The sequence below is a fragment of the Pinus tabuliformis genome, chromosome 2_1 (genome assembly GCF_031772625.1).
Source record: "Pinus tabuliformis cultivar Carrire ecotype Pingquan chromosome 2_1, CPIR1, whole genome shotgun sequence".
NCBI classification, from domain to species: domain Eukaryota; kingdom Viridiplantae; phylum Streptophyta; class Pinopsida; order Pinales; family Pinaceae; genus Pinus; species Pinus tabuliformis.
The window spans coordinates 379,008,403-379,152,581 of NC_142299.1; positions in this window are offsets into that span (position 1 = coordinate 379,008,403).

Consider the following 144,179-nt stretch of genomic DNA (forward strand, 5'->3'; position numbering starts at 1 on the left):
TGACACCTAGAAAAGCCAGATTCTAAAAGAAAGCTATCCATTTTGGCATACCAAGCCCGAGGAGCTTGCTTGAGACCATAAAGGGATTTCTTAAGTCGACAAACAAGGCTGGAGTCTGTTTGTATGAAGCCAATGGGTTGTTCCATATAGATTTCTTCATGCAAGTCCCCATGCAAGAAGGCAGATTTAACATCCATCTGATGGACTTCCCATTTGAAAGAGGCAGCAAGGGAAAGAACAAGGCGGATAGAGTTCATTTTGGCAACAGGGGAGAAGGTTTCAGTGTAGTCAATGCCTTCAACCTGTGAAAAGCCCTTAGCAACAAGACGAGCTTTATGTTTATCAACTTTCCCATCTGGTCCATACTTGGTTCTGTAAACCCATTTGCATCTAACAAGTTTTCGTCCCTTTGGTAAAGGAACAAGATCCCATGTATCATTTGCCAATAATGAATGATATCCTTCATTCATAGACGCTTCCTAATCTGGATGGCTTGAAGCTTCTGCAAAGGTGTCAGGATCATAATTTACTGGAGCTTGAGCCAGTAAAGAAGAGGCTCTCTCGAACTGAGAACGTGTGCGTCACTGATATGTAGGATCACCGGCAAGATCACCTGCTGCATCTCGAGTAGCACGAACCCATTTTGGAAGCTCAGGAGCTGAAGGAGGATCCTGAGATGGTGGGGGAGGATTGTCATCCTCACTTTCATCATCTAAAGAAGAAATTTTTTCAAAGGTAGAAGAGATAGGGAGAGGTGGCACATCCGCCAGACTAGGCTCACAGGCCGATATATTTTCATCAAATTTTACATCTCTTCTAATGATAACATTTTTGGACTTAAATGGAATAAGTCTATAGCCTTTGACATCTTCAGAATATCCAACAAAAGTACATTTTTCACTCTTAGGTCCTAAAGCTTTATGCTTTTCATCTGGAATATGGGCCCACGCTTCACTTCCAAAAACACGAAAGTGACTTACATCTGGTTTGATTGAGCTCCATGCTTCTTCTGGAGTGATATTCTTTAAAACCTTAGTAGGAGTGCGATTTATTATGTAATTTTCACAGTTAATTGCTTCTGCAAAAAAACTAAGACCAAGTCCTTTAGATTGTAGCATACAATTAGCCATTTCCTTTAAGGTGCGATTCTTCCTTTCAGCTACACCATTTTGTTGTGGAGTATATGGAACAGTATGTTGCATTTGAATTCCATTCTCAGTGCAATAGTTGATGAATGTGTTTTTAACATATTCTCCGCCATTATCAGATCTTAACTTAAGAATTTGATGTCCAGATTGTTTTTCAACAAAGGCCTTGAAGGCCAAAAAAGTGTTAAATACTTCACTCTTGAGTTTTAAGAAGTATACCCAAGTGCGTCTGGAGAAATCATCAATGAAAGTTAAGAAATACTTGCAACTAGAGAATGACACAACTGGAAGTGGACCACATAAATCACTATGCACAAGCTGTAAAGGGGCTGAGGCGTGCCAAGAGGCACGTTTTTCAAAACTGTCCCGATGATGTTTTCCGAGTACACATCCGGAACAAACACCATCTCTGCAAGATACCATAGGAAGACCTGTCACCATATTTTCTTTACATAGATGCTGAAGGGAGCGATAGTTTAAGTGACCAAATCGCTCATGCCAAAGTTTGCTCACTTCATCGTTATGAGCAACAAATACTGAGGGAAGATTTGATGACCCAAAGTTGTGAAACTTATACAACCTTGTAGAATCATCAGCAATGCCAGTAGCCAAAATCTGTTTAGGATCTTTTAAGTCCTTGATTACAACATCATGAGGTGAAAATTCAACGATTTTACCTTCACCTGAATGAGTTACCTGATATACAAATAGAAGGTTGCAGGATAAGGTTGGAACACATAATACATCATTAAACTGACCATTGTCTAGATGAACAGTTCTAGTCCCTACAACATTAAGAGATCTATCATCACCAACATATATATTTTCGCTGTTACAATCATTTAAAGAAGAAAACATGGCTTTGTTTTTGGCCATGTGATAAGAAGCTCCAGAATCAATGAGCCACTCATGAGAATGAGAAGAAGAAGATACATTTAATGCATAGCCAGACCGAGATGCTTGACAACCACATGTAGAAAGTGCCATTCCTGAAGATGAAGTTGAAGTTGAAGATTGCCCCAAATGGATGTTATGCTTCTTCATTGCTGCTTCCAAGGCTTCCATCTTTTTAAAGCATTTTGATTCTAAGTGGCCATCTCGATTACAAAAATTGCAATGTCTATCAGTCTTCTTCCCTTTGTTTTTATTTGTCTTATCATTTTGTTGAAATGATTTTTCATTTTGGGGCTGAAATTGCTTAGGACCCTTGTTTGGTTTAGGACCATTATTTTTAGGATATGACTTCTTAGGATTCTTTGAATTTGGTTGTTGCTGGGCTGCTAACGCTTTCTTGGAAGAGTTTCCAAGATTAAGAAGACCAAGGTGTAAGAGTTTTTCTTGTTCTCTTATAAAAGAATCACAAAAAGAGTCAAAGGAAGGGGGCTTGTAGTCTTTTCCTTGAGAAATGAAGGCTTCTCTTGTAGAATGGAAGGTGGAAACAAATACAGAGTAGGCTGGTCCCAACTTAGTAAGGATGGAATAAATAAGGTTACTATCTTCTTTCTTAACCTTAACACTTTCCAAGAGATATCTAAGGGTCTTGAACTTGGACAAGAAATCTTCAATGCAAGAAAAATTATTAGGGTCCAATGTAAGCAACTCATTTTCAAGTTGATGGGCTCTAATTTCATTTTTAATCCCAAAAACTTTAGTGATTTGTTCCAATGCTTCATTAGGAGTATCAAGTTCTGCAATATGGAATCTAAGATTAGGAGAAATACACATCCCTATCAAACCACGTGCTTGATCTTGTCTATTTTCCCATTTAGCAACCTTATCTTCATCCTTCGGTTTCTTCTCTTGGCCTGTGGCTATTCTGTAGAGACCTTTACTTCTAAGTAAATCCTCAATGTAGGACAACCATTGGAAGTAGTTGGTGCTGTCAAGGGTAACTTGGTATTGACTTTCCATTTCAACAAAAACTGAAGCTAAAGATGATGAAAGTAAGTGTTCCAATGGATAGATCTCGAAAAATTAGACTGGTTTAAAAAAAACGGCTCTGAAAAAGGCTTCCGGATGAAGAAGTTATGGCTTTTTGAAAAAACGTTGTTGAAGTTGCCGACGAAGTGCGGGAATGTGCGGAAATGAAAAAGTCCGCCCCCACAAAATGGAGACTTGAACCCAAGACCTCTACTCTCTTAAAATAGCTTTGAACCAATTGATCTATACAAAAAATTTGAGAGAGAGAGAGAGAGAGAGAGAGAGGGGGGGGGGGGGGGGGGCTTTGGGTTGCGTGCTTGCTTTGAGAAAGCTCTTTTTCCCTACAAAACAAAAAACACAAAACCCAACACGGACATGCAAAGAAAACGAACCTTACGGCTCGAAGTTAGCTTTACCCAAAAAACTAAATATTTTCAAAAATTGAACCTTGCGGCTCAAAGTTAGCTTTAGCCGAAAAACTAAATATTTTTCTCAATGTTTCTGATTTTCCGAGATCACACTAAGGTGCAGGGAAAAGAGCATACGCATGAGAAAAATCCTTCCTTTCTGTTTCTGATTTTCCCAAATCGCACAGAGTCGCAGGGCAAAGAGCATACGTAGAAATGAAAGGTACAGATCCGGTTAAAAAAAATCTAAATAAACCGAAACCGAAATAAGCAGAGAGAAAATAACAGTAAACTGCAAATAAACACTGTATACCTCCACATCTTAAAAATGACGCAGCTAGGGCTACCGGAAACCTTTTCGCGTGAAACGAAAGGGGTTCCTCACTGGAACAGATGCTCCGAACACAACAGAGTAGTCCTCTCGGCCTGAAAGCAGTCAGAAACAATAGATCTAGGAAATGGCAGTTGGATGCAGTTCTACCGGCTTCAGATTTGGATCACCAACGGACGCGACCCTCAAATAGCTCTGATACCATGTAGGAATTTACAGGGTAAGTTCCTCAGAAAGAACACCAAAAGGACACCGCTCACAACTAGATCACAGATCAATACACCAGTATTTTTGACATGGTTAAAATCCTCAAAGAGGGAAACAGTCCACGGCCTGAGCCAACGCGACCACTTCAGGCAATTTATTAATCAAAGAATGAAAATTTACATAAGCTTCTCTCATGCACGGATTACCCTACAAATGACCCTCCATGCGCTTTAAATAGAATTCATGGACCAATCGGGTATCAAGCCACGGATCAAGTGTCGGTAATATCGAGGAGAGAATGAACCGTCGGATCACTACATATCGTGACTGTCGGATTGTAAGTTACAAAATGTACAACGGTAAAGAAACACACTTTACCTAACTCTATACCTAACTCTATACTAGACCAAGTTGTACTTAACCATTTCCTATGTGTCGGAATATCCTAACATTGCACTGATGTGTTGTGGCTTCCGTATTTTTATCTTTACCCCATTTATACTTCTTCTTCCCCTCCTTAGAAGCATCATGTTGCTCCGTCAACTTCGATCCACTTGATTTCCCTTTCTTCAAGCCCATGTTCTCTAGGTATTGTAGACATAACATCATAAGCCTCATCCACCGTTCTAGGCTTAAATAACATCACTTGCTTCCATATATGGCTATGTAGACCCATAAATACTTGAGGAGTACATATAGGTTTTTTGGGGAGATACCCAACATTATGGCCATCTTTTTGAAGTTTGTGGTGTACTCCTACATGCTTTACCCCTAATTTTGCCTAATGTAGTATCACCAGATAAACTGGTCCTCTACATATCCAATAGGGTAAAAGTAAGAATGTATGAGGGTCCCACTTAGTCACTAGAGGCTCTCCCTCCAACCTAAAGGTCTTTTTGTGGCTTTCCCACCAAGTTAGGGCACGACCCTCTAATTTTAGTTTCATTGTTAGTAACCAAATCACAAAACAAGAAGAAAAGATAGATCAAAAACGTAAAAATATCCTCTTCAAGGGGGAAACCTCCTTTTACATCACATAAATGAGAAATTATTGGATGATTCAAATGAAAATACCTCCCTGGTATATATAGGACTCCAAGGGGTCAAAATATAATTAGGGCCTACATAACAATAATAACATAATGACACAACAATAACAATGGTGGGCTTCACTACTATTATAGGGACCTTACATGTGTCTTGTTAAAAAAATTGTTGTCCTCAATGCTTAAGTAGTTCTGGATGCTTTTGAATAAAATACTCATCCTCCCATTTAGAGTCTTCAACAGGTAAATTCTTTCACTTAATAAGATACTCTAAAATTGATCTGTTCTGTATCTATCAGATTCTTGTTTCTGTGATTGCTTAAGGCCCTAATATGATATTTCCTTCTTCGTCAAGTTTTGGAAGTATAGTTTGAATTGGAAGCTTGTCACCTATAACCTTCTTTAATCATGAAACATGAAAAACATGGTGCACTCATGAATATGTAGGCAATTCCAATTTGTATGCGATAGTACCAATATTTTGCAACCCCTTGTAAGGGCCATAATATTTGGGTGATAATTTAATATCCTTCTTAGCTTGCTTGATGGACATTTTTTTATATGGTTGTAGTTATAAAAATACTCAATCTCCCACAATTTTTGTTTTCACTGTGATGTTGATCTACCTATTGTTTCATTAGATTTTGCGTCAGAGTTAGGTTGTCCTTTAAGAGTTGGAGAAATTCTTGTTGATGCTCGATGGGATCTTCCAACACTAATTGAACCTTACAATTGTCTCAAATACATGTTAGAATTATGGCTTAGTTTTTTGGTTGGCATTGATTTCAACCTAGTAGTATTGGTTCTGGAGGTTGCAGTGGTGTTTTTTTGCATTTATGTCAACTTGGTACTATGTGATTGTTTATGCACATGATTTATTAGTTGATTGGTTTATGGTCTCTAGTGCATATGTGTATGGATGAGCTACCAAATGGTTGCTTGGTACAGGTACTCAGCTTATTATAGTGAGATGTTACTTGACATGTGCATTGGTTGTAGGGTTTATCATTGATGGTTGCAGATATTGGAGTAGTTGTGGTGAAGTTTAGTGGCTTGAGTGTTGGAGAAGCTAATGGATGGCATTCAAGTCAACCTAGTTTGACTTGTGATGACGATGTAGTTGTTACAATAGCTTTTTGGAGTGTTACAATGGATATAGTGGGTCTGTAAGGTCTTACAAAAGGTTGTCAAGTAGCGAAGCAAGTTTGGACAGAATGGTTTTTTAGTCATCCTCTACCACAGTCGCTTACGTGGCAGTGCTATGGGAGTGACTGAAAGCTCTAGTTGCTGGAAAGAAATCCTATGGGAGTGAATTAGAACTTCTAGTTGCATGGATCCTATGTTATGGGTGTGATCAAGGTGTTTCACTAAAATTCCTCTGCATTCCTTGTGCTCATAAGGTGTTTATTTGTTTTTCTAGCTTGTCTTATTCGAGACTCATTATGTAAAGGTCAGAAAAGGTTACTGTGATTCTAGAAGATCGTTAAAAGAGAATATTCATTAGTAAATGAAGTTAGTGGCATGATTGATTCAAGAAGAAATGAACCGAACCACTTCCAACATATGAACATAGCTCCACTACAAAATTGTAATTATTGATTTAACCATTACATAATATTACAAATAGATGGAGATCATGAGTCTATTTGGTTGGTTCACTTGAGAAGAAAGTGTGATGGTTGTGTGAGCTTGGAGAGTGTGAGTGAGTGAAGAGTGGTGTGTGCAAACTGTGCAAGGATTTATGTAGAATATCTTCAGTAGATCATAGTAGTAGAAGATGGCAACAAAACTATGATTAAGCCAAGATTATATGTAGTAGTATGGTAACATAGTAGGAAGGATTGTAGATCATTTCCTTCATACTTTCTTATCATGTTTTCAATAGATTATATTTTATGTATGCTGCATGTATTGTTGATTGGATTGTTGCAGTGATTGAGTGAGTTGTGCATATTAGTTTTCAATGGGTTTTCTATATTGTATTGAGCCTATATTTCTAGAGGTTGTTGTGTTGTTCTAGTTGAGCGATTCAAATTGACTCCAGTCTGAAATATTGTGAAATGAGGGTCACATAGAAGAGTGGAGTAGTTTCTTCGGAAAACTCAATACAAAGAACAAATTTCTTCATAAGTCCAATGGGTGTTGGGAAAGGCTTGTTGATCAGATGGGTGTCTGTAGAGTCATAGATGAGGATCATAGTTCTCTCTGATAGTATCCATTTATATATTCTATGTAATTGAATTTCTTGATGATTAATATAATTATTTGAGCAGTGCAACAACAACAAGGGTGGCTTTTCGCTAGGAGAAGGGTTTTCCACTAGAAAATATTGTGATCTATTATACATGTTTTCTTATGGTTCTCACGTGTTTTGATATATGATTTAATGTACTAATGAGTTAATGAATATTTTGTTTCAGTAATTGAAAATGATTTTAAAAGTAAATATACGCCTTCACTTTTGATTCACCCCCCAGTAGTGAATACATTTCCAATAATTGGTATTAGAGTGGGGTTATGTTGATGAAGCTTGATAGCTTGAGATAATGTCGTGGGATTATGGCGAAGAATAAGAAGAAAACTTAGAAAAAGAAAAGTTGCAAACAATCCAAGAATGTTGTAAAACGCAGAGAACCTATTATGCTTGTAAAAGGTATGGCCGATTGTATTTCTAATCATGGACATTTCCTTGCTAATCTAGTGATGATGATTTTGGGTTTATTGAAGAAGTTAGTGATCAAAGTTTTGAATTTGATTCCTTAATAAGTGAGGAAGGTGTGTTTCCATTGTAGGAGTCTGAAGATGAAGATATTAAAAGAATCGTGATCCTCAAAGCAAAAAAAAAGCTCAAGCAAGGTTGATTGATGATCTTAAGATGGAGAAAAAATATCTGAAGAAACTTCTTTAGATTCTTAAAGAGAGAGAGCATGCTTTCAAAGAAGAGATTTACGATTTGAAAAATTAGTTGGATAAAGTAAAGAAAATTGAAGAGGAGATTGGTAGCCAGCTCAAGAACCGAATCAACCACAATGAGAAACTAGAATATGAATTAGAAAAGACCATTAAGAGAACGCATGAGGACGAAATTGAAGAACCCAAAGCAGAAAGTTCGAGAAGTAATGAAAGAAATCACTAGAAAAATCGAGTGCCAAGTCAAGAGCCCAAAAATGTTCCAAGGAAAGATATGAGAAATGTTAAGTGTTTTAACTATAAAAAATTTGGGCACATTTCAGCTAATTACAGGAACAATAAGATAAATCATTTCAAGAAAAATAAGTAGCCAAAGAAGGAGCATCCTCAAAGATCAGTCCCATCAGTTTCCAGGTATACTTTTATTTTTATTTTTATGGGTATTGTTTCTTATGTAATGATTTTGGTCATAAAAGTGTTGATTGTAGGACCTATGGAGCAAGGAGTAGAAATCATATCAACAAAAGATCTAAACATTTTTCTACATTTCTTGGGCACATTAGATGTTATGTTTATGATAATGTGGGTCATAAGGCCAAATACTGCAAGCTTCCCATGTGTTTTAGGAAATCAAATCAAAGCAAGAAAGTCATGCAAAGTCAATCAGTCAATAATCTGAATAAGAATATGCATGCCGGAGTTCATCCTCACAAAATTTGGAGAAGAAAGGAGCAACAAATCACTTCCACTAAACAATAAGGCCTGCATGGTCTCAGGTGGAGCATATGGTTGCATTATGGATTGCATGCAAATCATTAAAAATTGTTTCCACATTTAAATTTTGAATGAGAATTAAGTTGCATGATTTTGTAGCACTAATAGTTGTTTGTTACGGAAAATTATTTAGAGATGGCGCATGTGTAGGGGGAGCATCTCACATGCTTTCATTTTCTAGTTTTTTATTGACGTAATCGTGGTCCATGAAATTGTTTGGAAGAGATTTCTATGTTTATCATGGTGATATATTTATCTAACATTGGCCATTGCAGGAACTATTAGAGGTTGAGGGGAACTGCCTTGAGTTTATATGCCTTATATGAGTTGCATGCAGTTGATTATTTTCAGATTGATGGTTATTTTGAGCATTCATGCATTAGTTCAAATGATTAGAAGCCACAATACATTTGTAGATGAGATAATTTTGATTCAACTATGTTGATGGTGTTTATGCTTCATATGCATGCCTATGGATTTTCTATTGTTGTTAGTTTTTGTTACATGAGATGTGTCATTATTACCATCATATATTGATTTATTAGTCACCATGTTGTATAATCTCTCACCCATGCGTTCATTTCCACATATGATGTGATGTATTGGTCACATTATTGCATGATCAATCACCTATGTCTTGTTGGTTGGAACCATTGAGGAGTTTAGTTGTTGTTACTATGTTTATGGTGCTTCTGGTAGATCTCTTTATGGATCACTCCTGCTATTTTTTCTATTGAAAAATATTTCTACAAGTTTAGTGTTGGTCCAAGTTGATTATTGTTAGTTTTTGTTTAATTGTTGGCATTATGCACATATGGCTTGATGATTACTAGTGACATGATATGCTAGTACTAGTTGGATGTTTTGTTGATCAAATTTATTGTTTCATGGATCCATGGTTTGGTGCCATAATAGGTTGAGACTTATCTTATGATGAGATGTGTTGATTTGAATCCTGCTACATTGAGTGGATGATTGCCTCAAATGGTGAACATATTTTTGACATGCCTATTGTTTCTATCATATAGATGTGTTGGTTGGTGCATTATGGATGATGTGAGATGATGGTCATATATTGATGTTGCAATTTCATGAGGTATATTTGTTGCTGATCATATTATAGTTTTATGCTGCTAAGTTAATGTCATGGTTATATGCTATTATTTCTCACTATTTCATATCTCATGATGACCAGTTACTGCTGCTGTTAATTCATTTGCTGCTAGATTATGGCTTTATCTTATGCACTTCGATGGTTATATGCATGATGATGAGATATATATATATATATATATATATATATATATATATATATATATATATAGATATATATATAGATATATATATAGATATATATATATATATATATAGATATATATATATATATATATATATAACTGTTCATTCTTCATCTTGTTGATTGGAAAAAATGTTTGTAGTGCTAGTCAAGGAGCTTATTTGAGTATGCCTTGGGGAGAGGCATAAATTTTGGTCATGGAACAACCACATGCTTCATATTGTACTTCATCATTTTTAGTCATGTATATTTCTATGAAGCCATGTAATCAAGTGTTCATGTCATTGAGTTTATATTGTCATGATTTGGTGATAGGAAGGTTATGAGTCATGAAACATTAGTTTCATTATGAGTTGTTGTAACCATCCTTAGGCTATTGCATATCATGTCATACTCATTTTGTCTCCTTGTATATTATTATACATCCATGTACTACATTGTATTGTATATCATTGGTCATGGCAATGTTGGAGAGAGAGACTTGATGTCTAGTACACATTAATGAGGGAAACCATATAAGCTAATGGGTCTCGTTTCAATCATGTAATGTATATCGGTCATATTATATAGCTAGTACCTTAGTCCTTGAGTTGTAGCCTTCAACTAGAAGGCATTGGTTACAGGATGGTAATGCTAAGGGGGAGCATACCTAATATTCTACAGTTGATCAAACATGGTTTTTTGTTGCTGCCACTACACTATGTTGTTGTTGGTTTGGATGAGAGTGAGGTTGATGTAGTTGGTACTGCTGAGATGAGTAATGTTGTTGCTATTACTTATTATGATCTGTTTCTACTCATATGTTGTTGATGATTATGATATATTGTTGATAGAGAGTGATGCTACTCATGGTATTTGTTGTTGTTACTCATGTTGCTATTGAGTTGAGTGTTGGTGGTGGTGGTGGTTGAAGAGTGTTGTTCATGGATAATTTGTTACTGTTGCGTCAAGAGAGAGAGAGAATTGTTATTTATATTATTTGATGTCTTGCTTCCATGAGGAGTGTTGTTGTTTTTTGATGCATTATGATTTGACCCTGCTGATGTATATGATGTGCTGTTATTTTTACTAGTTATGGTATACTATTGTCCACACTATGTTGATGTTTATAGTTTCTGCTTCTTGTTGAGACACAATTAGTGTCTAGGGGGAGTAGTGTCCTTTTAGCTCTGCTTACTTGGATGATCCTTTTCCATTGATGTCAAAGGGGGAGTGAATGAGGAGTTTTTCAAAGGCTGGTTGGTTGGTTTGGCTATGGTTTCCATAAATACCAAAGGGGGAGATTGTTGGCATTATGGTTCAATTTTTTGGTTGGAATTAATGTCAACCTAGTAGTATTGGTGTTGGAGATTGCATTGGTGTTGGTTGGCATTGATGTAAACCTTGTATTATGTGATTTTTTATGCAAATGGTTTATTGGTTGATTGGTTTATGGTCTCTGGTGTGTATATGTATGGATGAGCTGCTACATGGTTTCTTGGTGCATGTATTGGGTTTATGATAGTGAGATGTTACTTGACATGTGAATTGGTTGTAGGGTCTATCATTGATGGTTGTAGATGTTGGACTAGTTGTGGTGAAGTTTGGTAGCTTGAGTGTTGGAGCAGATGGATGGCATTCAATCCACATAGTTTGACTTGTGATAATAATGGAGTTATTACAATAGTATTTTGGAGTGTTACAATGGATACAATGGGTCCTTGAGTAGTGGAGCAAGTTTGGGCAGAATCTAAGCAAAGTAAAGTTGTTTTTAGTCATCCTCCACCACACTCGCTTGCGTGACAATGATGTGGGAGCAACTAAAAGCTCAAGTCACTGGAAGGAAAACCTATGGGAGAAATTGAGGAGTTATAGTCATGTGGATACTATGTTGTGAGTGTGACAAGGGTTTTTCACAAAAATTCCTCTGCATTCCTTGCACTCATCAGGTGTTTATTTATTTTTCTGGCTTGTATTATTCAAGACCCATTATGTAAGGTTGGAAAAAGGTTATTGTGCTTATAGAAGATGGTTAAAATAGAATATTCATTAGCAAATGAAGTTAGTGGCGTGATTGAGTTAAGAATAAATGAACTGAGCCACTTCCAGCATATGAACATAACTCCACTACAAAATTATAATTACTGATTTATCCATTACAAAATATTACATATAGATGGAGATCATGAGTCTATTTGGTTAGTTCACTTCAGAAGAAAGTGTGATGATTGTGTGAGCTTGGAGAGTGTGAGTGAGTTAAAAGTGGCATGTGCAAAAAATGAATGGATTTATGCAGAATATATCAAGTAGATCACAATGGTAGAAGATGGAAAGAGAACTATGATTTAACCAAGATTATATGTAGTAGTATGGTAATGTAGTAGGAAGGATTGTAGATCATTTCCTTCATACTTTCTTATCATGTTTTCAAAAAATTACCTTTCATATATGTTGCATGTATTGTTGATTCATGCAAATCGATTTTCAGTGGTTTGCTATATTGTATCAAGCCTATATTACTATAGGTTGCTATGTTGTTCTAGTGTAGCGTTTCAGATTGACTCCAATATGAAATATTGTGAAATGAGGGTCAGACAAAAGAGTGGAATGGATGCTCTGACAAACTTGATATAGAGAACAAATTTCTTCATAAGTCGAATGGGTGTTGGGTAAGGCTTGTTGATCAGATGGGTGTCTATAGAGTCATAGATGAGGATCATAATTTTGTTTGATAGTGTTGGGTCCTGTTGTGCCCTACAACAACCCCCCATTTCATATCATTTATATTTACAAAATTATTATATGAAATGGGTCCCTCTAGAAATTAATTGGTATCAATAGCGCATTCTTTTTAAGAGGTCCGCAAACTAAATGAAGACATTATTTAAAACCTTTTGAAAAACCCATTTTTGATCAAATAAAACAATCTTTTATTATTGCGATAAAGCGATCGCAAGATCGCATATCGCAATAACATAGAAAACACAAATAGGTGGCACATTGGTCTCCGCCGATGCGATTTCGCTATCGGCTATCGGCAATACTCTATACACATTTTAAAATGCCCCCATGACATAAGCCCCGATGCGATGCGCAATCGGCGATTGGCTATCGGCGATACTTTATATGCAGGCTAAGCACCTTAAGTCATTCACCCCGGTCCGATGCGATTTCGCAATCGGCAATCGGCAATATCCCATGTATAATAATAAGGCGCCCAGATTTTACCCCCGATGCGATGCGATATCGGCAATCGGGCAATCGGCGATACACTATGTATGCACATTGTTATGCCTTTTCACGCCGATCCGATGCGATTTCGCTATCGGCAGTCGGGGGTATGCTATCCATATGTTTATATAACACCTATTCTCCCGATGCGATGCGATATCGCTATCGGCGATCGGCGTTTCAAAATTGTCAACATAAAGATTTAAAGTGTTCCCGATGCCCGATCATGATATAGCGCGGATTTCGAAAAAGCCGTTAAATGGAGGGATATTGTGATCCATTCGTATTTAAAGTTTGATCTCTTAAATAATCGATCACCTGCACTCAACCGCCAAAATATCCATAGCACGCTTAAGCGAGTTATTCGGCCGAATTATGGTGTAATGAGCATTTAAGGGGTGGCAGGCCTTAAACGGCCATTTAATGTATCTGTAAGATCTTCCCATCGATTGGATCCGCAACCATTTTTAAGAGTTAATCTCTCAGCACGCTTTGATCAATATATCTTTCCCGTATTGGATTTTCATTAGCATATTTCTGTGTTACGTTTATTTTCGCCTCTGTGCAGAATTCATCCATAGAAGGAAGCTTGAGCAAGATGGGGAAGAAATCCAAGAAGACCGCAGGCGCTTCCGCTACACCAGTTGCAGGACAAGCTGTCATAGACAAAAAGAAGGGCTTAATATCTGATACTACGTGTACGGGTCTCACCAGAGTTACTTGGCAAGGCACTTACAATCTGATTGAAGCCGAGCAACCAGTAAAGACAGTAACAGAAGCTAGTGTGGATTTACTTCGGAAGTCTGAGAGTACTCTCAAGGATTTAGCCGACTCTTTCCTTCACAGGATAGCAGCCAGGGAGCAAATTCTCCCATACACAGACGTCGTGCGATGGGCGATTGAAGAAATCCCAATCTTGGACAGAACTTTCAGCACCAGAGATGGGAGGATTTTCGGATCATTCAAGGCAGATGATCTAAGGCAAATGTATCATTTGCCCGAGCCAGAGAAGGTATATAACAAGGCGTTCCTGGAGAAGTTTGCAAGCGATAATGAAGTTGAATCCGAACCCATCCGGGATTGGAGACAGAATCCAGCCAAACATAAACACGAATCTTCCGGTAAGTACTCGGTTGATTCTCTGGCTTCTCCTTATTGCTATGCGGGGATAATGATGTGTAGATTATGGGGATTGCATGACTCTGCTAATTTTACCATAGAAATGGTTCCTCTAATGGAGGCAGCAGTAAACAGTATAATTATGGATTGGGCCACTATCCTTTCTGACAAACTAGCACAAGCTGTGCTTGAGTTTAGAAGCAAGACCCGGATTTCTGAAAGAATAATTCCCCCATTTTACTACAGTGCCTATATTCTAGATACCCTCTGTTATAATTCTGAATTCCCCGTACTCGGCTGGAGGTGGACTGCGCAAGACCCCTCACCCATTCATATATATCACCAGAAATTGTGGAAGTCTTCTTATAAACATCATCTATACCAAGTCTGTAATGGCTTTATGTTGCCTATTCATTATTCCATTTTTGATAGACCTGCTCCCAAGATTTCTTATCAAGCCGGATTTGATTTAACCGGAATAGGTAGTTGGTTTGGAGAGGAAAGGTTTACCTACATAAGAGTTTTCGGCAGCCAAGCCAGACCCCATGTCCTCCCTCTGTACATACCAGATAAACTTCTAGCAAGGGAAATTTCTTACCAAATCATTTCCGAGAGTGTTACACAAACACTCAAGAAGAATAAGAAGCAAGGCTGGCCCTCTTTTCCTTTGAGGTGTGGTGTATATACCCTGCATGACCTCAAACATGCAGAAAAGGAAGCCACAAAAATTCAATCCTTGACTCTAGCGACTCTCCCAAATAGGCATTTTGATCCAAGAAAAGTTGCCTATAATGCATTAGAATAGGCCAAACTGACAAGATTTGATCATCAAGAAGATATCTTTGATGACCTGTTCTCCTCAGCCGAGTCAATAAGCCAGGTTAGACAATTCGCCCTAGCAAAGTATAATGATGAAGGGTTGACTAAATTTAATAAACTTAGAGAACAGAGGTTGCAAACTCTGCCTCTAGATTTACTAGCAACAACCCCAACAACATCATCAAGCGAGCCTGGTCGGTAGCAGTCGAGCGAACCTCCTGTTATAACAAAAGATCAGAAAAAGGAACAGGAGGAAAGGCAGAGGAAAGAACAGGCAGAAAAGCAGTGGAGAGCACAAGAGGAAAGACAGAGGAAAGAGATAGAGGAACAACAAATGAAAGAACAAGAGGAAAGACAGAGGAAAGAACAAGAAGAGCAACAGAAGAAACAACAGGAAGAAGTGCAGAAGGAGTCTGAAGCCGAAAAGCAGAAACAAACCACCATTGATGTCAATATAGATACTCGTATTGACCCCAAATTGCTCCAGGAATGGAAGCAATTTGACTCTATCATCAGTGGGTTGGAATGTTCCAAAGATACAGACACTTCCAAGACAAACGATACACAGGACATCACTTCACCTCAGGTTCTAAGTGGAACCAGCGGCCCACCCATTTCTAAGGATGTTGAAGTAATACCAAAAGACCCCTCTGACCAAATCATTCTACAAGTAGAAGATATTCCTCCCCTGGATGTTTTCTACAGCCCGAGGCATAGAGCAGTGGTAAAACGACAAAGGAAAAGAAGGAAGATTGATCAACCTTCCCTTTTCCCAGAACAAACTGTTACGGGCAGCGTGGTTTGGAAAGAGGAATTCGACCCCTCCGATGACCTAACAAAACTGTCGCAGTATGCAGGAGCCTATTCGGCAGCGACAATCGACAAGGCATCAGAGGTAAGTCTTCTACTGAAGACTAAGGACCAAGAAATTTTCGCATTACAGGCAGAGTTGGCTGAATCAAAGCAGAAGGCAGAGCAGGCGGAACAACAATTGTTGACACAGCAACAAATGAACAGTCAATTAACTCAGCAATTGCAGGCAGAGAAGCAAAGGATCGACCAAAGCGCGATCCAGAAACAGAAGGAATTATCGGAGGCATTGGCACAATTGAGGGCAGCAAATGAGCAAATGATGAAAACAAAAGATGAGAAAATCGCTCAATTGTCATCACAGCTCGAAATAATAAAGGGCGCTCCACAAGTGGATGAGTTCAGAGCAGAAGCATTGCAAATAAACACTGCATTAATATCACAAATTAGGCTCCTGTGTCAACAACTCACTGAGGCAGAGCCATTGTGTGAGCTAACGACATCCATAAATCAGCAGGTAGAAAAGGCCAGGAATGAGTTAGACCAAGCCGAAGAGATCATAACCGCATATCTTGACTGGCAAGATTCTGATCAAGGGAAAGCAACAAATTTGCCCAGGATCCTAGAAACATATAAGGATATACTCTTCACAGAATGGCAAACTCAGGTGATGAAAGCAGAGAGGGCGGCTTCAAGATGTAAATCAACTTCCAGCAATCTAGTTGATCTGGTTAACAACACTCTCTACTTAGCAAATATGATTTCCCAATGTACACCAGGAAAGATGACAACAACAAACATGTTGGAGCAATCATGTTATCCTGACTTGGAGGAAAAGGGGAGATTAATCACCGGGATTAACAGTTTAACCTTTGATGCATATTGGCTCTTCCTGATTAAGCCGCACACACAGAGAGCCGCCCTTAAGTGTTTAACAGATGCAATCGGGTGTATAATTCCCGATATTCAGGATGCCACCTATGCTGCCCAGCTCAGTTCGCGCCTCAACAAACCGCCTGAAGTAGAGCCAATGCTTGCGATAAGTCAGCTCAGATTTAAAGGCAAGCAGCCTACTTGATGAATCATGCCGCCGATTGCCAGATCGCTGAGGGAAATAGGATCAATATTTATTGATACCAATTTAGTAGGATTTCAGTTTAATAGATATTTAGATTAATTTAGTATTTATAGACCCTTTCATGTTTTTAGAAAGGGTCGTAAAGTTTTGTATCAGACTTAATAGACTGAAGTTTGCACTATTGTGCTTCAGTCAATATTCTTTTATAAAACTGGACCAGTTGTTCTTAATTCGACAAGGAAGATTTTTATGCAATTGTGCACTATTGTCTTTGTTGAGAATGTTTTTTGCGTTGAAGGAAGAACTACAAGTAGTGATTTGATATTGGGAGTGTCACGCAGCTCATATGGTATTTCTATCTATGTCTGAATTCATTCCTTTCATGTGAATTGCTATGTGATTATTCCTGTTATTATTGATTATATGCATGCGCCGTAACAGCAGATCTGTATTCATTCCACTATTGGATGTTTTATGATGTGTTTCTTTTTAATCATGTATATGTCAATGATATAAATGATGAGTGTGGTAATATCGCTTTAATCGCTTTGCTTAACTATTTAGGCACAGTAATCTTGAATGAATTAATATCTATGTCTGATAGATGGAGTCATCTATATGCCTGTCTTTAGACACAGACCATCAAACGCTGCACTTTAAAGCTCAGATAAGTTCCCGGGATAGATTATAGTTTATGTATTCTTGTTGATAGTTTAGTTATTCGCCCCCGCTAGCTTAGATTATAAACCATCCATTCATCCCGTTTATTCACTTTTGGGAAACTGGTCCCATTATCCCCAGTCGGAGCCACTATTCCAAATGGAAAAGGAGCTGTACTAAGGTCCGGACCGGGTGGTTATCCCCAATGTTGTTGCAGCGATTTTCGAGGCATCAACATTTTTGGCGCTAGAAGGAGGGCCGACTGTGAATGGCAAACAAACCCAAATCTGCAAGCCATTCTAAGAGTAATTCTCCCTCCAAATCCCCTCGAACTTCTCATTCGCATGCTGGTTCGCCAGTATCCAAACAAGAAGAAGAGGAATCAACTACCACTGCTCAAACCCATCATACTCCAGAACAAGTAAGTCTTGAATCACCTGAAGTTCAGTCTCTTATCCATAAACTTCAGAGCTTCTCGATTTCGCCACAGAAATCTGAGGTATCACAAAGCAGTGCGACTTCGCAGTTCAATTTACCTCACCCTCTCACCAGACTTCAGAGCGAAAAGCTCGGTATTGAACCCACTGAGTTTCCTTTACCTAAAAGGAAAAAGGCGAAGAAAACTACTGAAGGATCTGACAGTGAAGAGCTTTCATCCGCATCCTCCATTTCAACTTCTTATCTGCAAAGTCAACCACCCACTTCCCCATTACATATTGTCATTCACCAGGGATTAGAAGCTTCAGCATCCCAACCTGCTCATTCCTCAACATTATTTCCTTCCCAGACATCTGGAGTTCCAGCGGTAGTATCAACCACTACTGCTATTATAATGGCAGATCCATGGACCAGACCTGGTGCAGTCAATATGCCTGCACCATTACATCCATTACCAGATCTTCCTGAAAAATGGTTACCCAAGTTTAATCCAGATAATGGAACCCAGGCTGAGGAACACATCAATAATTTCATGTTGGCAGTCAACTTGAAAGGAGTAACAGAAGAAGATGTTGTTGTTAGGCTTTTCCCTTATACTTTGCAAGGATCAGCAGGATCCTGGTATTTTTCCCTACCACCTGGTTCCATTACCAGTTGGAACACTTGCCAAGAGCAGTTTCTTACCAAATATGGAGATGATAGGTCTTTGGCTACCCTAATAAATGACCTCTCCAATTTGAGAATAGAGCATAGGGAGCCAATTAAGGAATTTAATGCCCGTTTCAATAAACTCCTAAATAAAATCCCCACAGCCTCCAAACCAAGTGAACAAATTCGGAGCGAATGGTATATAACAGCTCTGCCTGCCAATATAGCCATCTTTGTAGACAGGGCTGGGAAACCTACCTTAGCCGAAAACATGAAAGAAGCGCTTGCTGTGGAGAAACGCATCAATGCCCTGGAAAAGAAAGCTGCCTTGGAAGACAGAAAAGCCAAAAAGGTCTCTTTTAAAGATGACTCAAGAAAGAAAACCTCTAAAGACCCCTATGACATGGAAGGTTTGCAAAAGGTTCTAAAAACTTTATCAAATGAAATGGTTGAAATAAAGAAACAGGTAGCTGAAACATCAACCAAAAGGCCCTTTAGAACTTTTAAGAAAAATGAATCAAAGCCACCAAATGTTATATCTAATGCTGATTCGGAACAAGAAGAAGAGGAAGAGGAATCGATTTCACAAACTAGCGATGAAGAAGAAGTAGTAGAATGTCACGGAATGTGGGATTTTATACTCCCCAACTCTGATACCGAAAACGAAGAAGAAGCATTTCCGGTCACTACTAGAAGCAAAAGTATTTCTGAACCTGTTCAGATAACGTCAAAGAAAAGGAGTGCTGGTGCTGCTACAACCAAAGAAAGAACACCTGCAAAGAAATCACCTGTGGCAGTTCCCCAAAACCAGCCTTCAACTTCTAATACTCCTTCAACATCTAAAACATTAGTGGTATCAGATTCAATGGAGTATAATATTGTTGATGATATGAAGAAAACTAAAGCAAACATTACTATGTTTGAACTTAGTAAATTAAAGCATCAACAGAAATTACTTCTTAAAGAATTGAATGTTGTTCCTTCTACACCTCTTCCCAGTGCAAAAGCTGCTAATGATTCAGGCCAACCTCCTCCAGGAATGGTTGAAGCTACCGATTCAGTTCTAATTGGAGACAGGTCAAATTCTCACACCCCACCCTTCCTTTTAACCTATGAGATTTACAATAGAAACTTGCACAACTGTTTAATTGACTCGGGGGCATCATCTAACATAATGCCAGCTTCAGTTTGTTCTAAACTGAACATAGAACCCCAAAAGTCTGCTATTCATATTGTACAGTTGGACAGGACCAAAGTACAGGTGTTAGGAGAAATTAACTCTGTAACCATTAGGTTATCCGCTGATCCAAGAATAGTGCAGAGGATTGATATCCTAATAGCTGATATACCTGAGTTTTACGGTTTAATTTTGAGTAGGGATTGGTCTGAGAAATTGCATGGGTATATTTCCACTGATTGGTCACATATGTGGCTTCCCTACAAGGGCAAGCCAAATCAAATAAAGATCGATCGGGAGAAACATATGACCCATACGGTTACTGAATTCGAACAAGAAAACCAGCCGGTAGCATTCAACAACAACATTTTGGGGAATTATTCATCAGAGTCATTCTTTGGTAACTTTGTTGCCCCACCATCCCCTTTCTCTGTTAATCATTTTACATCTCAGATTGAGAATTTTTCACAAACAGATAGGTCTAGATGTTTCAATGATGCTGAGAAAACTGTAAATACATTTGTTAATACCTCTTTATTTTGGTCTTTATATTTTGATGGGTCCAAGTCTAGCGAGGGCTCAGGAGCAGGATGTATTTTGGTTAGCCCACAAGGAGAAAAGACAATGTTGTCCTGTAGGCTAGAATTTGAATGCACTAATAATACAGCCGAATATGAAGCAATCGGCCTTAAAGTGCAATATCTAAAAGTATTTGGCGATTCTGAAATTATTGTGAAACAGGTAAGAAATGCAATTCATTGTCTTTCGAATCACCTCAAACATTATCAATCGCTAGTACAGGAACTTACCTCGCACTTTTCTGCATTCAACATTTCTTCTATTCCCAGGTCTCAAAACTCGGCAGCCGATCTCCTAGCTAATGTAGCTTCCAAGCTCTTACCTTTTGAAGACTACAGCCTAGATAGATTTTTTGTAGAATTTCTTTTTAGGCCTTCAGTGCCTGACAATGTCACTAATTGGAAAGTATTCAATCATGATGAGGATGTTTTACAATTCTTAATTTCCGAAAAGTCCTATGATAATCAAATCATTGAGGAAGATGAACATGACTCCCAAATGAGAGAAACACCTCAGGAAAATGCAATTCCTAAGCCTGTGGTAAAGCTAGAAGATCTTTATGATATTAAAGACAGATTTAAACCTGTAACTAATGCAAAGCTCCAAAGCTCTACCCTTAGGTTTGAATTGATAAATCTAGGTACTGAACAAGCTCCTCAAAATATTAATTTAGGATTAGGACTTTCCTTTGAAGAAAAAGAGGCATTCATTACACTGTTAAGAAAAAACAAACAGGTTTTTGCTTGGAAGTATGATGATTTGAAGACTTATGATACATCCATTATCCAGCACACCATTCCAATGCTGCCCGACCAGAAACCGATTCAGCAGAAGTTAAGGAAAATACATCCAAACTTAGAGAGCCAGATAAAATCAGAACTTAACAAACTCTTGAAAGCCAAGATTATTTTTCCTGTCCGACACTCAAACTGGGTCTCCAATATGGTACCAATCAGAAAGAAAAATGGCGACATTCGAATTTGTATTGATTTCAGAAATTTGAACAAAGCGAGCTTGAAAGACAATTTCCCATTACCTACGATGGAGCAAATACTTCAATCGGTAGCTGGCTCCGAATTAATGTCCTTTCTAGATGGTTTCTCAGGATATAACCAAGTACTGGTTCATCCTGATGACCAGCTTAAAACTACATTCAGAACAAAATGGGGAACATATGCTTATCAGAAAATGCCTTTTGGACTTATAAATGCAGGAGCAACATTTCAAAGAGCTATGGATATAGCTTTTAGAGGGTTGATTAATAGAACAGTAGTCGTCTATTTGGATGATATTACTGTATTCTCTAAAGAAAGATATAATCATTTGCATGATCTAAATCAAATTTTTCAGCGTTGCAAAAGATATGGTATTTCTCTTAACCCTAAAAAGTCTTTCTTCGCCCTTGATCAAGGAAAGCTCTTGGGATTTATTGTGTCCAAAGATGGCATTTATATTGATCCTGATCGGATCAAAGAAATCTCTGAAATTCCTTTCCCACACAATAAAAAATCGATGCAGTCATTTTTAGGCCAGATCAATTTTGTTAAAAGATTTGTTCCAGATTTTTCTCAAATTATTTTTCCACTTCAAACAATGATTAAGAAAAATTCGGTCTTTAAGTGGGGATCAGCAGAAAAGGAAGCTTTTGATCTAATCAAGCAATCAATAATCAATGCCCCAGCCTTGAATACTCCAAATTTTTCTAATCATTTTACATTGTACACCATCGCATCCGACTTGTCTTATGCTGCAGTACTCACGCAACTAAATGATCACAATTTGGAAGCACCCATTTCATTTTTTAGCTCTAATCTTCAGGGTGCTGAATTGAATTACTCCGATGTAGAAAAACAAGCCTTTGCTGTATTTAAAGCAGTCAAGCATTATAGACCCTTCCTTTTGAAAACCCACACAAAAGTGATAGTTCCTTTCCCCGCAGTTAGGCAACTATTAATCCAAAAAGAACTGGGTGAAAAAAGGGCAAATTGGGTCACAGCGCTTCAAGAATATGACTTAGAAATTAAACCAGCAAAGATTGTTAGGGGTCAAGGTTTTTGCAGGATATTGGCAGGAGCATCCAACATTCCAGAATCAGGCGATACAAGTCAAACTGAAGAAATCAACCAGATAAGTGTCACTGATTCTCAATCTCAATATGCAGATTTAATATTTTATTTGAAGAATGGTTATGCCCCTCCAAACCTGTCTTATAAAAACAAAAGGGCCCTTAGGCTAAAAGCAAAGAATTTCACAATTATTGATGACGTGATTTTTAAGCAGAATTATGATTCTATCTTGTTAAGATGCCTTGAGAAACCTGAAGCCCAAAAGGTTTTGCAGGAATTACATGATGGCCCAGCAGGAGGACATTTTGGAGCTGACACAACAGCTCACAAAGTTATTCATTCTGGGTACTATTGTCCTACTCTGTTTAGAGATGCCCACGAATATGTAAGGAAATGCTTCAAATGCCAGACTTCTAGTGGAAGACAACGTAAATCAACTTTTCCTCTGCAACCAGTCAACATTGAACAACCATTTGAGCAATGGGGATTGGATATCATTGGGGAGATTACTCCACCATCTTCCAAACAACATAGGTATATCCTTACTGCTACTGATTATTTTACTAAGTGGGTGGAGGCCATTCCTTTGAAGACAGCAAATTCTGAAGCAATCATTGAGTTCATAGACCAATTCATCATTACCAGGTTTGGTGTCCCGAATGCTCTTGTATTTGATAATGCATCTTATTTCTCAGGCAATGCTATGTTTGATTTCGCTATTAAAAGAGGGTTTAAATTGAAGTATTCTGCTAATTACTATCCCCAGGGTAATGGCTTAGCCGAATCTACTAATAAGAATCTGATCAAAATCATTAAGCGAACTATAGAGCAAAATCATAAAAACTGGCACAAATCTTTAATGTTTGCATTATGGGCTGATAGGATAACACAAAAGGCTTCTATAGGATCTTCCCCATTCAATCTTGTGTATGGAAAAGAAGCAGTATTGCCCACAAATCTTGTTCTTCCTTCTTTAGCCCTAGTACGGTACATTGAGGAAACTCCTTCTTCTTCTATTCAGCTTAGACATGATCAAATTCTAAAATTAGAAGAGGAAAGAGAAAAAGCTAGAGTTACTCATGCCAAACATCAGCAAATCATCAAAGCAGCTTTTGATTCAGTCTCATCCGGTTCAAAACAATTTCAAGTCGGTGACTTAGTTCTGAAATGGGACAAAGCCCATGAGGATAAGGGAAAACACACCAAGTTCCAGAAGGTGGCTTGGACCATTTCAGATTTGTGAAAAGGTGGGCCATTCGACCTTTATATTGCAAGACTTATCAGGGTTGAGAGATTCTCTCCCTGTTAATGGCCTTATCTTGAAGAAATTCTTTAATTGAGGAGGTAATCCCTTCTCCTTTTAGTTTGATAGATTTTTGTAGTTTGTAGGATTTGCAGAAAATAATGTTGTAAGATATCTACTATTGACCTTTTCTGTGTTTGAAAATTTGATCTACAAAAGTATTATGATATTGACTTTTAAAATAATAGAACTCTTAACCAAAAGGGATAATTTCTAGGAAATTAGGTATCATTGTATTCTGAAACCACATTTCAAGTTTTGTGAACTCCTCTCAGAAGTTTAAAAGTATTGTAAATCATTTTCTGTTTTCAAATCGGTCTCAAAAGGTTATCAATATTAAGATAGAAACTAATCCGATTTCAACATCTTCAACTCTTAACCTGTCATCCATTTGCTCTTAAGGAGAATATTGTTCATCCCATTCACTAAAGTTTATGATTACTTAGAGTGTAATTCTAAAATATTTGATATTAAAGATAAGAGGTCTTATTACAAGCCTGCTTACCATGTTCATAGGGAAATAGTTTAACCGACATTACCAATACTGCATACCAAAACAGGGTAATGGCTTGAAATTAAAAGACAAGGGGTCTCATCACGAGCCAGCTTGTTCGGTTAGATTACTACCAGTGAATGGCATTGTCAATAGCTGGCCACCAAACCAGGACAATGGCTTTTTATCTTATCAACAACAGAAAAAGGAAATGAAATACAAAATATGAAAACATGTTTTGAATTCATTCTGTTAATCGCACTCTTAATTGAATGGAACAATGGACAATAGCATGGTTAAAAGGTATCCCTTTCAAAACTACAAATGTTTGCTGGCAGCAGAGGCTCTACCTATGACAGAGGAGTTCATTTTAAAAGCTGATTTGGAAAAGTATTCTGTTTTATCATTATAAACCCATAGAGGCCTATTTAAAAAACTTAGAATGTATCTATTTTATTGAAAAAGAGGAAATTAGCAGAAGTAGATTCATTTTGGAATGCATATATACCTAGTTATATTAGAATTTTCCCCTTTGATTAGAATTCTATTTTGCGAAAGTTTAAGTATTTCTGTGCTTTTCAAAGATAACTGGTTCTTCCAGCGAATCGCCAATTGTTGTGCCCTACAACAACCCCCCATTTCATATCATTTATATTTACAAAATTATTATATGAAATGGGTCCCTCTAGAGATTAATTGGTATCAATAGCGCATTCTTTTTAAGAAGTCCGCAAACTAAATGAAGACATTATTTACAACCTTTTGAAAAACCTATTTTTGATCAAATAAAACAATCTTTTATTATTGCGATAAAGCGATCGCAAGATCGCATATCGCAATAACATAGAAAACACAAATAGGTGGCACATTGGTCTCCGCCGATGCGATTTCTCTATCGGCTATCAGCATTACTCTATACACATTTTAAAACGCCCCCATGACATAAGCCCCGATGCGATGCGCAATCGGCGATAGGCTATCGGCGATACTTTATATGCAGGCTAAGCACCTTAAGTCATTCACCCCAGTCCGATGCGATTTCGCAATCGGCAATTGGCAATGTCCCATGTATAATAATAAGGCACCCAGATTTTACCCCCGATGCGATGCGATATCGGTAATCGGGCAATTGGCGATACACTATGTATGCACATTGTTATGCCTTTTCACGCCGATGCGATGCGATTTCACTATCGGCAGTCGGGGGTATGCTATCCATATGTTTATATAACACCTATTCTCCCGATACGATGCGATATCCCTATCGGCGATCGACGTTTCAAAATTGTCAACATAAAGATTTAAAGTGTTCCCGATACCCGATCATGATATAGTGCGGATTTCGAAAAAGCCGTTAAATGGAGGGATATTGTGATGCATTCATATTTAAAGTTTGATCTCTTAAATAATCGATCACCTGCACTCAACCGCCAAAATATCCATAGCACGCTTAAGCGAGTTATTCGGCCGAATTATGGTGTAATGAGCATTTAAGGGGTGGCAGGCCTTAAACGGCCATTTAATGTATCTGTAAGATCTTCCCATCGATTGGATCTGCAGCCATTTTTAAGAGTTAATCTCTCAGCATGGTTTGATCAATATATCTTTCCCGTATTGGATTTTCATTAGCATATTTCTGTGTTACGTTTATTTTCGCCTCTGTGCAGAATTCATCCATAGAAGGAAGCTTGAGCAAGATGGGGAAGAAATCCAAGAAGACCGCAGGCGCTTCCGCTACACCAGTTGCAGGACAAGCTGTCATAGACAAAAAGAAGGGCTTAATATCTGATACTACGTGTACGGGTCTCACTAGAGTTACTTGGCAAGGCACTTACAATCTGATTGAAGCCGAGCAACCAGTAAAGACAGTAACAGAAGCTAGTGTGGATTTACTTAGGAAGTCTGAGAGTACTCTCAAGGATTTAGCCGATTCTTTCCTTCACAGGATAGCAGCCAGGGAGCAAATTCTCCCATACACAGACGTCGTGCGATGGGCGATTGAAGAAATCCCAATCTTGGACAGAACTTTCAGCACCAGAGATGGGAGGATTTTCGGATCATTCAAGGCAGATGATCTAAGGAAAATGTATCATTTGCCCGAGCCAGAGAAGGTATATAACAAGGTGTTCCTGGAGAAGTTTGCAAGTGATAATGAAGTTGAATCTGAACCCATCCGGGACTGGAGACAGAATCCAGCCAAACATAAACACGAATCTTCTGGTAAGTACTCAGTTGATTCTTTGGCTTCTCCTTATTGCTATGCGGGGATAATGATGTGTAGATTATGGGGATTGCATGATTCTGCTAATTTTACCATAGAAATGGTTCCTCTAATGGAGGTAGCAGTAAACAGTATAATTATGGATTGGGCCACTATCCTTTCTGACAAACTAGCACAAGCTGTGCTTGAGTTTAGAAACAAGACCCGGATTTCTGAAAGAATAATTCCCCCATTTTACTACAGTGCCTATATTCTAGATACCCTCTGTTATAATTCTGAATTCCCTGTACTCGGCCGGAGGTGGACTGCGCAAGACCCCTCACCCATTCATATATATCACCAGAAATTGTGGAAGTCTTCTTATGAACATCATCTATACCAAGTCTGTAATGGCTTTATGTTGCCTATTCATTATTCCATTTTTGATAGACCTGCTCCCAAGATTTCTTATCAAGCTGGATTTGATTTAACCGGAATAGGTATTTGGTTTGGAGAGGAAAGGTTTACCTACATAAGAGTTTTCGGCAGCCAAGCCAGACCCCATGTCCTCCCTTTGTACATACCAAATAAACTTCTAGCAAGGGAAATTTCTTACCAAATCATTTCCGAGAGTGTTACACAAACACTCAAGAAGAATAAGAAGAAAGGTTGGCCCTCTTTTCCTTTGAGGTGTGGTGTATATACCCTGCATGACCTCAAACATGGAGAAAAGGAAGCCACAAAAATTCAATCCTTGACTCTAGCGAATCTCCCAAATAGGCATTTCGATCCAAGAAAAGTTGCCTATAATGCATTAGAACAGGCCAAACTGACAAGATTTGATCATCAGGAAGATATCTTTGATGACCTATTCTCCTCAATCGAGTCAATAAGGCAGGTTAGACAATTCGCCCTAGCAAAGTATAATGATGAAGGGTTGACTGAATTTAATAAACTTAGAGAACAGAGGTTGCAAACTCTGCCTCTAGATTTACTAGCAACAACCCCAGCAACATCATCAAGCGAGCCTGGTCGGCAACAGTCGAGCGAACCTCCTGTTATAACAAAAGATCATAAAAAGGAACAGGAGGAAAGGCAGAGGAAAGAACAGGCAGAAAAGCAGCGGAGAGCACAAGAGGAAAGACAGAGGAAAGAGATAGAGGAACAACAAATGAAAGAACAAGAGGAAAGACAGAGGAAAGAACAAGAAGAGCAACAGAAGAAACAGCAGGAAGAAGTGCAGAAGGAGTCTGAAGCTGAAAAGTAGAAACAAACCACCATTGATGTCAATATAGATACTCGTATTGACCCCAAATTGCTCCAAGAATGGAAGCAATTTGACTCTATCATCAGTGGGTTGGAATGTTCCAAAGATACAGACACTTCCAAGACAAACGATACACAGGACATCACTTCACCTCAGGTTCTAAGTGGAACCAGCGGGCCACCCATTTCTAAGGATGTTGAAGTAATACCAAAAGACCCCTCTGACCAAATCATTCTACAAGTAGAAGATATTCCTCCCCTGGATGTTTTCTACAGCCCGAGGCATAGAGCAGTGGTAAAACGACAAAGGAAAAGAAGGAAGATTGATCAACCTTCCCTTTTCCTAGAACAAGCTGTTACGGGTAGAGTGGTTTGGAAAGAGGAATTCGACCCCTCCGATGACCTAACAAAACTGTCGCAGTATGCAGGAGCCTATTCGGCAGCGACAATCGAGAAGGAATCAGAGGTAAGTCTTCTACTGAAGACTAAGGACCAAGAAATTTTCGCATTACAGGCAGAGTTGGCTGAATCAAAGTAGAAGGCAGAGCAGGCGGAACGGCAATTGTTGACACAGCAACAAATGAACAGTCAATTAACTCAGCAATTGCAGGCAGAGAAGCAAAGGATCGACCAAAGCGCGATCCAGAAACAGAAGGAACTATCGGAGGCATTGGCACAATTGAGGGCAGCAAATGAGCAAATGATGAAAACAAAAGATGAGAAAATCGCTCAATTCTCATCACAGCTCGAAATAATAAAGGGCGCTCCACAAGTGGATGAGTTCAGAGCAGAAGCATTGCAAATAAACACTGCATTAATATCACAAATTAGGCTCCTGTGTCAACAACTCACTGAGGCAGAGCCATTGTGTGAGCTAACGACATCCATAAATCAGCAAGTAGAAAAGGCCAGGAATGAGTTAGACCAAGCCGAAGAGATCATAACCGCATATCTTGACTGGCAAGATTCTGATCAAGGGAAAGCAACAAATTTGCCCAGGATCCTAGAAACATATAAGGATATACTCTTCACAGAATGGCAAACTCAGGTGATGAAAGCAGAGAGGGCGGCTTCAATATGTAAATCAACTTCCAACAATCTAGTTGATCTGGTTAACAACACTCTCTACTTAGCAAATATGATTTCCCAATGTACACCAGGAAAGATGACAACAAAAAACATGTTGGAGCAATCATGTTATCCTGACTTGGAGGAAAAGGGGAGATTAATCGCCGGGATTAACAGTTTAACCTTTGATGCATATTGGCTCTTCCTGATTAAGCCGCACACACAGAGAGCCGCCCTTAAGTGTTTAAGAGATGCAATCGGGTGTATAATTCCCAATATTCAGGATGCCACCTATGCTGCCCAGCTCAGTTCGCGCCTCAACAAACCGCCTGAAGTAGAGCCAATGCTTGCGATAAGTCAGCTCAGATTTAAAGGCAAGCAGCCTACTTGATGAATCATGATGCCGATTGCCGGATCACTGAGGGAAATAGGATCACTATTTATTGATACCAATTTAGTAGGATTTCAGTTTAATAGATATTTAGATTGATTTAGTATTTATAGACCCTTTCATGTTTTTAGAAAGGGTCGTAAAGTTTTGTATCAGACTTAATAGACTGAAGTTTGCACTATTGTGCTTCAGTCAATATTCTTTTATAAAACTGGACCAGTTGTTCTTAATTCGACAAGGAAGCTTTTTATGCAATTTTGCACTATTGTCTTTGTTGAGAATGTTTTTTGCGTTGAAGGAAGAACTACAAGTAGCGATTTGATATTGGGAGTGTCACGCAGCTCATATGGTATTTCTATCTATGTCTGAATTCATTCCTTTCATGTGAATTGCTATGTGATTATGCCTGCTATTATTGATTATATGCATGCGCCGTAACAGCAGATCTGTATTCATTCCACTATTGGATGTTTTATGATGTGTTTCTTTTTAATCATGTATATGTCAATGATATAAATGATGAGTGTGGTAACATCGCTTTAATCACTTTGCTTAACTATTTAGGCACAGTAATCTTGAATGAATTAATATCTATGTCTGATAGATGGAGTCATATATATGCCTGTCTTTAGACGCAGACCATCAAACGCTGCACTTTAAAGCTCAGATAAGTTCCCGGGATAGATTATAGTTTATGTATTCTAGTTGATAGTTTAGTTATTCGCCCCAGCTAGCTTAGATTATAAACCATCCATTCATCCCGTTTATTCACTTTTGGGAAACTGGTCCCATTATCCCCAGTCGGAGCCACTATTCCGAACGGAAAAGGAGCTGTACTAAGGTCCGGACCGGGTGGTTATCCCCAATGTTGTTGCAGCGATTTTCGAGGCATCAACAGGTCCCTATAATACTAGTGATTACCCCATTAATATTGTAGCTATACCCCTTATTTATATTGTTGTGCCCCTATTACCCCCATATTTTTATTTCTGTGCCCCATAGAATCCCTCTATTTTTATTTTTGTGGCTTTACATTATTATTGTTAGGTCGGCTGGATTATATTGTGACTCCTTAGACTCCTATATATAGAAAGGAGGTTTTGTCATTTGAATCATCTAAGAATTGTTCATTTATGTAATGTAAAGGAGGTTGCCCCCTCGAAGAGGCTGAATTCTAAGGCGTTGATCTATCTTTTCTATCTTTTCTTGAGTTGGTTTCATAACATTTGGTATCAGGGCTTTGGATTCTAGGGTTTTGCTGCTCCAAATAGGTCATCGTGGAATTTTCGCTATAACTTTTTTCTGTGACGTTTCAGAAGTTGCAAAAAAACCCATTTGAGAAGAAATCGCGTTGAACCTTGGGTCCAAATTTCAGAGCTTTTCGCGTGATATTTGCGGAGATATGATCTGAGGAATTTGGTCTTTTTCAAACTCCTGAATTACATTCAAAACAGGTGACCTGGTGAAAATCGTCATAAGTTTCTCTCTCGGAATCAGATTGAAATTTCATAAGAAGGTACAGAAAGAGGATGGACTGTAGTTTCTTGTATATCTTTTTCAGAACCAAATATTGAAAAGTGTACACGTGGCACTTCATACAAGTTCGCTCTTCTAGAAAGGTCTATAATCAGGTCATCTTGGGAGATTGTGCATAACTCTTTCTTGGAGAATCCAATTTGGCTCAGACTAGTGGCATTGGAAAGAGGACATAGAGAGCTACTACAAGTCACAAATTCAGAACTAGATGATTGGAAAGTACAGAGATACATCAGAGGCAATATCGAGCTCCTACAAAGTGAAAAAAGGTGTGTAGATTTTTTTAAATTTTTGCTTAAGCTTGGTTTGAAAATTTATTTTGAAGGAATTCAAAGGGCATAGTAGAGAATTTTTATCGGTAACTGATGCCCCGAGGAAAGAAAATGCAAACACCTAGTAAGGAACCTGAAAGCTCTAGCATGACTCATGAAGAAGAGGAAGAAATGCTACATGATATATCAAAATTACAAGAACAAGTGCAACAAATGTCACGCTCACAAAAGTTAACAGAAGCTAAGATAAATGGCGTGGAAGATAAGATGAATGGCATGGAAGCTAAGATGGACAATTTGAAGATAGATTTGAACACAAATTTGAAGACAGGCATGGCAGATTTGAAGACAGATTTGACAAATTTTCTACAAGAAATACTTACTAATGGTGAAAAGGTAGTAAAGGAAACTCATGATGAGAACAAAAGAAATGTTAATCATGATTCCATAGATGCTAATGTTGGATCGAAGAATCACCATATTCCAAAAATCGATATGAGGAAGTTTGATGGCAAGGATCCCGCCACATGGATATTACAGATGGAGCAATTCTTCGATCTCAATAATGTGCAAAACACACAAAAGGTACGTATGGCAATTGTATATTTGGAACCAAATCAGTTTGTATGGTATCAATGGCTTTGTTCTCGTAAACAATTTATCACTTGGGCAATTTTTACGGAAGAATTGATAGCACATTATGAGGATACAAAAAGCAACACTTTTTTTAGCCAATTGATAAGTCTCAAACAAAAGGGTTCAATAATGGAGCACATTGAGGAGTTCCAAAAATTGAACATAAGGGTAAAAGATATTCCAGAGGAGCATAGGATTGATGTGTTCATAGGGTCTTTAAAGGATAATATCCAACATGATGTTCGCCTTTGGGAACCTGATTCATTAGAGAAGGCATTCAGGTTAGCAAGAAAAATGGAAAGCAAAATTATGGCAACTAGGAAGCATACCACTCACAACTATAAAGATGGAAGTGTTGTTGCCCTAGTCTTCCACAACCTACAAGGTTGACACCACAACAATTGGAAGAAAAAAGAGCAAAAGGGCTTTGTTACAATTGTGATAGCAAATACACAAAAGGTCATAAGTGTGCTGAGAAGAAATTATTCTACATAGATTGTGAAGAGGAAGAAGAAAAGGAGCAAGAAAGGTCAAAAGAAGAGGATATACTTCAGGAACAAAGCCTAGATGAAGAACAAATAAATCCGACCATATCTTGTAATGCATTGGCGGGAATTACCACTCCTCAAACCATCAAGATAGAAGGACAAATCAAGAAGAAAAAGGTAATAGTGTTGATTGATTCAGGAAGCACCCACAATTTTATTCATTGTAGGGTAGCAAAAGAATTGAATTGCTTCCTATATCCAGCACCAGAGTGTCAAGTGATGATTGCAAATGGAGGAACAATAAATTGCTCTGGAAAGTGCCATAATATCAAGCTATCCATGGGAGAATATGTATTGACTAGCCCAATGCTTTCCATTCCAATGGGAGGTGCTGATGTTGTACTAGGAGTCCAATGGCTACAATCCTTGGGTACAATAGCTTTTAATTTTCAAGAACTTTTCATCAAATTTTCTACGGAAGGAAAGGAAGTTGAATTAAGGGGTATTGCAGGGAAACCAGGAAAGATAATCAGCTCTAATGGCATGACAAAGCTTCTAAAAAAGGAGCAAAGAGGTGTAATTGCACAATTATGTTCGCTAGATGTTTCCACATTGGAATCATCTATTTCTCCAGATCTCCAAAAAGTCCTGGACAATCATTCCAAGGTATTTGAGACTCCCAAAGGTCTCCCACCTATGCGTGATCATGATCATGCTATTCATCTGATTCCAGGAAGTGTTCCTCCAAACATCAGGCCGTACAGATATCCCTATGTCCAAAAAAGTGAAATTGAACGTATGGTTGCAGAAATGCTAGAGGCTGGTATAATTCAACCAAGTCAAAGTTCTTTCTCAGCTCCAGTAGTATTGGTGCACAAGAAGGATGGATCATGGCGCATGTGTCCGGATTATAGGGAGCTCAACAAGCTCACTATTAAAGATAAGTTCCCCATTCCTGTCATTGATGAATTACTGGATGAATTGCATGGATCAATTTACTTCACCAAGTTGGATCTTCGTTCGGGATATCATCAAATCAGAATGAAGATTGAAGACATTCCAAAAACGACATTTAGAACTCATGAGGGTCATTATGAATTTTTGGTCATGCCTTTTGGCCTTACCAATGCACCTTCAACATTTCAAGGTTTGATGAATTCAATTTTCAAACCATTCCTTAGAAAATTTGTGTTAGTATTTTTTGATGATATACTAATCTACAACAAGTCTTGGAAGGATCATGTTGAACATGTTGACAGGGTGCTACAACTATTGGAGGAGAAACAATTATATGCAAAAAGATCCAAATGTTTCTTTGGAGTCCAGGAGGTGGAATATTTGGGTCATATTGTATCTCATGAAGGAGTTAAGGTAGACCCTAGCAAAATTAAAGCCATTAAGGAATGGAAAATCCCCACATCCATAAAGCATCTGCGAGGATTTCTGGGGTTGACAGGGTATTATCGCAAGTTTGTTAAGAATTATGGGAGAATAGCAGCACCTCTAACAACATTATTGAAGAAAGATTCATTTTCATGGACTCCGGAAGCAACAAAGGCCTTTGAACATCTTAAAGAGGCAATGTGCCAAGCACCGGTCTTAGCTACACCGGACTTCACAAAAACCTTTATTGTGGAATGTGATGCTTCAGGAAATGGAATTGGTGCTGTTCTAATGCAAGATGAAAGACCCATTGCTTTTGAAAGTCGTCCAATCAAGGGAAAGTTTTTAAGCAAAGCTATTTATGAGAAGGAAATGTTGGCAATACTCCATGCACTTAAGAAATGGCGACCCTACCTAATGGGAAGACACTTCAAGGTAAAAACGGATCATGATAGCCTTAAATACTTTTTAGAACAAAGATTATCCTCTGAAGAGCAACAAAAGTGGGTCACAAAGATGTTGGGTTATGACTTTGAAATCATCTACAAAAAAGGGAAGCAAAATGTGGTGGCAGATGCACTCTCAAGAAAGGATGAGGATGTGGAAGCATTGTTGTGTGCCATTTCTATTATCCAACCAGATTGGATAAACGAAGCAAGGGAGGAATGGAAGAATGACGAAGAAGTGTGGGCACTTATTCGAAAGCTACAACAAGATTCCAGTACTTCTGATACATTTAGCTGGAAAAATGATTCGTTATGGTACAAAGATCGCTTATACCTCTGTAAGAATTCCCAGCTAAAACAAAAGATTCTTATGGAATTGCACACTTCTCCCTTAGGAGGGCACTCAGGATTTTTAAAAACTTACCACAGGGTTAAGAAGGATTTTTTTTGGGATGGCCTTAAATCAGATATTCAAAAGTTTGTGGCGGAATGTTTGGTTTGCCAACAAAATAAAGTTGAAACAATTAAGACACCGGGTCTATTACAACCTTTATCCATTCCAAGCCAACGTTGGGAGGAGGTTTCAATGGATTTTATCACAGGTTTACCCAAGTCTGAGGGAAAGAGTGTCATCATGGTGGTAGTTGACAGACTTACCAAGTATGCACACTTTTGTGCATTATCACATCCATTTAAAGCCAGTACAGTTTCTACTGCATTTATGGAAACAGTTCAAAAGCTACATGGAAACCCAAAGATTATTGTAAGTGACAGAGATCCCATTTTCACTGGAAATTTTTGGACAAAATTATTTTCTTGTCTTGGTACTCAGTTAGCTCATAGCTCATCTTATCATCCTCAATCTGATGGGCAAACTGAGATAGTAAACAAATGTTTGGAAGGATATCTTCGTTGCTTTGTATCTGATAAACAAACACAATGGGTCAAATGGTTGCCTCTGGCTGAATGGTGGTATAACACTTCCTTCCATACAACAACAAAAATGACCCCATTTATGGCACTTTATGGGTATCAACCACCATCCATCACATCATATTTAAGAGAAAATTCTAAGGTTCAGGCAGTGGAACATCACATCGAACATCAACAACAAGTCCTCCAACTCTTAAAGGATAACCTCGTGTTGGCACAAAATAGAATGAAACAACAGGCAGATCAACATCGCAGTGAAAGAAGTTTTGATGTAGGTGATTGGGTATTCCTACGGCTACAACCATATAAGCAAATGTCCCTAAAGCAAGCTAAGAAGGATAATAAATTATCACCAAAGTATTATGGTCCGTACAAGGTGTTGCAAAAGATTGGTACTATGGCATACAAATTGGAGCTTCCTGCAGCTTCTCGATTGCACCCAGTTTTCCATGTTTCATGTTTAAAGAAGGTTATAGGCGACAAGCTCCCAATTCAAACAATATTGCCAAAACTTGATGAGGAAGGAAAAATTATATTGGAACCAGAAGCAGTCACAAAAACAAGAACTCGAAAGCTACGAAATCGATCAATTTCAGAGTATCTTATCAAGTGGAAGAACTTATTCGCTGAAGATTCCACATGGGAGGATGAGAATTTTATGCAGAAGTATCCAGAACTACTCAAGCGTTGAGGAAAACAATTTTTTGAAGGAGAGGGGCATGTTGGGTCCCTATAATACTAGTGATTACCCCATTACTATTGTAGTTATACCCCTTATTTATATTGTTGTGCCCCTATTACCCCCATATTGTTATTTCTGTGCCCCATAGAATCCCTCTATTGTTATTTTTGTGGCTTTATATTATTATTGTTAGGTCGATTGGATTATATTGTGACTCCTTAGACTCCTATATATAGAAAGGAGGTTTTGTCATTTGAATCATCCAAGAATTGTTCATTTATGTAATGTAAAGGAGGTTGCACCCTCGAAGAGGCTGAATTCTAAGGCGTTGATCTATCTTTTCTATCTTTTCTTGAGCTGGTTTCATCACAGATAGTATCCATTTATATATTCTATGTAAATGAATTTTTTGACGATTAATATAATTATTTGAGCAGTGCAACAACAACAAGGATGGCTTTTTTCTTGGAGAAGGGTTTTCCACCAGAAATATTGTGTTCTCTTATGCATGTTTCCTTATGGTTTTCATGTGTCTTTATATATGATTTAATATACTAATGAGTTATTGAAGATTTTTTGTAGTAATTGAAAAGGATTTTAAAAGTAAATACACACCTTCACTACTTATTCACCCCCACTCTCAGGAGTGAATACATTTCCAACAATACGATGTGATGGATGGTGAATGATATCCATAAACCACCATAAATGGGGTCATTTTTGGTATGGTGTGGAAGAAAGTGTTATACTGCCATTGTGCCAAGGGTAACCACTTAATCCATTGTGTTTGTTTATCAGACACATAAAAATGAAGATATGCTTCCAATTTTTTTTTCACTATCTCAGTTTTCCCATCAGATTGAGGATGATCAACTGAGCTATGAGCGAATTAAGTACCAAAACAAGAAAATAATTATGTCCAAAAATTTCTAGTGAAAATTAAATTTGTATCACTTACAATAATCTTATGGTTTCCATGTAGCTTTTGAATTGTTTCCACAAATTTAGTAGTGACTATACTAGCTTTGAAATGATGAGATAGTGCACAAAAGTGTGCATACTTAGTAAGTCTATCAACTACCACCTTGATGAAACTCTTTCCTTTAGACCTGGTTAAGCCTATGATAAAATCCATTGATACCTCTTAACAACACCGACTTGGAATAGATAATCGTTGTAAAATGCTCGAGGTCTTAATTGTCACAACTTTATTTTGTTGGAAAACAAAACATTTTGCCACAAACATCTGAATATCATATTTAAGTCCATCCCAAAAAATTCCTTCTTAACCTTGCAGTAAGATTTTAAAATCCTAAGTTTCCTCCTATAGGAGAGGTATGAAATTCCAAAGGAACCTTTTGTTTAAGTTGGGAGTTCTTACATATAAATAAGCAATCTTTGTACCACAATGAAACATTTTTCCAAATTAATGAATATGCAATGGGATCTTGCTGAAACATTTGAATGAGGGTCCATACCTATTTATCATTATTCCATTCATCCCTTGCTTCAGTTATTGTTGGATAATATAAATGGCACAAATAAATTCTTCTACGTCCTTTCTTGAGAGTGAATCGATAACAACATTTTGCTTCCTTTTTTTGTAGATGATTTAAAAGTCATAGACCAAAATATTTGTGACCCATTTTTGCTACTTTTCTGAAGATAATATTTGTTCCAAGAAGTATAAGACTACCATAATTTGTTGTTACCTTTAAGTGTCTTCCCATTAGGTAAGGGTGCCATTTCTTCAATGCATATAGTATTGCCAACATTTCCTTCTCATATATAGGTTTCTATAAATAGTTACGCTTGATACCAAATGTTATGTAATCAAATCACAAAAAAAAGATAGACATTAGGGGAATTTTGATTTCTAAAATGGGTCTCCTAAGGAAATTATAAAATAATAGTGGAAATAATAAAATAAGATTAGATTACATCATCAAATTTTAGAGGGAAAAAACAAAAAACAAAACTTTCAACTTGTATTTTCAGCTTATCTCCCTATGGGTTTACTTAAATTTCAAGCAGAACACTTACTGGATGAAAATTTTGATTCCTCATCCAAGGTGTACCCATGTTGCATACTTTTGATGGACCCTACTACATGAAAAATGCTAAATACATGAAAAGTGTGATTGCAATCATGTTTTTTCATGTATTTCTCATTTTTCATGTAGAAGGGTCCTTCGAAAGTATGCAACATGGGTACTCCTTGGATAAGGAATTAAATTTTGCATCTAATGAGTTCCCCCCCTCAAAATTTGAGTAAAACCTTAGGGAGATAAGTTTAAAATACAAGTTGAAAAAGTAGTTCTATTATTTTATTATTTTTTATTATTTTTACTTTTTTACTCCAAAAATGGTGAATCATCCCACATGGTTGACATCATCATCTTGAATCCTATTGGTTCTTATAAAGTTTATTTTGGTTATACATTTTTCTTAGGAGGCCCATTTTAGACCTCAAAATACCCTTAATTTCAACAACTTAAAAATAAGTCTCTCTGAGGGGAAATGTTATGGAACCAGCTCAAGAAAAGATATAAAAGATAGATCAACGCCTTAGAATTCAACCTCTTCGAGGGGGCAACCTCCTTTACATTACATAAATGAACAATTCTTGGATGATACAAATGATAAAACCTCCTTTCTATATATAGGAGTCTAAGGAGTCACAATATAATCCAGCCGACCTAACAATAATAATATAAAGCCACAAAAATAACAATAGAGGGATTTTATGGGGCACGGAAATAACAACATGGAGGTAATAGGGGCACAACAATATAAATAAGCGGTATAACTACAATAGTAATGGGGTAATCACTAGCATTATAGGGACCAAACATGCCCCTCTCCTTCAAAAAAGTGTTGTCCTCAACACTTGAGTAGTTCTGGATACTTCTGCATAAAATTCTCATCCTCCCATGTGGAATCTTCAGCGGATAAGTTCTTCCACTTGATAAGATACTCCGAAATTGATCAATTTCGTAGCTGTCGAGTTCTTGTTTCTGTGACTGCTTCCGGTTCCAATATAATTTTTCCTTCCTCGTCAAGTTCTGGAAATATTGTTTGAACTAGGAGCTTGTCGCCTATAACCTTCTTTAAACATGAAACATGGAAAACTGGGTGCAATCGAGAAGCTTCAGGAAGCTCCAATTTGTATGCCATAGTACCAATCTTTTGCAACACCTTGTACGGACCATAATACTTTGGTGATAATTTATTATCCTTCTTAGCTTGCTTTAGGGACATTTCCTTATATGGTTGTAGCCGTAGGAATACCCAATCACCTACATCAAAACTTCTTTCACTGTGATGTTGATCTGCCTGTTGTTTCATTCTATTTTGTGCCAACACGAGGTTATCCTTTAAGAGTTGGAGGACTTGTTGTTGATGTTCGATGTGATTTTCCACTACCTGAACCTCAGGATTTTCTCTTAAATATGATGTGATGGATGGTGGTTGATACCCATAAAGTGCCATAAATGGGGTCATTTTTGTTGCTGTATGGAAGGAAGTGTTATACAACCATTCAGCCAGAGGCAACCATTTGACCCATTGTGTCTGTTTATCAGATACAAAGCAACGAAGATATCCTTCCAAACATTTGTTTACTATCTCAGTTTGCCCATCAGATTGAGGATGATAAGATGAGCTATGAGCTAACTGAGTACCAAGACAAGAGAATAATTCTATCCAAAAATTTCAAGTGAAAATGGGATCTCTGTCACTTACAATAATCTTTGGGTTTCCATGTAGCTTTTGAATTGTTTCCATAAATGCAGTAGAAACTGTACTGGCTTTAAATGGATGTGATAATGCACAAAAGTTTTCATACTTGGTAAGTCGATCAACTACCACCATGATGACACTCTTTCCCTCAGAATTGGGTAAACCTGTGATAAAATCCATTGAAACCTCCTCCCAAAGTTGGCTTGGAATGGATAAAGGTTGTAATAGACCCGGTGTCTTAATTGTTTCAACTTTATTTTGTTGGAAAACCAAACATTCCGCCACAAACTTTTGAATATCTGATTTAAGGCCATCCCAAAAAAATTCCTTCTTAACCCTGTGGTAAGTTTTTAAAAATCCTGAGTGCCCTCCTAAGGGAGAAGTGTGCAATTCCATAAGAATCTTTTGTTTTAGCTGGGAATTCTTACAGAGGTATAAGCGATCTTTGTACCATAACGAATCATTTTGCCAGCTAAATGTATCAGACGTACTGGAATCTTGTTGTAGCTTTCGAATAAGTGCCCACACTTCTTCATCATTCTTCCATTCCTCCCTTGCTTCGTTTATCCAATCTGGTTGGATAATAGAAATGGCGCACAACAATGCTTCCACATCCTCATCCTTTCTTGAGAGTGCATCTGCCACCACATTTTGCTTCCCTTTTTTGTAGATGATTTCAAAGTCATAACCCAACATCTTTGTGACCCACTTTTGTTGCTCTTCAGAGGATAATCTTTGTTCTAAAAAGTATTTAAGGCTATCATGATCTGTTTAACTTGAAGTGTCTTCCCATTAGGTAGGGTCGCCATTTCTTAAGTGCATGGAGTATTGCCAACATTTCCTTCTCATAAATAGCTTTGCTTAAAAACTTTCCCTTGATTGGACGACTTTCAAAAGCAATGGTTCTTTCATCTTGCATTAGAACAGCACCAATTCCATTTCCTGAAGCATCACATTCCACAATAAAGGTTTTTGTGAAGTCCGGTGTAGCTAAGACCGGTGCTTGGCACATTGCCTCTTTAAGATGTTCAAAGGCCTTTGTTGCTTCCGGAGTCCATGAAAATGCATCTTTCTTCAATAATGTTGTTAGAGGTGCTGCTATTCTCCCATAATTCTTAACAAACTTGCGATAATACCCTGTCAACCCAAGAAATCCTCACAGATGCTTTATGGATGTGGGATTTTCCTTTCCTTAATGGCTTTAATTTTGCTAGGGTCTACCTTAACTCCTTCATGAGATACAATATGACCCAAATATTCCACCTCCTGGACTCCAAAGAAACATTTGGATCTTTTTGCATATAATTGTTTCTCCTCCAATAGTTGTAGCACCCTATCAACATGTTCAACATGATCCTTCAAGACTTGCTGTAGATTAGTATATCATCAAAAAATACTAACACAAATTTTCTAAGGAATGGTTTGAAAATTGAATTCATCAAACCTTGAAATGTTGAAGGTGCATTGGTAAGGCCAAAAGGCATGACCAAAAATTCATAATGACCCTCATGAGTTCTAAATGCCATTTTCGGAATGTCTTCAATCTTCATTCTGATTTGATGATATCCTGAATGAAGATCCAACTTGGTGAAGTAAATTGATCCATGCAATTCATCCAGTAATTCATCAATGACAGGAATGGGGAATTATCTTTAATAGTGAGCTTGTTGAGCTCCCTATAATCCGGACACATGCGCCATGATCCATCCTTCTTGTGCACCAATACTACTGGAGCAGAGAAAGAACTTTGACTTGGTTGAATTATACCAGCCTCTAGCATTTCTGCAACCATACGTTCAATTTCACTTTTTTGGACATAGGGATATCTGTACGGCCTGATGTTTGGAGGAACACTTCCTGGAATCAGATGAATAGCATGATCATGATCGCACATAGGTGGAAGACCTTTGGGGTCTCAAATACCTTGGAATGATTGTCCAGGACTTTTTGGAGATCTGGAGAAATAGATGATTCCGATGTGGAAACATCTAGCGAACATAATTGTGCAATTACACCTCTTTTCTCCTTTTTTAGAAGCTTTGTCATACCATTAGAGCTGATTATCTTTCCTGGTTTCCCTGTAATACCCCTTAAATCAACTTCCTTTCCTTCGGTAGAAAATTTGATGAAAAGTTCTTGAAAATTAAAAGCTATTGTACCCAAGGATTGTAGCTATTGGACTCCTAGTACAACATCAGCACCTCCCATTGGAATGGAAAGCATTGGGCTAGTCAATACATATTCTCCCATGGATAGCTTGATATTATGGCACATTCCAAAGAAATTTATTGTTCCTCCATTTGCAATCATCACTTAATACTCTGGTGCTGGATATAGGAAGCAATTCAATTCTTTTTCTACCCTACAATGAATAAAATTGTGCTTGCTTCCTGAATCAATCAACACTATTACCTTTTTCTTCTTGATTTGTCCTTCTATCTTGATGGCTTGAGGAGTGGTAATTCCCGCCAATGCATTACAAGATATGGTCGGATTTATTTTTTCTGCATCTAGGCTTTGTCCCTGGAGTATATCTTCTTCTTTTGACCTTTCTTGCTCCTTTTCTTCTTCCTCTTCACAATCTATGTAGAATAATTTCTTCTTAGCACACTTATGACCTTTAGTGTATTTGCTATCACAACTGTAACAAAGCCCTTTTGCTCTTTTTTCTTTCAATTGTTGTGGTGTCAACCTTATAGGTTGTGGAAGACTAGGGGCAACAACACTTCCGTCTTTATAGTTGTGAGTGGTATGCTTCCTGGTTGCCATAATTTTGCTTTCCATTTTTCTTGCTAACCTGAATGCCTTCTCTAATGAATCAGGTTCCCAAAGGTGAACATAATGTTGGATATTATCCTTTAAAGACCCTATGAACACATCAATCCAATGCTCCTCTGGAATATCTTTTACCCTTATGTTCAATTTTTGGAACTCCTCAATGTGCTCCATTACTGAACCCTTTTGTTTGAGACTTATCAATTGGCTAAAAAAAAGTGTTGCTTTTTGTATCTTCATAATGTGCTATCAATTCTTCCGTAAAAATTGCCCAAGTGATAAATTGTTTACGAGAGAAAAGCCATTGATACCATACAAACTGATTTGGTTCCAAATATACAGTTTTCATGCGTACCTTTTGTGTGTTTTTCACATTATTGAGATCGAAGAACTGCTCCATCTGTAATATCCATGTGGCAGGATCCTTGCCATCAAACTTCCTCATATCGATTTTTGGAATATGGTGGGTCTTAGATCCAACATTAGATTCTATGGAATCATGATTAACATTACTTTTGTTCACATCATGAGTTTCCTTACAACCTTTTCACCATTAGTAAGTATTTCTTGTAGAAAATTTGTCAAATCTGCCATGTCTGTCTTCAAATTTGCCATGTATCTCTTCAAATCTGTCTTCAAATCTATCTTCAAATCATCCATCTTAGCTTCCATGCCATTTATATTAGATTCCACGCCATTTATCTTAGCTTCTGTTAGCTTTTGTGAGCGTGACATTTGTTGCACTTGTTCTTGTAATTTTCATATATCATGTAGCATTTCTTCCTCTTCTTCATGAGTCATGCTAGAGCTTTCAGGTTCCTTACTATGTGTTTGCATTTTATTTCCTCGGGGCATCAGTTACCGATAAAAATGCTTTACTATGCCCTTTGAATTCCGTTAAACCAAGCTTACACAAAAATTTAAAAATAACTACACAGCGTTTTTCACTTTATAGAAGCCTGATATTGAATCTGATGTATCTCTATAATTTCGGATCATCCAGTTCTAAAATTGTGACCTGTAGTAGCCTTTTGTGTCCTCTTTCCAATGCCACAAGTCTGACCCAAATTGGATTCTCCAAGGAAGAGTTATGTGAAATCTCCCATAGTGACTTGCTTTTAGACTAGTTCAGTAGGGCAAACTTGTACGACGTGCCACGAGTCACTGTTTCAACCTTTGGATCTGAAGCACACATACAAGGAACTACAGTCCGTCCTCTTTCTGTACCTTCTTACGAAAGTTTAATCCAATCCCCAGAGAGAAAGTTATGACAATTTTCCCCAGGTCACCTGTTTTGAATGTAATTCAGGAGTCTGCAAAAAACCAACTTCCTCAGATCATATCTCCGCAAATATCACGCGAAAAAATATGAAATTCAGACCCAAGGTTCAGCGCGATTTCTTCTCAAATGGGTTTTTTTTTAGACTTCTGAAACGTCACAGAAAAAAAAGTTATAGCGAAAATGCCATGATGACCTGTTTGGAGCAGTGAAACCCTAGAATCCAAAGCTCTGATACCAAATGTTATGGAACCAGCTCAAGAAAAGATAGAAAAGATAGATCAACGCCTTAGAATTCAGCCTCTTTGAGGGGGCAACCTCCTTTCCATTACATAAATGAACAATTCTTGGATGATACAAATGACAAAACCTCCTTTCTATATATAGGAGTCTAAGGAGTCACAATATAATCCAGCCGACCTAACAATAATAATATAAAGCCACAAAAATAACAATAGAGGGATTCTATTGGTCACAGAAATAACAACATGGGGGTAATAGGGGCACAAAAATATAAATAAGGGGTATAACTATAATAGTAATGGGGTAATCACTAGTATTATAGGGACCCAACAGGAAACCTCCTTTTACATCACATAAATGAACAATTCTTGGATGATTCAAATGACAAGACCTCCCTGGTATGTATAGGGGTCTAAGGGGTCAAAATATAATTAGGGCCTACATAATAATAATAATGTAAGGGAACAATAATAACAACAATGAGATTCACTCATATTATAGGGACCTAACATGCACAAATGAAATCTTTTACTCCTCCTCTGTATGATGAACACTGAAATACAATTCCTGCAATCAGTGATTTATCTATAGAGTGTCGATATTTCCTTAGTATGACTTGATATTGACCTTCACATACCATTTTGAATAGGGACTGTGAATGTTTCATGACACTCAAGCTGGGTTGATCGAGTCCTTTCTTCGACTGGTTTTCCATTTCTTTCCCCTCTAATTTTTCCTCTACATTATAACCACAATCTTCTCCCAACTATCCAAAGCTTATTGTGAAAACCTTTCCTCTATAGTATCACAAGGGTTATTCAGAGATTCGTCAGCCATGATTAGAGTTTCACAACTTTCAGCCTAACAGATCCAAATCTCCTACAAATCTCCACAATATACCCAAAGAAACCTGATCTTATACCCATATGATCAACAAACTGTCGTGAATATTCCACTAGACAGTTTGTCACAAGAAATCCGATATAAAATTATATAATATTACAATTTTATTTATTTTTAGATCTATAGGTTACTGTTAATAATGTATGCTTGCAAATAAAAATTATGTATAAAATAGAGAATAAAAAAAGTAAAATCTGACAAATACATTTGACACAAGTACCTAGTAAACCCTTTTGGGAGAAACCCAACTAGAAGGTGAGGCTAATTTTCTCTCTTTCTTTAAATAGAAAATGGTTGCAAGTATAAAGAAGTATGGATTATGGCCTGTGGGCTACTATTATGCACAAATCCTCTTTGTGTGCTCTATCTCCTATCCCTCTTGGCTAATTTTTTCTCAGTTACAAAACAAATGCACTCAAAAGAATGAAATTCATTTTCCTCCTAGTGAATTAGTTATAAAGTAGAGTGATAGCCTACTAATGGTTAGGTTTGGCTACCTCAACCTTAACTAGAGTTACAATAGACTCTTCTAAAGTCTTCCTCATAATAATCACATGGCTAGCCCATTTTCCATGCATAACGACGCCTAAAGTGACATCCTCCCAAATTATGGTGGTGAAAAAAAGAAGGCCAAATTCTTAGTGGCATAACTATCACATATGGACTTCGATTGACATGATTATTATGTCATTGGAAATGTATCTATGTGTAGAATATTAAAAAAGTTGTGGTGCTAAAGAGACAAAGCTTTACTCCCAAAATTCATTGTTTGATGCCTAAAAACGCTCCCTATTTTTCCAAACTAGGTCCCACTGGTAAAAATGGTTATGTGAACTGATTCCTCCACTTTTTCTTCTCTGGAAGCATCGAGATATATAACAAACAATATACTGATATGATCTAGATCAATTTCCAATTCCAATACCCTGTAATTCAAATGCGGTAAATAGATTTAGCATAAAGAAATTATTTTTCAATATTAATAAGTGACCTCTATAGATTTAGGCTTTTATGTATGCATATATTTAGCCTTTGATGTATTGATGAGGAACTTGCGTATGAAACTATATAAATTAGTTTGAATTTGAAGGTTTATGTCTTATTGCATATTGTTCTATATAAATTTTAATTCTTTAACTCTCTTTAACATTCACACCCAAAAGTTTTAGTAAAATACCGAGAAGTCGATGATGCCATCACATTCAAGTCCTAACATCTTTTGCCACAAGCTAAGTATTTTGAGGGTAGGCCTTTCGAAAGGTATGCCACTCAACCATGTGATGGTGAGGCCATTACATTCAAGTTCCAACCTCTTCCACCACAAGGTTGTAGATATTCCTAATGTATGTCATTCTCTCCACCAGCTACTAAAATTAGATATTTTAGCTTTTGCTCTATTCTTGTATCTGTGATTTTAGTTTGTGATGGATTTGATTTTACAATACAAATCAAGTTTTAATGGTGGTGGAGAATGAAGTGGTAGCTAAATGCCTCATGCTAGGTGAATTGTTAAAGAAAACATAAACTACAAATAGATGCATTTGTTCATCAATTCCTACTAAAATGCAAAAAATTAATTTGTAAATATATAAATTTTTAAATTAATTTATAATTATGATAAATAAAAAAATAAAATTAACTCTACTAATGTATCCTGGTTGATACTTATTAAAATACTAATAATTTAATATGTAAATATTAAATATTTTAATTAATTTATAACTATAATAAATAAATTTAGCTACACCAATACCTACTGAAATGCACAATATTTTAATAATATTATGTCTAAGAGTTTTGTGATCCATATTTTAATAATGTTAGATCTAAGAGTTTGATGATTCATAATGTAGAGAATAGTCTTTATCAATTAATATGGTTCATCTTCACAGTGATTAATCCTATAAAATATTTAATAAATAAATATTTTAATATTTTAATTTACAATTATAATAAATAACGAAAATAAAATGATACTCCTATTGATACCTTCTAAAATACTCAATAATCTAATGGGCAGAAAATTAAAACTTATAATTAATTTATAATTATGATAAATAAAAAAGAAAGTTTTACTACATCGTATTTATTTCCCAAAAGTTTTTAGTGTCTAATTAAGAAACTTTAACTACATCAAGGTATTTACTACACTAAAATTAAAATCCAAATATAACCTTGATTACTACCCATAGAAAAATCAAATCTAAAAGTAGGAAAAATGAAAGGGAATTATAATTATTTGATTTATATTCCTATTAAAATTAATTTCAAACTTTTAGATATGTACACAAAAATGGTTCATTTGTATGAAGTCCACTGACCACTAATAATGAATCGACGGATGTTACTTTGATATAAAAATTAATAATGGATTGATGGAGGTTACTTTGATATGAAATTTATTGACAGACAACTTAAGACAAGTTAAATGTTTCACGTAAGAGAATTTAAAAGTATTAAAGTATTAATTTATTATTATTATTATTTATTTATTTTTTCGTTTTTTAATACAATTGATGGTAATAAATGTTATATTTTAATTGGTTGTATAATAGTATAGATCTATTTTAATCACAAATCTAGAAAGAGAGATCAAATCTCTTAAGGTATAAATCTCTTTTCAAATAACAAAAAAAACCTTTCAAAATTTTGAATATAGATAATGGTAACAAATGCTATTTTCTAATTAGTTGTATAATTAGTATAGTTCCGTCTTAGTCACAAATCTAGCAAGAGAGATCATATCTCTTAATGTATAAATCTCTTTTCAAGTGACAAACTCCAAAAGAAATGTTTTCACCTAAATTTTATTTCTCCAACACTTTCTATATGTAAATCTATACTCATGTTATATACATGCACAATAAAAATAACCAAAATATAATATAATGAAACTACTTCAAATATTTTAACCGTAAAATAACTTTTATATATATATATATATATATATATATATATATATATATATATATATATATATATATATATATTACGCGTTTTCTTAATCATATATAGCAACTAGCAACTACAGAATTATAATTCCAATATTTTATTTAACATGAATATTACAATATTTTATTTATAGATCGCATCGATGATTGTTTATATATATATAAATATAAGATTTCTCTTTTATTTTATTTTTTAAATTAATATAAAACTATGTCAATGATTAAGAATAAAATTATTGATGTTTTATAATTTCTATAATCCTTCAAATACTTCTAATTAAAACTAACTAAATATGTAGATAGATTTTTGTACATATGATTAAACATGAACAAAATTACACATCATCTTCATACTGATTATTGGTGGTGCAATTAATTGTTTAATCATTTGATTACAAAAAATACTAACATATATTAAATTAAAATATTGTCTAACAATGGTACATTAAAATTTATGAAAAACTACAATTCAAATTTATAATTCAACCAAAAAAGTGAAGTTAACTATATTACCTGAAAAAAAAAATTATATCACTAATAACCAAAATATTTTGTGACAACCCTGATCGAGGTGTGAGCGGGAAATCAAATAGGGGTTAATGCAGGGTACCTTTGAGTACTATACCACTACCCACATGTTCGAGGTGATGGGTTTGGTGGCCTTTTGCATGATTGCATGCAGGGAAGGTGGGAAAGGTGGCACCAAGGGTTATGGCGGCGAAGCATAAACATGAGAGCTCGTAGACAGTTAGGTGTTGTAGTTGGGTTTGGCACCAAGGGTTATGGCAGCGAAGGCATAAACATGAGAGCTCGTAGACAATTGGGTGTTGTAGTTGGGTTTGATCGTGGACGGGGAGGCTGGTGCTCCATATGGGTTTTGTGACGCCATCCTCAATTCCAAGCATTTCAACCGCTTGCAAGAGTTCACAGGCATGTGCTCCGATATCTCTCATCCCTCGTAATGTTGACCTATTTTGGTCTTTGCTCGAGGAGAGGGGGAGAATTATGGGTGAAAATTGTGAAGTTGAGAAGCGATGGAGGAATTGCAGGTGGCAACTGGTATTTTTTTCTTGGTCCTACGTCTGTATTCCACATCTACTAGGTATTGTTTCAATTTCCCTTTGTTTGGGATTTTTTTGTCTCCCATGGGGACCCTAGGAATGATGCGTAGAGGGCTGAGTGGTGAGGCCTGGAGGGGTCTTGCGGGTATAGGTAGAGAGATAGGTTCGGAGGGGTGAGTGATTCAATCCAAATGTAGTTTAGGAGCAGGTCCATGTGGTAGATACAAGTGCAGTTTTTGGGAGGTAGATAACAACCATTGTAGAGAGTGAAATGTTGGGAACTATGGGTGGGAAGTCTGACAAGGAAATAATAACGACTATAACAGGAAAATAGGTGATGGCGGCGTCATTTGGCTCAGAGATGAGGGAAATATTGGGTTGGGCTATCTGCTTGCATCCTGGGCAGAGGGGAAAGGGTATGCATACCATGGTTGGCCGAATGAAGGCACATGACAACACTCACCAAATGGTAATTGGGGAGTGATAGCTAACCTAATTGAGGCTGAGAAAATGTGGGGGTAGCGATGGGGTATCACTAAGGATGGCAGTAGGTCGCCCCCTGGGGAACAGACCTATGACCATGAAAGTTGTGACAATGACACCGATGGGGAAGGGGAGGAACAAGATAGGGTGGTCATTTGTAATAATACAACCTGGGGCGAGAATACTGTTATACCCTATTTAACTATTTATAGTTAATGAATTGTTGCAATGAATAGGACTGGGGCATCACCACCATGGATCGTCCTGCGAAAATTCATGGCCGTGGAAGACGGGCCCAAGTGCCTAGGAAGGAAATAGAACCGAGCACGTCCGAGGCACACATGGGAAGAAAATATGTGGAAATGCTTATCAGTGAGGTGAGAGAGGCATACCGTGAGGGCACAGATGAAGGTATTCTTAAAATTCTAGACGAATGGGAAGAGGAAGTCAAGCAGGACAACGAGACAAATGCGGAAATGGAGGATTGGAGAACTCTGGTCCCGAATCCTAGAAACAGTAGAGGAAAGATCACCCAATTTAAACAGACCTTATACCTTTATTGGCTAATGAAAAGCCTGTTGTGCAAGGCTATAGAGTAGATTTCGATGAGCATGGTTGTCACTGTCCAAGGCATGCCAAATTACAAACAGGAATTTCCGAAACTGCAGTTTCAACTTCACAAGAAAGATATCAAGCTTGCCAGAATTGAGAGGAACATCCCATGTATTTTGGAAATTTCAAAGATGCCTGGGTCGAACGCCAAAGACCCTGCACCAGTGGAATCGTCCTCGGCATAACAAAATGAGTAGATAATTTCCCTTGTTAAGTTTTATTTTATATGCAGATAATTTTTACATTTCCTTATGCAAGAATATGTATAGGCAGATATCTAGAGTATGGACATGAAACATAGACTTATATATCTTGATAGAAAGAATAAAACTCTTTTGTTACTGGATGGCATACAATGTGAATAGGCGGCCAATAGACTTGGTTTCCCACTCGGCAAGTTGAGGCCACCTAGCCAATCTATGTGGTGTAAATTTTCTTTATTAATGAATGAAAAAAGAGGATCTACCAAGCTTAACAAAAAAAAATATTTTGCCACAAAAAATAGATAACATCACTTTTGCCACACAAAATAACCAAAATATTATAGCCTCATTATGCTATACAAAAAACCAAGGCTACTGATCAGTATTTGAAAAAAAAAACTCAAAGTATCTGTTGAAAACAAAAAACATTGCTAACATAAAGCCAAAAAATGCTAACATAAAGCCAAAATAAGACAACTAAGAGATAACCAAAACATGGTAACCAATTTAGGTGTTCGTTGACATCACAAGAGCCAAATCCTTTGCATTCAAACTAGGTGGCACTGCAAACTTGCATTGGATATGACTTTCCATGTGAGCTAAATGAGCTTCCAATTTGTCTAAAGCATGCTTGTTTCTGATGATTTTTTTAAATATCATTTAAGAGATAAATTACGTTGTTCCTTTCCTCGTGTTTTCTCTTATAAATCTTCTTAATAGGGTATTCGATTACCAGTAGAGAGTTACAAAATCCATATTTACTAGTTCTCGAGTATGCACTAGTTCCTTCTTCCCCTGATGTGGCCAAGGTCAAGAAACCAGTGAGGAACTTCCTCTGATAGCTCTAAATACGGGTAAGCCTATCATTCCTGGGAAACACGATTCTCAAGCCTTTTAATATCCTCAACATACTCGAAGAAATAATTTAATAATAAGTAGTTGCAACTTGCAATTCCTGGGAAACATAATTCTCAAGCCTTGAAATATCCTCAACATACTCGAAGAAATAATTTAATAATAAGTAGTTGCAACTTGCAATTGGACCCGAGATCGACTTTATTGGTCACAACCATCATAAATAAAAAGAAAAGAAAAAAAAAAAGAAAAAAGAAAAAAAAACATCCCCAATCTCAAAAACAAAGAAAAAACACTACACTATGGTAATCTAACCCACGAAAATAAATCACCAAAACACCATCCAATTCCCAATTAAAGAGGAGAGAAATCCTCACCCACTACCCAAAGAATAAAATTCGCCAACAACTAATCATACAAATTTTAACCCACTAAAATTAAATACAATAATATTTGATAAAAATAATAGTAATTACCATCAAATAAAATAAATTAAAACATTCCACAACCAATAAAAAAAAGTTAAAATCCACCAATTATACAATATTTAAAATAAAATAACTAATAAAAAATTAGTCATATATGCGTAGAACTTACATTAATTCTTTATTCAATAAAAATAATTTAATAAAACGATAATGATTATTTTCTTTTTAATTTTAAAATAAAAATAATAATAAAAAATTAGTCATATATGCGTAGAACTTACGTTAATTCTTTATTCAATAAAAATAATTTAATAAAACGATAATGATTATTTTCTTTTTAATTTTAATAATGTTTGATGTGATATAAAGTGAGTACATAAAATAAAAATTAATATTTAATTAAACTTTACTTAATTAAAAATAAATGAATATTTAATATTATTATAAAATTAAAAATATTTTTAATTATAATAAACCATAATCACCCACTTTTCAAAATTAATGCCTATCAACATTTATATGGCTGCATTGTAAATAGAACTTCATTCAATTTAAAATAAATAAATATTTTAATATTAATTAAATACTATTATAAAGTTACAAATAATTTCATGTATAACAAATATTATATTACTGCATATGAGTGCATGATCTTGCGGTCGGGGTAGTCGGCTATGAGTGCATGATCTTGCGGTCGGGGTAGTCGGCTATTTCGCTCCCTGATCGCGTTTGATTCTCCCTGCTACCGCTGCTCACTATGTGATGGTTACATTGCGAATGTATGATGTGACAATTGTCAGCTCATCTGACATGTATAATGTAATAAAAAGAGGGCCCCATATAGCCTTTCCCTTTGAAAAAAAAAATATTATATTATTCAATAAACTAAACTTCCATTAAAAAAATTGTAATCATTATTATGAAATTACTAAACAACCATTTTATACATGAAGATATTACTAAACAACAATTTTATACAGAGTGACATAATTACTTGATTTTGTTAGTATTTTGAAAATAATAATTATTTTAATTTATAATGAACTTTTATATATATATATATATATATATATATATATATATATATATAAAACTAGATTCAATTAAAAATAAATAAATATTTGAATATTAATTAAATATTAAAAGGAATTTACAAGTAAATTTATTTATAATAAATATTATATTCATTAAGAAACTAAACTCCAATAAAAATTATAATAATTTATATTTTTTTCTTAATTAGCCAGGTTGGCTGGTTGGTTTTTTCTTTGTTTTTGTTTTTTTTTTTCCTTTTTTTTGAATAAATAGAAACTAAATTAATATAATAATAATAATAAACAAGTAAAATTAATATTTATATGTGATTATTCACATTACAACCAATTTAATTATTTCTGTCCTTTCTATTACTAATTATTTAATTTAAATTCAATTTTCATACATTTTTTTATTTATTTTTATTTTTTGAATACTAATACTATTATTAAATAAATAATTAATAATTATTTCTTTTTGTATGGTTAAGTTAGTTACATTATATTATAATATTAAGTTAGTTAGAAATAGATAAATAATAATTATTTCTATCTTAGGGTTTGGTTAGTTAGATATTATCCCATAATGATCCAATTATAAAAATAAATTAGAATAAATAAATGTTTAAATATATAAATAAATAATATTAATAATAATTAATTAATTAATATTTCAAAATAAATTACTTTTTCCCATCCAATTATCTAGCCATTTTTCCCTTAACTGTTTTTCCCTCCCTTCCTAACTCCCTGATTTTTGGTCTTGACTCCCTATTTAACTTTCTGCTAATTTTCATCTTGTCTTGATGTTGAAGGTCTTGACTCCCTATTTAACTTTATGCTAATTTTCATCTTGTCTTGATGTTGAAGGTCTTGACTCCCTATTTAACTTTATGCTAATTTTCATCTTGTCTTGATGATGGACCACATAGTTGGTTCAATTAATTAATAATTCTAAATAAATTACTTTTTCCCATCTAGCGGTTTTTTCCCTTAACTATTTGGTCGTGACTCCTTATTTAACTTTCCCCCTTAACTTTTTGGTTCCTTATTTAACTTTCTACTAATTTTTGGTCTTGACTCCCTATTTAACTTTTTGCTAATTTTCATCTCGTCTTGATGATGAACCACATAGTTGGTTTGAAATGCGTCGACCTAAATACACCAATTGTTTCCAAATTAAATTTGAAATTGTTTTTTATTAACAAAAAACAAATAATATTATTTATATAGCAATTTGAAAACATTACTATTTAAATTAAGAAAAAATAAATAATATTATTTATAAATAAAAAATAACATTTACATAACAATTTGAAATCAAATAATATTATTTATAATACAAAAAATAATAATAATTTGAAATTATTATTATATAAAAAAAATATTATTTATAATATAAAAACAATAATAATTGATTAATATTAATTAATAATAACAGTGAACTAAAATACTAACAATTTATTCCCACTATATATTACAATTAAACTATCTTTAATTTATAATCACAAGAAGTTTAATTCAGAACTACAACAAACTAAAATATTATATTCATATTGTTTTATTGTAATAATTATTTACATTATATAAACTTCAAACAATTTATTCCCACTATAAAAAGAAATACAATTAAACTATCTTTAATTCATAACCACAACCAGTTTAATTCATAACTACAACAAACTAAAATACTAAAATATTAGATTCATATGGTTTTATTGTAATAATTTAAATAATTATGATATAAATATTTGTTTAAATTTTTAAATAATTTTGATTTGAAATTAAATTTCAAAATATTTATCCTCACTTTATTAAAAAAAAAACATAAATGAAAATATTAGATTCATATTGTTTTGTTGTTATAATTTGAATAATTATAATATAAATATTTGTAATAATGTGAATTATGATAGAAATATTTTTATATGTATTATTATTTTTTTCAAATTAATATTAATCAATAATAACAATAAACTAAAATACTAAACATCATGATATTTTAATTTGAAATTAAATATTATATAAATCTTAAACAATTTTGATTTAAAATTAAACATTATATAATCTTCAAACAATTTATTCCCACTATTAAAAAATACAATTAAACTATCTTTAATTCATAATCACAACAAGTTTAATTCATAACAACAACAAACTATAATATTAGATTTATATGATTTTATTGTAATAATTTAAATAATTATGATATAAATATTTCTAATATTAGATTTATATGGTTTTATTGTAATAATTTAAATAATTATGATATAAATATTTCTAATAATGTAATAATTTAAAATCTTAAATCATTTTGATTTGAAATTAAACTTCAAACAATTTATTCCACTAAAAACATACAATTAAACTATCTTCGATTCTTAACCACAACATATATTGTTTTATTGTTATAATTTGAATAATTATGATATAAATATTTGTAATAATATCATAATTTGAATAATTATGATATAAATATTCGTAATAAAATATGTATTTTTTTTTCAAATTAATATTAATTAATCATAGCAATAAACTAAAATACTAATCATCATGATATTTCAATTTGAAATTAAGCATTATATAAATCTTAAACAATTTTGATTTAAAATTAAACATCATATAAACTTCAAACAATTTATTCCAATTGTAAAAAAAATTACAATTAAACTATCTTTAATTCATAATCACAACAAGTTTAATTGATAACCATAACAAACTAAAATATTAAATTTATTAAATTCATATTGTTTTATTGTAATAATTTAAATAATTATGATATAAATATTATAATAATTTAAATAATTATGATATAAATATTTGTAATAATGTGATAATTTAAAATCTTAAACCATTATTATTTGAAATTAAATTTCAAACCATTTACTCCCACTTTAAAAAACTATCTTCGATTCTTAAAACAACCAACAAAGATATTAGATTCATATTGTTTTGTTGTTATAATTTGAATAATTATGATATAAATATTTGTGATAATGTGATAATTTGAATAATTATGATATAAATAGTCGTAATAAAATATGTATTATTATTATTTTTTAATTTTAATTTAATAATATTAAAAATTAATATTTGTTAATATTAAAACAAAATTTTAGTTTAATTTTTTTTTATAGTTTCTAAATTTTCATTTTCTGAAATTTAAATTTCCCAAATTTGTTTTAGTCAATTAGGAATGTTTCATTTTCATTTCCAAGCTCTTAAAACATGAGATATTTTGATTCCCCAATTTTTTTTTAGTCAATTAGGGATGTTTCATTTTCATTTCCAAGCTCTTAAAACATGAGATATTTTGATTTGAAATTAAAATTTATTTTCAATCCTAAGCTCCCCAAAACATACATATTTGATTTAAAATTAAATATCATATAAATTTTAAACAATTAACTATCATGATAAACTTCATTTTCAATCCTAAGCTTCCCAAAACATAGATAATTTGATTTGAAATTAAACATAATATTAATTTTAAACAATTAGATATCGTGATACAAAAATACAACAAAAATATCATTGAGTATTAGCAATAATAAACAATTTCTATATAGAAAACTAGTTCCCAAGCTCCCAATTCCTTGAAATTGAAGTTTCCAAGAAGTTCCCAAAATTTTCTTAGATATTCCTAGTCAATTAGAGACGTTCTGTTCACATTTGTAAACTAACAAAAATATGAGAATACTATCAATGCAGAACAATTCATTCCCATTCCTAAATTGCCAAACACAACTCCCAAAAAAGAATCTAATCAATTAGAGACATTTCATTCCTATTGCTAAATTTTAGAGACATTTCATTCCAATTGCTAAACTTCCGAACACAACTCCCAAAAAATAATCCATTCAATTAGAGACATTTCATTCCCATTCCCACATTGCCTTACATATGCATTTTTTTTTCATTTTAATTTAATAATATTAAAAATCAATATCTGTTAATATTAAAATAAAATTTTAGTTTAAATTTTTTACCTAGTTTCCAAAATCTCATTTCCTTAAAGTTTCACATCCCTATATTGGCAACACAACTCCCAAAAAATAATATAATAAATTAGAGCCATTTCATTCCTTTTGCTAAACTTTAGAGACATTTCATTCCAATTGCTAAACTTCCAAACACAATTCCCAAAAAATAATCCAATCAATTCCCATTCCCACACTGCCTTACATATGCATTAATTTTTTGATATAGTTTCAAAACCCATATTTCCTTAAAGTTTCCCATTCCTAAATTGCCACACACAACTCCCAAAAATGAATATAATCAATTAGAGACATTTCATTCCTATTGTTAAACTTCAAAGACATTTCATTCCAATTGCTAAACTTCCAAACACAATTCCCAAAAAATAATCCAATCAATTAGAGAACTGCTTTGCATATGCATTATTTTTTTTTCATTTTAATTTAATAATATTCAAAAACAATATTTTTTGATATTAAAATAAAATTTTAGTTTAAATTTTTTATATAGTTTTCAAACTCTCATTTCCTTAAAGTTAAATTTCTCAAGAATCTCTTAAGTTTTCTTAATCAATTAGGGATGTTTCATTTTCATTCTCATTTTCATTCCTAAGCTCTTAAAACATGAGATATTTTGATTTGAAATTAAACATCATATAATTTTTGAACAATTAACTATCATGATAAACTTTATTTTCAATTCTATGCTCCCCTTTGAAATTAAACATCATATAAATTTAAAAAAATTAGCTCTCTCTCTCTATATATATAAAATTATATATAATTAATTAATATTAAAAATCAATATTTGTTAATATTAAAATAAAATTTTGGTTGAAATTTTTTATATAGTTTCCAAACTTTCATTTCCTTAAAGTTAAATTTCTCAAGAAACTCTTAAGTTTCCTTAGTCAATTAGGGATGTTTCATTTTCATTCCTAGGATCTCAAAACATGAGATATTTCGATTTGAAATTAAACTTCATTTTCAATCCTAATCTCCCCAAAACATAAATATTTTGATTTGAAATTAAACATCATATCAAGTTTAGACAATTACCTATCATGATAAACTTCATTTTCAATCCTAATCTTTGATTTGAAATTAAACATTATATAAATTTTAAACAATTAGATATCATGATATAAAAATACAACAAAAATATCATTGGTTACTAGCAATAATAAACAATTTCTAAATAGAAAACTAGTTCCCAAGCTCCCATTTCCTTGAAATTGAAGTTTTCAAGAAGTTCCCAAAATTTTCCTAGATTTTCCTAGTCATTAGAGACATTTCATTCCTATTACTAAACTTCCAAACACAATTCCCAAAAAACAATCCAATTCCCATTCCTAGACCGCCTTACACAACTATTGCAAAAAAAAATCTAATCAATTAAAAACGTTTCATTTCCATTTCTAAACTCTCAAACACATAAAGGTGACACAACTATTGCAAAAAAATCTAATCAATTAAAAACATTTCATTTCCATTTCCAAACTCTCAAACACATAAAGATACTAGAATGTTAATGGAAAGCATTGAACCATTGGTCCTAATTAAAAACGTTTCATTTCCATTTCTAAACTCTCAAACACATAAAGATGACACAACTATTGCAAAAAACATCTAATCAATTAAAAACATTTCATTTCCATTTCCAAACTCTCAAACACATAAAGGTGACACTCTAGAATGTTAATGGAAAGCATTGAACCATTTTAATGGAAATCATTGAACCATTGTTCCAGGATCTAGAGTGTGAACACAACTTCTGTTCACTCTGAGTTGCCACTAAGCATTGCACTAAATAATCCAATCAACTAAAAACATTTCATTCCCATTCCTAAATTTATACTTAAACACACTCATTTCCATTTCTAATCCAATCAACTAAAAACATTTCATTCCCATTCCTAAACTTATACTTAAACACATTCATTTCCATTTCTAAACTCCCAAACACATAACCCTAAAAAAAGCTAATTTTCATTTTTAAACTCCCAAACACATAACCCAAAAAATCCAATCAATTAGAAAAATGTCATTCCCATTTCTAACTTTAAAAATATGGCAAATAACACTGCACATCCTCATCCAACTACGAAAAACAATAACACCACAACATACATTAAGAAACATTTAAGAAGAAAACATGTTCAAAGCATTGTCATCTGACCAATCTAACCATCACAAAACAATTTAACAATTACAGAAATATACATTTTAAAAAATATCTCAATCTATTTTACTTGTAATAAAACAAAACTTGTAATAAAACAAAGAAAATATAGAAAATAAATGTTCATAAATATAGAAAATTTTCATAAGATTAATAAAATTCAGGTTAACAACCATGTGTTTACATTAAATTTTATTTAACAAAATTAAATAATGACCTAGTTACAACATTTATTTCACAAAATTAAATAATGACCTAGTTACAACATTTATTTCACAAAATTAAATAATGACCTAGTTACAACAGGATTTAAAGCAAGAAACTAAATTATTAAAAGGTTTGATGATCAATAAAACTAATTTTGAGATTATAAAATAAGTTACTTACTTAAACTTATATAATATCGTCAAACATACTGTATTATTGAGTGAGAGGAATGTAAGTGTAACGTAAGGCAAGATCAATGAACCATCACCATCTTTCTCTCTAGGAGATAGTTGTTCATATATAAAGTGTGAAATAACAATTAGTTAAGAAATTCTTCTCCAGTCTGCATCAGCCTCTATGGATAACATATGAAATACTTAAGAAAGGCCAACAATTAATTAGAACGTCCAGGTCGAGAACGTCCACGTCCACGTCCAGTCTGAGGGTCCTCCTCTGGAATCACCTCCCATAGATTCCTATCTGCATTAGCATTTTTTTGGATTAATATACATATAAATATTTACATACTAAAAAAATTAGAAAGTTCTGACTATCAATTTTGAAATAATTTTGAAATGCTATGAATTAGAATGATAACAATTAATTAGATCTTTATTTGCATTCTATGGGATTTTATTTGTATTTGATTATTAATTTTGAAATAATTTTGAAATGCTATGAATTAAAATGATATCATATATAAAAAGCCTAAAAATTGAAAATATTTTTTTTGGATTAATCATATTAGGATAACAATTAATTAGATCTTCACTTGCATTCTATGGGATTTTATTTGTATTTGATTATTAATTTTGAAATTTTGAAATGCTATGAATTAGAATGATAACAATTAATTAGATCTTTATTTGCATTCTATGGGATTTTATTTGTATTTGATTATTAATTTTGAAATAATTTTGAAATGCTATGAATTAAAATGATATCATATATAAAAAGCCTAAAAATTGAAAATATTTTTTTTGGATTAATCATATTAGGATAACAATTAATTAGATCTTCACTTGCATTCTATGGGATTTTATTTGTATTTGATTATTAATTTTGAAATATTACGAACTAGAATGATATCATATATAAAGAAATTATTAAATTGTAAATAAATGTTTTTTGGATTAATCACATTACATGATCCATCTTAACTTTATAATCACATATTAACTTAATGAGAGAATCCATATTAACTTTATGATCACACATTAACTTTATGAGAGATTTTTCGCGCCAAAACTCTCATAAAGTTAGAAAGTTTTGATTATTAATTTTGAAATATTATGAATTAGAATGATATCATATATAAAGAAGTTACAAAATTATAAATTAATGTTTTTAGAAGTCAGAAAGTTTTGATTATTAATTTTGAAATATTATGAATTAGAATGATATCATATATAAAGAAGTTACAAAATTATAAATTAATGTTTTTAGGATTAATCACATTACATCTTAACTTTATAATCACATATTAACTTAATGAGAGAATCCATATTAACTTTATGATCACACATTAACTTTATGAGAGATTTTTCGCGCCAAAACTCTCATAAAGTTAGAAAGTTTTGATTATTAATTTTGAAATATTATGAATTAGAATGATATCATATATAAAGAAGTTACAAAATTATAAATTAATGTTTTTAGAAGTTAGAAAGTTTTGATTATTAATTTTGAAATATTATGAATTAGAATGATATCATATATAAAGAAGTTACAAAATTATAAATTAATGTTTTTAGGATTAATCACATTACGACAAAAATTAAATAAATCTTCATGTGCCTCCCATGTAGTAGCATTTTTTTCATTAATATACATACAAATAATTACATACCAAAAAAAATTGATTACTAATATTAAATATTTTTAAAATGTTATGAATTAAAATGATATTATATATAAAAAAGTTACAAAATTTTAAATGAATGTTTTTTGGATTAATCACATTATTAATGATATTATATATAAAAAAGTTACAAAATTTTAAATGAATGTTTTTTTGGATTAATTACATTATTAAAATTTAGTTAGGAATCTTATTTGCAGTAGCATTTTTTTCATTAATATACATACAAATAATTACATACTAAAGAAGAAAATTTTGATTACTAATTTTGAAATATTTTTTAAAATGTTATAAATTAGAATGATATTATATTATATATAAAAAAATTACAAAATTATAAATGAAATTTTTTTGGGTTAATCACATTATTAAAATTTCGAACCCACTAATATAATTCATTTTATTTTAACTATCCAAAAAATATAATTCATTTTCAAAAGAAAATAAAATATTTCTAAAACTCAATCACAAACTTTAAAATATTTATAAAATTTAATAAAGTGGAATAATAATAAAAATTAACTTCATTCAAAAAAATTTAAAAGAATAAGAGCAGTTCAAAATTCATACCTAAAGGGCATACTATGTTATGACTTCCTCCTTGCCCTCCTTGCCACATACTCATGCAGTCATCATGAAACGAATGAGAACATGTTCCTGTCATTTCCAATATATCAATCAAAACCAAATATATAAAATGAACCACGTATATGTATGTGTAGTGCGACCATACCCTTCACAACTTCACAGTCTCCCGGATCCTTTTCCCTATATCTGAATTCGTCTCCTCTCTGGGAGACACAGTTGCCACCTGAACGTATAAAAGAAAACATATTAATAAATGTAAATACCGTTAAGGGAATATTTCTTTTGAAGTATTATTATGCAAATAGGATTTTTTTTTAATATATGTATAACATTTCCCAACACCAAAATGGGGCAAAGAAGAGGAAGAGGACGACTTGGGAAGTGAGGAAATCTCAAATTCATAGAAATCTCAAATCGACTGATATTTTCAGCTAATGAAGAAGTGGCGAATGAAGAATTGAGCCAGCACGGAACAAGGATCAACTCAAACATATTAATAATTGTAAATATCGTTAAGGGAATATTTCTTTTGAAGTATTACTATGTAAATAGGATTTTTTTTTAATATATGTATAACATTTCTCGAGGAGGACTTGGGAATTGAGGAAATATCAAATTCACATATATCTTCATATAATGAAGAAGAGACGAATGAAGAATTGAGCCAGCAAGGAACAAGGGAGCAATTTATTTTTATATATATGGGAGTTCAAATAAGGAACACCCAAATAAGGAACATTTCAGGAAAAGATAATCAACTAATTGTAACAACCATTTATGGGAGTTCAAACTCAAATAAGGAATAATTAACTAATTGTAACAACCACTTATGGGAGTTTAAATAAGAAACATTATAATCAACTAATTGTAACAACCACTCATGGGAGTTCAAACTCAAATAAGGAATAATTAACTAATTGTAACAACCACTCATGCGAGTTTAAATAAAGAACATTCAAGGAAAACATAAGAGAATCAACTAATTGTAAACTAATTGTAACAACCACTCTAATTGTAATAACCACTCATGGGAGTTGAAACTCAAATAAGGAATAATTAACTAATTGTAACAACCACTCATGGGAGTTCAAACTCAAATAAGGAATAATTAACTAATTGTAACAACCACTTATGGGAGTTTAAATAAGGAACATTATAATCAACTAATTGTAACAACCACTCATGGGAGTTCAAACTCAAATAAGGAATAATTAACTAATTGTAACAACCACCCATGAGAGTTTAAATAAAGAACATTTGAGGAAAACAAAAGAGAATCAACTAATTGTAACAACCACTCCTGATCAAGGAGGATGAAAAAAATTAGAAAAGAAGAAAGGGGGAAATGGGTGACAAAGATTTTTTGTGTAGCCCCCACAGATGAAAAAAAGTAGAAAAGAAGAAAGGGGGAAAAGGGAGACAAGATTTCTTTTTGTTTAGTCCCCACATATATCTTCAGCTAATGAAGAAGTGGTGAATGAAGAATATTGAGCCAACATGGAACAGGGGATCAACTTATCCTTAAACATATGGGAGTTCGAACTCAAATAAGGAACATTCGAGGCAAACAGAAGATAAAAGGGGGAAAAGGGAGACGAGATTTTTTGTTTAGTCCCCACAGAGAGGCAAACAAAAGATAATCAACTAATTGTAACAACCACTCATTGGTGTTCAAACTCAAATAAGGAACATTCAAGGTAGACATAAGATAATCAACTAATTATAACAAGCACTCATGGGAGTTCAAACTCAAATAAGGAACATTCAAGGAATAATGAAGATAATCAACTAATTGTAAAAACCACTCATGGGAGTTCAAACTCAAATAAGGAACATTCGAGGTAGAGAGAAGATAATCAACTAATTGTAGCAACCACTTATGGGAGTTCAAACTCAAATAAGGAATATTCGACTAATTATAACAACCACTCATGGGAGTTCAAACTCAAATAAGGAACATTCAAGGAAGAACGAAGATAATCAACTAATTGTGACAACCACTCATGGGAGTTCAAACTCAAATAAGGAACATTCAAGGCAGAGAGAAGATAATCAACTAATTGTAACAACCACTCATGGGAGTTCAAACTCAAATAAGGAACATTGAGGCAGAGAGAAGATAATCAACTAATTGTAACAACCACTCATGGGAGTTCAAACTCAAATAAGGAACATTCAAGGAAGACAAAAGAGAATAAACTAATTGTAACAACCACTCAAACTCAAATAAGGAACACAACCACTCAATCAACTAATTGTAACAACCACTCATGGGAGTTCAAACTCAAATAAGGAACATTGAGGCAGAGAGAAGATAATCAACTAATTGTAACAACCACTCATGGGAGTTCAAACTCAAATAAGGAACATTCAAGGAAGACAAAAGAGAATAAACTAATTATAAACTAATTGTAACAACCACTCAAACTCAAATAAGGAACACAACCACTCATGATCAAGGAGGATGAAAAAAGGTAGAAAAGGAGAAAGGGAGAAAGGGTGACAAAGATTTTTTGTTTAGCCACATTTTTATTTTTTATTGTAACAACCACTCATGGGAGAGGAACATTCGAGGAAGACAAAAGAGAATAAACTAATTGTAACAACCACTCATGGGATTTCAAACTCAAATAAGGAACATTCGAGGCAGAGAGAGGAGAATAAACTAATTGTAAGAATAAACTAATTGTAAACTAATTGTAACAACCACTCATGGGATTTCAAACTCAAATAAGGAACATTCGAGGCAGAGAGAGGAGAATAAACTAATTGTAAACTAATTGTAAGAATAAACTAATTGTAAACTAATTGTAACAACCACTCCTGATCAAGGAGGATCACAAAAAGTAGAAAAGAAGAAAGGGGGAAAAGGGTGACAAAGATTTTTTGTTTAGCCCCATTTTCATTTTTTATTGTAAAAGTCACTCTTGATCAAGGAGGATGACAAAAAGTAGAAAATAAGAAAGGGGGAAAAGGGTGACAAATATTTGTTGTTTAGACCCACTAATCAACTAATTGGATGACAAAAGGTAGAAAAGAAGAAAGGGGGAAAAGGGTGACAAATATTTGTTGTTTAGCCCCACTAATCAACTAATAGAGAATAAAATAATTGTAAACTAATTGTAACAACCACTCATGGGATTTCAAACTCAAGACAAAAGAGAATAAACGAATTGTAAACAAATTGTAAAAATCACTCATGGGAGTTCAAAGTCAAGTAAGGAACATTCGAGGTAGAGAGAAGAGAATAAACTAATTGTAAACTAATTATAGAATAAACTAATTGTAAACTAATTGTAGAAGAGAATAAACTAATTGTAAACTAATTGTAACAACCACTCTTGATCAAGGAGGATGACAAAAAGTAGAAAATAAGAAAGGGGGAAAAGGGTGACAAATATTTGTTGTTTAGCCCCACTAATCAACTAATTGGATGACAAAAGGTAGAAAAGAAGAAAGGGGGAAAAGGGTGACAAGTATTTGTTGTTTAACCCCACTAATCAACTAATAGAGAATAAAATAATTGTAAACTAATTGTAACAACCACTCATGGGATTTCAAACTCAAACAAAAGAGAATAAACTAATTGTAAACAAATTGTAACAATCACTCATGGGAGTTCAAAGTCAAGTAAGGAACATTCGAGGCAGAGAGAAGAGAATAAACTAATTGTAAACTAATTATAGAATAAACTAATTGTAAACTAATTGTAACAACCACTCTTGATCAAGGAGGATAACAAAAAGTAGAAAAGAATAATTGGGGAAAAGGGTGACAAATTGTTAGGATGACAAAAACTAGAAAAGAATAATTGGGGAAAAGGGTGACAAATTGTTAGGATGACAAAAAGTAGAAAAGAATAATTGGGGAAAAGGGTGACAAATTGTTTGTTTAGCCCTTTTTTATTGTAACAACCACTCCTGAAGGAGGATGAAAAAAAGTAGAAAAGAAGAAAAGGGAAAAAGGGTGACATATATTTGTTGTAGGTGACAAATATTTGTTGTTTAGCCCCACTAATCAACTAATTGGATGAAAAAAAGTAGAAAAGAAGAAAGGGGGAAAAGGGTGACAAAGATTTGTTCTTTAGTCCCACTAATCAACTAATTGGACGACAAAAAGTAGAAAAGAAGAAAGGGGAAAACGGTGACAAAGATTTGTTGTTTAGCCCCACTAATCATAAGGAAGATGACAAATTTGTTGTTTATCCCCACTAATCATAAGGAAGATGACAAAAGGTAGAAAAGAAGAAAGGGTGAAAGGGTAATAAACATTGTTGTTTAGCCCCACTAATCAACTAACAAAAAGTAGAAAGGAAGAAAAGTAGAAAAGAAGAAAGGGGGAAAAGTGTGAAAAAGATTCATTTATTAGCCCCACTAATCAACTAATTGGATGACAAAAAGTAGAAAAGAAGAAAGGGGAAAAGGGTGACAAAGATTTTTTGTTTAGCCCCACTAATCAACTAATTGGATGACAAAAAGTAGAAAAGAAGAAAGGGGGAAAGGGTGAAAAAGATTTGTTGTTTAGCCCCACTAATAAACTAATTGTAACAACCACTCCTCATCAAGGAGGATGACAAAAAGTAGAAAAGAAGAAAGGGGGAAGACAAAAAGTAGAAAAGAAGAAAGGGGGAAATGGTGACAAATATTCTTTGTTTAGCCCTAGTAATCAACTAATTGTAAACTAAACAAAAAGTAGAAAAGAAGAAAGGGGGAAATGGTGACAGATTTGTTGTTTAGCCCCACTAATTAACTAAATGTAAACTAATCGTTGACAAAAATTAGAAAAGAAGAAAGGGGGGAAATGGTGACAAAGATTTTTTTGTTTAGCCCCACTAATCAACTAATTGTAAACTAATTGTAACAAAAGAAAAAAGGGGGAAAGGGTGACAAATATTTGTTGTTTAGCCCCACTAATCAACTAATTGAAAACGAATTCTAACAACCACTCCTGATCAAGGAGGATGACAAAAAGTAGGAAAGAAGAAAGAGGGAAAGGGTGATAGATTTGTTGTTTAGCCCCGCTAATCAACTAATTGTAAACTAATTATAACAACCACTCAAGTAGAAAAGAAGAAAGGGGGGAAAGGGTGATAAAGATTTGTTGTTTAGCCCCGCTAATCAACTAATTGTAACAACCACTCCTAATCAAGGAGGATGACAAAATGAAGAAAAGAAGAAAGGGGGAAAAAGGTGACAAAGATTTGTTGTTTAGCCCCACTAATCAACTAATTGTAAACTTATGGTAACAAACACTCCTGATGAAGGAGGATGACAAAAATTAGAAAAGAAGAAAGGAGGATGACGAAAAGTAGAAAAGAAGAAAGGGGGAAGGGGTGACAAAGATTTGTTGTTTAGCCCCACTAATCAACTATTGTAACAACCACTCTTGATCAAGGAGGATGAAAGAAAGTAGAAAAGAAGAAAGGGGGAAAAGGGTGACAAAGATTTGTTGTTTAGCCCCACCAATCAACTAATTGTAACAACCACTCCTGATCAAGGAGGATCACAAAAAGTAGAAAAGAAGAAAGGGGGAAAAGGGTGACAAAGATTTATTGTTTAGCCCCACCAATCACTAATTGTAAACTAATTGTATCCTAATCAAGGAGGATGACAAAAGGTAGAAAAGAAGAAAGGGGGAAAAAGGTGACAAAGATTTTTGTTTAGCCCCACTTTTATTTTTTATTTTTTTTGCTCTATTTCTATAGGTACCAATTTGACAAAAAGTAGAAAAGAAGAAAGAGGGAAAAGGGTGACAATTTTTTTTCATTTATTCCCACTCTTAATTATTATTTTTTAGTTTTTTTCTTTGCTTTATGGGCGCTTTTTGGCACTTGGGACAATAAAGGAATGCACTATCTACTATTAATTATGGAGAATAAATTTTTACTATCCACCCAATAATTAATGAGTATATATTAATTATTTATGTCTTTTCTATTACTAATTATTTAATTTAAATTCAATTTCATACATTTATTTATTTATTTTTATTTTTTAAATACTAATACTATTATTAAATAAATAATTAATAATTATTTCTTTTTGTATGGTTAAGTTAGTTACATTATATTATAATATTAAGTTAGTTAGAAATAGATAAATAGTAATTATTTCTATCTTAGGGTTAGGTTAGTTAGATATTATCCCATAATGATCCAATTATAAAAATAAATTAGAATAAATAAATGTTTAAATATATAAATAAATATTATTAATAATAATAAATTAATTAATAATTCTAAATAAATTACTTTTTCCCATCCAATTATCTAGCCATTTTCCCCTTAAGTGTTTTTCCCTCCCTTCCCGACTCCCTAATTTTTGGTCTTGACTCCTTATTTAAGTTTCTGCTAATTTTCATCTTGTCTTGATGTTGAAGGTCTTGACTCCCTATTTAACTTTCTGCTAATTTTCATCTTGTCTTGATGATGAGCCACATAGTTGGTTCAATTAATTAATAATTCTAAATAAATTACTTTTTCCCATCCAATTATCTAGGGGTTTTTTCCCTTAACTATTTGGTCCTGACTCCTTATTTAACTTTTTGCTAATTTTTGGTCTTGACTCCCTATTTAACTTTTTGCTAATTTTCATCGTCTTGATGATGAACCAAATAGTTGGTTCGAAACGCGTCGACCTAAATACACCTATTGTTACCAAATTAAATTTGAAATTGTTTTTGATTAACAAAAAACAAATAATATTATTTATATAGCAATTTGAAAACGTTACTATTTAAATTAAGAAAAAATAAATAATATTATTATAATATAAAAAATAACACTTACATAACAATTTGAAATCAAATAATATTATTTATAATATAAAAAATAATAATAATTTGAATTTTTTATTTTTTATTTTTTTATTTTATTTTATTTTTTATTTATTTTTATTTTTATTTTTATTTTTATTTTATTTTATTTTATTTTTATTTTTTTTTCTGCGTAAATACTAATTATATTAAAAAAGAGAAAAATATGTACATGGAGGTCGAGACTTCAGAGGGGGCAGAGGCCAACCCTCAGCCAGAAATTCTGAGACATACATATCCTACTATCTGCCATTTCCGGATTACAGACTTCAAAAACTTGATTTGTTAGACAGTGACCCACTAAAAAATAATTATGTTCTAAGTCTAAAATGTCATAGCTATCGCCGGCGGAGGCTTTATTGAGACGCATGCTATCATGCCCGTCATGAACAAAAGAGGCAAAACAGAACTCATCAAAACCAGAGTTGTTGTTGCAAACTAAGAACATGTTGGCTAGCACCAAAAACTTAAACAAGAACTGAAACCAGACCCATAACCAGAGACCCAGAAACAAAGACATATAACAAAAATCAAACAGAGCAAAGGCGAGAATGCCACCCGTCAGTGATGAACCAGCCTTAATCTGCATGTTGCGGAGAGTCGGGCATGTCCTTATCCACCTGGCTAGACGAAGCAACCCAGGTGACGAAACCATTGTCTTCAATTCCTTCGATGCCACCTTCTCGAGGAGTTACCAGGTTGAGGATGCTTCCTGCATAATGAGTCGGTCCACAGGCAAGGATCTCATGCTGTGTTGAATCAGCCGGATGCGGAGGCGCTTCAGAAACAGGGGTATCGTCCTGCATATTGTCTGCATTAAACACAAACCCAACCATCTCCCCCTGAAGGAAGCTGTCTTCCTGGGATTGAGAGGTGGTGGTGTGGGCTGAGCTGTTGGGATTGTCCTCTTCCTCAGCAAGAATAACTATGATACTAGCAGACAACTGGCTTGTTGAGCCTGCTATGGAAGGTGAACCGGGTAGTTTGAAAGGAATTGTGCGGGAGAGGCCTAGCATGGCCAGAGGGCGATGAGGACGAGGAGGTCAAAGTAATGGGGATGACATTCTCAGGAGCAGACCGAGAGGCTCTGTCTCTGTTACCGGTGTTACCTCCTCGGCGAGAGACTCCTTGATAGCGAGGCATTCTTAGAATGACAGGAAGATGGCAGATCTGACGGGAGAGGGATTGAGCACGGAGGAACCCAGCAATACCAAATAACCAGGCGTGCTTCCAAACAATCTGAGCGAGGCAGGGGCACGGGAAGAACAACGGGCGGAGCTGAAAAGAACCAGGAGCAATGGCGTGAACCAAATACCGAGCCGTACATAAAACCTTGAGCATGAACTCTCGAACTAGGCGCACATTAATGCCAATCTGTGCGACCAACATTCCGTCCAACAACCAATTAAATACATAATAATTTGAAATTGTTATTTTATACAAAAAAAATATTTATAATATAAAAACAATAATAATGGATTAATATTAATTAATAATAACAATGAACTAAAATACTAACAATTTATTCCCACTATATATTACAATTAAACTATCTTTAATTTATAACTTTTAATTCAAAACCACAACAAACTAAAATATTATATTCATATTGTTTTATTGTAATAATTATTTACATTATATAAACTTCAAACAATTTATCCCCACTATAAAAAAAAAATACAATTAAATTAACTTTAATTCATAACCACAACAAGTTTAATTCATAACTACAACAAACTAAAATACTAAAATATTAGATTCATATGGTTTTATTGTAATAATTTAAATAATTATGATATAAATATTTGTAATAATGTGATAATTTAAATTCTTAAACAATTTTGATTTGAAATTTAATTTCAAAATATCTATCCCCACTTTATTAAAAAAAAAACATATTAGATTCATATTGTTTTGTTGTTATAATTTGAATAATTATGATATAAATATTTGTAATAATGTGAATTATGATATAAATATTTTATATGTATTATTATTTTTTTCAAATTAATATTAATGAATAATAACAATAAACTAAATTACTAATCATCATGATATTTCAATTTGAAATTAAATATTATATAAATCTTAAACAATTTTGATTTAAAATTAAACATTACATAAGCTTCAAACAATTTATTCCCACTATTAAAAAGAAATACGATTAAACTATCTTTAATTCATAACCACAACAAGTTTAATTCATAACAACAACAAACTATAATATTAGATTTATATGGTTTTATTTTAATAATTTTAATAATTATGATATAAATATTTCTAATATTAGATTTATATGGTTTTATTGTAATAATTTAAATAATTATGATATAAATATTTCTAATAATGTGATAATTTAAAATCTTAAATCATTTTGATTTGAAATTAAACTTCAAACAATTTATTATTCCCACTAAAAACATACAATTAAACTATCTTCGATTATTAACAACAACACAGAAATATTAGATTCATATTGTTTTATTGTTATAATTTGAATAATTATGATATAAATATTTGTAATAATGTGATAATTTGAACATTTCATTCCCATTCCTACACTGCCTTACATTTGTATTAATTTTTTTTATATAGTTTCCAAACCCATATTTCCTTAAAGTTTCCCATTCCTAAATTGCCACACACAACTCCCAAAAAAAAATATAATCAATTAGAGACATTTCATTCCTATTGTTAAACTTCAAAGACATTTCATTCCAATTGCTAAACTTCCAAACACAATTCCCAAAAAATAATCCAATCAATTAGAGAACTGCCTTACATATGCATTATTTTTTTTTTCATTTTAATTTAATAATATTAAAAAACAATATTTTTTAATATTAAAATAAAATTTTAGTTTAAATTTTTTATATAGTTTGCAAACTCTCATTTCCTTAAAGTTAAATTTCTCAAGAAACTCTAAGTTTTCTTAATCAATTAGGGATGTTTCATTTTCATTCTCATTCTCATTCCTAAGCTCTTAAAACATGAGATATTTTGATTTGAAATTAAACATCATATAATTTTTGAACAATTAACTATCATGATAAACTTTATTTTCAATTCTATGCTCCCCAAAACATAGATATTTTGATTTGAAATTAAACATCATATAAATTTAAAAAAATTAGCTATATATCTATATATAATTAATTTATATTAAAAATCAATATTTGTTAATATTAAAATAAAATTTTGGTTGAAATTTTTTATATAGTTTCCAAACTCTCATTTCCTTAAAGTTAAATTTCTCAAGAAACTCTTAAGTTTCCTTAGTCGATTAGGGATGTTTCATTTTCATTCCTATGATCTCAAAACATGAGATATTTTGATTTGAAATTAAACTTCATTTTCAATCCTAATCTTCCCAAAACATAAATATTTTGATTTGAAATTAAACATCATATCAAGTTTAGACAATTACCTATCATGATAAACTTCATTTTCAATCCTAATCTTTGATTTGAAATTAAACATTATATAAATTTTAAACAATTAGATATCATGATATAAAAGTACAACAAAAATATCATTGGTTACTAGCAATAATAAACAATTTCTAAATAGAAAACTAGTTCCCAAGCTCCCATTTCCTTGAAATTGAAGTTTTCAAGAAGTTCCCAAAATTTTCCTAGATTTTCCTAGTCATTAGAGACATTTCATTCCTATTACTAAACTTCCAAACACAATTCCAAAAAAACAATCCAATCAATTAGAGACATTTGTTTCCCATTCCTAGACCGCCTTACACAACTATTGCAAAAAAAATTCTAATCAATTAAAAACGTTTCATTTCCATTTCTAAACTCTCAAACACATAAAGGTGACACAACTATTGCAAAAAAATCTAATCAATTAAAAACATTTCATTTCCATTTCCAAACTCTCAAACACATAAAGGTGACACTTACTAGAATGCTAATGGAAAGCATTGAACCATTGGTCGCAATTAAAAACATTTCATTTCCATTTCTAAACTCTCAAACACATAAAGGTGACACAACTATTGCAAAAAAAATCTAATCAATTAAAAACATTTCATTTCCATTTCCAAACTCTCAAACACATAAAGGTGACACAGACTAGAATGTTAATGGAAAGCATTGAACCATTGGTCCATGATCTAGAGTGTGAACACAACTCCTGTTCACTCTGAGTTGCAACTAAGCATTGCACTAAATAATCCAATCAATTAAAAACATTTCATTCCCATTCCTAAACTTATACTTAAACACACTCATTTCCATTTCTAATCCAATCAACTAAAAACATTTTATTCTCATTCCTAAACTTATACTTAAACACATTCATTTCTATTTCTAAACTTCCAAACACGTAACCCTAAAAAAAATCTAATTTTCATTTTTAAACTCCCAAACACATAACCCAAAAAAATCCAATCAATTAGAGACATATCATTCCCATTTCTAACTTTAAAAATATGGCACATGACACTGCACATCCTCATCCAAATACGAAAAACAATAACACCACAACATACATTAAAAAACATTTAAGAAGAAAACATGTTCAAAGCATTGTCATCTAACCAATCTAACCATCACAAAACAATAACAATTACAGAAATATACATTTTAAAAAATATCTCAATCTATTTTACTGGTAATAAAACAAAGAAAATATAGAAAATAAATATTCATAAATATAGAAAATTTTCATAAGATTAATAAAATTCAGGTTAACAACCATGTGTTTACAATAAATTTTATTGAACAAAATTAGATAATGACCTAGTTACAACATTTATTTAACAAAATTAAATAATGACCTAGTTACAACAGGATTTAAAGCAAGAAACTAAATTATTAAATGATTTTATAATCAATAAAACTAGTTTTGAGATTATAAAATAAGTTACTGACTTAAACTTATATAATATCGTCAAACATACTGTATTATTGAGTGAGAGGAATGTAAGTGTAACGTAAGGCAAGATCAATGAACCATCACCATCTTTCTCTCTAGGAGATAGTTGCTCATACATAAAGTGTGAAATAACAATTAGTTAAGAAATTCTTCTCCAGTCTGCATCAGCCTCTATGGATAACATATGAAATACTTATGGAAGGCCAACAATTAATTAGAACGTCCAGGTCAAGTCTGAGGGTCCTCCCCTGGAATCACCTCCCATAGAGTCCTATCTGCATTAGCATTTTTTTTGGATTAATATACATATAGATATTTACATACTAAAAAAATTAGAAAGTTCTGACTATCCATTTTGAAATAATTTTGAAATGCTAGAATGATATCATATATAAAAAGTTTAAAAAATTGAAAATATTTTTTTTGGATTAATCACATTAGGATAACAATTAATTAGATCTTCACTTATACATATAAATATTTACATACTAAAAAAATTAGAAAGTTCTGACTATCCATTTTGAAATAATTTTGAAATGCTAGAATGATATCATATATAAAAAGTTTAAAAAATTGAAAATATTTTTTTTGGATTAATCACATTAGGATAACAATTAATTAGATCTTCACTTATACATATAAATATTTACATACTAAAAAAATTAGAAAGTTCTGACTATCCATTTTGAAATAATTTTGAAATGCTAGAATGATATCATATATAAAAAGTTTAAAAAATTGAAAATATTTTTTTTGGATTAATCACATTAGGATAACAATTAATTAGATCTTCACTTGCATTCTACGGGATTTTATTTGTATTTGATTATTAATTTTGAAATATTACGAACTAGAATGATATCATATATAAAGAAATTATTAAATTGTAAATAAATGTTTTTTGGATTAATCACATTATTAAAATTTGGTATTAGTTTTCTATTTTATTAATATACATATAAATAATTACATACCAAAGAAGTTAGAAAGTGTTAAGTTGAGGCTTTTGTGATCCATATTAACTTTATGATCACATATTAACTTTATGAGAGATTTGATTATTAATTTTGAAATATTATGAATTAGAATGATATCATATATAAAGAAGTTACAAAATTATAAATTAATGTTTTTAGGATTAATCACATTATGACAACAAATGCAAAAATCTCTCATAAAGTTAGAAAGTTTTGATAATTAATTTTGAAATATTATGAATTAAAATGATATCATATATAAAGAAGTTACAAAATTATAAATTAATGTTTTTAGGATTAATCACATTACGACAACAATTAAATACATTACTACAACAATTAAATAAATCTTCACGGGCCTCCCATGCAGTAGCATTTTTTTCATTAATATACATACAAATAATTACATACTAAAGAAGTTAAAAAATTTTGATTACTAATTTTGAAATATTTTTTAAAATGTTATAAATTAGAATGATATTATATATAAAAAAGTTACAAAATTATAAATGAATTTTTTTTGGTTAATCACATTATTAAAATTTCGAACCCACTAATATAATCATTTTATTTTAACTATCCACAAAATATAATTCATTTTCAAAACAAAATAAAATATTTCTAAAACTCAATCCCAAACTTTAAAATATTTATAAAATTTAATAAAGTTGAATAATAAAAAAATTAACTTCATTCAAAAAAATTTAAAAGAATAAGAGCAGTTCAAAATTCCTACCTAAAGGGCATACTATGTTATGACTTCCTCCTCGCCACATACTCATGCAGTCATCATGAAACGAATGAGAACATGTTCCTGTCATTTCCAATATATTAATCAAAACCAAATATATAAAATGAACCACGTATATGTATGTGTAGTGCGACCATACCCTTCACAACTTCACAGTCTCCCGGATCCTTTTCCCTATATCTGAATTCGTCTCCTCTGCGGGAGACACAGTTGCCGCCTGAACGTATAAAAGAAAACATATTAATAAATGTAAATACTGTTAAGGGAATATTTCTTTTGAAGTATTATTATGCAAATAGGATTTTTTTTAATATATGTATAACATTTCTCAACACCAAAATGGGGCAAAGAAGAGGAAGAGGAGGACTTGGGAAGTGAGGAAATCTCAAATTCATAGAAATCTCAAATCCACTGATATTTTTAGCTAATGAAGAAGTGGCGAATGAAGAATTGAGCCAGCACGGAACAAGGATCAACTCAAACATATTAATAATTGTAAATATCGTTAAGGGAATATTTCTTTTGAAGTATTACTATGTAAATAGGATTTTTTTGTTTAATATATGTATAACATTTCTCGAGTTTTTTTTTAATATATGTATAACAGTTCTCGAGGAGGACTTGGGAAGGACTTGGGAATTGAGGAAATATCAAATTCACATATATCTTCATATAATGAAGAAGAGCCGAATGAAGAATTGAGCCAGAAAGGAACAAGGGATGAATTTATCTTTATACATATGGGAGTTTAAACTCAAATAAGGAACACCCAAATAAGGAACATTTCAGGAAAAGATAATCAACTAATTGTAACAACCACTCATGGGAGTTCAAACGCAAATGAGGAATAATTAACTAATTGTAACAACCACTTATGGGAGTTTAAATAAGGAACATTATAATCAACTAATTGTAACAACCACTAATGGGAGTTCAAACTCAAATACGGAATAATTAACTAATTGTAACAACCACTCATGAGAGTTTAAATAAAGAACATTCAAGGAAAACAGAAGAGAATCAACTAATTGTAAACTAATTGTAACAACCACTCTAATTGTAACAACCACTCATGGGAGTTCAAACTCAAATAAGGAATAATTAACTAATTGTAACAACCACTCGTGGGAGTTTAAATAAGGAACATTATAATGAACTAATTGTAACAACCACTCATGGGAGTTCAAACTCAAATAAGGAATAGTTAACTAATTGTAACAACCACTTATGGGAGTTTAAATAAGGAACATTATAATCAACTAATTGTAACAACCACTCATGGGAGTTCAACTCAAATAAGGAATAATTAACTAATTGTAACAACAACCCATGAGAGTTTAAATAAAGAACATTTGAGGAAAACAAAAGAGAATCAAGTAATTGTAACAACCACTCATGGGAGTTCAAACTCAAATAAGGAATAATTAACTAATTGTAACAACCACTCATGAGAGTTTAAATAAAGAACATTCGAGGAAAACAGAAGAGAATCAACTAATTGTAAACTAATTGTAACTACCACTCTAATTGTAACAACCACTCATGGGAGTTCAAACTCAAATAAGGAATAATTAAATAATTGTAACAACCACTCGTGGGAGTTTAAATAAGGAACATTATAATGAACTAATTGTAACAACCACTCATGGGAGTTCAAACTCAAATAAGGAATAATTAACTAATTGTAACAACCACTTATGGGAGTTTAAATAAGGAATATTATAATCAACTAATTGTAACAACCACTCATGGGAGTTCAAACTCAAATAAGGAATAATTAACTAATTGTAACAACCACCCATGAGAGTTTAAATAAGGAATATTATAATCAACTAATTGTAACAACCACTCATGGGAGTTCAAACTCAAATAAGGAATAATTAACTAATTGTAACAACCACCCATGAGAGTTTAAATAAAGAACATTTGAAGAAAACAAAACAGAAAAGAGAATCAACTAATTGTAACAACCACTCACTAATTGTAACAACCACTCCTGATCAAGGAGGATGAAAAAAATTAGAAAAGAAGAAAGGTTAGCCCCCACAGATGAAAAAAAAGTAGAAAAGAAAAAAGGGGGAAAAGGGAGATTTTTTTGTTTAGTCCCCACAGATATCTTCAGCTAATGAAGAAGTGGTGAATGAAGAATATTGAGATATCTTCAGCTAATGAAGAAGTGGTGAATGAAGAATATTGAGATATCTTCAGCTAATGAAGAAGTGGTGAATGAAGAATATTGAGATATCTTCAGCTAATGAAGAAGTGGTGAATGAAGAATATTGAGCCAACACGGAACAAGGGATCAACTTATCCTTATACATATGGGAGTTCAAACTCAAATAAGGAACATTCGAGGCAAACAGAAGATAAAAAGGGGAAATGGGAGACAGAGATTTTTTGTTTAGTGGTGAATGAAGAATATTGAGCCAACACGAAACAAGGGATCAACTTATCCTTATACATATGGGAGTTCAAACTCAAATAAGGAACATTCGAGGCAAACAAAAGATAAAAAGGGGAAATGGGAGACAGAGATTTTTTGTTAGAAAAAAGGGGGAAAAGGGAGATTTTTTTGTTTAGTCCCCACAGATATCTTCAGCTAATGAAGAAGTGGTGAATGAAGAATATTGAGCCAACACGGAACAAGGGATCAACTTATCCTTATACATATGGGAGTTCAAACTCAAATAAGGAACATTCGAGGCAAACAGAAGATAAAAAGGGGAAATGGGAGACAGAGATTTTTTGTTTAGTGGTGAATGAAGAATATTGAGCCAACACGGAACAAGGGATCAACTTATCCTTATACATATGGGAGTTCAAACTCAAATAAGGAACATTCAGGCAAACAGAAGATAAAAAGGGGAAATGGGAGACAAAGATTTTTTGTTTAGTCCCCACAGATATCTTCAGCTAATGAAGAAGTGGCGAATGAAGAATATTGAGCCAACATGGAATAGGGGATCAACTTATCCTTATATATATGGGAGTTCAAACTCAAATAAGGAACATTCGAGGCAAACAAAAGATAATCAACTAATTGTAACAACCACTCATTGGTGTTCAAACTCAAATAAGGAACATTCGAGGTAGACATAAGATAATCAACTAATTATAACAAGCACTCATGGGAGTTCAAACTCAAATAAGGAACATTTGAGGAATAATGAAGATAATCAACTAATTGTAAAAACCACTCATGGGAGTTCAAACTCAAATAAGGAACATTCGAGGTAGAGAGAAGATAATCAACTAATTGTAACAACCACTTATGGGAGTTCAAACTCAAATAAGGAATATTTGACCAATTACAACAACCACTCATGGGAGTTCAAACTCAAATAAGGAACATTCAAGGAAGAACGAAGATAATCAACTAATTGTGACAACCACTCATGGGAGTTCAAGCTCAAATAAGGAACATTCAAGGCAGAGAGAAGATAATCAACTAATTGTAACAACCACTCATGGGAGTTCAAACTCAAATAAGGAACATTCGAGGCAAAGAGAAGATAATCAACTAATTGTAACAACCACTCATGGGAGTTCAAACTCAAATAAGGAACATTCGAGGAAGACAAAAGAGAATAAACTAATTGTAACAACCACTCATGGGATTTCAAACTCAAATAAGGAACATTCGAGGCAGAGAGACGAGAATAAACTAATTGTAAACTAATTGTAAGAATAAGAATAAACTAATTGTAAACTAATTGTAAGAATAAACTAACTGTAACAACCACTCGTGATCAAGGAGGATCACAAAAAGTAGAAAAGAAGAAAGGGGGAAAAGGGTGACAAAGATTTTTTGTTTAGCCCCACTTTCATTTTTTATTGTAATAGTCACTCTTGATAAGGAGGATGACAAAAAGTAGAAAATAAGAAAGGGGGAAAAGGGTGACAAAGATTTGTTGTTTAGCCCCACCAATCAACTAATTGTAAACTAATTGTAACAAGCACTCCTGATCAAGGAGGATCACAAAAAGTAGAAAAGAAGAAAGGGGGAAAAGGGTGATAAAGATTTATTGTTTAGCCCCACCAATCACTAATTGTAAACTAATTGTATCCTAATCAAGGAGAATGACAAAAGGTAGAAAACAAGAAAGGGGGAAAAGGGTGACAAAGATTTTTGTTTAGCCCCACATTTGTTTTTATTTTTTTTATTTTTTTTTGCTCTATTTCTATAGGTACCAGTTTGACAAAAAGTAGAAAAGAAGAAAGAGGGAAAAAGGTGACAATTTTTTTTCATTTAGTCCCACTCTTAATTATTATTTTTTAGTTTTTTTCTTTGCTTTTATGGGCGCTTTAGGGGCGCTTTTTGGCGCTTGGGACAATAAAGGAATGCACTATCTACTATTAGTTATGGAGAATAAATTTTTACTATCCACCCAATAATTAATGAGTATATATTTAATAGAGTTTTCATAATTTTAATTTTAATTTAATTATATAGTGGAGATGTAATTTCCACAAAATATTCTAAAATATTGTTAGCAATAGTCACATTGATATTTATTTAAAAACAATTATGCTTATTTTCAAACTAAAAATCATGGTGCTGCTTAGATGAGTGGTAGGGATGGTGGTTTGTCATTTTCCAAGCTTAGATCGAGTGGTAGGGTTGGTGGTTTGCCAACCCATTCCCCCGAGTTCAAGTCCCCAGATACATAGTGCATCATTGTAAAGTTGGAAGGATAGGCATCCCATAAGAGTGCATCATTGTAAAGTTGGAAGGATAGGCATCCCATAAGAGTGCATCATTGTAAAGTTGGAAGGATAGGCATCCCATAAGGATAAGACCTTGATATACTATGACTATGGGACCTAAGAGTGCATCATTGTAAAGTTGGAAGGATAGGCATCCCATAAGGATAAGACCTTGATATACTACGACTATGGGACCTAAGAGTGCATCATTGTAAAGTTGGAAGGATAGGCATCCCATAAGGATAAGACCTTGATATACTATGACTATGGGACCTTTATATATCTTCCCGTTGCATCCCATAGGCAAGGGTTGACTATGACCATGGGAACCTGATATATTTCCCTTTTGCATCCCATAGGCATAAGAGTTTCGCTTAGTCTTAGGCTTGACTATAAGACCTAGGCTTGACTATAGGGCCCCGATATATTTAACTTCTGCACTGTTGCACATATCTAAAGAAATTACTAATTTGCTATTAAAATTTCAGTTAAAAAAAAATCATATAAACATATATCATATTTATAATACAATATTAATAAATGCTGATATTAATCCATAATATTATAACAAAACATATTTATGAATAACTACGTACAATAAGCCGTGAGGTGATGTTTGCATATCGCACAGTTTCCCGGGTCCACAGCTGCAACATAAAAGAATATTGCTAAGCTTCAATAAGTTGCTCGTTTATAATAATCTCTTCAATGAAAATTTGACAGAGAGAAGAGTTACGATTTTCAGAGAAGAGTTATGATTCCAGAGTACCCAATTGCCAGAAGGCAATGGCATTCCATTTGGTGAGTTTGCAACGTCCCCGCTTGCCTATTCCTAGGGTATCGGTACTCTTGGGCCCTGGTGAACGCTCTACCGCTGATGCCATTTCTCAAGATAGTTTGCTTTGCAGATTCCACAACGGTGTAACGATAGCAGAACTTTGTTATGTATCTATCGTATTAAATCCTCTTCTCATGCGTGCTTTTATTTGTTCTTGCCCTTGAGGAACAAGACCGTTATCAATTCAGTTTCTGGCTTACAACTACTTTTTAATGTCGTCGTTCAGTTTTTCCCTCGCATCCATGTGTTCTTGTTGGTCTAGAATGAGAGGGGCAAGACCGTTATCGATTTAGTTTCTCTCCTTGCAACTGGTTTTTATGTCATCTCTTAGGTGCTTAAGTTGTCTCCTAGTAATTCCATTTTATGTTTCACATATATGTTTTATAATTATAAATCTTAAAAAAAAAAATTCCTTTGGTTTTTTTAGTGGTTATATATGATTTGTACAGGGTTTAAGATATATATATATATATTTTTTTATAATTTTTCTTTTCAACTATGTAGCTATATCCATGAAATAGTTCTACTTCGTCAATTTCTCTAGTTGGACCTAATCTCAAGGATGTCCAGATTTTACGCTATGACTTCTAAATTTGCAAGATACTTAACAATAAGAACTTGACAAATTGAGTTATCCTTCGGAGCTTTGTCTTTTTACAATCACTAGTTAAGTGATATAAATTAAATAACTAGTGAATGTCTATAAATATCCATTCAAGATAAGTATCAAAACATTTATCTCAAAATATATCTAACATTGCCCACATTAAAAAAATAAAATAAATTATAACTTTATAATTATTATTATTATAAAAAAATTAAATTAAAACATATTTGTGAGTATGGAGATTTGCTTTATTTTATTAAAAAAATTCTTTAACTTGTAAATATATTTTTTTGGTTAAAATATCATAATAGATTAATTTTACTAGTTGATATATATCTATATATACCAACATATTTCATAAAAGTTAAATCTTCTTAAACCATCTAATAATTACTTATTAAAATTTTGAAAGAGCATTTTGAAATAAACACCAAAATAAAAATATAATTATGTAAAACAAAACCTTCACAATTTGCTTATACTAATTGAATTTGATATCATATTAAAAAAAATAAAAGTTAAATCTTCGTAAACCATCTAATAATTACTTATTAAAATTTTGAAAGAGCATTTTGAAATAAACACCAAAATAAAAATATAATTATGTAAAACAAAACCTTCACAATTTGCTTATACTAATTGAATTTGATATCATATTAAAAAAATTAATGGTTATGATTTTAATTTATTTATAAATATATATATTAGCTAGATTTTTAAATATTTCATATAATTAAATATAGTTTATTATTATGAGTGCAACTATAATAGTTGAAAAAACAATTACCAAATAGTATAATGGTTGAAAAAACAATTACCAAATAGTATGGGTAAATTTCTATGATTAAGAAATTTTTTATATATATTTTGTTTTTTTAATAATAATAATAATAATAATAATAATAATAATAGATATCATTTTGGGATTCAACTGTGTCAAGTAAGTCATTCAACTCTAATTTCTCATGATTTTCATTCAACTCTAATTTCTCATGATTTTTGAATAGTTCTCTTAGGACTCATGGCATCGGGTAATGCTCACAGGGAGAAAAAGTGGGATTGAAACTAGTGAAATGAATCACATAGCATCAATCATCACTTCCGGGGCTTGCACCCGGTAACTAGGGCTTCCCAGGAAGTTACCCATCCTAGATCGCCTCTGACTCAAGCACTCTTAACTGTGGAGTTTTTCCCACAATCAAGCCCACTTAGCTTGCTACCCAATTTGCAAAATCTTAGCAAGCATTGTGCCTCATGAACCATTCAAGTAGAGTTCCCTTCACTCTTTTGAATTTAAGTATTAAGGGGTTTTCGCAGTGCATTATATTAGATATCATTTTGGGATTCAACTACGTTAAGTAAGTCATTCAACTATGACCATTTCCATGAGAGGTAGTCATAACTGACTAATTTCTCATGATTTTTTGAATAGTTCACTTAACACTCACTTTCACTAATTTCAATCCCACTTCTTCACCCCTGTGAGCATCACCCGATGCAATGAGTGTTAAGTGAAATATTAAAAAATCATGAGAAATTAGTCAGTTATGACTACATCTCATGGAAATGGTCATAGTTGAATGACTTACTTAATGTAGTTGAATCCCAAAATGATATCTAATATAATGCACTGCGAAAACGACTTAATACTTAAATTCAAAAGAGTGAAGGGAACTGTACTTGAATGGTTCATGAGGCACAATACTTGCTAAGGTTTTCAAATGGGTAGCAAGCTAAGTGGGCTTGATTGTGGGGAAAAATCCACAGTTAAACACGCTTGAGCCAGAGGTGATCTAAGATGGGTGACCTCTGGGGAAGTCCTGGTTACCAGGTGCAAGCCCTAGAAGTGATGATTGATGCTACGTGATTCATTTCACTAGTTTCAATCCCACTTCTTCACCCCTGTGAGCATCACCCGATGCAATGAGTGCTAAGTGAACGATTCAAAAATCATGAGAAATTAGTCAATTACGAATACCTCTTATGGAAATGGTCATAGTTGAATAACTTAACGCAGTTGAATCCGAAAATGATATCTAATATAATGCACTGCGAAAACCCCTTAATACTTAAATAATAATGATACTAATTGTTGTTATTACATTTTAGTTATTTTTGTGATTTTTTTAATATTAACAATGTTATATGTATTATAAAAAAATTATTTTACACTTAAATTATTAATTTATATGACTATTTTAATTAGCTAAATGCAATATAACTATTTGATGTTTTTCTTTTATATTTAAAAAAACAATCAATATAATTTTTGATAAAACAATGGTTTTTTATTATTTAGAATATTTTTCTAATACTTTGAATAAATTTGACTTTAAAAATTCCTTAAATACTTTAATGGTATAAATCTCACCATTGAGATTTATAATTTAAATAAATCTCTATCAATTTTTTCCCAAAATTAACTTAAAAATATACTTCCAAAAATACAAAACATACTGAATTGAGTAATGCGATTACCTAATACAATTGTAATTGTAGTGATTGTTATATGCAAAGCATTCAAACTTCATATTCATCAAAACCTTATCTACGTTATCTTTGTTCTGTATCTATATGCACATGAAATATTGCCAGTGTAATGTTGTAGGTTACACGTTCTTAGGCCGTTCAGAAACAAATTTCAACATTTCTTTGACACTTATTGTTGGTCAATGCTTTGGGCAGGTTTACAATGAATTGAATTTTATAGACATGTATGTTGATATGTAAAATTTCAACAAATTTCTTTGACCTTTATTGTTGTTCAATGCTTTGTTCTGGTTTAATAAATTGAATTTTATAGAAATGTATTTTGATAGATAAATTTTTATTTATTTAATATAGATTTATTTTAAATACCAATTTAATATGAGTTTAGATGAATTTAATTTCTTTACGTGTAATTTTTTTTTATTAGTGGATATTATTTAAATATTTTGTATAATATTTAATTTTTAATTTTTAGATTTTTTTTGGCTAGTATGAATAAAATTTTAACTTTTATGAGATAGATATCATTACACATCATACTAAGTTGTAGAACAAGTCTCTTAGTTCAAAAAAATAAAATAAAAAAATGAAAAAAAATTATTTCGCTATTAATAAGCAATAAAGATGTTTAGCTCAATAAAACGTAGTTATTTAATTGAGATTTTTGGAAATTATTAGTGTGGTTTTGTCTAATTATTATATGCTTGGATAATTTTGATTGAAATTTGGTGAAATAATTTGACACAGAACAATAGTATAATTCAACAATGATATAATTTAGTATAGAACAATGATATAATTTGTGGAATTTTGGTATAAAACAATGATATAACTCAAGTTGTTGAGAGAATCTACAAATTAATGAAATTTCTTAACAACTAAATACAACCCGGACATCTCCCCCGCTTCATCTTTTCATTCCTTAAACCCCGGCGACTCCATATCTTCCACAACACCCTAAGTTATGCCGCTAAAATTTGACCTAGATAAATCAGATTTACCTAAGTTATGCGCTTAAATTTGACCTAGATAAATCAGATTTACCAATGGATCCTTATTACAAATTTCGGATTGGCTATTAAATTATTAAACGTAGAACATGAGAGTGTAGTATGTAGGTTATTAGTCCCAACCAAAGTAAGATTTTTAGCAAACAATTTCCCTATTGACAATTAGAAGTTTATTATTGACTAATGAAATATTTATTTTGTTTTCGTTTAAATATTTTTTTAGATTATATTTTAATGTTTTAATGTAAAATATAATGCCATATAGATAATCTTCTCAAAATTTTATGCCATAATTTATACATATGGTTGCAATATTTATACATGCTTTTAAACATTTGTGTAGTGGATTTTAATTCTTAAGAGCATACAAAAATAAAATCCTTCAAAATAGTTCATATGCACGTAAATAACATACTAGGAGTTACTTCATACCACTATTTATGGTTTCCTCAGCAGTTACGTGGGACTAGAATTCTAAATGTCTATTCCTCATCGCTTATGTAGGACTAAAATTCTAGATGTTTAGTCTTATTAGTGGTTACTACCCAATTAATTTGGTGGTTCCTGAGTAAGCAATTAATTTATCCACTTACATCTCAATTTATTAGTTCGTGCCAAAGAAAGATTAGAAGATTCAATTTGCTTATTTACCACTATTAATTTAGCATTAACCAAGGTAGACTATGATTTTTTATGTCATTTTTCCATAAGTGTAGCTTCTAAAAGGGATTTGTAATTATCAAGAAAGTTTTGTGTTGTTTTTGTTTTCGTTTCCCCTTTTCTCTCCTCTTCTTCCGTCATGAAAATTAAATCATTCCATTTAATCAATTAATTTGTGCCTTCCCCTTTTTGTTCTATCGAATAATTTCCCTTCTATTTAGGTTGTCAGTTCAGCATTGGAACTAAAATTGGATGGGAGATTGGGACTATTTTTCAGTAAATAGATCAAATTAATCCATTGACATGAATGTTACAGATTGGATCAACCAGGAAAGGCTAAACTAACCTACAACACTTGTCTCCTTATGTATTTAAAATAAAAATTTGAAAATTCCATATGATATTTTAATTTATTAGCACATTATTCCTCATTAGAATGGCTTTGAAATTGCATTCATTTACGAATATTGTAAAATTTTGACAAGTGTTTTTATTGATGTTTTAATATTGTAAATTATACACTATCCTTTAATTGTAAACTGGGTTAGCAAATGTAAAATCTTTTTACATTAGTGAAACAAAACAAACAGATTGGGTCAATTTTTGCCATATCCTAAAAGTCCATTGAATCAATCCATCTTTTTACGAAAACAGAGACTTATGAGGGCTCAATGCAATATACACGGGGGACAAGACTTTTCGATTATTAAATGACTTACTCTAAGTGCATGGAGTTTGTTGTTTTACTCAAAAAGATCTTACTTCTTAAACTTAGACTTAATGGATCCACAGTTGCCCAAAAATTCTTAAAAGGTAAGCTCAAAGTAGTTTATAGGTTAGAAAAGTATTTTAAAGATGTTTTAATTTCCAATTCCATAGTAATTAATATATTAGGACTCTTCAAAATCAAATATTTCAAATCAATAAACATATATACTAAAACAAAAAGAGATATTCATCACGTTGTTCGCATTTCATGTAATCACACATAAGCTGAGATACACAATCATAAATCATAAATAAAAATCATTAGTGATTCTCATATAACTTATTAGATTGGTCACAGAAATGAAACACGCTGCGAATACAAAAAACCAATAGAAAATGAATACGACAGACTATTCAATGCATAAAGCAAAAGCAATAAGTGAATGTGACAATCCAATCTAGCGAATAAAACAAACTAACTAGCCAATCGAAATACTGAAAAATATTTGGCACTTGACCGTGCCTCGAGTGGGCCCAGCTCAAGGATTTATCAGTGTCTTGAATCGTTGACTACTCAGTGCAATTCGATAGGAAAAAAAACCCATAAAAAAAATACCAAAGTGCAATGCACATGAAGATGTAGAACCCCACGGATCACCCAAGCATAATATTGATTAATTTCAAGAACAAAATGATAACACATATGCGTTTGTTCTTTGGGCACTTTTGTTTATATAGAGTTTACAAAAACCAAAAACAACCAAGCCATACTTCGACTTATCTTGGCTATCTTCCTCAAAGATAAACACATAAAATTGTTTCAGACATAAATCAAACTTATTTTTGACTCAATCCTCCTATTTTATTTTTACTCCTCAGACTTACGAATTGTGGATAGTTTTTTGAACTTCTAAATCAAAAACTTTGCATTTCTCAAACCAACTGGTGCACATATTCTATGAATGTTTGAAAATCGGAGCATCTTTGATTGTGACTGGTTCAGGATAGTTGCTTGTTTTTGGGATCTTCCAACATCCTATTCATTTCTATGTGAACGGCGTCTTATGAATAGATTTCAACTTATCCCAGGAGTAGTTATGAAATAGAATAACTATCTGAAACCTTTGCAAGTCAATCAATGAGTCTATCATTAAGTCACAATAGTCTGCATAAGTTGTGCATACAATTAAAGCTGCCACACAACTAAGCTACTTAATAAGCCAACTAACCACAACCATTACCATAAGTCTAATAAAAAACACCATGGAGATTCCATTTGGAAAATTGAGTAAGTGACTTCAGCAACATTCGAGTTCGTATAGTCAAGGTGGTTAATAGAAGCTCATTGACATGCCACTTGGAACTTGTTGTAATGAATACAACCACCCTCCAAAATTTTTCCTTAGCTTCATTTTGGAGCCTCCCTACAAACCGTCTTAGCAGCATGTCTTTCACTGTGAAGTACATAGGCTTCATTGGTTTTTCAGCAACTTGTCAGTCTGTGCATGTTAGTTTTCTTCACTCCTCTCATAGGCTGCCACTTTAGACTTGGGCTAGTTGCTAGCTAAGCAGCTCCCTTAGAAAATTATGCAATTATGGACAGGAACCAACATTCCCTCCAGAAATTGCGCAAATCCGTTGGGCTTAGAAATTGCACAATGTAGTCAAATGATATTCCTTGGGAAAATTGCACAATCTAGCCTATCACTGCAGCTCAGCCTAGAAATTGCGCAATTTTGGGTAGTAGTCACCTGTTGCTCCTAAAATTAGGCAATCTCTATGAGGCAACAAACCATATCCTCCTAGAATTTGCGCAATTCTAGGCAACAGTCACCGGCTCCTCCCAAAAATTATGCAATCCCTCTCAGACAACCAGCCCAGTTCCTCTCAGAAATTGTGCAAATCCCTCTCACAGTCAAGCAGGCTATTGCATGTGCCTTCAGGTTGATCGGTTCCCTCCACGACCGAGCAAAACTTATTTGTATGCATGGGATTCTCTTCCTGAAATAGAAAAGGGCAGCATGCAAAGGCATCCCTAGATTTAGGGATGTATTTTTAACTGCTGGAGGTTATATGAAAAGCTCATTTTAGAAACCTCTCGCCAAGTGTCATTTTTTCCTAGTTTTGTGGCATGCGCATCATAACCTAGATATTATCAAAACTCATGAACCAGACACTGCAGAGCTCATTCCTGACATTGACCTAGCAGCTTTGACATCCCATATTGCACCTAGGAATTGTCGGCACTTTCAGCTTAGCTGTTTCAGGGTAAGTCTGCTTTTCATGCCTTGCACTGCATTTATGTCGCTTTTTGTGTTTCGTTTTGTGTGAGTGTTGTCTGCTTGATTTCAATGAGCACTCATTGTCATTTTAATGTATGTTAGCTTTTAGAAGCATCGTTTCAGTTTTTGTTCGCATCTCATTGCTGTTGCATGCATGACATTGCATTTGCACCAACAGTCATAATTGCAATGACCCATTTCACACACATGTATGTTTTCATGTTCTCTGAATCCAACACTTACTGTTTGCATGTATGATCATTCACTCTTGTTTACACTCAGTTTCACCATGTATTCAAACTTCTCATGTTTTCAGTCACCCGTTGGTGGGTCTGGGCTGCCTTAGCCCGGCTAGCATTGCGCATTTTGGGAAGCGAAGGCTCTGTCTTCCCTCCAGAAATTATACAAGTCTAGCCCAACACTGATCTCCATGCTTGCATTGGGCAATTCTAGGAGGCGGTGCCTTGCTGGCCCTAGAAATTGCGAAATGCAGTTTGCTAGTTTGTATGTCACTGCTGACTGAAATTGCGCATTGCCTAGTTTCAGTCCTCAGCAGGCCAGGATGGACTGTGCATTGTGCATTTCTAGCAATCATTCAACCTCCTGACAACGCGGACTGTGCCTTGCACAGTTTTTGCAGTTGGTCTCCTAGCCTTCCGGTGAAAATTGCACAATCTTCACAAACAGTCAGACATGTATGTTGCATGTCAGTCTTTCAGCTTGTTTTGGTTTTCGACTGACATATTTCTTGTCATGAGTGTTTTTGTGTATGTAGGTATCACACGTGTTCCTCTACCTCTCAGCAACAAAGGTACAATGGCTTCCAGGAGAGCAGTGTCGAAGGAACTGTTCAGAGTACAACTGGGGATGCAGTCGATGAAGTGTCTATGAACTTTCCTATCTATGAAGACATCAAGTTGTTCATGGACAAGGATATCAAGATGAAATGGCAGCGACATCACAGTGAGCAGCACCATCAATAGCAGCGGAAGGTAGCACACCTGCATGCAACAAATGCAAGAGGAAGGTTGTTAACAACACATAGGCGGAACAAAGCTGCAAGCTCAAGTAGATCCACTTGTGATGAAAACAGCTTTGGAGATTGAGGCTATGAGGTGATGACATGACGAGAGGATCATAGGCAGGCAGAGAGAGAAATAGAGAAGGAGTTATAGGTCCTGAAGCAGCAACTCAAGGAAGAATAAGAGCTACACAGACAACAAAAGGAATTGCAGTGGGAACAGTCACAATAGGAGGCACAACATTCACAAACTGATGAAACTATGGCCATACAGTTTACGGACCAATCCAACAATTGGCATGGCACAGATAAGGTGAGTGGTGCTATCGATTGCATGCAAGGGTATTTAGGAGCATGTATGTCATTGTGCGCATGCATGCAATCCCACCCATTTGGCACACTCACTGAGGCGAAGACAAGAAGAAAATTTGACTGGAGCTGAACATGTATTTTGACAAGTTGATGAGCATGGTCACCAGCACACACTTGGAGATCAACATAGACACTATGCATCAGTATGCTTTTGGTCTAGTTGTACTCAATACAATGATGCGCATGTTATCAAATGAGTTGGACAGAGGAGCCATATCAGTGTACCTGGATGAAACGGAGGTAAGAGTTCACTTTCACCAGGATGTCACCATTGAGCGCACATACACCATCACGGATGACCAAGCTTCGCATCAGTTCTCCACCATCGATTATCTCAAGGATATCAAAGAGTTGGTCTTACCACAACTATTTGAGTATCAGTGATTCCTTGCATGACTTGTTGAATCCTATTTTGTCTCACATGGGTACATGTGTAGATTGGATGTAACATCTTCTAAAGTAGAAGTTCAAGTGTCGATAGCTGAATGTTACAATCAGAGTAGTTGAAAAGTCATGAGGGTAGGTGAACAATCACAAAGGTGAATGTCAAGGGTAATCCCACCCATTTCGATATATATTACCTGATAACTCATTTTAGAGGCTTTTGGTCAGCCAAGCTTCCGATAGGAATATCTTAGAGAAAGCTTGGAGAGTATTGTAACGAGCCTTGGCTTCTCCATAGTGCAGAGCTAGTATATCTTTTTGGAGGAGCAGGTGGCAGTGACTGTAACATTCCACTATCAGGACTAGTGGTTGGTCATGGTTGTACGGTATGATTGGAACTTTCACTTCTTGATATAATAGAGCCAACCCATTTCATTCTTATGTTGTTATTGTATTTCAGCTATCTTGTTTACTCTAATGATATATGTATCTGTTTTCTTATGCATGCATGTATGGAATCTTTCTATACAAGTATGTATGAATCTTACTCAGATGTGTTATTGGTTTAACCATCACTTTGGATTGCTAGCTTACTTGCTTTCTAGTTTGTGATGCATCTTCACTCGTGTGTTCCCTTTCAAGCCGCGTGCTTCCACAAGTTTCCAAGTGGCACACTCACCTCACTCTTCATGTGTTAGAATCGTGCATACAACTTCCTTGGATTTTTGCGCATGTCACACCCTTTCTACCAGTAGGGACATCTTACTTTCCTTTGCATGAAACCGTTGTCAAGGCGATATTGTATGACCCACTGCTGGGACTCCTACACCAAACAGTATGAGGTTTAGTTGGGACTTCTTACCGAGGAGATCCCCTGACATGTTGGCAGGTCCAACACCGTCAAAATTTCTAGTGCTAGAAGGAGGGCCAGATGACAAGTTGAGTCCTCACAATCTGTTTTGAATCTTTTCATATCTATCATGACCAACTACAAAGTTCGTCTTCCCGAGTGTATGTATTATGGAAACGACTTCAAAATATTGAAAGAGCTCTAGGATAACTTGTCACATAAAGCATATGATGGTGGAGGCTACGTAGCCTTAGTTAGGCACACAGTTGGCATTGTAGGCTCATGCGAAAGACATGGAATATTTGAAGAATACATGACTTGTGCATTGTTTGTCTATGCGCTTCAAGGGCACCCAATGCATTAGTGTGCCACACTGCCTGAAAAAATATATTCATTCTCTTTCTCACCTAGTCGCATAGATAAACCATGCTATCAATCACTTTAACCGTAAATCACTCAACAAAGAAATTATAGAATTACGAAAAGCACCCGATAAATCCATTGAACAGTTTCACACACACTTTTGTAATATTGCATATCGATTTCCCGAAGATGAAATTGATTGGGAATTTATCGACGGAATATTTGAGTATCTTCTTTACATATCAAAAATCCACAATTCTTGAAATCATCTGAGCCCCGCTCAGCACACTTCGGTGATGGAGATGCGTAATCACAGGCAGGCATAGTTCCTGTCACAAATGATTGTCTGCCTTCACCGCATCAAACAACTCCACCACTGTAGAGTGATGTGGGAGATCATGCACACACATTTGGTGAACTATCACATCCTCCCACCCCACCTGCTCTTGATATTTGCATAGATTTCGCTTGCAAGCCTGTTAGTTGTCACGTGGTTTCGTTCCCTCAACCTCCATCCCCGTGTTCTATTGATCCTCCATATTGTACTATCTTGTGCCCTTTCGTCCCAAAGTCCACACTAGTTGTGAATAAGGAACAAACTATTGATGAAGTTGGTGTTGTGCAACCAACCTGTGCCATCATTCATGGTGAGTATGTGTGGGAATCTAAAGATGAACCCACAGTGAAGGATGACTCCCTTCCATTTTCACCTCACCCACTCTATCCTAACATCTCTTGTGATTCTACCACTATTGATTTCCTCTGTGAAAATTCATTTCCAGATGTTTCTACTTCTGATCGTTCACAGGACATGTAGGATATTAGTATGTCATTACATTACAGAGAGGACACATCTTCCTCTGAAAATCCATCCAATCTGTCATCTGTCATTTACGAAAACACAAAGGGTGAACATCCTTTCTTCTCATCTACCCCTCTGCATGATTTATCAAATCACGCGGATGTCGGCAAACATCTTGAATTTTTTGATCTTAGTTGTAGTGATCTCTCTACTTCTTCATCCGATCACGACATTGATTCAATCATTGTTAATTTGTCTAAGACATTGGTATACAATGATCTATCTGTCAATGAAGTCGAAACCCCACAAACTGTTGAGGCACTTCAGCCCGAGCTATTGGTTATGTCAGGTCCTCGCCGTCCTAAGGTTGGCTTCACCTCTAATCAGGAAATTGTTGAAACACACAAGGCTCCTCATCACTCTCTACTTTTCATTGAAGATCAACTAAACACCCAGATTTCACTTCCTCCGCTTAAACTACACGACGCCATCGTTCTTGCATTGGAGGAATATTACACAACAAACACACTTGCGCATGTAAGTGGTCCACCTTTCTCATGTTTTCTTGCAAGTCATAGTAAAGAGAATGCATACACTTGACATCTACACACAGTGTAGCATAGCACCATGGAAAGTCCATAGAGTTCATGTCATGCATTTCACCCACTTATGTTCTGTGGACACTTTTAAACTCAGAGTGCGTTTGTCTTCATTTTTATGTCTTTCTTGTTCACTGGTTCGCCCAATTGTCTTGTTTGTGAACCATGCCTTCACCAACATGGGTCAAAAAATGTGCCGATGGATGCATTGGAAGTATCACTTCATGCGAGAAGACCCCTGCACCGTTAGCTTAGGAGTAGGAGTAGTGTTTGCTTTTTGTTTGTTTTCTTGCATGCATGCTTGCCTCTTACTTTGCATGTTTGTTTTTTTCCTGCTTGTTTGCTTACTCGCTTTTCTTACGCATTTACTTCTACTTTTGCTTTGTCTTGTTGCTTTTGCTTGTTTACATTCATAGGTTAGTTTCGCATGAGACCGTGCATGACTCTTGAAACAAGTTGGGTAAAGTACAAGAGGACTTGTGCAGTTATCAATAATTCATTATCTGTCATCTTGCCTTTGTATGAAGAACTTATTATCTTTAGTCCATGATATGTTGATCGAAAATATGTATTGTTTGAGGTGAACCTTGGTGAAAACACAATGCTTACGTGCTAATTAGTGTCACCTACTCTAGTTGGTTTTTTTGGGTAATCCTTGTCATCTCAATCAAGTAGAGTAAGGTGAGGGGGAAAATTTAACAAGCACATCATAGGTATATATAAACTACTTCTCTGAAGGAACAACATCTTCTGCTCTCAATAAGTTGAGATCCCTCTTCCGCCTCTAGAATGAATAAGTGCTATGCATAGTTACAAAAAATGAAAAATGAAAAAAATGAAAATGTGAAAATTTTGGAAAATGAAAAAATGAATAAGGTGAAATAAGACAAAGGCTTCCTATGCAAATAGGTGATACAAGTAATTTTTCTAAGGTACTGACCCGACTCACTGGTAGTGAAGCGATGCCTGTGTTCTTGCGTGACTCTGTCGGGGTATTGTCCAGGCCTACTGGAAGCAGAGAAACAAGAGAGATGAAACTAAAACTTTGACGGCCATAAAGCTTGTGCACCAATATACCCCTCATCCCCAATCGAAACAACTGTGTTGACTTGGCTTGGAATGTGCGCTGATCGACCAAGAACTTGGCAGATATACATCTTACAATCAAGAAAGTGTGGAAACCAAGACGAATAGAGAGTGGAACAATACTTCCAAAGGTGTTAGACTTTCTTTTCATGAACAAGGTCCATTCAAAGAGCTGGAGTTCTACCAGTTTGTTGCCAAGTGTTTTAGCAGCTACAACCACCCTCCAAAAGTTCCCCACTTTGTTTTAGAGCCTCCCTACCAACCATCCTAGCAACAAGCCTTGCACTGTCAAGTACATAGGCTTCATTGGTTTTTCAACAGCTTGCTAGCCTATGCATGTTAGTTTACTTCACTCCCCTCATAGGCTGCCACTCTGGACTTGGGCTAGTTGCTGGCTGAGTAGCTCCCTTAGAAAATTGCACAATTCTGGAGGGGAACCAACCTTCCCTCCAGAAATTGTGCAAATCTGCTAGGAAACCTACTGGGCTCAGAAATTGTGCAATGCAGTCAGACCGTCTTCCTTGGTAATATTGTGTAATCTGGCCTAGCATTGTAGCTCAGCCAAGAAATTGCAAAAATCAGTTGGGCAGATTGTTGAGCTCCAAAATTTCATAGAGTAGTCAGACAGGCTTCCTTGGAAAAACATCGCAATCTGACAAACACTGCAACTCAACCCAGAAATTGCACAATTCTAGGTAGTAGTCACCTGCTCCTCCCAGAAATTATGTAATCCCTCTGGGACAACCAACCAGCTCCTCCCAAAAATTGTGCAATTCTAGGCAGCAGTCACTTCCTCCTCCCAAAAATTACACAATCCCTCTGGGACAACCAACCGAGTTCCCCTCAGAAATTGCACAAATCCCTCTCTCAGTCAAGCAGGCTATTGCACGTGCCTTGAGGTTGACCGATTCCCTCCAGGACCAAGCAAAACTAATTTGCATGCATGGGATGTTCTTCCTGAAATAGTGAAAGGCATCATGCAAAAGGCATCCCTAGATCTAGGGATCTATTTTTATCTGCTGGAGGTTACATGAAAATCTAATTTTAGAAGCCTCTCGCCAAGTGTCACTTTTTCCTAGATTTTCGGCATGCACGTCATAACCTTGATATTATAAAAACTTATGAACCGGATGCTGCAAAGCTCATTCCTCACATCAACCTTGTAGCTCTGACATCCCACATTGCATCTAGGAACTTTGGCACTTTCAGCTTAGCTGTTTTAAGGTAAGCCTGCCTCTCATGTCTTGCACTGCGTTTCTATCGCTTTTTGTGTTTTTCTTTTTGTGAGTGTTGTATGCTTGATTTCAATGAGAGATTGTTGTCATCTTAATGTATGTTAGCTTGTAGAAGCACCGTTTCAGTTTTCATTCGCATTCCACTGCTATCGCATGCATGACATTTTGTTGCACCGACAATTATCGTTGCGATGACCCATTTCACACACGTGCTTGTTTTCCCATTTTCTGAATCCTGCACTTACTTTTTACATGTATGATCATTCACTCTTGTTTACACTTAGTTTCACCATGCATTCAAACTTCTCATGTTTTCAGTTGCCCGTCGGCGGGTCTGGGCTGCCTTAGCCCGGACCTTCCCTTACATGGCTAGCATTGTGAGTTCTATAAGTGAAGGCTCTACCTTCCCTCCAAAAATTGCAAAAAGTCTATACCAACACTAAACTCCAAGCTTACATTGCACAATTATGGGAGGCAGTGCCTTTCTAGCCCCAGAAATTGCAAAATGCAGTTTGCTGGCTTGCATGTCACTGCTGATCGAAATTGTGCATTATGCAGTTTCAGTTCGTAGCAAACCAGGCTGGACTATTCATTGCACATTTCCAATAGTCAGTCAGCCTCTTGATAGCTCAGACAATGCCTTTCGTAATTTTGGCAGTCGGTCTCCCAGTCTCCTAGTGAAAATTGCACAATCTTCACAGACAATCACACAATTATGTTGCATGTCAATATTTCAGCTTGTTTTGGTTTTTGACTGACAGATTTCTTGTCATGAGTGTTGCTATGTCTCTAGGGTTCACAGGTGTCTGTTTGCCTCTCAACAGCACAAGTACAATGGCTTCCAGGAGAGCAGAGTCGAAGACACTGTTCAGAGGACAACTAGGGATGCAGTGGATCAAGTGTCTATGAACTTGCCTATCTATGAAGACATCAAGTTGTTCATGGACAAGTATATAAAGATGAAATTTCAATGGAATCGCAATGAGCAACACCATCAGCAGTAGCGGAAGGTAGCACACATGCATGCGACAAATGCAAGAGGAAGGTTGTTAACATCGGAGAGGCAGAACAAAGCTGCAAGCTCAAGCAAATCCACTTGTTATGAAAGAAACATTGGAGATTGAGGCTATGAGGAAACGATGCGATGAGAGGATCACGCGAAGGCAGAGGGAGAAACATAGAAGGAGTTACAGGTTTTGATGGGCAACTCAAGGGAGAACAAGAGCTGCACAGAAAATAGAAGGAGTTGCAGTGGGAACAGGCACAACAGGAGGTGCAACACACACAAACTAATGAAACTATGCCCATATAGGTGATGGACCCATCCGACAGCTGGCATGGAGCAGACAGGGTGAGTCGTGCTATCGATCAAATGCAAGGGCATTTAGAAGCATGGATGTCATTGTGCACACACATGCAATCCCACCCATTTGGTACACTTACCAAGGCAAAGACAAGAAGCAAGTCTAACTGGAGCTGAACATGTATTTTGACAAGTTTATGTCCATGGTCACCAACACACACTTGGAGATCAACATAGACACTATGCATCAGTATGTTGCTGGTACAGCTTCACTCAAGACAATGTTGCACATGTTATCAAATGAGTTGGACAGAGGAGCCATATTATTGTACTTGGATGCAACAAAGGCAAGAGTTCACTTTCAGTAGGATGTCACCGTTGAGTGCACATACACCATTATGGATGACCAAGATTGGCATTAGTTTGCCACTGTCGATCATTGCAAGGATGTCGAAGAGTTGGTCTTACCACAATTTTCCAAGTATTAGTGGTGTATTGCATGGCTTGCTGAAGCCTATTTTGTCTCACATGGGTACATGTGCAGATTGGATGTAACATCTTGTAAAGTGGAAGTTCAAGTGTTGATAGCTGAATGTAACAATCAGAGTAGTTGAAGAGTCGTGAGGGTAGGTGAACAGTGACAAGGGGGGATGTCAAGGGTCATCCCACCCTTTTCGATATATATTACCTCATAACTCATTGTAGAGGCTTTTGGTCAGCCAAGCTTCCAATAGGAGTATCTTAGAGAAAGCTCGAAGAGTAATGTAACAAGCCTTGGCTTCTCCATAGTGCAGAGGTAGTATATCTTTTTGGAGGAGCAGGTGGTAGTGACTATAACATTCCGCCATCGGGACTAGTGATTGGTCATGGTTGTACCATATGATTGGAACTTTCACTTCTTAATATAATCGAGCCAACACATTTCATGCATATGTTTTTATTGTATTTCAGCTATCTTGTTTACTCTAATGATATATGTATCTATTTGCTTATGCATGCATGCATAGAATCTTTCTGTATAAGTATGTATGAATATTACTGAGATGTGTTGTTGGTTTAACCATCAATTTAGATTCCTAGCTTACTTGCTTTCTAGGTTGTGATGTGTTATCACTCCTCTAGATCCCCAAGGCTGAGGAAGAGTCTAGCTAAGGTAACCACAAACCAATTTTTTGACTTGGTAGCTAGTCCTACCAGGCCGGAGAGGGCTCTCTCCCAATAATCACAACCAAGAGGGATAGATGGATTAGAGTTTTAGGCTAGGTATAAAGTGCAAAGGGTTGTTTTTATTTGATTTTATTGGGTTATTTTTGGATGAGGATATTAGGTCAAAGAGGCTAGGTTAGGGAAAATAATATATGATTGCAGACATTAAAAGGGGAAGGGTAGGAAAAAAACCTAAAACTTTAAGGGTATTTGTGTGGAATGGATTAGACTGATGAGGAGCTTGGAAGAGCATGAAACACATGAATTCTTCCTAAACTGAAGAAATGATTACAGACTGTGAAAGTTTCCCCAAAACAAAGCATGGAAACTCATGAGTTTTGTTCATCAAATTGAAAACTATCACAAAATAGACATGAAATAATTGTTGGAATAAAAAACACATTGAAACATATGATACAATAGAAGAAAAAATGTTAAATTTTCATACCACAAGTATCCCAAGGAAATAACTACAACTCATTTATTAAAACTAGCCAAATTCTGATACAATAGTGTCTCTGATCAATACTACAACATCCAACTAAATCCAACCTCTTCCAAGAGTGAATAATGGAATGATATAGACATCAAAACAACCTTCTCTCATCCTCAAGGGTCGAATCCTTGAGTTGAGGAAGAGATCCACAAAAATCTAAACCGATACCTAGAGTATATGGAGCTCTAAGTGACTCCTCCCTAATTACATTGAAACTGATTCATTTGACTTGATGATAACTTTTTCTTGATGAATATACCCCTAGGTAACTTATCCACATCATTATTACATTTACCATCCTTAATTACATAGGTGAAAACATTATTTTTTTAGATTAACGTCAAAATTAGAGTAAAAATTCAAAAATATCAGCAAATGGTCAAGTGCGCCATTTTTCTACCAAGTGCACCCTCAGAGTGTCAAGTGCACCCTCCTTATTGCAGGATGATTTTGACTGAGTTGTAGGAGTCCAAATTAAGCTCAAGATGGATTATTGGAAATCCCTTTAAGTCTACTTTCTGAATATGCCTCCAGTTTGCAAAATGAAGCTGATTTAAACCCTCAAAACTTCATTCTCCCAAGACTTCTCCATGCGCAGTGCCTAGGCCAAAATTGAGGCAGAAACATGATTTTTTGCTTATTTTTTACCCGTTTTACCTACTAAATTTGTGAACTAGGGCTGGAAAAGTGATTTTATTAGATATATTGGGCATTTGGCATCCACTGGTGGTCTTCATTTGCTCAAAAAGTGCACAGCGCCAAGGGCATTGCTGACCATTTTGTTGATATAACATTGTCCAGGAACACACAGAAAAAGACATAACTTGCAAAAAATGAGCCAAAATGCTTCAAAATTGGTGAAGTGGCTAATGCTAGTGTTGCTAGGCTTGGAGTGAAGCCTCTGCAAGTATATCAAGTTTCTTTTTCTTTCCTTGGTGAGTTAGGGCTTCAATCTTTGCGTTTGCTGCCTTGAGCTTTGCCCTTGCATTTCTTTCTCGTTTGGCATAATGTTTTTCCATCTTTCTCTTAATGCCATTTTCTTGATTGTCATTATCTAGGAGCTTCTATAAATGTTGGTTTACCTTGTCAAGCCAATGCTCCCAGTTCTCATTAATCATGATGGAAAACTGTTCATTCCATGTGAGTTGATTTGCAAGATCAACCTCCTTTTGTCTTTCTAGTTCTAGAGCTCTTTTCATCCCTCTAGTCCTAGGTCTGCTTTTTGGTTCTTGTTCTGGTTCACCATACCTATCATATGCTTCATCAAGCAATGCTTTAGCTTTCATTTCTTCTCTTTTTTCCTTAATGAGTTGAATCTCCATGTCATCATGTTTGGCTTGAAGTTGTTGGTTTTCTTGTTCATAATATGAAATAATATATTTGGACCTATCTAATTTGGTCTATAGCTCCTTGATGAGTGCATATTTTTCCTTGATGAAAATTCTAGTTTTCTCATTGTCATCATGCTCATCTAGGTCAAAATCCTGCTCTACTGCATGAAGGTCCACCTCCTCATGTTTGATCTTTGCCTGAACCTCTACTTCCGTCATCTTTTATTTGCCTTTGTATACCTTCTTTGTTGGTGAAGAAGGCAGGGCCCCTCCCATAATTTGTGGGGAAAACACATGCCTATGACCTCTCTAATAAGTATGTGCCAGCATGCCCAAATCTGCCCTTTTAGGCTTGATGACCTCAACCTGCTTAGTTTGCTCCGGCTCACCAATTTCATCTCTGCTAGGTGACTTAATGTTCTCATGAACTGGTGATGGTGAAGGAGACTAATTTGATGATGATGCATGATCTGTGGGCCAAGATGGAGGAATGGATGTGGAAGGATGAGATGATGAAGGCACATTTTGAACATTCTGAATAGATGGATCAATGAATATTTGATTAGCTATGAAGGTACTCCATGTAATGTTCAGTTCTTTGAGATGACAGAGGACTATGATTTTGATGAGAGAATGATGGAAAAGACTTCTCATTTGATGTTTAGACTCTCTCTTTTGGACAATAAATGCCATCTTATCAATTCTCTAGAAAAGGTAGTAGCGTATGTTGAACATCTTTACCCTAGTGAAATGCATTAAGAGTCAGATGCGATAGGCATAAAGTCTAGAAAATCTACCTTCACATGAAAAGTATTTCATGATAATCTTCATCATTGGGGCATATTTGTCCAGGAGGTAAGAAAAAGGGAAAAACCTCTTTTTCTCATTCTTGTACCTTGGTTTTCTGAAAGACTCATTGTAATTTTCCTCCAATTCACTTTGCTTGAACCATTTCTCCCCAAAATTTTGGATCCCAGTGGAAGATTATATAATGGCAGTGGATATTGTAAAAGTGACACCAGCTAGGGTAACTTGGTTGTCATGGAGGTTAGATATGAAAAGTCTGGTGAACATGGCATGGTCTTGGAATTTTTTAATTTTCTCACAGAATTCATAACAGCCAACTTTTTTGAAACATGTCACAATCATAGGAGATGCCAAGAGTTCCATGATATCCGTTGGTTGAGTATTCCCCCCCCTTTGTGTGGTCTCTTCACCTCTGTTTCTTCTCCCTCATTATATGGTCTATTTTCTTCTTCTACCACAATGTCTTAATGTTAAAGCCCTAGGGAGGTATGATTTTGGTGGTATGTGGTTTTTAGGAATAAGGAATGGGAAATGGAAATTGAGGGAGATGGTGCTAGGGATTTATGAAATGGGGGAGGGGATAGAGAGTAGTAATATAGGATGGGGAAATTATTTACAGGTTGGGGGTTGGGAGCCTAGGTAGTTGTAGCACATAGGGCTTAGGGTATTGGGATAAAAGGTTTAGGGAAAGGGAATTGTAATGAGGGAAGGGTCTGAAGGGGTAGGGAAATGCAATTTGGGAATTGAGAATGCAATGGTGATTTGAGGGAGATACTAGGGTTTGAAATGAGTAAAACACAAAATCTTTAATGAAACTTTCAAAATACCATAAGGAATGACTGTAGGAGGAAGAAGAATGATATATTTAACTGTCACTCACTTGCTGGAGGTTGAAGACAATGTTGCTGAAGATTTGGAGGCAATTTGGCAAAGTCTGGAAGCGTTTTTGGCTTTTCTGGGAAAGTGAGCAGCGCCACAAGAAAACAAGCCCTCTCTTTGGTAGGTGCGCAATGCCAGAAACAACTGTGCCCTCCCTTTGGCAGGTGCGCAATGCCGTAAGAAAGTGCACAATGCCATAAGAAAATGTGCCCTCCCTTTGGAAAACACGCAATGCTTTCTCTATTTTTTCCAATTTCGCCTGGGAACTTGAAAAATGCTCTCTTGGAGTTTGCTTAATGATGGTAGGAGACAAATGAAGTTGAATTTGATGTCCATGCCTGAAATACAGCCGTAGTCAAAATACTTTGACCTTAAGTCAGGAGACTAAGTCTTATATATATATATACAATATGATCTTATGCAATCCATACACATATAAGTCACTATTCAATTCCCTTAGTTATTCATTTATAAATAAGAGACAAGGTTTGAAAACAAATGCAAATATAACTTTGTTTGGAATATATAAGACAAGATAGGAGTAGGAAGTGATAAGGTTCTTAAGCCAAAAGTAAAGGTTTTTATGAAAAAATTGATGTGATACGAGATCATCAAATTTACTATAGTTAAAACTAAAAAAAATAAAAAATAATAAGGAATTTAACTACATTTACTCACTCTTTTAAACATGTTAAAGATTTTAAAAATAATAATTAATTTTGACAAGGAATATAGTAAATGAAGGGTTAAAATTGGCTTAGAAAATTATTTCCTCAACCCAAACTTCCATGTAAATGTATGAATGGTAGAGAAGGTATTTCTAATTTAAAAAAAAAGAAGAAAAATCAATTCTATTTAAATTTATCAGCTCTTATTTGTAAAAAGAATATGTAGCTATGCAATTTTAATGTTGTTATCATCGTGCAAATGATTATGGAAAATATAAGTCCACAGTGAGTGATGCATTATATATATATATATATATATATATATATATATATATATATATATATATATATATATATATATATTTTATAAAATGAATCTATATATATATATATATATATATATATATATATAGAGAGAGAGAGAGAGAGAGAGAGAGAGAGAGAGAGAGAGAGAGAGAGAGCTCTAATTTGAAAATAGAAGATGTATCTATGTAATATTAATGTTCATAAAACTCTATAACAGGTCATTCCTCCTCTATTTAAAATTGTACTCACCTGTATGGATTTATTATTTAACAATATTAATGTTGTTATCATCATGCAAATGATTATGAAAATATATGCGTAAATGAGTAAGTTGTCAAGCAACTTGGAATTTATAAGAAATGAATGGTGCTACTAGAATGGCAATGCAGAAACTTCATAGTTACAAAACTAAATTTTGAAACTTCTAAAGCTTGGTAGCGAGTTTGGGGTTTTCTCTTTCCTCCATTTGAGGATCAATACAATTCACACTCTGATATTGTGGTGTAGGGATTCTCAAAACATGAATTTAAAGGTAGGAGGGGGTCACACCTCCTTCGAAAATTCTCTAGTTGGTAGGGCCATTTCAAGGAGAAGGAAAATTGGGAATAAAAGGGAGTGCTTTAGGTTATTCTCCGACTCCTATTTTGGGTCATAAGTGGAAAATGGGGTTTCGAGGTCAATGTATTCCCAAATCTCCTCAAAAACCTAGATTTACCATTCCTTCAAGACGTATACATGACCATAGAAAAAAATGAGAGATCATGATTTTATTTGTAAGTTTATAAGAATCTAGCCAACAGAGAAGGAATTGGAGCAATGGATACAAATCAACTAGGAAACAAAGGGAGATGTGGATTTAAGGTTGGGTTCAAAATGTTTTTTCACAATTATTTTTTCCAATCTTGTAGACATGTCTCAAATCTTTGAAGGGGGGCCTATTTCCTCAACAATGCAGGCATTTATATTAGGCAATAGGAAGCCTATTTCAACCCAGCTAAGGAGCAATTTAAAACATCACCGATACAGGTTATATTATATTCCTTACTAGTTGAATTTTGCATACCAGAGATTCTCGAAGGCATAGGTCAAGCATTGGGACACTTTGTTAAGGTCTTAGAGGTCACCAAAAGAGGGAAGAACATGTCATGTGCTAGGCTATGCATGTATATGAATATATCACAACCATTACTAGACTCCATAGAGTTTGACTATCATGGTGAGATCAGGAAACAACCTCTAGATTATGAGCATGTCCTATTTAGATGTAGGCTCTATCATGAACATGGTCACCTGATAAAAGAATTTCCAATGAAAAAGAAGGAACAAGCTATTAGAGGTCATATGGATAATGATGGCTTCATAAAGGTCTTAACTCAGAGATGTAACTAGAGGAATCATACATCATATAACACAAAGGGATTGGAGGAGAAGAATTCCTTCTTAGTACTGGAGGTTATGGAAGAGAAATCCCAAAACGTGGAGGTGATCTAGATGGATATTGTCCTAACAAAATAAAATCAAGAAAATATGGTTTTGAAACATAAGGTGGAAAAGGAGGAAAACATACAAGGGGGTTTTGATTTATTTTCACTACTAGGTTTTGAGGAAGTAGCTCCTCTAATGGCACAAAAGACATCAGAGCTCTCAGAAGAAGAGAAGATATTAGTTATAATGATTAATGATTGGGAACAACAAGGTCTAGGTGACTTGTCTAAAGAGGAAAGGGAGAGCTATTCGACTCCTTATCTCAAGTGGAAAATTAAGAGATGGATCGCAATAGGGGACCCAATAACTCAATATTTCCAAGATTTCAAAGATAAGGGGCAATAAATTATATTAAAGGACCTTAATAAGGAAACTAAGAAGAAGATAAATAGACCAAAAAAAGAAGGAAAAACACTAGAGTGAATTATCACATCACAGACCAAGCCACAACTCTACTAGTGAAGTCACTGGCCATACCTAACCTTTCATAATGAAAGTACTTTCCTGGAACATAAGGGGACTCAATAGCAAGGGAAAACATAAATATCTTAGGGATCATATCAGGAAGGAAAACCCAACGATTGTTATAATAAAAGAAACAAAACTATGAGGGGATAAAATGAACCAAACAACAAGTTTTTGTTGGAAAGAGAGCAAGCACATGTCTATCAATGCAAGGGAGGAAAATAGGAGGATTAGAAGTATGATGGAACCCACAAGTGGTGTTATTCCAAGGCTAATTGGCTTTAGCTATAATTATTATAGGTAAATTAAGGTATGTTGGAACAAAGGACTTTTTCTTCCTCTCAGCAATTTATGGACCTTTAAGTACGAGGGAAAAGAGGTTTCTTTTGCAGAAATTGTAGGACATGAAACAAATGGTAGGAAATTCGTTATGGATTTTAGGAGGTGATTTTAACATAATAAGATTTTTAGAGGAGAAAAAAGGTGGTATTCCTTGGTTAGACCAAACATTTGTGGATTTTGACAAAATGTTGGAAAACTTACGCCTTGTTGACATTCAAACTAAAAATGGGTAGTTTACCTGGAACAATTTTCAAGGAGGAAAGAACCAAATAACATGTCATTTAGATCAATATTTGTTATCAAACAGAGTCCTACAAAAAGATATATTTATTGAAGCCTCAAATTTTCCATGTATGGGTTCAGATCATTAGCTAATTAGATTGGAAATTGATATGAAAGAAGCCCCATTAAACTACCCTTTTCGGTTTAAATGTTTTTGGCTTCAGTCAAATGGTTTTGTAGATTTGCTAAGAAATTTGTGGGAGGAGATGCATTGTGTGAGATTGGTTTGAAAGTTCTCTCTACTAAACCACTCTATAATCAAGTCATCATTGGAGATTGGGCATAAACCTTTCCTAAAGAATCAAATATCGGTTTGACTTGTGGGGTTGGAAATAAGACTCATAGAGCTATTGTAGCATGAAATTTCATACCTTGGAGATCTAAAATTACAGAGATACAACAATTTCAATATCGAGCTCCTAAAATGCAAGAAAAAGGTGTGTATTTTTTAAAATTTTGCATAGATTTTTTTTGAAAAATCAGTTTGAAGTGATTCAAAGGGCATATTGAAACATAGATATTAGCATTTGGTTCTAAAATTCCTCCCCAAAAAAATAATTCTACACCCATTAAGCCCACAGAAAGCTCTACTATGACACATGAAGAGGAAGAATTGCGACATGATATATCAAAATTATGGGACCAATTGAAACAAATGTTTCTTTCACAAAGAGTAAGCAAAGATGAACTAAAATGGGATATGGATGGCTTAAAAGGGGACATGGATGGTTTAAAAGAAAAAAAATAAAAATCTTGAAGGATGGTTTAAAAATAGACGTGGACGCAATGATGAATATCAAGATGGAAGGGTTGAAAATGTTGCTACAAGAAAGGCTTCCCAGTGGTGACAAGTTAAGCCATGAAAATCATGATGAGGAAAAAAGGAATATGAATTATGATTTTAGAGACTCCAATTTTGGGTTTAAGACCCACCACATTCCAAAGATCAATATGAGGAAGTTTGATGAAAAGATCCGGTAGCATGGATATTATAGATGGAGCAATTTGTTGATCTATATTATGTGTAACACACATAAAAGGTATGAATTTCATATTTATACTTAGAACCATAGAAAATTTTAGGGGCGAATGTTCGCCCTTTGGGGGAATTAAGGGGTTTTAAATTTTTAGTGGGCGAATATTTTGTATCATAGTACATTTTTACAAATCACCTCAAATAGCCCACCTTATTTTAAGGGAGAGGGTAAAAAAGGTAAATTTAGCCCTTGAAATTAGGAGTTACAACCTTCCATTCGCCCATTTTCAAGAATAGATTTTATTTAAGTGAATCCATTCGCCCATTTTCAAGAATAGGTTTTATTTAAGTGAATCCTATGGGCCAAATACCATATTTATAAAAGAGGTATGGTAAATTAATAAAAATATAAATAAATGAGAGGTATGGTAAATAAATAAAATATTTTTTATATTTACTCCATAAGTCACCTTATATACATGCAAGGGTGTAAACAAATAAAAATATAAGTAAACTGGAAGTATGGTAAATAAATAAAACGTCTTTTTATACTTACTCAAAAGGTATGGTAAATAAATAAAAATATAAATAAACTAGATGTATGGTAAATAAATAAAACCTCTTTTTATATTTATTCCATAACCCTCATTCTATTTATCAAGGCTCAAGAAAGAGGTTTTATTTAAGTGAATCCTATGGGCCAAATACCATATTTGTAAAAGAGGTATGGTAAATTAATAAAAATATAAATAAACGAGAGGTATGGTAAACAAATAAAACATTTTTTTATATTTACTCCATAAGTCATCTTATATTTAAGAACACTCAAAAAATGCGTTATATTTAGGTGAAACCTATGGGCAAAATACTATGGGACAAATACCATGGACTAGATTGTTATTAATACCATGCCAAAAAACATTATTAACCCTAATATTAGTATTAATAAAAATAAAAATGGCACATGGTATTGACCCATGGTATTCACCAAAATGGCACATGGTATTCACATAGAATGTAGCCTATTTAAATGGGGGAATTAAACCAGCATAGATCCATCTTTACTCTGGATCTACTAACCCCCGAGAGGTATCAAATATCATGATATGTAAACTAGCATAGAGTGAAAAAATATTTGATCCCTCTTGGGCTCAAGTGTAAAAATGGATGTTGTAATTTAATGTATGTTAAACATTTTAGCTTGGTTAAAATAAAAAATAAAATAAAAATCAACTATTAATTTTATTAATTTTTATAAATTACTAATAGTAATTTTTAAGCTCCAGGTTTATGATAACCCATGGTAATACCAAGATCTTACAAGATTTTATAATTGAGTAAAATATTCGCCATGTCTGGTGAGAGATTCACCAAAAAATTATATATACATATTATATTATTGATAAAATCGCCTTCCATTTTTCCTATATACCATGGAGATTCGCCCATTTATTATATTTATAAATTTAGAGGGCTTCTTAAAATTTTCCCTACTTAGAACCCAATCAGTTTGTATGATATCAATGGATTTGTTCTCATAAACCACTTGTCTCTTGGTCAATTTTTATGGCAAAAATGATAACACATTATAAGGATACAAAGAGAAATACCTTCTTTAACCAATTGATAAATCTAAAACAAAAGGGTTCAATGGTGGAGCACATTGAGAACTTCCAAAAAATTAATATTAGGGTAACTGATATTCCATAGGAGCATAGGATTGATGTTTTCATAGGGACTTTAAAGGATAACATCCAACATGAGGTTTGCCGTTGGGAACTTAATTCATTTGAGAAGGAATTCAGGGTGGAAAGGAAAGTTGAAATAAAAATTATTGCAACAAGGAAGTCTACCAGTCACAACTATAAAGATGGAAGTTTTGCTGCTCCTAGCCTTCCACAACATACAAGGTTGACACCAAAATAATTGGAGGAAAAAAGAGAAAAAGAGCTTTGTTAAAATTGTGATAGAAAATACTTAAGGTCATAAGTGTGTTAAGAAGAAATTATTTTACATAGATTGTGAAGGGGAGGAAGAAAAGGAACAAGGAACATCAAAATATGAGGACTAATCCCATAATTTTATTCACTGTAAGATAGCCAAGGAATTGAAATGCTTCCTATATCTAGCACTAGCGTGTCAAGTGATGGTTGCAAATGGAGGAACTATAAATTTCTCTAGAAAGTGCCATAATATCAAGCTAACGATGGGGGAATATGTATTTAATAGTCCAATGCTTCCCATTTCAATGTGTGGTGCTGATGTTGTACTAGGAGTCCAATGGTTATAATCTTTGGGGACGATAGCTTTTAATTTTCAAGAACTTTTCCTGAATTTTTTTTTGGGAAGGAAAGGAAGTTGAATTAAGGGGCATCACAGGGAAAACAAGAAAGATAATCATCTCTAATGGAATGGCACAACTTATAAATAAATAACAATAGGTTGTAATTACACAATTATGCTTACTAGAGGTTCAAATATTGAGATCATCTATTTCTCCAGATCTCCAAAAAATCTTGGACAATCATACCAAGGTATTTGAGAGTCCCAGAGGCCTCTCACATATTCATGATCATGATCATGCTATACATTTGATTCCAGGAAGTTTTCCTCCAAACACCAGGCCTTACAGATATCCCTATGCCCAAAAGAGTGAAATTGAACGTATGGTTGCCGGTATAATTCAACCTAGTCAAAGTTGTTTCTCTGCTCTACTAGTATTGGTGCATAAGAAATATGGATCATGGTGCATGTTTCAAGATTATAGTGAGCTCAATAAGCTCACTATTAAAGATAAATTTCCCATTCTTGTAATTGATGACTTGTTGGATGAATTTCGTGTTGAAAAATTAAATTCTTAATTTTCATTTTTCCTTAGTCAAAATTGAGAAAATTCAAAATTCCACATCAAGAGGCAGCTTGAATGAGTTAACTGAGGTAACATGGTTTTTATCACTTAGTTAGCTTAGTTAGTTTGAGTTAGGGACATGAATTCAGTTGTGTGTAGTGATTCCTAAATTTTAGGAGCCTAGGTTGGGTTAATTTCAATTGTAACAATTTAAATAAGTTAAATTGAGTTATGGTGAGTTAAACTAGTTCCAAATGTTGGAGGAACTAGTGGAGGGTCTAGTAGTGGGGTGTTTAGTCAATCAAAACTCAATGAGTAACCAGTTAACTGATCAATCAACCTAAATTAGCTCATGCATGTAGAGAATTCAAGTTACCCAGTTGAGACAGGAGTTCAAGGGCAGTGTACTAGCAATTGTAGACTAATCAGAGTTATAAAGGTGGTGCATGTAGTATGAGGAAGACCCTAAAGGAACTATGAAATCCAAAGGAAAATTCCTATTAAATAGGGGCATAATTCATCAAGGAACAATGATAGGAAATAAGAGCTTGACAAGAAGGAAAATTGGTTAAGTATTGGCCATAGTCAGTTTGTGAGGTGGTGAGATAGATTATACTAGAGCAGAGGTTACTCAGGCTTGAGAAAGCATTGTATTTCTTCTCAATTTTCTAATTAATGCAATACATATAGGAAGGGGTTTTGAGAAGTTTCTTCCCCTAGATAAATATCTGTGTATGTGTGTTGAATATTCTCTCATGTTGATGTTGTGATTTCTCGATTATTAATTGCTTTCCGCAGATGAGTAGAGTAGATTCAAGTTTTATGTTTTAGTAAATTACACGAGCAGTTTTGAATCTACAAGGAATTTTTACATGGTATCAGAGTAGGAATCACAATAGAAAAGAGAATTCTAAGTTTTCGTTGCAGATGGATCAAATTTAAAAGATCAATTCTTTAGAGATATCAGGGTGGATTTCTATGGAATGAGACTCAAGTATGACCTTGAGGGTAGCTCGAATTATGTTTCCTAGAGGGACAAGATAGAGGCATTTTTGGAAGATAATGGGCTGAAGGAATTCATAGATAATGATATCCCGAAGCCTCCAACATTTGATGCTCAATATCTAGCAGAATAGAAGAAGTGTGTAGCAAAGGCAAGGAGGATCATATTGGAGGGAGTTTGAGATCATATTGTATGAAATCTCCATGGGAAGGAGACTCCATATGCAATGTGGCAAGCCTTGACAAATTTGTTTCAGAGAAATAATGACCATAGGAAGCTAGCACTCAAGGACAAGCTTTGGGCCTTATAGTTGTTTCCTTTATGGCAACTTTTTCACTTATTTCACTTGATTTTGACCACCATAATCACTCCATGGGAATCATATAACAAGAATAATGGCATGACAGATATATATTTTTCTTGTCTTTCATAAATTCACAATGTTCCTTATTGTTAATCTAATATTTGTTTCAACTACCGAAACAGGGTGATTTTGTAGCTAAGCTCATGGTTTGCTAGGTTCTGGAGTGCCAGCTGGAGTGAGAAATATATGGGAAGATGGATAAATATGTGTTCAAGGATTTCCTCCTATCTACACGAACTAGATCAGCAGAAGAAGCTTCCATTCACGAAGTCAAAGGGAAAGTCAACTCTGTTAGTTAAATCAGGTGAGGGAGAAATGATATTTGTGCCTCACGATTTGCTTTGTCAAATAGCAAATCATGAGCAGATCTCATGATAATATCTCTTATGTTTAATTTTAGTATTATGTTATCGAAGTTTAAGCTCTGAACATTTATGATACGGGCTTTATAAAAGACTCTGTAGCAGATTGAAAGGGGTGGTAATTTTTATAAGCGTATAGTGGATTACAGGACTCTGTTTTTAATCTATAAGAAGACATTTTATTTCAAATGCATGGCTGAGTGTTTATTTTGATTCGCAACCATATACTTGTGGAGGGACCCCTCAAGTAGTTAGGTTTTTCAATTTATTTGTTATTTTGTTCATTAAAATTTCCACTTAAATTAGTTCATTAGTTGCTTTTTATTAAGTAGATGGATCTGTTAGAATGTTTTCTTTGTAAGGATCTTAGATTTCGTAACAGGATTTGAATGATAACTTTGGCATATAGATTGAATCTAGTAGTAGTGAAATTAATAAGATTTTGTACTTAGAATAGGATTTAGTTTTATAAAACAAAGGTTTTATTTACAGTTTGTATTCATAGTTGATTTATAAATTCAAGCGAATGTGATTATTTTCAAGAAAGGTTTTGATTTGTTCAATTTTATTACAAAGCAGAGTGATAGATCTGAAATAGAATTTGAAGATTTTCATGATTTGAGTCTTATTATTTTTTTTTCAAGTGTGAGATTGATTGTATATATTAAGAGTTTGATTGTTTTCTTTTTGAGTTTTATTGCTTAGAAATCATTTTCATAAGAATGTGCTCATCTTTCATAGGATTAATCTCAATAATGAATTCAATCATATGCATTTAAATTTTAATAATTTAAGGCTTCTAGCACATATAGTGCACTTACACTTCGTCAATTTACTGATCTTGGTCGATAATTCATGTAACAATTCAAGACAATTAAATTGACAAACAAGATCGATATGGAAAATAATGACACCATTCCACAGTACCTGAGTAGGTTCACACGGTATCGTGATGAACTTGGTCAAGTTCATGTTACTATAGCATAGGATGATTTGGTAATCCTAGCACTTCTAGGTCTTCCTAAGAGTTGGCACAAATACCAAGATTCGGTAAATGGGAGGGAGAAGCTACCAAAGTGGGAACACCTATGGTCTGATTTGGTACAAGAAGAGATAAGGCAAAATAACAGAGATGGGACCTCATCCAAAGAAGTGGAAAAGGAATTTTCATTAGTCGAAAATGGAATGAAGGCCAAGGGGAAGAAGTCCCATGGTGAGGTTGATTCAAGCCAAGAGGGAAATAAGAAAGACTTTTCCAAAATCTAGTGCTTTCACAGTCATGAATTCATGCACAATACGATGAAGTACCCACATAAGAAGGCAAGAAAGAAGGAGTCTATAGAAGAAACAACGGGTGAAGCTTTGGCTTCATAGTATGAGCTTTATTTCACTCTCATTGCATGCATGGTCAACAACATGATCGGGAGTTTGTGGTATCTAGATAATGGTGCCTTGTTGCACATGACGAGGAATATAGAATTTTTGACTGACTTGGAGGAGAAGGACCCAAGAAGAACATTGAGTTTGGAGACGACGGAAGGTACAATGCTACTAGGGTTGGTACTGTAACCTTTAATATGGAGTTAAGATCCCCTCTTTGAATCAAATATGTGATCTTTGTGTCAGTTCCGAAGAAGAATCTCATATCTGTAGTAGTGTTGGAAGACCGTGGTTATGATGTGATCTTTAGTAAAGGTAAAGCCTTTCTGAGACACATATCCATGGGGCAGGTGAATCAAATCAGTGCTAGATTAAAGAACCTATATGCACTTAAGGTTTAAGATTCATGCAAAACCTTGAGGAGAAAATCAAAGGTTAGAGAATTGGTGGTTGAGGGGGAGAATAATTTACCTCTCAAAACAGAGCCTCAGGAGTAGCCTCAAGGAGTCGTGGAGCAGCCACAAATGGAAAATCAAAGAGGAGACATAGTGGAGACATCCACTCAAGCATAGACCTATAGTAGGGGGGAATTTTGAGCTATGTGGGAAGCAATAGCACATGTATCCATACCTCTAGGTATTAGGTAAGGCAATGTGAATCCATAGTCCAAGAGTTTCAGAAATTTGGGCAGGGTCCATTGAGGTGTTTTTGTCTCATGGACCATTACCCTTACAACGGGGGCCCACAATATTCAGTAGTAGGAGGATCAATTTGAATCCAATATTGGGGAGTGTAGAGGGGTGTTGGAAGCAGAGCATGGGGCTTAATAACAAAGTCAACAATAGCACAATTTTCCTAGTAGATAGTTGCAAATTGATTTAATGATTATTTTTATTTTTTGGATCCTTCTTAGCTGTAGATGTTGCAGTAGCAACAATAATAGAGATAAGTGTTGCATGTAGTACATTCCAAAGGTGATGGATCAGGGTAGATGTGAATCCCTTTCTTGTTGAGAGGGGGTGTTGAAAATGCAAGAAGAAATTCTTAATTTTGATTTTGCCTTAATAATAATTGAGAAAATTTGAAATTCCACATTAACAGGAATCTTGAATGAGTTAACTGAGGTGACATGGCTGTTATCACTTAGTTAGCTTAGTTAATTCGAGTTAGGGGCATGAACTTCAATTGTGTGGAGTGATTCCTAAATTTTAAGAGCCTAGGTTGAGTTAATTTTAGTTGTAACAATTTAAATCATTTAATTGAGTTATGGGAAGTTAAACTAGTTTGAACTATTGGAGCAACTAGTGGAGGGTCTAGTATTGGGGTGTGTAGTAAGTCACAACTTAGTATTCAACCAGTTAACTAGTCAATCAACCTAAATTAGCTCATGCATGCAGAGAATTGGAGTTACCTATTCATGAGTTCAAGGGAAGTGTAATATCAGTTGTAGACTGATCAGAGTTGTAGATGTGGTGCATGCAGCCATAGCAAGTCCCTAAAGGAACTGCACAATCCAATGGGGGAAAATTCCTATTAAATAGGGGCCTACTTTCACGAGGAAAAACACAAGGAAATAGGAAGTTGGAAGGAAGGAAAATTGGTGAAGTATTGGCCATAGTCAGTCTGTGAGGTAGTGAGATAGATTATACTAGAGTAGAGGTTACTTAGGCTTGAGAAATCATTATATTTCTTCTCTATTTTCTGATTAATGCAATACATATAGGAAGGGTTTTGAGCAGTTTCTTTCCCCTAGATAAATCTTTGTGTATGTGTGTTGAATCTTGTCTCATGTTGATGTTGTGATTTCTCGATCATTAATTTGTTTCTGTAGAAGAGTTGAGTAGATTAAAGTTTTATGTTTTAGTAAATTACATGAGTAGTTTTGAATCTACAAGGAATATATACATTACATGGAGAAATTTACTTGACCAAGATGGACATTCATTCAGGATATCATCAAATTAGAATGAAGACTGAAGACATTCCAAAAAAACATTCAGCACTCATGAGGGTCATTATGAATTTTTGGTCATGTCTTTTGGCCTTACTAATGCACCTTCCACATTTCAAGGTTTAATGAATTCCATTTTCAATCCCTTCCTTAGAAAATTTGTGTTAGTATTTTTTGATGATATACTAATATAAAACAAGTCTTGGAAGGATCATGTTCAACAAGTTGATAGGGTTCTCAAACTATTGGAGGAGAAACAATTCTATGCAAAAACCTCCAAATGTTTATTTGGAGTACTGGAGGTGGAATATTTGGGTCATATTATATCTCATGAGGGTGTTAAGGTAGACCCTAAAAAAAAGTAAAGAAATTAAGGATTGGAAACTCCCCACAACCATAATAATCTTCAGGGATTTCTCAGACTAACAGGGTATTATCCCAAGTTTGTTAAGAATTATGGGAGAATATAAGCATCTCTAACAACATTACTAAAGAAAGATGCATTTTCTTATACTTTGGAACCAACTAAGGCATTTGAACATCTTAAAGATGAAACATGCCAACCACTAGACTTAGCTATGCCAGACTTCACAAAAACATTTATTGTGGAATGTTATGCTTGAGGAAATGGAATTAGTGCTATTTTAATGCAAGAAGAAAGACCCATTGCCAATCAAAGGAAAGTATTTACACAAACCTATTTATGAGAAGGAAATGTTGGCAATACTACATGAACTAAATAAATGACAATCTTACCTAATGGGAAGACACTTCAAGGTAAAAAAAAGAAAAAAAAAAAAAAAAAAGTAGTCAATATAGTTTTAAATACTTCTTGAAAAAAATATTACCATCAGAAGAGAAACAAAAATGGGTCATAAAGATGTTGGGTTATGAATTTGAAATCGTCTACAAAAAAGTAAAGCAAAATGTTGTTGCAGATGCACTCTCAAGAAAGGATGAGCATGTGGAAGCATTGATTTGTGCCATTTATATTATCCAACCTTATTGGATAAATGAAGCAAGCGATGAATGGAAGAATGACGAAGAGGCATGGAAGCTTATTCAAAAGTTGCAACAAGATCCGAGTACATGTGATACATTTTATTTGGAAAAATGATTCATTATGGTACAAAGATTTCTTATATCTTTGTAAGAATTCCCAACTCAACCAAAATATTCTTTTAGAATTGCAGACTTCCCCCTTAGGAGGGCACTCGAGATTTTTAAAAAATTACCATAGGGTCAAGAAGGATTTTTTTTGCATTGGCCTTAAATCTGATACTCAGAAATTTGTGGGAAAATGTTTGGTTTTCCAACAAAATAAAGTTTAGACAATTAATACCTCTAGTTTGTTACAACCTTTAGCCATTCCAAGTCAGCGTTAGGAGGAGGTATCAATGGATTTTATCACAGGTTTACCCAAGTTTGAAGGAAAGAGTGTCATCATGGTGGTAGTTGATAGACTTACCAAGTATGCACAATTTTGTCTCTCATCCTTTTAAAGCAAGTACAATTGCTACTGCATTTATGGAAACAATTCAAAAGCTACATGGAAACCCAAAGATTATTGTAAGTGATAGAGATCCCACTTTTGCTAGATTTTTTTAGAGAAAATTATTTTCTTGTCTTGGTACTCAATTAGCTCATAGATCATCTTATCATCCTCAATCTGATAGGAAAAATGAGATAGTGAACAAATGTTTGGAAGGATATCTCTGTTGCTTTGTATCTGATAAACAAACACAATGGATAAAGTGGTTACCTCTATTTGAATGGTGGTACAATACTTCCTTCCATACTACAGTAATAGGATACAAGACAGAGCATAAATGATTGAAACACCTTATGAAACATCATCAGAAGAATCACCTCCTTCTCCATTGAACTACTAGATCATCAATTAGGTCTTGCATCCATACATTTAATGGTTACAAGTAAATACATGAACCACGACATGAACTAACCATGACTTAAACCAGTCACACAACCATGCTTATAACCAACATTAAACCATGTAAATTTCAGAGATATGACAACCACTAAATCCACATATAAATCAGTGAAAAAGTAAGAGAACTTAACTTTTATTAATTATAGGCAAATTCGACCAGGTTCAATACTTCCATGTACCACCCGACCATAGACATGGTTGAACCAAATCTCTCTTTCAACTAGTCACCCTCGTGCCATATTCAAAGCATGAATGTGGGATCTCATAGAACAACCAATCCAAGAAAAATCAAGGGAATCCAAAGGTTAAACCACCTCCACCCTCACCAAGGCATGATCACACCAAAACTAGTGCTCCGATCACAACCGAACAAAACTTGGAATGCCATCTAGATCCATCACTATCCTTGAGGATTTTTCTGTCTCCTTGTCCCTTAGGCTTTACTCCAAACTTGGATCACTAGGCCCTAAACCAAGACTACTCCCTCAGGTTTTACCGTGTATCCCTCCAAAACTAGTGAAGGTATTCCTAGGCATTTGGGAATGAACCTTGAGACCACCTCTGCCCAGGATTCCAAAATCCATCCAGCAAACCAAAGCTCAAAAACCAAAAATAACATCCCAACATACCATGGCATCTGGAAAAAGGCTAGGCTAAGCTGAAAACCACTGTCATAACCTAACAAAACCATGCCACCGACAACAAGAGAACCATACACCAACATGCAAATCCATGCATGTCCAAAATAGCTAGGAAATCACACATGCAAAAGGTTACTTGCATGTATTTCTGCGGAAGTTTCTTGATCCTGCTTTCCTTTCCTTAATCCTTGCTTGCCTTCCTTTCCTTTCCTTGCTTCAGCTAGAGTGCACCAAGAAAACTCTAAGTGACCAAGAGAGTGAGAGAGAGAATAATGAGAGAGCTCCAAACTTGAACTCACAAAAGTCGTGAACTGATCTTCAGAATCCTTTTTATGCGTGAGGTCTCTAATTTCTTCATTTTCCATTACTTTCCTTCAATTTCCTCCTCACATGCAACCTGTGACCTTTCACCTTACTTTTTTCTAATTTCCTTTATTTTCATAAATAAATGTGCCAACAATTCCTTTTTGCCTTTTAATGCCTCTTCCTTAGCCTTTGCCAATTTCCTTAGCCAAAACACACATCCAGTGATGCCCACAAGGATACATTTTCCCAGCATTCAGCTTGGAATAAGTGTCCCTTAACCATGGTCTTCTTTTCCTTTATTAACTTTTATTACATGAACTTTTCACCAGGGCTATTACATACCACAAGTGTTGTCAAGAAGGTAAAGTGATGCATTCTATATATCAATCTTATCTTTGGGAATTTATATATTCTTGTAGGAGGGAAGCAACATGAAATGCTTCTTTGTTTGGCCTAAGTGAAATACATGATGATCTTAGGAACCATATCTTCAATACAAATTTTAAATATATTGAATACTATTGAATACTATTAATTGGTGTAACATAAACCATAATCCCATTAATTGGTGGAATCTCACCACCATTATCAATATTTGTAGACAAAATAGTGGGAACAATCCTCGTAGCTTATAAAATATTTGATATTAGAGAAAATATGGGGTCCAAAATGAGTCTCCCAAGGAAAGCATTAAAATAATAAACCCATATTGAATGTTACCTGGTGAAGATTAACATAACATCCCTAGTTCCTCCCTTGAATAATTAGTGTAATAATCTTGCAATTATATGTGCAGAAGGCTATAGTGCCTATGTAATGGGTCTAAAGACTGTGATATTTAGGTTGGTGAGCCATATATATATGACATAGGTTGGTGAGCTAAGTTATATTGTGAGGCCTACATGCCCATATATATATATATGTGTGTGTGTGTGTGTGTGTGTGTGTGTGTGTGTGTGTGTGTGTGTGTGTGTGTGTTAGATATTTTTTGGGGTCATCGTTCCTAGGTATAAATGGAATTATGGCTAAGTGGCTAGAGAGCCAATATTTTAAATACAGCGTAACTTTTATACATATAATAATAATAATAATAATAATAAAATATAGTTGCGAAGCCCACTCAATGGTAAAGAGTATGTGGGGGGTGAGAAAATCCAAGGTGGAAAAGGCAATAGGGTAATGTGACAGGTATTGTGGGAAAAGGACACCTAGGGCCCATGTAGTCTTAGAGGGCGCCACATGGCACAAAGAATCATGCAGTTATAAAAAGTGTATGTTTCTTGTAATGGGTTCATTCATTGATTCAAAGCAATTATTAGAGCATTCATTCATGGATGGTTATGAACCAGTTGGTGAGCCTTGTTCTTAGGTTCTATAACTAACTGAAGATTTTAAACTGGTGAGTCTTATGCTTGGAATTTAGAACCAACTAGAGTTCTAGTGAACTCTGTTTTGGCAACCAAATGGTGAGCTTTGTACTTGGGTTCTGGAACTAGTTGGAAGTTGTTTATGTTTATGTGACCAATTGGTGAGCCCTATGCTTCAGTAATGGGATTGACTGGGATATAGTTTGGTTTATGGCCTATAAGGGTGCTTGAAGCCTTAGAAGTAGCTTGAGTTATTGGAAACCTAGAGATGAGACCATTGTTGGCTAGCCATAAGGAGTCCTAGAAGGTGGGCACTACGAAGGGAATGACAGGGAACAAAGAAGGGGTTTTCCACTTGGGTGTAGGTTTTAGGGGAAGCTTAAGCCTGCAGTTGGAGCAATGGGTATTGGGTCAGTACCTTGGCCATTCATATATTTCTATTTTTTGGTTTATATTGTTGTTGATAGAGTTTCAACCCCATATAGGGGGTGATCCATGGTTGAGATTGATGAATCACACAGTCTATAGCTAGGTGTTATGTGGAGAGCTCGTAGCCAATTGCATTTTAGTTATAGATAAGTGGTATTGTGCCATGCATACTAAAATATGTCCATGTGTCATGTTTTCTTCAAAACTCTGTTTAGGGGTTGGCATTACGATATGTATTCCACTATGCACTGTATTTATGTGCCATTTTTTATAATTATATGGTGTATTTCTATAAACCATAGTTGGGGTTTGGTATTTATGCATATTTTATTCTTCTTTGAATATTTTATTAGAATGAATGGATGAATAATGGCTAATTTGATTATGGTATGTTGGGTATTGCATGGCATAATGTGCACGCAAAAAGTGTGTACTACAATTATTGATAAATTTATATATATATATACACCTAATTATGCTTGGAATGGACAAGGACATCATTAATATCCTAGAAAGTGGTTACATGCATATTAACCTACACTGCTAAGGTTTTTTCAATTATGTCTAGACTGAGCAAAAATATTTTTCTAAATAGGTTATGTGCTTTCCAATTACTAATTATAATTAATGTATATAAGTCTGAATTGTTGGGTGAAAACCATAATTATTGCATAAATATTTTGTTTTGTGTAAAGGTACAACTTTATATTATGGTGCCAAAAATATACAATGTGTTTTTCCTGGTGTTATGGGTCACCCTATTGGGAAACCGACTCAATAACACATATAGAGGTTATTGATATTACACAAGTTTTCCTTAGCTAGCCTATCTAAAAAGAAATACTAATAATGGAGATCTTGGCTACAAAAATGTTGTTTTAAAAAAGGAGAGCTTTCATTGGATGGTTCTTCCTGAGTTTGACAAAATTGAGAAGGCATTGACATGAGTAATATTTTACATAACAAAGGCCTTAGTTAACTATGATAATTTTTGTAGGATGAGAAACTAAAAAGAGCTGATAAGCTTGGTGCTCCTTCCTACTGAGATCGATCTTCCAATATCCATCCCCAACATGAGGAGGTGAGTGTCACTTCTGAGTTTCAGAGTCTACAATTGATCCTACCATTAGTTCCATTGAATCCATGGTGGAGTATTCCAAAGTAGACGAAACAAAGGGAGGCTCAAATTTCCAAACCTCTGCGAGAGGGGATGACACATTTGAATTAACAATTAAACTCTTCAAAGTTTTCCACACAGGTGGAGGCCCAAATTTCCTTACCCAAACAAAAGGAAATATAGCCATGTACCCTATTTTCTGTAGGAAATGATGAAATTGTGCCCAGTGTTGGAATAAACTATTATATGTCAAAATTGGCTAAATTACCAATCTTGGAGCAGAGTCATTGAAAAAACTGGATCTGTGGTAGGTATGAAGGTAAATTCATGTAGCGCTCACCCAAGAGCCTAGAGCCATGGGTGCACTAATGTATCAGATGTCCATGTGCTTCATTTCCTATGATTTACTCTAATTTAGAACCCACGAAGAAATTAAGAAACCAAAAAGATGGTTGGACGGTGAGATAAAGAATGTGAGGTCGGGAGGACACTGCAAGAACCATGACCACCCTATGAATTGAGACCTAGAGGGTTTGGGCATGATTCCCACTGCAACGAGGGTATTCAATTGCTGAGATAGCAGAGCAAGCTTGCGAATGGATCAATTTTCAACTAAGAGGAGAGAGTTATCATAAAATGCATTGCTTCTACCTATAATTACCACCATACTCATTGCTGCTTTGGACAACTATTGAGCTTCTAACATTGACAAAGTTATAGGATGGCATGACGAGGGATGACAACTCAACCTGATAACAAACTTATCATGCATGACCTTAGCCAAAAATGAACCATTATGGCTCTCTGATGAGCTATTATGAATCATTTTCATTATGTTCCTGGGAGTGAAACAACTTGTAGGGTAAAATCTCCTGAAGTTAACCATTGAAAGGAGCATGTTGAACTGAGTGCCGACATGCCAAGATTTTAATGGCTTGGCTATTTATCTTGTCTCCTCCCTTGGTCTTATACACTTTCTGACAGAATTTGGGTTTATGTACCCACAATGGGGGAATTACTACATAAATGTCAATGGTTCAAGCACTACACTAATTTCTCATTGATTATACATGTTTTTTAGTGGACTAAAAGTTAGGGTTAATACCTAAGTAACATAATTACATTAGGGTTTGCAAAAAATTATAGGGTATTGGTAGTGAACCGAGACTTATGCGCTTCCACTCAAACATTTGATGAATTTTAGGATGTTACACTTAATATATATTATCTTATTAATGACACCTATCAAATAAGTTAGGTTAGTGTAGAGTTAAGCGCTGAAAGTTAAAAAAATAATGAAAAGTTTGCGTTATAGTGTATTTTTCGTTCATTATGCTTTTCTTCTATGAGAAATATCTTTATATTCCATATGAATAACTACATGTTTTGGTGCTTGAAGAACTACAAAGAAAACAAGGCTCAAATCCATTGGAAAAAATTACTCAATTTGATCTCGAGATGTCACATGCAAGAATCGAAGCCAATTGGGGGTATGAAAACATTTCTCCCAACCACCCAAGATTAAACTGATTAATAATGCCAATTTTTTCAATATATTTATAATAAATTTAGAACTTACAAATAAATTATAATTATAATTAAATAATGTAATTATAATAAATAAAATAAGAAATAATAATTATTTCATTTCATATAAAAAAATGTTTTTTTAATATATATATATATATATATATATATATATATATATATATATATATATATATATAACTTGATATTAAAATACTCTCTCTCTCTCTCTCTCTCACACACACACTCAATGTAACTTAGCTATTTGAAGAAGTGTTGTCATTGGCATCATTTGGGCCCAATTTTCACATGTGATATATTTGAGCTCAAAATAAGTATATTTGTAATGGATTCAACCCTTGTTGTCTACAAGTCCCTCGAGGAATAAAACATGTATATTTCTTATATATATTACATATTGTGTGTGTGTGTGAGAGAGAGAGAGAGAGAATATGTGTGTGTGTGTGTGAGAGAGAGAGAGAGAGAGAGAGAATGTGTGTGTGTGTGCATAACAAAATCTTCGTATTTACTAATTTGATAAGAAACTACCAATTTAATAATCATGTTATACATTTTAGACAAAATATTGTTCTATTTCATAGTTATACTTTCGTAATCATGATGGAAATGATGGATTTTTTTGTGGAGGATGAAAAAATTGGATTCAAGTCTCCTAGGAGTTTATGAATTATTCTAATTACAATTCAAAAATCCTAGACTTTGTTTTATCTTCCTCACATAAAACACTCTCCAAAAGTCCAATCACCACTATTTCCAACTTAGTTACTAAAGCCAATATATTCTCTTCTTTGGATCCATATCTTAAAAGATGAATTGTCCCTCATAACCGTAAAAAAATGAGAAATTATGGGTGCTAAATATTTATGACAAATTCATTGTTATTAGACCTATAGTTTGCACTGGAGCTAACCAAACGTATGACCTTTTCTCACTTCTTTTTTGACAATATTTGACATTTTGTGAGTAATACTCATTTTATTAAAGACTCTTGTTGTTTTGTTCAAACAACATGTCATTTGCACCATGATGAACATGACATTATGGTAGCATTTCATGTTGTTTCATTATTCATAAAAAATATAGTCCCTACAACTATCGTGTTCATTTCAAATTGGTTAGCCCTAAAACCATTTACCTAATGAACATCTACCTCACCTTAACCTTCTTCTCCTTCAAAGGTGTTTTCTATGAACAATCTAAGGGAATCATTATGGGCGTGTACTTATCCCTAGTAGTTTTCAACATTTTCATGGAATATTTCAAGGTATTAGAATTAAAAACATTCATATTAACCCAAATGTTCATTTTAGTTTGTTGATGAAATCATTTTCATATAGAGTTATATCCTTCTTTTAACATTTCTTTGACCATCTTAATAACATTTCACCCCTTGTCTAATTCACAATCGAGACCCAAATTCTACAAAAGCCTCAACCGTTTGTACACCTCCCCAAAATAATTACTTATGTTTTACGATTGTTTTCTCTTTCACATTATAAAAATGAAGAGAAATAATTTTCCGAGTATAGGGTTCCCTAGAGCGCTTAATATATGTATTTGTGCTGCATTGCATAATGAAGAGCCACCTGAAAATGACCCTAGATTCCTTGAATGAGTTTGTTAAGGCAACAAGACTCACTAATCTACAAGGATTTTCCAAACAAGTAGGAGAGAAAGCTCCCATTCTCTTACTGGACCTAACTTTATAATCTTCATCATGGCCCATATGTTAGGATTCACCATTGAGACATATATCAAAAAACAATATATTTCTTTGATGGCTTGAGCTATTGGCATGTCTAGAGTTAGAATCTCATATATGTTGTGAGTTAGGTACCTAGTACTCCATGAATCCTCCAATGACATGGCCCCAATAGTAATGTGCTAATCCATATATATTGAGTTATTGAATATTTATTATTATTAATTTGTTATCCTTATTGATTGGCTAGACCCTTCAATTGTAATTGTACCCTTTGTCTCCTATATACACCAACATTGACTAATTGTAGATATCATATCATTTTTTATGTTTCTTATATTGTGAGATGAAATTTCCCTACTATTATCTTTCATTATTCCATCTAAGTTTCAAGGCATGGGTTTTTTTTTTTTTTCTCACTACTGGTTCACGGATACCCATGGTCAGTGGGTCCGCTACGTCCAGGATCGAACAACGCTAGGGTGGACCCGACCCGAAGGGGGTCACACCCCTCGGCCTATTTATTGACCTGACCCCAAGAGATTTTGGGTTTCGACCCTGTGACCTCCCATTGGCGAGGCTCCGACTTGACTGATTGAGCTAACCCTTGGGGCTACAAGGCATGGGTTTATTTCAGTTTCAATTTTAATTCTCTTTGGGTGTTGGTGCATAGCATTGGTATCAGAATATATGATTTTTGGGTTCACTAATTCAAATGTGTCATCTTAAAATTATCAATATAATTAATTAATGGGAGTTTATATAAAAAAAATGGGGAGCATGAAACAACATATTTGAGTACTTATGGTAAATTTTAAAAAATTATTTCACTATATTTTTTAATTTATATGATATGGATGTTGGACCTTTTTACAACCTTTCTGGCTTAGCTTCCTTTTAGTCACCACCTTCTTAGCCTTCATTTATTTTTAGTAAATAGTTAGCTTACAAATTCATTTACGAGGTTTACCTCTCATGCATAAGAGAAATAATATGATATGGTATGAAAGTATATTATAAGCACACAAACACACACACACACACATATTAATTGTAACATGTATCCATCAGTGGGGACAGATATGTTAGGATTCCAACAATAGAATCTTTCACGCATGACACAAATTGTCACATAGTCTCTCGAGTGGCTATCCAAACACCAGACAGGTTTCTAACTTCAAATGGGGTTTGGGTATCCTAATCATGATTCTATGGCTCAGGTACTATGTTCTGTTAGAAAATGTGCCTTGCAAGGATAGAAAGTGAGATAACTAGATCCTAACACTAGCCTCAAACATGCGTTCTAAGTAAAATGTTAATTATATTTTTATAGAAAGATGAAAACTAAGTAAAATTTATTATATTAAATAGAGTTCATACCATAGTATTTCAAGTCAAAATTTTGGCAATAAATATAAAAATTAAACACATTGAACTCTATATGAGTTCCCTTCTTAAAAGATCAAAAACCAATAAGTTTTGGAAAAGGTATCATAACATTTCCTCGCCGCATCAAAATTTAGTGAAATATGTGGTATCATAGAGAGGAAATCTTAGGGATTGTGATCCTGATACCCAAGAATGTGGTCTTAGGTAATACTAGCTCAAGGAAAGATCATACCAGGAATGCAACACGAGGGAAAAAAATGATATTACCAATTGATTTGACATGGGTGCCATGTAGGGCCATTGGGTTACTGGTCTATCAGAAGAGTTAAGAGGAGATGTATCGAGGTTGAAAGGATTTCACCTAACATGATGTGTACAAGGTGGAGTCCATTGGGATGTTGACCATTTCGTCATTAAGACTTGGAAGAGTTAAGCATATGTACGATAGGCTCAGCTTTGATAGGCTTGATGATGATGGGTCTAATGGTGATGGGATGATATATCCTTTGACCATCATCCAAACCACAAACATGTTGATATGTTGAGGAACTCGATACACGATTGCACCTGTGCCCTGTGGACCCCACATAGTGGTGGTGTTGCACAACATGGGCCAGGTGGGGCCACATGGGCACCACATAGATACCTCTTGTTGATGTGGCCTCTTTAATGGGATACATTTTTAAGGGGCATAAATATATATAAAGAACATTATTGAGGTAAAAATTATATTGCTAAAAATCTCTCACCAAGTTAAACGTAATGGTGGCATTAGTTTTGGGATTTAAAGACTCTGAGAAAAGACATTATTGCAATCCCATCTTCATAAAATACCTTGGATTTTGGGTCAAATGAGTAACACTATGTTATTTCTGTGACAAAAACCCTCCAAAATTTTACCTACACTTTAATTTTGGAGTTTATTGTGGATCTTGCGATCGGTCATTCCATGGTCACTTCTTGATTGATCGAAGTCACTTACTCACACATGCTCAGTTTGCAATGAGTTCATGAAAATAGTATTTTATGCAAGTTTCAACAAGAATAGCTCAGTACATCAATACAATATCTGTGCAATCTTCAAACCATGTCGACAATTAGTTCAAACTATTATTGATAGTCCCTCACTTTTGGCTACGTTTGTACTTCCATTTTGGAGATTTTTCCAAACTGTCGCTTTTGCACACCTTTTATTTCACGAGTGTCATTTTCATGTTTTAGACTATCACTTTTTCTTGATTTCACTTCAATTACTGTCATTTTCATGTTATCGTTGGTATAACATGTGTCACTTTCATTGTCACTCACGTATCACAAGTGTCGATCCCCCTTTTCTCTTCATATAGTAAATGGCATATTTTACCATGTTAGCTATCACACAATTTTTATAACCTTGTTTTGGTGGTTTCAAGGGGTTATATTTGTGTAAATGAGTTGATCTAACCATGTAAAAAATCATCGCACTCATTCGCAAAGTTTTAAGCATTGTCGCACAAGTGTCGAAATGGTCGTCACAAAGTGTATCTTTAGTGTTTCACTTGTCGTAAGTTGTCGCACTAATGGAAGTATGTTTTTCATGTGTCCTTGATGATCTATGTTGGTGTGTTGTCAATTATTCTATGTATGTGATCAAATTCAATTCATATCATTGTTCACATCATTTTCATTGATCCCACACTTAGTCAAATTCCAGAAATTTCCAAGCAACTTGGCCTCATCCGACCTTCCTCAATTGCACATTGTGTAGTTCCATCCCTAAATCTATAACCCTACTCTTGAAAATGCATAATGCATAGTTCCTTCCTCCCAAGACTATGCACTGCATAGTTCCAGTGCTTAAGACCAGACCTTGGCCTCCAAAATTGTGCAATTCAACCCTCCAACCCAGCCTCAACTATGCATTGCGTAGTCTTTAAGCTCAAGCCCAACCCTTAAGATCCTGAACTATGCAATTATGAAATAACCAGGTCTATTTTGCCTCCTCGAATTGCATAGTTGGTTGAAATTGTACAAAACCCCTCATGTCAGTTCACTGAGTCCCAAAAATGTGCAATCTGTCTGCCTAGTCCATCCTGAACTACACACTACATAGTCTCAAGGCTCAAGCTTCACCCCTGACTACTTGAGATATGAAATTGCACAACTACTAAGCCTCTCCCTTAGCCTACCACCTGGTTCTAGCTTAGTTGGTGGATCATCATGCAACATCTTAGACTAGGGGTTTATCGAACTAATGTCATCTTATCATGGGTGTATTGTAGATGCAAGTACTCTGTTATGCTATGGAAGTATGATGAAGACGAAAATGGAGAAGGAGTATATGCTAGAAGACACATAAGGAGCTGATGATATAAGATGATCATTAAGAAAGAAGACACATAAGAAGCTGATGAGATAAGATAATCATTAAGCAAGAAGACACCTAAAGAGCTGATGAGATCATATGATAATTAAGAAAGAAGACGAAAGAACACTAGACTATAATAGAAGATGAAAGATCAAAAGCACATGGAAGAATCTTTATCTTCAATTCATAAGGATGAGCAAGAAGAAGAACATGCACCATATTTTCAAGAAGACATAAAGAAAGAAACAACAAATAATGGCTTGACATTGCCATGTCATCAGTGTCATGTCATGAGTCACCAAGTGACACATCATTTTTTGGAATATGTAATTCAATATTGGATAAATATAATGTAAAGTGGAAGTCCAAGAGTCATCTATGTATTGTGAAAAGTCATGTAGGAAGTCAAAAAATCATCAGAAGTCAAACAGTCATGAGGGTAGGCCAAGAGTGATAAGGGAGGTGAAGGATCACCCCATTTGTTATATATACACCTTCATTGTACAAGGATATCAATTTTCACCTTGGCTTCTCCCATAAGGCATCAGAGAGATAGAGTTAGTACTTTGGGGAGCAAGTCATGGCACCATTGCTCCACTATTGGAGCTACTGATGTTCATTGTATACATCTATCTTGGGACTTTTACTTAATACTTGAAGCTTAATGGCCAGTAAATTTTCAGGCATGGATCATGAATATTTGTAATATTGTTTTGTGAATGTTTATGATTCATTTTTTCTTTCACCTGTATTAAAGTAGTTGAAATATTTCGTTTATTTTAGTGCTTATCATATTGAGAATGTGTTGTAATGGTTGCAATGCCCATCACATCCTTGTAGACTATTCCGTTGGATGTTAGACAAATATTACATATTCATGTGTGTCTCTACTAGGGTGGTACTACTACCTCTCTCTTAGAGGCTCACTTTCTTTTCCCTCTGCATTAGATGAACCTTGACACACATACAACTTAACGCTCACTAGGCACAATTACTTGATTTTCACAAATGGACATACATGCTTTTCTCTCTTGCTTATAGCTAAAGCCAAGGAAAATCTATAAGAACATATGGCAACGGGGTCGATCTTCCAGATGGGACTCCTATTCCAAATGGTGTGAGGTCTAATTGGGACTTCACATTGAGGAGATCCCCTTGGTTGATAGATTTCCAAAACCTATCAAAAAATGGCGCTAGAAGGAGGGCCAGACAAAAGGTTGTGCCTATTGAGTTTTCTTTGAATCTCTTATCCAAAATGGATCTTCCCCAAATCTCAAACCCAGGATATTTTTCTAAAGAGCTTAATCTTACCATCCATGTGCAAGTTTTTCATACCTGTCAAAATTTCAGTTTTATGGCGAGGGTGATTTGACTCTTTGTAAACATCTATTTCAAGTTGTCCATCTTTTATTTTATAATGGAATACATTGCAAGGATGTTATGGCTATATTTCTCACCCTCAGATTTGAAGGTTGAGTTAAGAGATGGTATCATACATTATCTGCTGCTTCGAGCCATTCATTCGACCAACTTGTGAAGGAGATTCATAAATAATTTGATAGGTATGATTACCAATATGTTCTTAAAACAATTAATCAACTAATAATGAATCTTAATAAATCAATTAAGGATGTCTCTGATCGTTTCCTTCACCTTTTTTATGAATTTCCTGAAAACAAATACGGATTGGTATTTCTTTAAACGAAATTTCAAGTGTTTGGTTCATATGTCTTTGCATGGTGAATCCAAACCACCTGATGTTTCTGCTTCCCCAATTCCTGTAAACCATGAGACACTTCTAATTTCAGAGGAGGAATGAAGGTTCCTCCTTGCGATGATCATAAAGTTGGGAAATATTCTAATCAGATTCCTAATCCATTTTCTCATTCTTCTTCTGCCTTTCATGACTTAGATTCAATGGAGGAAATCCCAGAATGGCTCATGAAGCTCACGGTGAAGTCTGACTCCATTCCACAAGCTGGTGCTATTATTCATAACTCTAGTCTCAAATCTGATCTAGATTTATGTTATCCTCTATCATCTACATGACATGACTCTTCGTATCATGATTTTCCCATTCAATTTACTTCACCAGCTAGTTTTTCACACTCTTGATTTTTCATTTGTTGGTTCAAATTGCAATCAGATACATGGGAGTCACAATACATAGGTAGAAGAGTAGGAAGGTGAAGATGATTTCAACCTTTCTTTTCTTTATCAAAATCATCCATGTGAGGATGATGTGCTTCCATTCTTGGATGGTTTCAGTATATTAATCTTGGAAGTGAATCAAATGCATTAAATTCTTTCAATCAATCTATATCCTTGAGAAACAATCACTCCGATGATGATGACTCTGTTGATGTATGTTATCACGAATTCCTAGGTCACCTGATATTTCAGTTTCTTATGAAGACTTTACTTTAGATCTAGAGTATGATTCAATCAAAGAAGATTTTCTTATTGAAACTTCCTCTTTATCTCACTATCCCTTATGCTCTACCATTTGTGATAAATCTACTTTTGATGGAGACACTCCATGCTCTTCAAGTTCTTCATCTAATGAGTTAACTTCTCAATTGACACAAGGTGGTGAGATTATCCATGATGAAAATGGAAAAATTAAAATCATTGAGTGCTATTCCCATCCCTCATCATCTCTTCTCTTGCATGAAGAGAACTCTCCAAACCATCTTGCTCATGATTCTCTGATTCATACATCATCAAATTTGTGATCAGATGAATCTTCCAACTTGAGTAATCTGGTTGTTGAAGTTGTAAAATCTGGTCAAGTTAATGACAAAGAAATTTTCCATCTGGTGAGCAGTGGTCTTATTGAAACCATTTGTAGTAGCTAACCTCATACAATGCATGAAGTAGTTCAATCTTCAAGATGCAATTTTACGATCCTTGAAAGTTTTGGGACATGTCAAGATGTTGAGGCACTTCAACTTCCGTTGATGGTTATGTCAGGATCTCACAACTTTGGTAAGCCCTCTTGACTAAGTTATATCTAGTTTTTCTCACATAATCCCTCTCCCTCTCCCTGCATGCGAGGAAGTTGGTTCTATTCCTCATAGAATTCGTAGCGCTGTTCAAATTTATCTATATTTTTTAATTACAAACTAGGAATCTAATGCTTTAATTATCCCATCTAATCATGATTCTATCTCTGATGACTATCATTTAATTTTCTATTTTCCCATCAAGACGTCCAATGACAATTGTTTTACACCCTTCAATATTTATGGTTTAACATTGCATTATTCTGGTACTTGTCAAATAGTTGAGGAATTTCCATATTCGCTGATGCTTATGTCAAGTCCTCACTATCTTTGGATGCCTACTGAATCTGATAAGATCTATTTCTTCTCACAAGATTATCATTCTAATCTCGTGCCTCTAATTGAAAATTCATCTTTTCAAATATTTCGGGGTTTTCAAGAGGATTATCATTAATTTTATGATCCAATCATTGAATGGTTAGAACAATCTTACCTAGCAATCTCTATCGCAAATAAAAAGTCTTGATCTTTCCTCATGCTTGCTAAGGAGTTCGGTGTAGATCAGGACACATTCATAAGAAGCTTTTGATGTTTGTTGAATGATGGTTCTGATCGACAAGATAAGAATGTAAACTGGTTAGAAGTAGCGGCTATGGATTATTTTTTTGCTGATAGGAAAGACCTTCGCATTTTTGTGCAAGTTATTCAAGTTCTTATCTTTTATGTTGCACATTACTTTATATATGTTTTAATTGTTCTTATCTTTTTGGATGAAGGTCGGGAACAACTATGGTGGCTTCATTGGAAATTTCATTATACATTATCCTAACCTTCCAATTGTTTAGGTTAGGAGTAGGACTAGTTGCATTCTAGTTTTCCTTGTCTTGCACTCATCCTCCACTTGTTCTTCTTAGTATTTCTTTTCTCTTACTTTGGACTTGCATCATGTTTGGTTTAACCTCCCTTTTGATTTTTCTTTGGTTTTTCTTTCTCATTGTGTCATGTCTTTTCCTTTTGTTCTTTCGACAAAAACTTTGCATGAAAGGTGTACTATTTGGGCTCAAAACACATGGTGGAAAAACAGAGAAGGACTTTATAACACTGAAACATTTGACTAACTCTCTATCATTCTTCCATGGCTTGTTTGCACCTTTTGGTCAATGCTGTTTTGATGGAAAATATGATTCTTGCGTCAGGAATTCCTCATGTAAAACCATGATCTCCATGTTTATTCTAGAATCCTCATGCCTACACATGGATTTTTATGTTTCGATGTTGTGAGGCTTATCAAATCAATTAGAGAAGGACAAGGGGAAAATTGAAATGAGCAAACCTAAATCAGAGGCCTTTATATGCTTCTCTAAAGGAACAACCTCTCCTACTCTCAATAAGTCGGGATCCATCTTCTGCCCATAAAATGAATAAGTGCCTATGCACATTCCTCTCTAAATATGTAAATAAAGGAGAAAGAAGAGAAATGGTTCCTACATAGAGAGGTGAAGCAAGAAACTCCATCGGGCTACTATCTAGGCTCACTCGTAGCGGGGAAATTTTTGTGTTCTTGTAGTGACTCTACTATGGTACTTACTAGGCCTCTTGGTAGTGGTGCAACACCAGAGATGAAACATTATACTCTGAAAATCTAAAGCTCATGAACTTCATTACCCTATCCTGATTTGAAACATTGTGTGATCATTGATATTATGTTTTTGTTTAAATGAGAAGGCACCAAGGGGACCATGTTTATTCACGACGTAAGTGGGGAGGCAAAAGTGATCCGTACAATGAATCAATACTACCTAAAGAACCAAGACCCTAAATAGAATAGTTGACCAGAGAAGTCAGAGTTCTACCAGTGTGTCGCCAAGTGTTGTCATTACAACAAACACCCTCCAAAATTTTACCTACAATTTAATTTTGGAACCTACTATGGATCTTCTGATCGATCATTCCATGGTCACTTCTTGATCGATCGAGGTCATTTTCTGACACATGCTCAATTTTCAACGAGTTCATGAATGCTGTATTTTATGTGAGCTTGAAAAGAATAGTGCAGTCCATCATGACAGTCTTAGTGCAATGTTCAACCCATGTCGACAGTTAGCGTGCACTATTATTGATAGTCCCTCACTTTTGGCTACGTTTGTACTTCCATTTTCGTGAGTTTCCCAAACTGTTGCTTTTGCGCACCTTCTCTTTTGCGAGTGTTGTTGTCATGATTTTGACTATCACTTTTGCTTTATTTCACTTTAATTATTGTTGTTTTCATGTTATCTTCACTATGGTATGTGTCTCTTTCACTGTGACTCGCGTATCACAAGTGCCATTCCCCCTTTATCCTTCATATAGTAAATGTCATCTTTTTGCATGCTAGTTGTCACACAAAGATACTTTTTTTTTGAAGTTTTAAGAGGTTATATTTGTGTAAATGAGTTGATATAACCATGTAAACATTCATCGCACTCATTCCCAAAGTTTTAAGCATTGTTTCACAAGTTCCATCATGTGTGTTACAAAGTGTATCTTCAGTGTCACACTTGTCAAAAGTCGCCGCAAAGTTGTCACACTTAGGGAAGTGCATTGTTCACATGTCCTGAATGATCTGTGTTGTTATGTTGTAAAGTGTTCAAAGTGTGTGATCATTGTAAATTCATATCACTGTTCACATCAGTTTCATTGATCCCACACTTAGCCAAATTCCAAAAATTTCCCAACAACTTAGCCTCATCTGACCTTCCTCAACTGCGGATTGCGTAGTTCTAGCCCTCAAGCTGCAACCTTACCCCTTAACACTAAATAATATCTAGTTACTACCTCCTAGGAATCTGCACTGCACAATTTCAGTGCTCAAGCCTATAACTTGGCCTTTAAAATTATGCAATGCATCCATCCATCCTAGCCCCAAATGCACATTGCGTAGTATCTAAGCTCAAGCCCCACCCTTTATCTCATGAACTCTCCAATTGAAAAATCACCAGGCCTTCTTTGCCTCCCAGAACTGTGAAGTTGGACGATATAGTGAAAAACTCCTCAACCCAACTCACTAAGTCCCAAAACTATGCAATCTACCTACCTAGTCTAGCTTGAATTGCAGATTGCACACTCTCCAGGATCAAGCCTCACCCATGACTACCTGAGTTGTAAAATTTTGCAATCATTGAGCCTCTACCTTAGCCTACCACCCAATTTCATCTTATTTGGTAGATCATCATGCAACATCTTAGACTAGGTGTTTATCAAACTAAGGTCGTCTTGTCATGAGTGGATTGTAGATGCAAATACGCTATTATTCTATGGAAAGATGATGAATAAGGAGATGGAGAAGGAGGAAATGTTAGATGACACCTAAGGAGATGAGGAGATAAGATGGTCATCAAGAAAGAAGACGAAGGAACACAAGACTATAACAGATAATGAAAGATAAAAAACACATGGAAGAATCCCTATGTTCAAGTCATAAGTAGTAGGAAGAAGAAGAACACACACCATCTTTTCAAGGAGACACGAAGAAAGCAGAAGAAAATAATCGTTTGACATTGCCATGTCATCGTGCAGTCTATGTCATCGGTTTCATGTCATGTCATATCATGATTCACCATGTGCCACGTCATTTTGGGGAATATGTAATTCAATATTAGAGAAATGTAATGTAAACTGGAAGTTCAAGAGTCATCTATGTAATGTGAAAAGTCATGTAGGAAGTAGAAAAGTTATGATAAGTTAAAAAATAATGATGGTATTCCATGAGTCAAGAGGGAGGTGAAGGATCACCCCATTTATTATATATACACCCTCATTGTACAAGAAAACGAATTTTCACCCTGGCTTCTCCCATAAGTTATCAGAGATAGAGTTAGTACTTTGGGGGAACAAGTCATGGCTCTAGAATATTCCCTAGTTAACTAAATATTCCCTCATCAAAAACTCATGCATGTCAATTATGAGAAATACCTAGTTGAGACTAGAGTGCACGGACAATGTACTATCAATTGTATTATTTACTGGAGTGTAAATATCATGCATGCATCATATATTGATCCTATGTTTGGATTACACAGTTTTGGAAGAATGAATTCCCTTTAAATATGGGCTATTCATCCTAGGAATTACATAAGAGATTAGGGGCTTGGAGAGCTATAGAATTGGCTAAGTGTTGGCTAAGAGCTAGCTTGTGAGTTGAGAGAGTTGAGCATACTTGTGCTGAATTGTTCTAGTGAGAACAAGTTTTGTATCTTCACTCATATTTCTAATATATGAAATATACATAGTGGGGTTTTGAACAGCGGCTTTCCCCAGATACATCATATGTTATGTGCCATTAATTTATCTTCTTCTTTCTCATATTGTTTTCATCGATCTATTGGCTTCCCCTGGTTGAAAGTAGAAGTAGATTCTTTTCCTGTGCTATAGCAAATTGCATGAGCTTGTGAATATACAAGATTTTCTACATGGTATCGGAGCTGAGGAAAGTATACTAAAGGAGGTTTTGAAGTTTTGAGTTTTGGGTTACAGGTCAAATTCGAATTTTCAATACATACTTTAGGATCGGCATATGGCGTTCTATGGTTTGTGGCTCGAATTTTATAACCTGGAGGGATAGAATGGAGGATGTGCTAGAGGATAATGGCTTGAAGGAATCATTAATCCAGAAATTACTAAGTCAACAACATCATATGCACATAATTTGGCCGAATGGAAGAAGTGTGCAGCTAAGGCAAGGCAGATAATCCTTCAGGGAGTTCGAGACCACATTTTCTTGAGTCTCCATGGAAAGGAAACGTCATATGCTATGTGCAAAACATTGACCAAATTGTATTAGAACATTGGCAACCAAAGGAAATTGGCACTAAAGGACAAACTTTGAAAAATAAAAATGGATAAAGGTGAGACAATTCCAAAATACTTGACCAAGTTCACTCAGTTTCGTGATGAACTTGGAAGTGTTGGATTCATGGTTCCTGAGGATGATATGGTGATTCTTGCTCTTCTAGGACTCCCAAAGTGTTAGAATAGTTATCAGGACTCTGTCAATGGTTGGGAGAAGCTACCAGATTGGGAACAAATGTGGTCGGATTTGATGCAGGAGCAGATTAGGAGGAACACCAGGGATGGCTCTTCATCAGAGACTGGTGATGAAGAGAGCTATGCCTGAGCAATTAAGGTGACGAAGGGGAAAGGGAAAGATTTCCATTACAAATCAGATTCTTATCATGGAGGTAAGAAGAAAGAAATTACAAAAGTTAAGTGCTTTCATTGTCATGAGCAGCGCCATTTTGCTACAAATTGTCCACTCAAGAAGTCCAAGAAGAAGTCCTGAGGAGGAGCAGTGGGTGAGGTTTTGGCTTCTCAATTCGAATTGGAATTTTCCCTCATTGCATGCATGGTGTCATCAATGAAGTGAAGTGTATGATAAATAGACAATTTAGCTTCATTCCACATGACTAGCAATAAAGAGTTATTTAGTGACCTGGAGGAGAAAGATCTCCAGATGTATATTGAGATGGGCGACGATGAGAACTACAGTGTCACGGGATTGGGCACGATTACTTTTCAGAGGGAGCATGGGGCTCCACTCACATTAAAGAATGTTATGTATGTGACCAGGCTAAAGAAGAACATGTTATCCATTGACATGTTGGAGGATAGAGGCTATGATGTGATCTTCTCGAAAGGAAAGGCATTCCTTCGACACATAGCCACATGTCAAGTAAAGAAGATAAGGATTCAAGTAAAGAATCTCTATAAGATGGAGGTAGAAGAGTGCGTTGCTTTGAGCAATAAAGTAGAAAGGGTGAAGAGCCAAGATGTTGGTGAGTTGTGGCACAGGAGATTGGGCCACTTGCATTATGGGGCTTTGAAGATATTGCAACAAATCTCTATCGGTGTTCCCAAAGGTACGCTTGAGAAATTTGATACATGCAAGGGGTGTACTTTGGGAAAATACACCAAGACTTCCTTTCACAACAGAGACAGTCGAGCAAAGGATATTCTTGAGTGAGTTCATTCATGCGTGTGTGGACCTAATCCGTAAACTTTCATTGATATTCCATTGGACAGTTCATCACAACGAATCTGATAATATTATATTAAAAATACAATATTCTACATTATTATAGTTTTATTTATTTTCTAGATCTATAAAATTAATTGTAATTAGTGCATGCATGTAAAATTAAATCAAGTATAAAAGTAGAGAATGAAAAAATAATCTCACACACACATAATACACAAGATATTCTCTCTGGGAAACCCTTTCAGGAGAAAACCCAACTGGAAGGTGAGGTCGCTTCACTCTCTTTCTCTGTGTGGAAATATGGTTGCAGATACAAAGAAGTAAGGTTTATGGCCCATGGGCTACTATAGTACACAAATCCTCTCTGTGTGCTCTACATTCTACCTCTCCTGCCTATCTTTTCTCAACTATGGAACAAAATTCTCTCGAAAGAATGGAATGCATCTTCCTCCTAGTGGCCCAGTTATAACACATCTCAATAGCCTGCTAATGATTAAGTTTGACTACATGAACCCTTAACTAGAGTTACAAAATAGACTCTTCTAGCATCTCTCTAACATAACAAGCACGTGGCTAGCCCCTTTTTTGTGAATAATGGGGGTTGACATGGTATCCTCCCAAACTATAGGTGTGAAAACAAGAAGGTCAACTTCTGAGTGCCATAACTTTTGCTTACAAAGTCTGATTGGCATAATTTATGCATCGTTGGTGTTATCACTCAGGTTGTCCCTTTAGACTCCTAAAGGGATACGGCCGAGGTAACCACAAACCAACTTTGGACTGCAGGCCCTAGCCTGCCTGCAGTCAGAGAGGGCTCTCTCTTTATGATTTAGCTTTGTTGAAGGGGGTGATTTTAGGCTAGATATGATGCACAGGGGTTTTGATTGAGTTTTGGTGGGAAAACTGACACTTTCAGGTAGAGAGGCTGAGCATAGTCTGAATGTTTCAAACCATTGGGCGTGGAGTCGAGGAGGGGAACTGCTGGTGTGTTTCCTTAATGACAGTGAGGGAACATGGAGCAAGATAACTGAGGTTGAAGCAATTTGCAGGTTTAATGGATGAACTGAACGCTAAAGAAAGAGAGGCAGTTAAGAATCTCTCCAACAGATTAACAGAGAAAGTAACAGGGCGCTACCTAGGGGTAGTTAAGAATCCCTAGGTAATTGGCCAGCACAGGTGAACTGGGGAAAACATGAGCCAGAAGGAATTCAATGTTCATAACCAATTCATTCAGAATAAAACATCAAGAAACAACAGGAATTGAGCATAGAGAGTATTTAAACTAATTCTAGGCTATTCTTTCTTCCTGCTATTTAGATAATGGCAAACACATAAACAGAGATAATAGGCACTTATTGCTTCAGGCCGCAACGCAGGAATTCCATCTTCAACTCTTCAACACATTCATCAACAACAGACAGTTCGCTCTCCAAGCTTTAAGCAATATTTGATTACAGAAAAGTTCAGGTATACACAGCGAGTCTCTAGTGAAAATTATCAATTGACCAACCCTTAAAACTATACAGAGGGTGGTATATATAGGGCAAAAGTCTCTGCAGAGTTCCTTTATTACATCTTGACCTAATTAGGTCATAAAAAATGACTACTTAACCTAATCCTATCCTAAAATAAATACAAAAAATATCTCGGGCCGTGCTCAAGGCCGATGTATCAAAACTGAATAAATGATGTTGTCCTTGGTGGCTTGCTGTAGTGATTTCTGCAATAAATGAGCATGGGTCTCTGCTTCCTTGCTGTCCTGGTGCTTTGAATGCCTTGACGGTGATTTGAAGGCAAGGATGGGCTGATGCTTATCGATTTGACTTTCTGGGGGCTTCATCAATATTCAGGTGCCTCGAGCCCCTAAAAAATCATGACTGATTCTCTCTGGTGTCTTTTCTTCCACTGATACTCTCTGACAAAATCTGGATTGCGGATCTGATGTGTTGCGGGTCTAATCACCAGTAAATGGTCGCTGTTCGGCCTCTGTATCATCTGGAATTGTCTTCTGATCCTTTTGATATGCTCTGTGAAGAAAACGGATCATTTCTGCACCTTTTCGGGCTTCCTGGGGCTACATGGAGCGAAGATTCCTTAAATATTCCTTGAAGATTCTCCATTTCGGCCTAGGCGCAAATCGCTCATAAAAAACTGCCTCAGAATTCGATTCCGGGTTTCCGAAGTGTGATTTTTGCGCCTCTGTGCCCAAAAAAGTGCCGATGACGTCAGAATTGTACAGCGGGTGACGTCAGCATGGCGACGCGGGAGGATGACGTCAGCATGAAGTCATCATGTACGATCGATGACGTGGCAGGTATGGTGGCGGGGACACGTGGCAGTGATGTGGCAGGAGGCCACGCAGGTAGGTGACTCATCGGGTGACTGGGCAAGGGGGTGACGTGGGCATGACTGTGCAGGGGGTGATGTGGGCTGGTGACGTCACCGGGCGGGGTGGTAAGCGGTATGTGGCGCATCGCTTATGGGGGATGGCGGTTTCGGAGGGAGGGGCTCTGCCACAGCCCGGCGCCTGACGCGTGGCGGGAGTACGGCGGCAAAACCGCCGAACTCCTGGACGTTAAAGGCCGGGCGCGTCGGGGATGAGGATGCCCGCCAGTCGTAGATCTGCGGGGCTGTGGATCGGACGGCTGGCGGCGGACACGACGGGATAGGGGGTTAACGGGCGGGAATATTTGCAGGAATATTTCGAATTTAATATGCGCGGTGGATGGGTTATAAACTTAGGAAAATGGGTTTACGGGGTTAAATAAAGGCGCGGGTTAATATTTATGCACAGGAACTTTGGGTTAGGGGCGGAATGTGGGTTTTTACAGCGGTGGGGTGAAATTTTTCACGGGGAAAAGTGAAATCATGGGTTTTTTGGGGGTCTTTGGGGTTAAGGGAGAGGTTACTAGCTGACCAGATGTCCTCAATGACGTGGATGGGCTAAAAACAGTCCCAGATGGACTGAGATTTCCCGGACTTGGTAGAATTTTGGCTATAATGCCAAGGAGGGGTATTTACATAGGGGGATTTATATACATGATTTTAATAGGGGAAGGGAAAAACTAATAGGGAGTTATATAATAAGGGCGATGAGAAAAAGAGAGATGTTAGTGAACTCCAGCCTGAGTACCTACAACTGAAAAAACCTGCCTTGGACCGAAAAATGAATTGCTTATCAAAATTGGAACACAGCAGTGGCCCTTAGACTAGCACAATCCTATGGATACTTTTTTGGCCATCCATAGCAAATATGGAGCATTGCAGCATGCATAGCACGACATATTTGGCATGAAAAATGTCGATCATGAAAGATGATTAACCTGCTGCAGCAGGAGGCTAACAGTGGCTCCACTTGGGGATGGCTTTTCCTTGTGAAAAGCCAAGAACAACAGGTCAGATTGCCTTGTATTCAATTGTTGCTGTGTTCTGCAAATTTCTCTTGGCTGGCTGCCTTATTGATCCTACCTACCTACCTACCCTAACCAGCACTTACTTTGCTGTTAGGTGAAGTGAAATAGCCAATGCAGCCACTTAAGTAATAATAACATGAGTGGGCTTTGCTGCTTGTGCTTGCTAGTGACACCAACTGAGATTTTGCAATTTGTTATGGCTTTGTCAATCTTTGAGAAGATCAGGAAGCTACTGACCTCCTTTGCAGTGTTTAAATACTGCACAAAACTATCCTGCAACATATATATACAATTTTTTGGCTGAATTAAAGGATTGTACAAAGGTTCAGGATCACTACCATGCCTTGGAGTCGGGAGATCATTGACAACTCGATACTGAGCCTTGCAGCCTGTTGATGGCGACGTGCATTGATCTCTTTCATCATTCTACCTGCCAGCAGATAGGTCATTCAGAACTTGCAGAGGTGTCTGTTGGGTGTGGAGCCTGATTATCTTCTATATTCAAAGGTATCGCCACATAGGACCCCAGTTCGAAATGGGGGCAGCAACGCCGCCCGTAAAATATTCGCTGCAGAGGGGGTTCAGGGGGGGGGGCCTGCGACCTTTGGGAGCCCCCCCTGGCGGGGGGTTTCGGGGGCAGCGCCCCCGAAGCTAAAAACAGCTGTAAAATTTCCTTGTAAAAGTATAGTAATTTCTAGTCAATCTGGGCCGTTCATTAGGCGGATGATCTGACGGTATAACTTATGTTTAGTTTAGGGTTTTTTGCCCTAGAAGGAAACCCCTCTCTTTGTATGAGGGTATTGTATTTGAGGCTATGAGATAGATGTGTATTCTGTGAGCGAGAAATAGAGAGGTGAGACTGTGAGAGAAAACAGAGGATATTACAGCGGATTTACTGTAGGTTGTGTCTCTTCATTTTGCTGGATAATAAAAGGAAGGACTGGCTGTTCGGGGTGGACGTAGCCCAAACTGGGTGAACCACGTATATCTGTGTCTCTCTTGTTTTGTGCGTTTTCTGTGTTTATATTTCTGAAATATTTTATGTGTTCCATTGCTCCGTAATATATAATTTTCTAACAACTGATATCAGAGCCGAAGGTCTATTTGGCTGATAAACTTGCAGGAAAGAAGGGTTCTTGGTTCGAGTGGGAGAAATGGCAGAAGATGGTAAGTTTAGGGTCGAGAAATTTAACGGCCAAAAATTCTCGCTATGGAAGATGCAGATGGAAGATTATCTGTATCAGAAAGATCTATACCTACCATTGGGCGGAAAAACAAAGATGCCGACGGGTATGAAAGACGAAGAATGGAACCTTCTCGATAGAAAGGCACTCGGAACAATACGGTTGTGCCTTGCTGCGTCAGTCGCCTTCAACATTTCGAAGGAAACCACGACAGAGGGTTTGATGCAGACGTTGTCGAAACTATATGAAAAACCCTCGGCCTCAAACAAGGTATTTCTTATGAAAAGGTGATTTAATATGAATATGTCGGAAGGTGGATCTGTTGCAAACCATTTAAATGATTTTAATACAGTTACAAGTCAGTTAAGTTCTGTAGGGGTAAACTTTGATGATGAAGTTAGAGCTCTGTTATTCTTGTGCTCATTACCAAAAAGTTGGAATGGTTTGGTAATGGCCATTAGTAACTCCGTTTCTGGATCTAGTACTTTAAAGTTTGATGATGTTGTCGGTGCTATCCTTAGCGAGGAAATGCGACGGAAAAGCTCCGGTGAGACATCGGGAAATGCTTTGAGTGCAGAGTCTAGAGGAAGAAAAATGGAAAGAGGAAAGAGCTCAGGATATCGCAGTAAATCAAGGAAAGGCAGATCCAAGTCCAGATCGGGGATAGTGTGCTGGAAATGTGGAAAGAAAGGACACCTAAAGAAAGACTGTAGATCTCGGAAGGGAAAAGAAGGAGATACACAGCAAGAAAACAATCATGAAGCAAATGTGACAGGTGAGGTGTTACAAGATGCTTTGATTCTTTCTTTCGAAAATATTACTGATTCCTGGGTGGTAGATTCAGGGGCTTCATTCCATGCCACACGTGATAAGAAATACTTTCATGACTATGTTCAAGGAGATTTTGGACAAGTTCGTCTAGGTGATGATAAACCCTGTAAAATCATTGGAATGGGTAAGGTTCTTGTAAAACAGCAGAATGGAAACCAATGGCTATTAAAGGAGGTAAGGCATGTTCCAGATCTAAAGAAAAATCTGATTTCAACAGGGCAGTTAGGCGGTCAAGGTTGTGTGACAAATTTCACAGATAAAGCTTGGAAGGTCACTAAAGGAGCCCTGGTAATAGCAAAAGGCGAAAAGGTTGGTACATTGTATTTATGCAATGGTATTTCTAACTCTGTTAATGCTTTAACTTCCAGAGGAGCAGATGCAGCATTATGGCATCATAGGCTCGGACACATGAGTGAAAAGGGGATGAAGATTCTTCACTCAAGGAATTTGTTGCCGGGTTTGAAGAATGTTGATTTGGACTTCTGTGAGAACTGCATCTATGGAAAACAGAAGAGAGTCAGATTTCTCAGAGTTGGGAAAGAAAAGAAGAACGAAAAATTAGAGCTTGTGCATACAGACGTATGGGGACCTGCTCAGGTATCATCTCTCGGTGGCTCTCGTTATTATGTTACTTTTATTGATGATGCAACTAGAAAAACTTGGATTTATTGTATTAAGAATAAATCTGATGTATTTGATACTTTCAAGAAATGGAAATCTTTGGTTGAGATTGAGACAGGAAAGAAATTGAAGTGTCTTAGATCAGACAATGGAGGTGAATATTGTAGCAAAGAGTTTGATAGGTACTGTTCAGAGCATGGAATTCGCAGAGAGAAGACAGTTCCAAGAACACCACAAGAAAATGGTGTGTCAGAAAGGATGAACAGAACAATCATGGAGCGTGCAAGGTGCATGAGATTGCATGCAGGATTGCCTTTACAGTTTTGGGCAGATGCTGTAGATACTGTTGTTTATCTAATAAACAGAGGGCCTTCAAGTTCCTTGGATGGTGGTGTTCCAGAGGAAGCATGGACAGGTAAAAAGGTAAACTACTCTATTTTAAAGCCTTTTGGTTGTGAGGCCTTTGTCCATATTGATAAAGAAAATAGAACAAGGCTTGAGGCAAAGTCAAAGAAATGTACCTTTATTGGATATGGTGTTAATGATTTTGGTTATCGCTTATATGATTACGAAAATCACAAAATCATTAGGAGCAGAGATGTAATATTCAATGAAAAGGTCTTGTATAAGAATCAGTTGCAGGAAAAGAAACAGGAAAAGGAAAACAAGGAATACGCAGTCCTTGATGAAATCACTGAAAAAGTAAAGGTGCCTGAAAATAATAATAATCAACAACCACAACAACAGCAACCACCACAACAGCAACAGGCACCCCAAACACCTGAAAGTGGTGTTAGAAGATCTACCAGGATAGGTAGACCCCATGAACGATACTCTCCTTCATTATATTATTTATTGTTGACTGATTCCGGTGAACCCGAATGTTATGAAGAAGAAATACAGGTTGAAAGCGGGAAGAAGTGGGAGGTAGCCATGGAAGAAGAGATGGACTCCTTAATGCATAAACAGACTTGGGATTTAGTCAGGCTGCCTGTAGGAAAAACTACATTGAAGAATAAATGGGTTTACAGGCTGAAGGAAGAAGATGGAGGAAAACAGAGGTATAAAGCTAGACTTGTGGTGAAGGGGTTTGCACAGAAGAAAGGTATTGATTTTGATGAAATATTTTCTCCTGTTGTTAAAATGACTTCAATCAGAACTATTTTAAGTCTTGTAGCAGCTGAAGATTTGCATCTTGAGCAGTTAGATGTAAAGACAAGCTTTCTCCATGGGGATTTGGAGGAAGAGATATATATGCGGCAGCCACAAGGATATGAGGTGAAAGGGAAGGAGAAACTAGTGTGCAGGTTGAAGAAGAGCTTGTATGGCTTAAAACAGGCTCCAAGGCAGTGGTATCTAAAATTTGACAAGTTTATGTCTGAACAAGGTTATACTAGATGTCACTCTGATCATTGTGTTTATTTGAAAAAGCAAAATGATGGCAGCTATATTATATTGTTACTGTATGTAGATGACATGCTTGTTGCAGGATCTAACATGCAGGAAATAAATGTGCTTAAAAGAAAATTGGCAAATTCATTTGCAATGAAGGATTTGGGAGCTGCGAAACAAATCCTTGGTATGAGAATAACTAGAGACAGGAAAAATCGTAAATTAACATTGTCTCAGAATGAGTACATACAAAAAGTGTTAAAAAAATTTAACATGCACAATGCAAAACCAGTTAGTACACCTTTTTCTAGCCATTTCAAACTTAGCAAGGAAATGTGCCTGAAGACCCAAGAAGACATGGATTATATGTCTAAAGTTCCATATGCATCAGTAGTTGGAAGCTTAATGTATGCAATGGTCTGCACAAGGCTTGATATTGCACATGCAGTGGGAGTTGTAAGCAGGTACATGAACAATCCAGGAAAGGAACATTGGATGGAAGTGAAATGGATTCTCAGATATTTGAAAGGTACCACAAATCAAGCATTATGCTTTGGTGGTTCAAACATCTCCCTACAAGGATATGTTGATGCAGATATGGCAGGTGACAGAGATAACAAGAGGAGCACTACAGGATATGTATTTACTGTTGGAGGAACAGCTGTCAGTTGGGTTTCAAAAATCCAAAGTGTTGTTGCACTTTCAACAACAGAAGCAGAGTATGTTGCTGCTACAGAGGCTAGTAAAGAAATGATTTGGTTACAAAGGTTTATGGGTGAATTAGGTAAGGAGCATGATATGGGCACATTATACAGTGATAGCCAAAGTGCCATTCATCTTGCAAAGAACTCAGCATTTCATTCCAGGACTAAACACATACAACTCAAGTACCATTTCATACGATCAGTGTTGGAAGATGGAGAGTTGAAGCTGGAAAAGATACACACTAGCCAGAATCCTGCAAATATGCTAACAAAAGTTGTAACCAGGGAGAAACTGAGAATATGCTCAGTTTCAGTTGGTCTTCAAGGATGACGATGAAGATGAGAAACAACCAGGTCCAAAGAGGAGTCATTGTCCAGCAAATGGAGTAGCGGTGGAGTTGCTACAATCCGTCTCCAAGTGGGAGATTGTTGGGTGTGGAGCCTGATTATCTTCTATATTCAAAGGTATCGCCACATAGGACCCCAGTTCGAAATGGGGGCGGCAACGTCGCCCGTAAAATATTCGCTGCAGGGGGGGTCCAGGGGGGGGCAGCTGCGACGTTTGGGAGCCCCCCCCTGGCGGGGGGTTTCGGGGGCAGTGCCCCTGAAGCTAAAAAAAACTGTAAAATTGCCTCGTAAAAGTATAGTAATTTCTAGTCAATCTGGGCCGTTCATTAGGCGGATGATCTGACGGTATAACTTATGTTTAGTTTAGGGTTTTTTGCCCTAGAAGGCAACCCCTCTCTTTGTATGAGGGTATTGTATTTGAGGCTGTGAGATAGATGTGTATTCTGTGAGCGAGAAACAAAGAGGTGAGACTGTGAGAGAAAACAGAGGATATTACAGCGGATTTGCTGTAGGTTGTGTCTCTTCATTTTGCTGGATAATAAAAGGAAGGACTGGCTGTTCGGGGTGGACGTAGCCCAAACTGGGTGAACCATGTATATCTGTGTCTCTCTTGTTTTGTGCGTTTTCTGTGTTTATATTTCTGAAATATTTTATGTGTTCCATTGCTCCGTAATATATAATTTTCTAACAGTGTCTGCAATTTATTACAATCTGGCTTGAATAGGACTTGACTGATCTGAGCAGGCTGTTGGTCTTCTTCTTCTTTGAATAACTCAGATGGCTGAAAACAAAGAGGCAGGGGATCCACTTGGATCATTTGGTCATATACTGCTGCTTCAGGGTCC